Source organism: Panthera pardus, unplaced genomic scaffold (assembly GCF_024362965.1).
Source record: "Panthera pardus isolate Hobbes unplaced genomic scaffold, ASM2436296v1 HiC_scaffold_16, whole genome shotgun sequence".
NCBI lineage: Eukaryota > Metazoa > Chordata > Mammalia > Carnivora > Felidae > Panthera > Panthera pardus.
In genome coordinates this window covers 18,010,320-18,154,498 of record NW_026526721.1, presented here as the reverse complement: position 1 = coordinate 18,154,498, position 144,179 = coordinate 18,010,320, and the positions used below count along the sequence as shown (strand labels likewise).

At 39.6% G+C, this 144,179-nt stretch overlaps 1 protein-coding gene and 1 long non-coding RNA gene across 2 annotated transcripts; one reads left to right on the top strand and one right to left on the bottom strand.

Annotated features, from left to right (window-relative positions):
- Nucleotides 1–30,272: 30,272 nt before the first annotated feature.
- Nucleotides 30,273–140,830, bottom strand: CYYR1 (cysteine and tyrosine rich 1). Its single transcript, XM_019467794.2, has 4 exons — nucleotides 140,364–140,830; nucleotides 134,931–135,033; nucleotides 49,877–50,034; nucleotides 30,273–38,178 (listed from the first exon to the last, which is right to left on the bottom strand). The coding sequence occupies exons 1-4, from the start codon at nucleotides 140,434–140,436 to the stop codon at nucleotides 37,994–37,996; spliced, it is 519 nt and encodes a 172-aa protein (XP_019323339.2). The 5' UTR covers nucleotides 140,437–140,830; the 3' UTR covers nucleotides 30,273–37,993.
- LOC109277866 (uncharacterized) lies at nucleotides 92,151–134,119 on the top strand. Its single transcript, XR_008422428.1, has 3 exons — nucleotides 92,151–95,137; nucleotides 100,667–100,750; nucleotides 132,985–134,119. It is a non-coding gene; the product is annotated as an uncharacterized LOC109277866 (long non-coding RNA).
- Nucleotides 140,831–144,179: the final 3,349 nt, after the last annotated feature.

Here is a 144,179-nt window from a genome sequence, read left to right as displayed (position 1 = left end):
TTTAAAAACGCACAGTGAGGAACCGGACCCATAATAAGTGCTCAGCAACTTTTTGTTGAACAAATGAAAGAATGAATACAAGTATACGTATATGGGATACACAGAGATCATGTTACAAATTACTAGATCGTCAGATGATTTATTTTGCGGCTACTATCCTTCCCATATTAAAAATGTTACTTAGTGTGGTAAATAAAATACATTTCACTTAGCTTTGTGAGTTTTAGAAAGATTGTGACATCCTTTGTCTGTGGCTCCATTAGGTTTCAAGGTAAGAACATTCTATAAGTGAAAGAAAAATATGAGTGTATCTTAATTAACTAAAGATACGAATTCTTACAAATATACTTAAATTGTAGTCTGAGAACCATTGAAGACAAAAATTATCTGTGTTTTCAAGCTTTCACACATCAGGTAACTCCACATGACAGGAATTTCTTGAAAAACTGTATATCCACAGTAAAGACATATCCAAATATAAGCAATATAATTTATTCAGTTTTGGAGTATTGTTTTCTTCCAGTCTTGCATTTTCATCATACAAAGAAATTAGGGTTTGACATTCTTGGGCATGAAATTCTGTCCCCTCCTTTCTGTGATGATCAGGTTAAATGCTTCTTTCCTTTGCATTTCACCCAGAGCATAACAAGAACTGAGTGTGGACAGAGCAGGGGTTTGGAATGAACATCGGTTAAATTGTCAGGAAATGTGGTTTCCAGTCTCCATTTTACCTCTCATTAGCCATGTGACCTTGGGCAAACCACCTAACCTCCCTAAAAAGAAGGTATTCTTCTTGGCCGCTAAGAGGGCTTTTCATTCTGCAAGTCTCTGGATTTATGGAGTTCCCAACAATTCATTCCAGGGTGAGATTTCCTCCCACCGAAGTGCAGCCGTCTTCAACATTGCATGCCAAGGATGAGACCAAAGCAGAGTGGCTTAAAATCATTTGGAATTCTAAATTATGGTCACTCTTTTTATTGCTTCAGCATTAACACGATTCACATTCCTATGTTTTTAAAGTCGGTTCTTTATCAGGAAATCACTTGGTTTGCATGAAATATAAGCAGCATTCAACAAGAGTTGGTTAATGTTATGCACAGGATGAATGGGCGTCTTTTTGCTGATTTTAATATGCCGGCTCTAATATAGTTGAAGGATGCAGAACAAAATCAAGGTTTGTCCTTTTAGCACACTATTGTGCTTAGAGAAGAACGCAAGTTTCTAATATGCATTTTACATGTCAGAATTTTCAGACATGTCCAATTTTTCAAAATCAACTTTATTGGACTATAATTTACAGGCAGCCTAATGCACACATTTTAAGTGTACAGTTCTATGAGTTGTGCCAAATGTACAAGCCATGGGCTATGAGTTGAATTGTGCTCCCCTCCCCCCAAAAGAGATATATTGGAGTCCTAAACCCTAGTACCTTAGAATGTGACCATATTTGGAGAGTCTTTACAGAAGTGGTCAAGTTCAAATAAAGTCGTTTGGGTAGGCCCTAATTTAATATTACAGTTAACTTTATAAAAAGAATAAATTTGAACACAGGGGTATGCACACAGAGAGAATGTCCTATGAAGATTGAAGTTACATTTCCAGAAGCCAAACAACACCCAAACTTGAAGAAAGGCTTGGGTCAGAACCGTTGGTGCCTTCCAGGGAAACATGATTCCGCTGACCCCTTGATTTTAGATTTCCAGCCTCCAGAATAATGAGACAGTAAATTTCCGCTGTTTAAGCCACTCAGTTTGTGATACTTAGTGATGGTGGCCCTAGGAAACTAGGATATACCATGTAAGATATACAACATTCTCCTTGCCCCAGAAACTTCCTGGCGTCTCCATATGCTCAATGTTTACTCCCTACTCAAGGAAAAATGCTGATCTGATTTCTATCACTATAGATTAGTTTCGACTATTCTCAGACTTCATATAAATAGGATTGTGCAATATATTGTTTTCTGTGCCTGGTTTCTTTCACTCATCATATTATTTTTGAGATCTGTCCATGGCTTTGAGGATGTCAGTAGTTATTCCTTGTTTATTGTCAAGTGTTTCCTACTCTCTGCCGGTTGTTGCAACTCAACTGAACAGAAATGTCTGAGTCTGTTTCTGCATTCTCTGTTCCTCAACTATTTTGAAACTATTTTTGTTCTGCTACTCCAAAAGTAACATGAAAATAAATAATTAGTATGCTCTCAAAATAAATTATTGCTGAAACTCAACTCCAATCCTAAAAGAAATGGTTTGACCCAGTAAGTCAGTCAGTCAGTCAGTCCCAAAAGATTAATATTATCAACACATCTTCTGGTAGAGAGAACAAATGATGCCATCAAAGAAGCCATTCAGGGTACCATTTTGTCTCTCGTGTAAGATCCAAATACTTGAAGATATTTACATACACCCTAATTTAGGGATATTCCTTCTTCTTGCTTCTTCTTTCTCCATACATGTGCTTCACCAAAAATCCTCTACACGAGGAACCCTGTCATGCCTAGATGCAGAAGGTGGCCCATTAAATATTTATGATATATCATGAAGCTTATCCTTAACTTTGATCCACCCCCAATCAGATAATAATGACTCTTATCTCAAAAAGTTACTATAAAAATTCCTTTACGTTTAGGTGGTACTAGACCTTGGCATTCTATACTAAGTTTACGTTTTCCAACACACTATACCCATTATAATCATGTCATTCTTCAACCTGTCCCTCATACGTGTGCATGCTTGTAACGTTTCATTTGGAATGTTCTTTATCCCTGCTATCTACAGGGCCTTACATGGATTTCTGTTTCTTCTACAAGACATCCCTTAACAGTTCCATTTGGCAGCGACCATTCACTTGGTCTGCTGCACCAAGCACTATAAGGGACGCATGATGAACACCGTGTAAATGTTTATTGAAAAAATGAAAGAAATAAGCGAGCACACCTTGGTAATGTTTTTCTCCCTAACTCTTAAGTTCTATGAGGACAATAGTAATTTCCTGAACATAAGGAATTTTACATGAAAAACTAATCTTCAAACTTCAAACCATATAATAATTCTAAAATGATTTTTTAATGAGATTTCATTTTTAAAAATCATGCTCTGGTGATAATTTACAAATAGTCCCCTTTGATTGAAGAGAAGGATGCGTAGTGAAAAAGTGTTAAAGATGTATGATCTGGGGGTGAGCTCTAGATATTTGATGTCAGTCTGTAAACTACAAGGAACCATTGGAGGCTTTTAAAAAATATTTTCTTTTTAAGGAATCTCTACACCCAACGTGTGGCTGAAACTCACAACTCCGAGATCAAGAGTTGCATGCTCCACTGACCGAGCCAGCCAGGTACCCCACCATTGGAAGCTTTTAAACAGAGAAGCCTAAGGACAGTTATAGGCTGGACTGAAAGAATGGAGGGCTAAGAGAATGAAGCAGTTACAAGAGTATTATAAGAGTTAGGATTATGCAGATTTGGGAATCTTGCATGACACCACTATACTGGCAGAGTCGATGGTATGATTATGAGGATTTGGAAGAGGCAGCAACCGAGGGAAGGGCTAGAGTGGACGTATATTTAAAAGATAGGTGTATTGACCAGTTGGATATAGGAAATGGAGAGTGAAGGGATTCCAGAATGTCTTAGTCTATTCAGGTTCCTAAAACAAAATACCATAGACTGGGTGGTTTCTGAACAATAGCAATTTAATTCTCACAGTTCTGGAAGCTTGAAAGTCCAAGATCATCATGCTGGCATATTCAGTATCTGGTGAGTGTCTGATTCCTTGTTCATAGACAGCACCTTCTTACTGTTTCCTCACATGGTGGAAAGGCAAGGGGTCTCTCAGTGGCCTCTTTTATAAGGGCACCGATCCCATTCCTGAGGACTCCACCCTTATGACTTAATCATCCCCACAGGACCCACTCCCAAATACCATTACATTGGGGATGAGATTTGAACATATGAATTTTATGGGAAAACAAATATTCAGTGCATAGCATAAGACATCTTCGATTTTTAAATGAAAATAAATCTAATATTTTCAATGTTCTGATTCGTCTCCATGTATTTATTATTATTTTTAAATTTTTTTATTTTTTAAGTAATTTTTACACCCAGCATGGGGCTCAGACCTACAACCCTGAGATCAAGAGTCACATACTCCACCAACAAGCCAGCCACCCCCAATTTCTCTCCATTCTACTTTCCCTTGTCCTCTTTCTTTTTCATAGAAAAAGAGTGTAAAGAAAGCTATAAGGCCAGAACAGTGGCTTCAGAATTTGTCTCCATTAGATGGAGTCTCTGATGAATAATAGACATAGCCACTGTATTATGTAGACATTTTAAAATGAAATCTGTTTTAGTAATGTTTTTTATGTATAATCAAGTGTATCGAATTAAATTCGATACATAAGGACAGAAGACTTACTTGGCTGAAAATCAGGAAAATGACACCATTTTGAAGGGAGAGCAAAGCAAAACGTACAACGTGGGAAAGATAAGAAGGAAAACAGAGGAAGGGCTGTTGGTAATGTCTTCATGCTTTTGAGCTAATGCTAATCTTCCGTCAGCGATAAGTGTGCAGACATTAGCCAGCAATTGCTCTTAATAAATAGCATTTCTGATTAGCCTGACATTCCTTTTGGCTTCTCTGTACTTCTTCATATTTTATTGCTTTTGGAAGGCTTTTCAACCTGAAAGTAGCGTATTCCCTATACGCTTCGGTAGAGACGTAAAAAGAGAAACAAGGAAGAAATGAAGTAAGAGAGAAATAAAATAGAGATTAAAAAATGTCTCACATTATCCTTATGCGGTCACAATTGTAGTGTATATTTGTAGCACCTAAACTTTCTTCACATTTCACTTTCTTATTTTACATTTATGATAAAATTGAAAAAGCGACCTCACTCCCCCCCCCCTCATTTTATAGATAAAGGAACTGAGTCCCTAAACATTTAGGTGATGTCTAGTATTTTATAATTTATGAGTGGCATATCATTATCTTGGCTTTTGGTTCCTTAACTCTTTTTTCAAGTTTCTTATTCCAATGTGGATTGTTTTTCGGGTTTTGTTTTCTTGTTAGGGTAGGGGGGCATGGCAGAAATAACTGGAAGATCAGTAGAGAAAGACACTTTCCTTTTCTAAGCCAACTGTCTCTCCTGTACTCCATCTCACACACCCGAAATTCAATAGCAGCAGTGACAGCTATCTGCAAAGCGAGTCTGGCCAAATTCCATCACCTTCTGTGTAATCTTCAGTGGGTATAAGTCGCTGTAGCTACTGTTTTGTTCCGCTGTCCTTGACTGTACGGTCTTGGAGATATGGTAGTTTGCTCCCTACATATCTGGTTGGTCACTGATGTGGTTTCACACACCTAATTCTTCTGACACATGAAAAGTGACGCAAAGCTGGAACAAGAACTAACCAATGTGTGCCTTTTGTCCAGAGTTTAAAGAGTGACATCATAATGGGAAAGCAGACCCATGAACTCCGCATCTCCGTGGTCCCCTGTCGTGTTAGTGAGTCACCCCTGTGACATCTCTTTGGGTCCCAGTCTGGCTTTGTCTTGTGCAGACAGAGCTCAGCTTTGCTCTGACTCAGCTGGTTGCTGCTCTGACTTGGTTGGTTCCCATCATCTCTCTCAGAGTTGCCGCCAACTTGCGTCTTCAGCAGTTTCTAGCTCCAGCAGCTCTTGGCTTCCTGCCTCCTGACCACTCACCTCTCCGTTGCTACTTAATTTGCCTCTGTCTGTCTTCTTTACCCCAGACTCCCCAATCCATGTGGCATTCCCCTACCAGCAGGGAGCAAGTACAGGTCTTTTGACTCTGAGATTTGCCTTTTAGTCACATGAATCCTGTCTTGTCATTGCTCTTGGGGAAAGGGCTACTGGACAGTACCTACCTTTGTGCTTTTCATCTCCTTCCGCATCTGACTGGGCCTTGAATGAGGTGCATGTCTTAGCTTAGAGCGAGGATCTGTTTTCCTAAAGGTTGCAGCCTGGCCACTGTCTTAACTGGGTAGGGGAGGTCTTAGCTCCTCATGGGGCTTGTTCTCGTTATTCCTGGGGCCTGCTACTTAGGATTGAAGAGCTCCACCAGGAAGTGTGAATTAGATTCAAACAATTCTCCTGATTGTCTAGCAACTGGCAAAGACAGAAGATCTGATTCATACCCAGTATCCCCTGGAAGGTGTCCTTTGAAGGTGAAGATCATGACTCCTCATCTATAACAGTATTTCCATATTAAAATAATAGAATACAAGTATATTTGAAATTGCACACAATTCTAATTGTCCATTAAGTGTCTGAAGAGACTCGTGTGCGTTAGCAATCGCCTTCTCTTACCGATTTAATCCTTTCGGTGGCTGTGTTCTAACAACACTGAGGCATAGCTGATACCAACGTGGGGGGAGAAGCAGGGCCTTGGACACTAATACCACCTATGTCGTGACAGATTTCAGCAGTAAATTAAAGCTGAAGGAGTCAAATATGAGGCATGTCATGCTTAAGATGACAGGGCCATATCCAAATGTCGCCAAGCTTGGCTGTGGCTTGGGCTGGCATCTCCAACAATACTGTAAGCCAGTGGGAGAATGGAGAGACCAGGACTGAGAAGAACCAGTGGTGGTTGCAGAGGTGGCTGCTTGCTCAAACAAGTTCATCTCAGCTTGATCTGGGCTGGCCTGGATTCTCTTTCAGGAACTAATGGGAGGTTTGGAATAGTGAGAGGAGAGCCAGGTCTGGGGGTTGTTGTACAGAAATGAGGGGAGTAGTGGAACTCACTGTCAGATGAGAAGTTGAACTGGTTCAAAAGAAGACTCTGGCCTTCATCAGGGAGTACAAATGGCAGGCATAACCCTCTCGTGGGAAGGGGGGAAGGGTGTGGCGGGTTGTTAAACCCATAGATAAGAGGTCGGGGCATTATAGCAGGATTTCAGGTCCACTACAGGAATGTATTCTCAGTAGGCAAGTATCTGGCCAATGTCCTTTTCAGGCCCATTAGATGGCAGGTGAGAAATAGAACCACAAATCTAAATGGCGGTTCCTTATATAAAGTCTTTCTTGGTTGAAATGAAATCACTAACTGGGTGGAATGGAATCTTCTGGTTGAGGGGAATTAGTTCCTATAGGCTGTGGGTCAGAGTGACAGTAGCAGTGACGTGGTGACATGGGGTGACTAGCCTTCCTGGTTTGTCCAGGATTAAGAAGAGATTTCTGGGACATGGGCCTTTGAGTTGTAAAACTAAGACAGTCCTGTTTTAACTGCTGGTCACCCTACGAGGAAATAAATGTATCTGATAGTCTTGGTCAAGCACCTTCTCAAGTATTAACTCAGGGTTAAATATGAAAAAAAAATAGCTCTTTGTGTTTATACAAAAGTGTGAAATGTAGGCTTGGCAGTAATTTTGGTGAGAAAATAATATTCACTCATTTTTTTTTTGCTGATGTATTTAATCATAGAATCTTAGAATTTCTGAGTTGAGATGGAAATTAGATGTCATTTAATCTCTCACTGAGAGAATGATAAAATTGAGAGCCAGGGAGTTTCAATAAATAACTCAAGTTTGGATAGTTAATTAAGGGCATACATTTTTTGCTTGGCCATCCAAATTCTTTGCTTGGCCTCACTAATTTGTTCTGCAGCACCTAAAGCTTTTTCCTTTTTCCTCTTGGCAAGAGACTTTAAAAGAATAGATCCTAAGAATTCTCATCACAAGGAAAAAAAATTTTTTCCTTCCTTCCTTCCTTCCTTCCTTCCTTCCTTCCTTCCTTCCTTTTTCTTTCTTTCTTTCTTTCTTTCTTTCTTTCTTTCTTTCTTTCTTTCCTTTTTTGTGTTTGATGGTTTTTTGTTTTTTGTTCTTTATTTTGTTTCATTTTGTTTTGCTTTGTTTTGGTATCTGTGTGTTAACTGAACTTACTGTGATCATCACTTCACAATATATGAAAGTCTAGTCACTATGCTATATTCCTTGAACTTTTATGGTGCTGTGTGTCAATGATATCTCAGTATAACAGGGGGAAAAAGAGACTTTACCACACATAGAATAGGCTGATTGTTCTTTTTTCAGTTAGATTCATTCAGCCTTCTTTAGAAAGTTGTAGTCAAATCTATTATAGAACTCTAAGAATATCAGGCTGCAATGTTTCTATGACAATTATTGCTCTTACTACCGAGAGCATGACTACCATTACCACAATTACTGTAGTATGTGGGGGAATAGAAGACAATGCTTGTTTCAACCCCAATTTCTTAGGTGGGTTGCAGTGAAGAATACCATAAATTCAAGGAGTCTAGGAGTACTTCTTGGCTTACTAGATATCTCTTCATGGTCCCTACTGTAAATCTCTGAGATGGATGCTGAGCTCTGGGGTCAGTCGATTTATTCTTTCTTACATGTTGTCATTTTGGTTACTGCCTGGGCTATAAGTCATGTTGAGTTCTTGCATCCCTGCAGTAGGAAAAGAAATAGAGTATTGCACAGTGACCAAAGCTTTGACCCTGTACACTGTTACAAGAGAATTCCATACCTGCAGAGTGAGTGAAAATGACAAATAACTCTTTAAGCTTCAAAGTTTAAAGGAACAGATCGATTTCACCTGGAGGGTCAGCCTGCCATTTTTCATTCCATGTATTGTCAGGTCCGTCATGTTTAACATGCCCAGAGTAGCTCCTGGGGGGATTGTCTGCTACCGAGAGTCACCAATAGAAGAATGTTTTGAACAAGTGCATGGATAAGATGTGTTCGGGGGCACCTGGGTGGCTCAGTCAGTTAAGCATCCGACTTCAGCTCAGGTCATGATCTCGCCGTCCGTGAGTTCGAGCCCCGCGTCGGCCTCTGTGCTGACAGCTCAGAGCCTGGAGCCCGTTTCAGATTCTGTGTCTCCCTCTCTCTCTGCCCCTCCCCTGTTCATGCTCTGTCTCTCTCTGTCTCAAAAATAAATAAAAGTTAAAAAAAAAATTAAAAAAAAAAAAGATGTGTTCATAGTTTAAAGGTGCTCCAGGTAAGTTCTGAAACAAAAATAGTTCAGATTCTTCACTCCTTAAAATTTACTCCAGGGGACACCTGGGTGGCTCGGTCGGTTAAGCGTCCGACTTTGGCTCAGGTCATGATCTCACGGTCCGTGGGTTCGAGCCCCGCATCGGGCTCTGTGCTGACAGCTCAGAGCCTGGAGCCTGTTTCGGATTCTGTGTCTCCCTCTCTCTGTGACCCTCCCCCGTTCATGCTCTGTGTCTCTCTGTCTCAAATATAAATAAACGTTAAAAAAAAATTTAAAAAAAAATTTACTCCAGAACATGATCCTTGAAATAGCTCGTTGGTGTTTCATCTGGTCCCCTCCAAGGTTGCACTGAGAATAAATTTGATCTGGGTTAGGAGTTGAAGACATAGACTCATAGTTTGTCTCTTCAACCTCTAAAATTACCCAATGAAAGGTCAAATAATTAAATATCATCACCAATGATGTTGTTGTTGTTGTTAACATGACATCACAGATTTGATTCGGTTGAATAAGAGACTGATTTATTTGCCAGAAAAGTGCCTTGATTATTTTGGAATTGAACAGACACTATTTTTGTGAACAAACAAACAAACAAACAAAAAACCAAAAACTTCTCATTGTTCCTAGGGAAATTATGGATTGTCGGAATGGTGAAGAAAGAAAATGGATGTTAGGAGGAGTCCAGGAAAGACGTATCTAGCACGAAAAACGGTGTTCTTCCATAGTAGTGTCGAGTCGGGGAAGGGGAATTGATGTTTCAGAATTAAACGTTTCATCCCTAGAATTCCAGGACTTACTTTCTAAACCACCCCAGAAACTTCCTTTAGTTTTGCGCCTCTCCAGGTAGTTCTAAAACGTCCCTTGTTGACCAGTAGGCAATTTCTAATGGGGAGTTTTTAAATTTGGCCAATGTCACCTCTGTCATGCTCTCACATAAGCACTAAGTTTAATGTTATATAAGTGGTAATAACCTAGAGTTTCAGGTTTCAGTAAATATAAGGCCTATTAAGTACTAAGTGAGGTTCGTTGCTTTTGATACTTAATAAGTGTTTAGCTTAAAATAGTCACTTTTTTTTTATTTTGGTATAAAAGACCTTACATGTACTTGTTGGACAATTAAAGATTAGCTTCATGAGAAGATCAAATTTAGATGGTTAATAAACCCACACCAGATTGCTCTCACAGGCAGAATAAGAGTTTTTCCCTGTAATATATTGTTTTCAATAAAGAATCAGTCCCTACATTAGCTATTCCAATATTCATTACAAAGGAAAACATAATAAACCATATCTTGTCGGATTAAGAAGCTCTTGAATCAACCTTCAGAAGACAAAGTGGAGCTTCTGAATAAACAAATTATATTATGCAGGGCAATGCCAACAGGCAATCTTAATTATGCTATCTTCCAGCATGTGATGGTATTTCTTATGAATTATTGTGGACAAACACTTGGGACAGCCACCAATAGTGTAATTTTTAGAGTAGCTGCATTGTGTGGTGGTTCTTATGCCTTTCTATTGTGCTTAAGAGTGCGTAGTTTTATCATTTTTCTTTAATTTGATTTAACTCACATTTGATCTTGTAATTTGACCAAGAATAAATCTCTATCTAATTAACAAAACGCAGAAGGGAAGTAGGGACCACACATCCCATGGTTTAGCCACATGCAAAGGAGCAGGTCCCTTCTTTTGGTGCCTGCCGTGGAGGTTGAAAACCTTTACATATTTTCCTGTACTGATACACTAAGTGAGAAAGGCAAGCCAGAACCATCTTCTAGCTTATTTTCTCCTGTATAAAAATGGAAAAATTGCAGTTAATGGATGCTACTTTTAGAAGGATGGTACAAAAAATGTAGCAAGAAATTTGCCTCAAGCAATATGAAACATGATACCCATGTTTTATGCACAAAAACATTGCTGAAAGTTTTCATTGTATATCTAGATTATATGAATAGCAGATTAAATTCACTAAGGTTGAACTGGTTGTTTGAAATGTCATTGATTAATCTTCCTGCAAAACAGATTTTCATTTCTCATGCTTGCTGGAAGCATGGCAGAAACCATCAATAAAGCGCCTGTGTTTATAATAGACTTCATGAAGGTAGACAGAGTTTCCATATTTTGTGATATGAAAATCTGTTTTGTAGCCAAAGTTTGGTATAGCGTTAGAAGCCCTTTGGGCCATTTTTCAAGTCTGCCCAAATCAAGGAATTCCTCTGAAATGATCTCACAAAATTTGTCCGGATTCACCTGAATGTGCTTCTAGATCAAGGTTTCTGCATAAAATATCACAGAAAAGCAAATTGCCTCTGTCAGTTAGTTTAGGAGTCTTATGTATGATGCACACCTTTCTACTACCTTTGATATATAAGCAATTCGAGGTCAGCAGAAATAGCTTCTAACCAACAGTTTCATTCCAACATTTCCGACATGTACTGTCTAAAATGTGACCAAGATAATGTGATGATTGCTTTCTGAACTTCTCCTGCTATTTCCTCTATAAAAAGCATCTTTATGGGCAGATAATCTGTGACAAGCTTGACTTTTTAAGGTAGTTTCTCAAAGTGACAACCGTGGCCTATCTAATTTATTTTCCCCCACCTATATGACAGCAATCAACCTGAATATTCAGGTTTTCTTGTATCAGATAAGATGTCCTAACATTAATGAAGGATAATTTTATGTATTTCAATTTTAATTTTATTTAATTTTTAAATCAGCAATATAGTCACATGGTTCAAAAGGCACCAAAGAATATTCATTGAAAATTCTCTCTTCACCCTTGTCTTTCAGCCACCCAATTACATTTCCTGGAGATAAGAATGTCACCAATTCCTTGGGTATCCTTCCAGAGAGATTCTGTGCTGCATATATAAACATATACATCTACAGATATAAATATGCTATATGTTGGGGAGCCTCTAATGAGCTAGGTAGAGTTTCCTGATTTCCTGTGTGGTGTTGGCTCCCTCGTACTTCCAGACGGCACATGCATCAGAATGTCTGAGTGGTTTCCACAGGTGTACCAGGCAGTAGCAGCAGAGAAGCCATCGGGTAGAAAGTGGTGGTGGTGGTGGCGGGGGGGTGGTACGGATGAGAAGAGGTGCGCGAAGCTACACTTGCGTTGAGGTGGGTCTTGAGTGACAGCTTGCGGTAAAAAATTGAGCCAAGAGGGTGTGAGAAAAGGCACAAGAGACATCCAGTACACAAGACATTCTGGTGGGATACGCAGCCAGCCCTTCAAAGTTAGAGACAGGTCAGGAAACAGGTGTTGATACTGAGATTATAGCACAGACTCAGATTTTAATACAATCTAATTCTAAAAAGAGACTCATCTTGAGAATTTTCACTCCATGGATTGGCTTTTCCTACTAGGCTTTTTATTTTGTATTTTTATGTTTTGGGTAAAATGTACATAACATAACATTTCCCATTTTAATCATTTATAGGTGCACGATTCAGCAACATTAAGTACATTCACATTGTTGTGCAACCGAAGAGGCTTTTGTAGAAGAAATGCATGGTAGAAACTTTCAAATATTTGCTCACATTGCAAGTTGCTATTTTCTGCCTATTTTTTCACTTCGGCCCTTGCTATATCCAAAAGTGTATGACTTTGAAGTCTTTCTGTGAATTCACCTTCTGCAGATCCCATGCCATGGAGATCATTAAAAGAACAGTGTTATGTCTGGAGTTCTAGAACTCCATAAATGGCTGAGAAATTCCAGGGGAGAAGAACCATTAAAAATGGCCATTAAATATTGTTTTGAGAAATGCCACTTTTTGAAGTACCTGGACATGTATTATTTGTACTGCTCATAAGCCTGGGCAACATCAAATTGTGCAAAGGTCTTTCTCCTAAGCGGAAAGAGTGATGGTTGATTCATGATAGGAGTTGGCTTTGGATAAGTGCTTTATGAAAAACCACATCAACTTCAGATCGTGTTGATGACCATTGGTAGAGATAGGATGTGTCTTGATTATATAATTCTGAGGGAAAAAATATATCTTTCTACCTTTTAGTGGGTTTGCGCCCTGGCTGGCGTAAATACGATTTTTCTCCTTTAAATCCACAATTCCTTAAAATGTGCCTTGGGAAAATGCCTAGATACTTTTCAATAATCAAGTATCTCTAATGGCATGTATACTGAATACTAGAATACAAAATTCCAAGAACATGAAGCATTTTCCTCTCAAGAAGCATTTGAGCCTTCCTCTCTCTGTAGGATGGATGAAGCTTCTCACTAATGGTGTCACACAGCACATTTGTAAACTCCTACTTCAGCGATGTCATCAAGTCTGTGATTGTTAGACTTACGGACACAAGCATGTACACAGACACACATTCACACAGACAAACCACTGGTTAAGGATCTTGACCCCAAAGATCCTAGTTAGAAATAAGTCATATCAGAGTCACCGTCCATCTTGTACACACAAAAATTTATAAGAATGGGGGTAAATGCTGCTGCTTGCTTTTAGTCTGTTGAGGCTGCTATAACAAATACCATAGACTGAATGGTCTGTAAACAACAGAAATTTATTTCTCACAGTTCCGGATGCTGGGGAGTCCAAGATCAAGGCACAGGTAGATTTGGTGCCTGGTGAGAATTTGCTCCCTGGTTCATAGTCGGCTGTCTTTTTACTCTGTCCGTGCACCTGTTGGAAAGGGCAAGGGAGCTCCCTGGGTTTTTTTTTCCCTTAATTAAAAAAAATATTTATTTGTTTTTGAGAGAGAGACTGAGTGCGAGCAGGGGAGGAACAGAGAGAGGGAGACACAGAATCCAAAGCAGGCTCCAGGCTCTGAGCTGTCAGCACAGAGCCCGACGTGGGGGCTCAGACTCACAAACCATGAGATCATGACCTGAGCCAAAGTCGGATGCTTAACTGACTGAGCTACGCAGGTGCCCCTCTGGGGTTCTTTTCCTAAGAGCACTAATCCCATTCATGAGGTCTCAACTGTCTTGCCCTGATTGCCTCCAACTGCAAAAGGCCCCACCTCCAAATACCATCACACTGAGGATTAGGTTTTAACATATGAATTTGGGGGTGGCACAAACATTCAGTCTATAGTAGTTCTTAAAGCATCTTGTCTAGGGAAATTTACATATAACAAACTTTTAATCATCTTATGCTCAGGTTAATAGTTTAGTCTGAGCTCTTTGGGGAAATAACTTGCCAATTTTTTCTGAACATGTGGCTATTCTTAAAGAATCTGTGCTTGGTATTTTTGACTTTGCAAATGGAACATAAGTAAATTGTTCAGTGCCTTTGGTATGCCGAACTAATCTGAAGATGTTACTGTGTCTGAAGTTTCCTGTGTCTTATCAAAGAGCAAGAGAGATATGCTTCACATTATGAGGAGCACAGATAGTCTCAGCTTTGAAGTTATTTCTGTGTCATGTCCTATTGGATTATTTGGGCCACTGAAATAACAATTAATTCCGTAAAGGAATATTATTAGAAGACTTTATTATAACTTTTATGCAAGGCTCAAGGCAGTATTTCTCAACTTCGGCACTATTGCCATTTTGGGCCATCTAATTTTTCCATTTTTTTTTCAATTGAAGTATAATTGATTAGGTAACTATTGTGGAAACCGTAGGACGTTTAGCAGCATTCCTTCTCTCTACCCTCTAAGTGCTAATAGCTCCTTCCCCCATTTGTGACAACCACAAATGTCTCCAGGTGTTGCCAAATGTCCTTTGGAGGGAAGAATGCCCACATTTTGTACTGCTGGCTTCAGGGAATCCTGATTTAGGGCATGGTTTCTAGAATTAGTCTTAATGCCAGTTGCATAAATTGAAGATGCATAAGAACAGCTGTAGCATAGTTAAAATATGGAAATAATCTTCAACCAATAGCTAAATAAGTGCATATTTGTCTTCCTTCTTTTAAATCGTGTCCTCAAAGTGAAAATATAGAGTCAAAACATATGCACATTTTGCATTTTGGTGTATGTTATCAAACTGCTCTTCAGGAAGATTTGCCCAACTTACATGCTAATAGGGCGTGAGTTGTCCCCGTACCCCACATCTTAACTAGACACATGTCTTTGGAAATAGGTTTTTCGATATGTTAAGAAAGCCACCAAAATTTTGAAATCATGAATTGGTTTAATTTGACTGTTGAAGTTTGTGATTGTGTTTTCGTAAGCCATGATCATAAAATTCAACATCGTCCCAAGTGAAATCAAGTTAACCTATATTAGAAGGTTTCAGGGACTCTAGAGAGAGATGAGAGTGAATTATATGTCTGGTTATTGAGACAAAAGACCGTATCAATATTCTTACGAGAATAGTGTCAACTCTGTAGTTGAGCTGATTTTGGTTTAAGTTTCTCCCTTAGAAATTCTGGTAAGGAGTGGTGATGGTATTTAAAGTATTGCATTATTTTTATCACATTCAGTGACAAAGAAAAGCCTCACCTTCACTTTATAGTGCTTCTTCTCGTGGAGATATTTTTGAATCCCTTTTCTTCAATTGCTTTTGAGAGGCCAGAGCCCAAGTGAAACACAGTTTGGGTCTGGGTTTGATGTGAGATGGTTTCCAGAAATCAGGCCAGTAGCTCTCATTTAAAAGATAATGATGCCAGCCAGGCTTAGAGCCCTCTCCTCTGGTGGAATAAGGCCTAGCCTAGGGCTGAAAGATAGCAAATGACACACTGGAATTTTTTTTTTTTTTTTTGTCCCAGGAAGCTCCTGTGAGAGAGCCCATCCTGTGCGACTTTGTTTCCTTCTTCCCCCTTCCCAACTTACCTACAAAGCCCAAAGGACAAAGGCAGTTTGCTTTCAGAATTTGCCTTATGAGTGGATCTCCTGTAACTTTGGGGGTGGGGGAGAGGGAGTAATGGGGTAAGGGACCAAAATTTATCGAACATGTGCAGCATTCTAGCCCCATACTGGACTTCTTTCATTTCCATGGCAACAACATGAGATAGTATGTTAGTCAGGGCTCTCCAGAAAACAGAACCATGTTGTGAGTGAGTGTGTATGTGTGTGTGTGTGTGTGTGTGTGTCTGTGTGTGTGTGTGTGTGTGTGTGTGTGTGTGTGTGTGTGTTCAGAGAGAAAGAGAGAGAGAGATTTTATTTTTAAGGAATTAATTCATGTAATTGTGGGGACTGGCAGACCCAAAATCTGACTGGTAGGCTGAAAACTCAGGCAAGGTTTCTATGCTGCAGTCTTGAGGCACAATGATCTCCTCCTCCTTGGGAGAAACCTCAGTCTTTGTTCTTATGACCACCCATAATTTGGAAGGTAATCTATTTAAGTCAGTTGGTTGCAATTGTTAATCATATACACAAATACCTTCACAGAAGCATCTGGACTAGTATTCGTCCAAACAACTAGGCACTGTAGCCTAGGCAATTTGACACACAGAATTTACCCTTACAGATGGTTCTTGGAAGCTTAGACAAAGCAATAGCCCACACTAAATGGTGTACCGTTTATAGATGAGGAAACCTTGGCTCAGAGAAACTATGTAAGTTCAACAAGGTCCTGTAGCTTGTAAGCAGTGGGACTGGGATTTAAATCTGTCTCTGACTGATTCCCAAGTCTACTGTGTTCATTGCATGTTCACACCCCACCCCCAACATATACACCTACATGCATTCACACTGTGCACACACCCACATATTCATATTCATGCAACACGCTCGACCGCACACACACACCTCCTCTGGCCCCACGCATTAACCTCTCTTACTCTTTTAGCCTGATCCCTGGAAAATCCACATCATAGAAAAGAGAAAGTAACCCCTATCAACTCTCATAATCACTGACATCTGAAGGGGGAGGATGCACCATCAAGTGGGGATAAACTGAGTCAGAAAGGAAAGCAGCTCTTACGCTAACAAACTGAAAAACCTCATGATTTTGTTTAGGCCGTCTTTTAAGAAAATATTCCGCCATTTTCAGACATATGAAAATTATTCAGGGATCTGTAGTTGGGGCTGAATCTTCTATGAGCAGAGCTTAAGAGGAAAGCCAATAACCCTATCAATTGTTTGAAGTATTCTAAAATATATGTATTTGGAAGCATCAGTCTTCATATTTGGGGAGCATTTTAGAACTTTTTAGACTCCTTTCTTACCCCTTCCCTCTTTTCAGGGAGATTAGAATATTCCATTTTTTATCAGCTAGCTATATCTTAGGGTATTGCGTACCCTCATACATTCAGTGTGTGTATGAAGAGCTGTATGCCGCTGGGAAATAAGAAATGTGAAATTTAAGCAGTTAGAAATCAAATGGCACTACTTCATTGGAATATAATCATTCAACCCCTAAATCATCATGTTTTGTCTGTGAGTTAGGAGGGGGCATGGTTATTTCAGAAAAAGGAAATTTGATTGCAGAGATAGCAGATTTCTTGAAAATGTCCACATTTATCTTTTTTTCCTTTGACTCACCTTATGAGGATAGCTTTGGGAGAAAGCTGGGAAATGCTATGAACTCTTGACTCAAGGAAAATGCTAATCTTACAATGGAAAACAGTGTAGCTATTTTCCAATTGGAGATCTCTCCTTTGAATGTTTCAGGTAGGTGAGCAATTTAAATGTGGTAATTGACATAGAAGACATTTGGTTGGTTTGTACGTTTTATTTAGTAATTGACTAATTTGTGGACAAACAATAATTTATATTCATAAACATAAGATGAATTCTCTAGATTTTAACATTACCTCCATATCCATCTGCTATGAATGCTTAAATGAGCATCAGACACACATACACACACCAAATTACTCACCATTAGAAATGTCGAAAGTATTGAAAAGTTACAGCAATAAACTAGAAATTTCTACTTTAGATGTGCACACACTCCTTAAATTCATTTTAAAGGGGAAGGATAATAATATTTCCCATATTTACTTTGTATCTGCCCAAAAGAATGCACAAAGAATATTAAATATATACCACAAATTACAATACCTTTAGGGAGTGAAAGGTTCCCATGCTGCATGCCAGTTCTGGCAGAAAGCTAGTAAAACATTCCATAAGAACATTCATAAGATCCCAGGACTTACCAGTCCTCGTATACTTTTAGTTATTGGCACAACCTTTCTCGTCTCTATTCACCAGCCGTAAAAGGGATGAAATCAGCTGTGTATTTTTGTGTGGTAGCATAGAGATGATAAACATTCAGAATTATAGACAGAACCACACATAGACCCTGATTCTCCAGTCCAGGAAACAATAAATAGAGTGGTAGAATATTTCAGGGAGAAGACCTAAGGGCTTTTAAAAATGAAAACGAGGGGAGCCTGCGTGGCTCATTCAGTTGAGCATCCGACTCTTGATCTCACCTCAGGTCTTGATCTCAGGGTTGTGAGCTCAAGCCCCCATGCCCAGTGTGGAGCCTACTTTAAAAAAAAATTAAGATGAAAATGAATATTTGAGACCTAATCTTATCCTGTGAAATTTTATTTCTCGGTGTGCCTCTCTGAGCCGGCTAAGAAGGGCTGGGTAGAACTTGACCGCAGTATTCTCCAGGCATAAGGCAGGGGACATTTAGAAGTAAAAAACAACTCCCCCCACCCCCCAAAAAAAACCACCCAAAACTTCAGGGAACCAGAAATCCTCCCTCTTAGCTTTTGCTCTTCCCTCTCCCAGTACATCCTTTTTAAAAAAATGTTTATTTATTTTGAGAGATAGAACGCAAGCAGGGGAGGGGCAGAGAGAGAGGGAGAGAGAGAATCCCAAGCAGGTTCCATGTGCCCTCAGCACAGAGCCTGATGTGGGGCTCGAACATTTGTTTGGACAAATGTGTAATGGACATGGGTCCACCATTAGAGTAACATATATTAGTTTCACTGCCCTAATAATCCTTCCTAAACTCTGGCAACTACTGACTGTTTTATTGTCTCCATCGTTTTGCCTTTCCCATAATGTCGTATAGTAGAATCATATACTACGGAGCCTTTCTTTTCACATTGGCTTCTAGAAAGGGCTTTTTCCAACCCTAACATACTTGAGCCTTGCTAAAACCAACCAAGAAGCAAACGAACCATAGTTGTATAACCAAAAGGCTTAATAAACAAAACCAAATGAAAACAGCCACCATTAAGTAAGTCACATTAAAAAAAAAAAAACAAAAGGAAAACTCCTGGGTTTCGAAGACCATTGTTCTTTCTCCCCGCCCCCCCCCCCCCACCATATATTCTTTATTCAGATACACCAATTTTTTAAAAAAAAATTTTAATTTTATTTAAATCCAGGCTAGTTAACCAATATAGCGTAATAATGGTTTCAGGAGTGGAATTTAATGATTCATCACTTACATATAACACCCAGTGCTCATGGCAACAAGTGCCCTCCTTAGTGCCCATCACCCGTTTAGTCCTTCCTCCCACTCCTCTCCCCTCCAGCAGCCCTCAGTTTGTTCTCTATATTTTAGAGTCTCTTTCAGTTTGCCCCCCTCTCTGTTTTTATCTTACTTTTGCTTCCCTTCCCCTATGTTCATCTGTTTTGTTTCTTAAATTCCACATATGAGTGAAATTGTATATTTATCTTTCTCTGATTGATTTATTTCGCTTAGCATAATACACCTTAGCTCCATCCACGCTGTAGCAAGTGGCAAGAATCTTTAGATGACATGAGCTATGAGCCTAACTTTAGCTGAAGTGCACACACGGTTGTATTTTGTCTTTTAGTGGTCCTGTCAGCCTTAGGTGTGGATGAAGATCTTCTCTGCTTCCTCTGTGTTTACCTGGTAAGAGCCCCAGGCTGGCTGCTTCCTCTCATTACACTCAGCTAAGCCATTTCACCTCCCAGGATGTCAGCATTCCTGCCTCTGAGATAACATGTTCAATCTTAATGACCTATACGGTTGCTCTTAGGATAATGTGACCTGACAGTTGCATTTGATAAATTCCTACAATTGAATTTAATACATTAATTTTGTAGTGACTCGTGTTTTGTGTTGTTTTTTTTTTTTTCCTGGTACAGAACACGGAGATTACTGTAATCTCTATGAGTCAAGGGACCGTGCCCATTTTCTTCATTGCTAGCAACCCAGCCTTTAGTGTCTGACACAAAATATGTTCTCCATAAAAATCTGTTGATTGAGTAAATGCCCGAATGCATGAATAAGTGGATAAAAGTGATTTTAAAGTGGACGCCTACAAATGTACCAGGCTTACTTTTGGGTAACCTGATGGACTTTTCTATTTTATTCCCCTTCATATAAGTAGAAATATTGCCTCTACTATTTTAATTTTCACGCTATCTCATAGTTTTAAGGCCTGACTTACTTAAATCCATGCTGAGGACAAGTAGAAGCCAATGTTTTTATTTCCAAACCATATTTCAAGCCTGATGACATGAAAACAGTGCTGCCTGATTGGATTTTCCCCTAATGAATGGAGACCATAAAAAGGACTTATGTTCAATGTCAGTTATTCATATTCCCAACAACTTGTACACTCACAACTTATCACTGGCCTCTTCACCGACAATAAAATGAAGCTCCGCTTTGAATAGAATGCAGGTTGCTCTCAGGTAAAAATACATCCTGACTCGAACAATAGATATTTGCATCTGTCTCTTGGAGGCAGCAACGTGTGGACATCACTTGGGTGAAACGTAGCAGTCAAAGCAAAATTGCAGTGAGAGAGGCCAATACGCTACTTGAGATATTCTTGCTGTGTAACCATCAGTCTCTGAAGTTCGAAAAAGAGAATAGAGGTGGAACGTTTACGACTCCCTTTGTTCCTCAGGCCAGCCAGTCAGCTGACATTTGCTAATGGCATGTGTTAGGGTCATTAACTATCCGAAACATTAAAAATTAATGATGCTTCACGTAATCATGGATTTGTACCTTTTGGGTTGACTCGGAGGTATCTGAGGAAGATCTTGGAGAAAATATTGACCCCTGGGGCATTTGGGGCAGGACGATTTTTTGTTTTATGTGATTGCCATCTGTGGTGTACTAAATGTCAGTAGCATCTCCATAGACATAGTGTCACCTGAAATGCTACCACATTGTTTCAAAGACTCCCTGGTTCTTGGTGGTGGTGGTACCACCCATCATTCTGAATCATTCCCATCAGGGAAGGCTGTAGAGAAAAGGAGAAAAGAGGGAAGGAGAGAGTGTCTTGAGATGATCGCTTCAAATGTAAGAACTGTGGGCTTAAATTTAAAAACGTTCTCTTATTATAGCATTTGGGCAACGACATCCCATACCCTAGTTTGCAGTTCTGGAAAACACATTCAATGATGAATTTAACAGATACTTTTACTGAGTGCCTATATTTTTCCAGACATTTTACTGGATGCTGGGTATAGAGTTATACATTAAACAGACATGCCCCTGGTCCCGGGGAACTTACAGTCTAATGGAGAAAGGGGACAGAACAGAAACAAGTAAACAATATTTAAGTACATCTGGAGATAAGTGCTGTGAAGGCAGCACACGGGAGATAGCGCTGCAGAGCAACGGTAAGGCGCCGTTAGAGACTTAATCAGATCAGGTTGTTAGAGAAGCCCTAATATTATCATTTGGTATTTCAAATGAGATCAGGAAATAAGAAAGACGGGGCATCAGTATGTGCAAAGCACAGGAAAGGGTGTGGCAATAACACGCTGAACCAACAAGTGTGGAGAGAAGTGGCATAGTGCAGTGGATAAAAGCAATGACTTTGAGGTCCTGATGAGTTTGCTTATCACCAGTGACTTTGAAAAAGTCTGTCTATTCTGTGTCTATTTCCTCACTTAAGAAATAGGGATGTTACATGAAAATATCCTTATGAGTCTATGCAATTATTTTTATTGGCTTGTTCATTCTTGGAAGCTGCCAGAAGCTGCCAGAAGAAATTTGTTAGTTCCTCCTAGGATCACAGAACTAGAAATGATCTTAGAGGTCATTTAATCTAACACCTTTATTTTGTTTTCAAGAAAACAGTGGTTCTGGAGAATTCTTCACGGTCCTGAAGCTGGTTAGTGGTAGAGCTGGGACTAGAATTCAGGTGTCCTGCTTGCTTTCTCAAATAAATAGGTAACAAAACCCAGAGCAGTTGAGAAGAGACCTTTGGTCTATTTTAATATATTACATGATTCGTATTCAGATATATGTTCTTAAGAATGCATGTTTCGGGCACCTAGGTGGCTCAGTCGGTTAAGCGTCCAACTTCAGCTCAGGTCACAATCTCACACTCCGTGAGTTCAAGCCCCGCGTCAGGCTCTGTGCTGACAGCTCAGAGCCTGGAGCCTGCTTCGGATTCTCCCAATCTCTCTGTCATACTCTGTCTCTCTCTGTCTCAAAAATAAATAAAAACATTAAAAAAATTTAAAAAAAAAGAATGCATGTTTCAGTCAGGACAAGAAACAAATGGCACACTCAAACTGGGTAATTGGAAGAGCCTTTAATGACATGTGTGGGTAGAGTATAGGGAAATTGCAAGTGGTTGCACAGTATACCCAGGCTAGTATCAGTGTGGAGTGTTACCAGCCCTGGGTCTGAATGGGGCAGAGGAAAGAGTTGGCAGAAACAGCTGCTTGATGAGTGAATCCCATGAGAATCAAGACTTCTTTGTAAGAGGCACAGCCCAAATAAATAACCCAAGTAAATACCCTATCCTATTCTTTGTTTTCCTTCTGCTCTCTTGAGGGGGCTCCCTGTTGGCCAAACTCAACCAGAAGCCCAATAGGCAAGGGAGCTCACTGGTGTAGTCCATACAGTATGACTCCCTGGGAAGAGATACAGGGGAGAGGGGTGGAGATTAGATCTGGATGGACAGAATGGGAGGTATGTGATACAGAAAGGCTTTATGCAAAGAGTATTTTTAACTTTTCTATCTATTCAACGTTTTTTTTTTCATCAATACTTTAGGTTATCTTATGTCATGCCATATATTTGCTTAAAAATTATTATAGATAAACATTTGGCCTTTATTTTGGTTTCTACTGACCTATCTTTAAGAACATGTCTACTGATTGCCAAAATGACAGTCAAATTCACATAAAAAATTGAAGTAAATAATGAGTCCATCTAAATAGGTTGATAAAGTTATTTTCTCAGTTCATCTGAATTTGACCAAACACTAGTTTCAATTAAGCTCTGCTTTATGGAAATTTATTCTTATTTTTTTAATTTAAGTTTTTAAAGTTTATTTATTTATTTTCATAGAGAGAGAGCACGAGCAGGAAAGGGGCAGAGATAGAGAATCCCAAGGAGGCTTCGCGCTTGTCATCACAGAGCCTGATGTGGGGCTCAAACTCATGAATTATGAGATCATGACCTGAGCCAAAAATCAAGAGTCAGACATTTAACCAACTGAGCCATCCAGGCGCCCCATGGCTATTTGTTCTTTACTGGGAGACATACTGGGAGTCATTGAAACCACTGTATTTTGCTTGTAGTGCAGAATGCAGTTGCCCATTTTGAATTTCAACTGTTCATTCCCAGCATGTCCGAAAGTCTAAGTGGTAGAGCAGATCCACTGAGATTTTATTTGTATGAGAGATGATGAAGTCTCCTGGGCAAGTTTCATCTCAAGGGAGGAAAAGAGGCAGAATTACGTTCCCATAAAATGTCCTAGTTTTCAGAGAAGAGTAGAATTTTTTTTTTAATGAAAAGAGCACAATGTCTATCACTAGAATTTGTCCTACAAGTTATTTCCTTGTAGATCTATGGTCTAAGTTTAAGGGAGAGAAAAGGATGCTAGGTCAAAAATGAAAGAAATAGTTTCACAAGATAGCCCCTGAGACATTGGGAACTGCTTTGAGCTTGGCACCTTCAGTAAAAGAGAAAGAGTTCTTTTCCCATTTAGCTCAGGGTACAACATTTTATTCGTTTGTTAAAAGATGGAAAGAATATAGGAAGCGCTAGCATATTGGGGTCTCTACCCTTCCAGTGGCCCAGGCCTCAAGGTGTCTGTGTCCCAACTTTATTGGAGTCCTCAGCCAGTAGGTTTCAACAACAGCCAGAGGCAGACACAGCACCCCAGTCATTCTCCAGGATAGTTCTGCCGCTGCAATAGTGGACAGTGACGACACAACACAGGATCTCCCGCAGCAATGATGGTGCTGGTTGCTGGGCACACCAAACCATCTTACCAGTGTCCCTAGCAGCATGGCAGTGCCACGTGACCTTTGTGCAATTTAGTGGTTGGCATGTCCGGTCAATAACCTCCGTAAGAGAGGAGGTGCAGAAGATGCTACCTGATAACTGAGAGGTCCCAGAAATACTCTGGTGACTCCCAAATCTAATCACAGGTTATACTTTTCAGGAGTCTGGAAGTCCTACAGTAACGAATGAGGCCCAGAAAGGGGCAATACCCTTTATTAGATTGCTCTAGCCTGGAGAAACGCAGACCTCATAAATATTTTAATTTTGACATTCATTCATATATAGCTTTGTGCTGGGCAAAACTACTTTATTCCTGGATTCCTGGAGAATGCTGCTGTTTATGCAGAATTATCTAGAAGACTATTACTGCCTTTTTCTTATTTAAACATTTCCCCTAACTCTTCTAACATATTGCTATTGTCTAATTTATTATTTTATTGCTTGTAGGTAATTTTCCCTTTAAAATTCTGCAGGGATCTTGAGTTTTTTTCTTTTACTTTTTGAATGTATAACAGAAAGCCAACAACCAGTTCCATAGGAATATTGAGATACTGACAAAGTAGATGCCAATGTTCACAGTTTTCATATACTCTATCAACATTCATGACTGTCCCTTCAAAATCACTTAAAAATTTACATCACTCTGCAGATATCCTCTTCCTTTATCTCTCTCTTTTTTAAAAAAAATTTTTTTAACGTTTATTTATTTTTGAGACAGAGAGAGACAGAGCATGAACAGGGGAGGGGCAGAGAGAGAGAGACACAGAATCTGAAATGGGCTCCAGGCTCTGAGCTGTCAGCACAGAGCCTGATGCGGGGCTCGAACTCACGGACCGCGAGATCATGACCTGAGCCGAAGTTGGACGCTTAACCGACTGAGCCACCCAGGCGCCCCATCTCTCTCTTTTTTTAAAAAATAACTATTGACTCATTCATTTGTACTGGTCCAAAGAAATATAGGACGTTCACAGAAAATTCCGAGTGGTTTCTGTATTGGTGAAAGTCATGCCCTGAGAGATAATTGGGTGCAGGTGTCTGCTGGGACCATGTGCTTTATCAGGGAACAGAGGGACCTTTTACTCTCCATCACATCGACAGTGTACATAAAAGTGGGAACTGAAGAAGAGAAAGTGATGAATTGCAACAGAAGGATGAAAGGAAGGATATGAGTCATTAAGATTGTTCAAACACGTAAAATTATCTGTTTAGAACCCAAGCCATGGAAAGGCAGCTTCTGTGATCAGTGACAGGATCACCACAGGTAGCTCTACAAGCAAAGAGTAAATATGGATATATTTCTTTGCATCATTAGAAATCTATTCTCACCGAAAGATGTTTTGTTTTTTTTTTAGGACTATGAAATGATACATTTACAGTTCCTAGATCTGCAAAATGAGGATGATAATAATACCTATACGATGAGATCGGCAGATTCAATGTAATTAAATGTAAAATGTTTAGAACAGTGCCTGGCATCAGAAAAATTATTATGATGTAAGGTAATACATTTCTAAGGATCCTTTCATTGAGAATCTTTTTACAATCGTATAACTGCTTTTTCAGAACTTGGATAAACGCACTAATGCTCTCTATACATATCAAATGATAACGGCACAAAGGATAGCAGCCATTTTATAACCTATTTCCACCAGTTTTCTTTTTCTTTCTTCTTTTTTTTTTTGCTTCATTTCTGAATATTCAGTGTTTTCTTTTCTTTCTTTTCTTTTCTTTTCTTTTCTTTTCTTTTCTTTTCTTTTCCTTTTTCTTTTCTTTTCTTTCTTTTTTTTTTTTTTTTTTAACATACCCTGAGGAAATGGTAATGGGAAAACGATGAAATCTTATTTTAGTAAAAATGCCTTTAGCAAATCCTTTGGACACTGCTTGTGAAGTCTAAATTACATTGTAATCTGTTCTATGGGAAATGTGATTTATGAGACAATTATTTTCTGATATTTGGTTGGTATTCTTTTTATGTAAAAAATGAGCCCGGATTTAATCTGAAGAATTATAAGAGCACAGCTCCCAAACTGGTGTGTGGTCTCGTTCCCACTAAGTGAGTCAGTCAAGAGGAGCATGTTCATTTGCTTGAGTGACATGTGTTAATATCGTACTTAATGACACAATCCAGCTACATCTGGATCGATGTATACCATCAATTAAAAACTGAGACTATAGCCTTTGTGCCAGTTCTCTGACCCCTATCTTGGATTACGGACCCCACTGAGAATATGCTACTCACTGTAAACTCTCTTCTTCTAGTTCTTTTTTAAAAAAAATTTAATGTTTATTTCTTTTTGAGAGAGACAGAGCATGAGTGGGGAGAGGCAGGGAGGGAGAGGGAGACACAGGATCCGAAGCAGGCTCCGGGCTCTGAGCTGTCAGCACAGAGCCTGACGCGGGGCTCAAACCCACGGACTGTGAGGTCATGACCTGAGCCGAAGTCAGAAGCTTAACCTACTGAGCCACCCAGGCGCCCCTCTTCTAATTCTTAAAAACAGACATTTAACAAATCTGTAACAAGGGATACAAGGAGGGTACAAACTAGGTAGAAGCAGGGGCAGAAGTGGGAATCTGTGAATTTTGACGGGAGAAATCATCACACTTCCCAGAGTATAAGCCCTTTTGCTACATGTGGGAAGATGAGCAGGGGGTCCACAGAACTGAGAAGCCTTTTGAAGAAGCAAGTTTGGGGGTGCCTGGTTGGCTCAGTCTGTTAGGAGTCTGACTTGGGCTCAGGTCATGATCTCACGGCTTGTGAGTTCGAGCCCCACGTCAGGCTCTGTGCTGACAGCTCAGAGCCTGAAGCCTGCTTCAGATTCTCTCTCTCTCTCTCTCTCTCTCTCTCTCTCTCTGCCCCTCCCCTGTTTGTGCTCAAACTCTCTGTCTCTCAAAAATAAATAAACATTAAAAAAAAAAAAGAAGAAGAGGAAGAAGCAAGTTTGTCTTGTGTGTTCAGGGAGTGGTGAGAGACCCAGGGAGTGGTCTCCAAATGCATTTTCATAGACAAAGCAGAAAGGACTGGACTTTAGCGACTTAATTCTTCTGAACTGCCTTCGCGTTCTTCCCAGTCCACCACGAAAATAAGGTGCAAGTTGGGTGATAATGGAGACATTAACTCACAATGAGATACAGAAATGGGAAAATCAGGTCACTTGGTTCTATCCATCCTTCAGATCATGGAGACAATATGAGATCTCTTATTCACGTATTGCCTATGACCAAATGTGATTCAGAAAGGGATCCCCCTGCCTCCCCTTTGCACTAATAGGAGGCGGGCTGCACACACTCGAAAGCTGCTCAAAGCTGGGTGGGAAAAGGGAAAGCAGAGCTGAAACAGGTTAAAATCGAAGGGTCTAGCTGAACATTTTAAAACCATTTATTTCTTAATGCATCCAGAGAAGGCAAAGTCCCCAGCACACGTTCCTGCGGTTGCAAACATTTCCTTAGATTTGTTTCCCATGTTTAGTGAAGGTATTCCAGATTAGGTTAGGTAGCAGCTTGGTCCACTGAACACTCATCTGGAAACTCGTCTGGGAATTCTCTTCTTAATGGAGATTAAATATCTTGGCACGAAGTTAAAACAAAGGTTAGAACCGGGGCCACGTTAAGACTTGTCCATAAGGTATGTGGTACGTGGTTTACTTTGTTCCCCTGCCAAAATTCGATGTGCTGTATCGCAGCTCATAGATGAAGTTCACGAGAGACACAAACGTTGTGGATCTCGGTTCAGTGTTCCTTAGGAATGCAACACTCACCCAGTCAGCATGTCTCTGGGATCATCGCGGCTCCTTTCTGCCCCCGTCAGCTCACTAAAAGCAATTTGATCACAGCCAAGCTTGGCCCTGTGATTCTTTCAGCTGTGGAGCTGGTACAGTCCTGTTAGGAAAGATTGCCTAAACTCCACATAATGGACCCACAGAGGATGAGAAAAAATATCCCTCCTGTGGTAGGCTGACTACTAAGATAGCCAGTGCTCTCACCTCCTGGTATTTGTGCCCTTGTGTAATCTCCTTCTCTTTTGTGCAGACTTGACCTGGTGACCTTATTCGAAGGAACTGAACGTGGCAAAAGTGATGGGATGTCAGTTCCAAGATTAGCGTTTAACTCTGTGACTCCCCTCTCGTTGGCACTATGTTTTGCTAGCGTGTTCTTTCGCCTTAGGGCTCTTGTTGCTTGCTCGCGCTGGGGAAGCAAGCAGACATATTTCAAGTTGCAGGTGGTCCCTGGCCAACAGCCAGTGAGTAAATCGGGCCTTAGTCCAAAAGCCCGCCAGGAATAGAAGCCTGTCAACAGAGTCCTCCAGGCACAGGAAAGAGCTTGGAGGCAGGCCCTCGTCAGGTGCACGTGGAGGTGACCCGTGGGAGTCCCTGAGTCAGAGGACCCCGCTAAGCCATACCCAGGTTCCAGGCCTATAGAAACTGAGATCGTTAACATTGTTTCAAGGTTGTAAATTCTCGGGTAGTTTGTTACGCAGCAATGGATAACTATTATATCTGCTCACAGAAGTGGTAAGGCTCAGAAGTGGGAGAACAAGCATTGGAAAGAGAATTGGCATATATATTTGTATCTGTCGGACTCAGCAACCCAGAGAGAATCTTTATGACAGTTGTTTTCTGTATACTGTTTATAATCATGGCCACAACCTGGCAAAGGTGGTGGTGTTCCCATATTATAGATAAAACCGAGGTTGTGGAGACCAAGTTACTCGGCTCGGAACACGTAGCTAGAAGGCGACGGAGGTGAGAGAAAACACGGTCTCTCACTCTGAAGCCTTCATTCCTTCTTCTGCCTTAACCATTGTAAGTGGCAAGGGGTGTGGTGGGGATTAGGGTGGACATCAGAATCATCTGGAGGTCTTTTTGAATCCAGTTATGTTGCTTTCGTTTCTGGAGGTCCTGACGCGGTTTGAAATGAGTCATACCACACAGTGGGGTCGTACCAGAAAAGCACTGGCCTTACAAGTTCAGCTCTCTCCCTTGCAACTCGGCCCTATAATTAAAACCGCATTTCAACCACATTCAGATTGAGGATCTGGAAAGCGATTATGTGACCATATGACTTTGGCATTGTGGTGTTAGGGTGTTTTAATTAAGTTAAACATAAAGCAATAGCACCCAGCTCTCCACTATTTTGACAGACTCAACATAGTCTGATGCATCCTGGACTTGACCTCACTTACGGCCGAAAGTTGGCAAAATGGGTTTGGCTAAGCAGGGACGGATTGGGAATAGAATGGAAGAATGGTAAGCACGGCTTTCATTTGGTGGTGGGAACAAGATTATGAGATAATGGAAAAGCACACCTCAGTGCCTCACCTTAGGAAGATACGTTTGGCCCTGGATGCTCCTGTAATGGCTTCCACAGTGGAGCAGGGCAGTTCAGCAGAACTGAGTAGACTTTGAGAAGGGCCTGTGGTTCTGTCTCCCCAGCTCCTGGGCCAGGGTCCCTCCTCTAGATTCAGCCCTTCAGCTCTTGCAATACCTCCCCTGCTTCTGGCCCTGAGGAGAGACCGAGTGGGCTTCTTGCAGACCCCAGCCTCACTTCCACAGCAAAGGCCTCTTTGCACATATTTGTGGAGGATGTCACCATTCGCTGGCAAAGCTCAGTTTCTCCTGGACGAGACGACTGTATCCTTCTTCATAACCTCCTTCCTGCTACCTCACTGCACTTTGCCTAGATTCTTCTAGAGCAGCACTGTCCAGTGTGGTAGCCACTGGTCACTTGAGGCTATACAGCATTTGAAATGCGTTAGTGAGACTGAAGACGTGAATTTTCCAAAAAAAAAAAAAAAGAATTTTTCATCTAATTTAAATTTGATTTATTTAAATTTAACCATATGTAGCTGGTGGCTAATGTGTTGGACAGCACGATTCCAGAGGCTGCTGTCCTTACGTTATTCTTTTGTTAACTTATTTTTGGTTAATATTTAGAGAACATTTTCTATGTGCCAGGCACTATACTTAGAATATTGCGTGTATCATCCAATTTTCACAAAACCTGATGAACCTCGTTATATTATTTACATTTTCCAGAGCAGAAAGTTAAATTTCATAGAGATGAAGTGGCCCCTCTCAAATAATACAGGCAGGAGACAGGATTCAACGTAAAGTCTATCCGGCTTCAGCTCTGTGTTTCTGTACAAAAGAATGAGGCTAAATCAGCAGAAATGGAGGGTGAAACAAAATGGACACAAGACAATTAAAATATAACCCTCGGTATAATGAGTCATTTCACTTTATTGCATATTGCAGACACTGGCCACAGCACACACATTGGTTTTTGAACAACCGTAATTCAAAGCTTTCACATTATATGCTGTTTTCCTTTCAGATGTATCATCTATGAAAATATCAGTGAGCTCCAAAAGTCTATACTGGTAATGTTCACCTTTATGCTCTTGTGACACTAACTACAAATAGTAAAAATAGACATCGGTTGTAGGTCTTTGGGCCTGTGCTGAGCCTTAAGGGTAGCCGTAAAACAACTCAAAGAAGAGATATGGTGTGGACTGAAATGGCTCCTATGGGGGTAATGTTTGCAGAACATAGGAGGTACGCAGTAAATGTTTATTGATGGCAAAGATGATGAGAATTCAATTTCCGCCGCTCCTTTCCTCTCCATTTTTCCTAAGGAATTTACGGTTCATTTGCAACCAACACTGTGAACGTCACAGAGACCCCAGCACTGAGTCACATAGCTGCGGTGTAATTGGATGTGATCACACTTACAGGAGAGAGATAAAGCACATGTACTGTTAAAACTATGCTAAAATCTCAGTCACTAGAATAGGCTGGAGCTCTTGAATGCTTTGTGTCTTATAAGCTAGAAAATCGTCAGTGCCTAAGACTCAAGCAAGTACATTCAAAACAAATCCAGCTTTTAGATCTTACTGACAGAGTGCATTTCAGTCAGATCAATGTATTTGAAAGAAAAATATGCTATGTATATTAACTACTAAGTTTCCTAACTACGAGGACCGGAACCGTAATTTTAAACCTTAAGGCATTTCTTTTGATTATTTTATTCAGCAAAATTCTTAGTGTCATTTTGGGATTTCACCAAATTATGATAATGACGTTGGATTAAACTTTTTAGATTTAACTGCCAAATGACACAAACATTTGATCATCTGCTCCCAGTGTTTTTTAGGCATGCAGTGCAGTGTTTAGGCAGACTTGTAATAAAGATCTTTCTAACCAGCTACTAGGAAGTTATGATTATCACAGTGTTCTTTCAATGAATAGAAGTGATACACAGTTTTGTTGTTCAGTTTTATTGAGAAATAATTCACATGCATCACTGTGTAAGTTTAAGGCACACAGAATGAAGGTTTCATTTACATATATTGTAAAATGATTACCACAATAGGTTTAACTAACATCCGTCTTCTCATATAGATACGATAAAAGGAAAGTAAAGAAGAATAAAAGAAAAAATTGTTTTCTTATGATGACAACTCTTGGAATTTACTCTCTTAACACCTTTCCTATATACCATACAGCAGTGTTAGCTCTAGTCATTATGTTGTACATTACATCCCTAGTGCTTATTTATCTTAAACTGGAAATTTATAGCTTTTGACCACCTTCCTCTTATCCCCCCTCCTCCCGCCTCCCACCTTTGGAAACCACAAGGCTGAGCTCTTTATCTATGAGTTGTTACTGTTTTAAGATTCCACATATAAGTGAGATCATACAGGATTATTTTTGTCTTATTTCACTTAGCATATTACTTTTAAGGTCCATTGTTGTTGTCCCAAATAGTAGGATTTCTTCATTTTTTAATGGCTGAATGACATTCCATTGTGTACACACACACACACACACACACACACACCACCCTACACCCCATACCTTCCTTATCCATTCATCTATTGATGGATACTTAGACTGTTTACATGTCTCAGCTATAGTCAGTAATGCTGTTATGAACTCATATGAGGGTACAAGATATCTTTTTTGAGGTAGTGTTTTCAGTATCTTTGGTTATGTTCTTAGGAGCAGAATTGCAGGATCATATGTGGTAGTTCTATTTTTAATTTTGTAATGATTCCTCCATATTATTTTCCATAGTGGCTGCACTAATTTATGTTCTAACAGTCTCTTGTGTTCCTTTGAATTTCTATGGTAATAGCTGTAATGTTTCTTTTTCTATTTGTAATTTTGTTGATTTGTTTAATTTTTTTCTCTTATTTCCTTGGTTGGTCTGGCTAGGATTTTGTCAATTCTATCTTTTCAAAGAAGAACTCTTAGTTGGTTTATCTTTTCTATTGTTTTTCTATTCTCTATTTCCGTGCTGGTCTTATTTCCTTTCTTCTGCAAACCTTGGGGTCAATTTGTTCTTCTTTTTCTAATTCCTTACGGCATACAGTTAGGTTGTTTGAGAACTTTCTTACTTCTCATGTAGGCATTTATTGTAATGAACTTCTCTCTTAGAACTGCTTTTGCTGCATCCCATAAGTTCTGGTGTGTTGTGTTTCCATTTTCATTTGTCTCAATAAACTTTTATTTCTCCTCTAATTTCTTCTTTGACCCACTGGTTGCTCAGGAAAATGTTAATTTCTATGTGTTTGTGAATTTTCCAGTTTTCCTCTTATTACTGATTCCTAGTTTCACACTACTGGTATGAGTTCAGTCTTCTTGAATTTGCTGGCCTGTTTTGTGGCCTAACATATGGTCTGTCCTAGAAAATGTTCTAGGTGCTCTTGAGAAGATTGTGTATTCTGCTGTTGGACAGAATGTTCTGTGTACATCTGCTAGGTCTATTTGTTCTATAGTGTTGTTCAAATCCACTGTTTCCTTATTGATTCTCTGTCTGGATGATCTATCCATTGTTGAGAGTGGGGTATTAAAGTTTCCAACTATTATTGGATTACTGTTTATTTTTCCTTTTAACTCTGTTAGTTTTTGCTTTATGTATTAAAGTGCTCTTCTCTTGGGCACCTAAATATTTACAATTGTGTATCTTCTTGATGTATTGATTCCTTTATCATCACATAATAACCTTCTTTGACTCTTTTTTTATTATTTTTAAAGTTTATTTTGTCTGATATAAGTGTAGCTATACTTGCCTTTTTTGTCTTTTATTTAAGGTTAAAGTGAGTCTTTTTTAAGGCTGATATTGTTGAATTTTTTTATCCGCTCTGCCATTCTTTTGATTGAAGAATATAATCCATTTACATTTATTGTAATTATTTATAGGTAAGGGCTTACTATTGCCATTTTGCTAATTTTTTTCTCATTCTTTTGTAGATCCATTGTTCCTTGTTTCCTATCTTGCTGTCTTTTTTGTGTGTGTTTTTGATTTTTTTTTTGTATCAATATAGTTTGACTTATTTATTGTGTTCTCTTGTGTTATTATTACAAGATTTTCCCTTGTGGTTACCATGAGGCATGCATAATATATCTTAAACTTATAACACTCTATTTTAAACCTATATTAAACCTATTAATAACTTAAATAGAATTTTTATACTTTACATTTTTATTTCGGCCCCTCACATTTTAATGTTTATTTATTTTTGAGAGAGAGAGCACGAGCAAGGGAGGGGCAGAGAGAGGGAGACACAGAATCTGAAGCAGGCTCCAGGCTTCAAGCGGCCAGCACAGAGCCCAATGCAGGGCTCGAACTCACCAGCCGTGAGATCATAACCTGAGCCAAAGTCAGATGCTTAACCAACTGAGCCTCCTAGGCTCCCCTCTGCCTCTCACATTTTAGATTATTGTTGTTACAATTTATGGTTTTTTTATATGGTGCAAAGAACAACAGGTTATTGTATTTATGGTTATTTTTGCTACATTCTTAAAAAATATTTTTAAACTAGAGTTGTGAATGGTGTATCACTATTACCAAATTGCATAATCCAATTGTGACTATATATTTGCCATTGTCAGTGAGATTCATGCTACCTTTTTGTGTTTTTATTTTTGTGTTAATTATAAGGGGAGTTAAAGAACTCCCTTTAGCATTTCTTGCAAGACAGGTCTGGTTGTAATGAACCCCCCTCAGCTTTTGTTTTTTCAGGACAATCTTTATCCCTCCTTCATTTTTGAAGGACAGCTTTTCTGGGTATAGAATTTTTGTTGACAGTTATTTTCTTTTAGTATTTTGTATGTCACCCCATTTTCTCCTGGCCTGAAGAGTTTCTGTTGAGAAATTCACCAATAGTCATATGGGGGGTTCCTTGTATGTAAGTTCTCTTTTCTCCTGGTGCTATTAAATGTTGTTGTTGTTTGACTTTTATTTTTGGCAATATAATTATAATGTCTCTTAGAGTAGCCCTATACCCTTAGGTTCAACCTATTTGGGATCCTTTGGGCCTCATGGATCTAGATATCCATTTATCTCCCCAAGTTCAGTAAGTTTTCAACCATTTTTGCTCTAAATAGACTCTCTGTCCCTTTCTCCTTTTATTCCTTTGGAATTCTTATGATGCAAATATTGTTGGTTTTCATTATCCTTTAATTTCCATAGGGTTTTCTTTGCCGTTTTAATTTCATTTTTCTTCTTTGACTGGGTAATTTCCAATGCCCTATCCTTCAGGTTGCTGATTTGATCCTCTGCATGTTTAGGTCTACTTTTGAAACTCTCTATTGAATTCTTCAGTTCAGTTATTGTATCTTTTAACTGCAGGATTTCTGTTTTTGTTTTGATTTTTTGCTGGTTGCTATTTCTTTGTCAAACTCTTTTTGTTCCTGCATTGTTTTCCTAATTTTGTTTAGTTGTCTGTCTCTGCTTTCACATCATTCACTAAACTTCAGAGTATTATTCTGAATTTTTTGTCTGATAGTTTATAGATTTCCATTTCGTTAGGGTCAGTCACTGGGGCTTAATTTGTTTCCTTTGGTGGTGACGTATTTACCTGACTTTTCATGAGACTTGATTTCTTGCATAGGTATCTGAGCATTTGAGTAATTAAAAAAATTTTTTAATGTTTACTTATTTTTTGAGAGAGAGAGAGAGAGAGAGAGTTGGAGAGGGGCAGAGAGAGAGGGAGACACAGAATCTGAAGCAGGTTCTAGGCGCTTTCTATCAGCACAGAGCCTGACGTGAGGCTTGAGCCCACAAACTGTGAGACCATGACTTGAGCTGAAGTCAGACACTTAGCTGACTGAGCCACCCAGGTAGCCCTGAGCATTTGAGTAATTAACCTCCTTTTCCAGACTTTACAGGTTTGTTTTGGCAGAGATAGCTCTTCAGTAGTCAGCTCATTTTAGGTGGGTGTGTCTGTTGGAATGCCTTTGGGCAGGTGGGACCTGCTATTATGGACTTCTTTGGGCAAGGCATCTATTCAAACACTGAAGAGAGGGATGGAGTGTGTTTACCACTGGCTGAAAATACTTGGATATGATTGCTGGCTTGGTTCCCTATCCATATGAAGCTATAGGATGGGGTCCTCTGTTGTCTTATTCTCTGCTCAGACTTACTAGATGTTTGGGACTGGGTCTATATTCAGTAGTAGATGGAGCTATCTTACCTGCTTCTCTGCTCTGGCAGGGCAGCAGCCAGGGCTCAGGACCCATACAAATCATTGTTTGGGGCACAAATCAGGCCTGAGTGTCCACTGAATTCCCTTGTCAGGTGATGCTCTGCAGATGGAGGAAGCCAAGGGCTGCACTCTCTTCGAGTCCCACGGTATGTAGGGCTGTTAGATGGGCTGTGCAGCTTCCTGTGTGCTCTGGTTAAGCTCCCTGCTCAGATAGGCTGCAGGCTGTCTTCAGCAATAAGCAAGGCTATGAATTAGGTTCCCTGCCTGGATGCAAGAAGAGGAGCAGCTCTAAAACCAGTACAGCTCTTTGTTGCCTTAACTCAAGCAGACCCACACCACAAGTTCCCTGGCCAAATGAGGCCATTGGCTCTGCAAACTATCACCTCTGTCTGCTCTTCTTTCAGCTCAAGTGTCACTCAGTCACGCAGCTTCCAGGAGTCGCCTCTAGCCCTTCTGGTCAGATGGGGCTGAAGGCAATCTCCACAGTTGGCGGGGCTGTGACTCAGTACCCTTCCTGGGTGTGAGAAAACTGGGCTGTAGGGCTGACAAACTTCTTGTTTGAGGATGTGAATAAGGCAGATCTGCACCCCTCTGGGTTCCCTGGTCAGAGTGTGCTCCCAACTTGGCTCTACAGATGAGCAAAGCCCCTGGTTGAGATTACTATTTGGGCACTGCCAGTATGAACTTGGTCTGCCAACATCCATGGGCTGGTTGTTGCAAGCTCCTCCTCATTCTCTGTCACAGTTATATTTACAGTGGCTGAGCCCTGCAATCCAGTGGTATGAGATCAGAGTAGGGGTTGCCACAGAGTGATCCACCATCCTGGGGTGGGGGGGGGGGCAGTTAGTCCTCCTTTGGGTTCTCTTTTCCACTGGAGGAACTGGAGGCTCAGGAGACATCTCTTCCCGTGGTGCTGCACTGTCCTGAGGGAGGGGCAATGCAGTCAACATGCAGTCGCTTCTCTTACCCCTCTACTACAGTCTGTCTTGGTCTCTGAAGTTCAGGGGGTGCTTCAGCCTCACTCCTGTGTTTAGGATTCTCTCAGTGGTGTCTGGTTTTGGATAGTTGTTACTTGTTCTTCTTGTGAGGGGGAGCAAATTCAGGAATGATGTATGTCACCATCTTGGTGACATCCCTCTCCCCCAATGTTTTGTCAATGTAAATTTTAAAAACATGAAAGGACCCACATAAAAATATAAATGCTAAGGTTACTTGCAGCAAAATATGGCACATTAGAATTATTTAGTAAAAACTTTTATAGTTGAAGGTAGGCACTTCGTAACATTTGGATTTTGGCAAAAGGCAACCGTTTGGTGTCACTATCATAACCTTTCTATTAACTGTATAACTTTTTCAAGGGAGTAGGTTTTTAAAGTATTACAAAAGAAAAGGGAAACAAATTTGACTAAGCTATATATGAATGGAGTTCCACAGAACAGAATCCAAATTTTATTTTCCTCTCTTCTTTTTGTAAATTGTTGTATATCTTTTTTGTCAAGTTCTACGAGTCTACTCCTTGATGTAAAATCCCATGGGAATATTTGGCTTCTAATCTCTTAATCTGAAGAGAAGTATTTGTTGCTTGTGGAACTCAATACGGGTTTTCCCCCCCACAGTTGGAATAACCTTTTTCATAATAAAACACTACTTAATGTCACATGATTTTTAGATAGCAGTAGCTAGCACTTGGCTTTAAGCAGCTGTTGAGTCCCTTTGATCCTGTTTTAGCTGTCAAACTAAATAGAGAAGATTCAACTCTTCCAGTTGTTTTAATTCTTGGAGGCATAGAGACTTACTTCACTCTTGCCTAAAACATGAACAGAATGTTTGGGGCCCAGTGGATCCATCTACCATTTGATTTAGCTGTCCTTTCTAGAGCATGTCTCTATCAGATAGACAGATTCTGTTTGAAGTCTTGGTAATAGAGAACTTCACAAAACAATCTAGTGAATAAGGAAGCTCCAACTCCTCTTTCTTATACTGAAACCAAAGTTCCTTGTTCTCATCCAGAAACCAAAGTTCCTGTAGCTTCCATCCAGTGCTTCACAAACAGTGGAAGACACAGAGTGAGCTCTTAGGCACTTGAACAGTATTTATTGATGAACGAAAGAATGAATAATTCTTGTTCCAACTTTTAAAGCAGTGCAGAATATAGTTGTCTCCTTAGGTAGTCCAGGCTGTCCTCCTGTCTTTCCTAATTCTTCTCTTTTCCAGGATCAGTATTGCAATTTCCTTAAGCAACATGATTTTCAGATGTTTGGTCTATCTTGTTACTCTTCTCTGAATGTGCTTACATTGACTGGTACATCTCTTCAAACATGATACCATCAAATCGAACAGTACGTCAGATGGGGTCAGCTCAGAGAAGGCTAAAAACTCAGTGTTTCTTAGCCTGGACATTCCACTTGACATATTGTTTCACCCAAAAATGTATTCCTTAGAGCAAGCCTTTTATTCCAAGCAAGATCTCTGATTGGCACATATTCTGTTCTGGGAGAAGGACTGTTTTCTTGAATTTCCAGGGTAAGGAGGGGGTGGAGAACGCTGCGCGGAAGCCTGTGGGGTGGGAGAGTAGGGAGGCGGCAAGTCGGCACAGTATTCCATCTCATGGTCATAACTATAGGGCGGTGGTGCCACTGAAAAAGGAAAGGTAAAGGGCGTCAGACATTTAGCAAATACTTAAGTGTCTACTATGTTTCAGCCACTGGACTGAGCACTTTGGGAGGTGACATAATTTTTGTCTGAAAAAAATCTTAGTTTTATTTGGTTGAAGATGCACGTATATGAAAGGGTAGGTGCTATAAAAAATGGCGCCATTGGCCAAAATGTTTAGAATTGGCTGCTTAGGGAAGTTTCTTGGAATTATGTGAAAGGGCAGATAAATTAAAGACTAGGGGCTAATTCAAGACTGAGCAAAAGCACAGAAGCAGAAGAACACTTTTGTTGAAAGCAAAAAGTACGTGGAGGGTGGAAATGGGAAAAAGTGTTGAGGAATCCGATTGTAGCATCATCATGGAGGGCTCTGAATATCACATAAGGAGTGTGTGATGTGCATTTACCAGATATATATATATATAATATATATGTATATATATTATATATATATATTTAAATATATATTTATATTTATTTATAATATATATAAATATATATATTTAAAATTTTTTTTACATTTATTTATTTTTGAGAGACAGAGCACAAGTGGGGGAGGGGCAGAGAGAGGGAGGGAGACACAGAATCCGAAGCAGGCTCCAGGCTCTGAGCTGTCAGCATAGAACCTGACGTGGGGCTCGAACTCACAAACCGTGAGATCATGACCTGAGCTGAAGTTGGACGCTCAATTGATGGAGCCACCCAGGCACAACAGATATATATATACGTGTATATATATATACACGTGTATATATATACGTATATATATATATATACACGTATATATATACACGTGTATATATATATACACGTGTATATATATATATTAATATGCTGGTAAATATGCTTTGGGAAGGTGATTGTCTCAGCCATATGGATTGAAGTGGGCAGAAGGAAAGGAGAAATGATGTAATAGCATATGTGAAAGAGTGTAAGGGAGTCATGGCATTGAGTGAAAAAATCAGAAGAGATCTTGAGCAGCTGAGTGCTTACTTGATCACTGGGTAGGTGAAGAAAGAGATGGAGAGTGAAAGAAGGTGTTCAGGTATTGGGCACCCTTTATTGGGCTCCTGCAACTCAGAAGGTCATGGAACCATTATAGGAATAAGAAAAAAAGTGAGGGTTTTTCTCGCTTTAGGCAAGCACGTTTGTGAATAGGAATGAAGAATTTCGTTTTCTAAGTATTGTTTGAAAAATTTTCTTAATTTATTATTGTTAATATATGTCAGTGTGTTTTAAATCACATTTAATACACTTTATCACGACTCTGTATGGATGTCTATTTTGTAGTGTGCCAATCCCGTGTCGAGGGTTGGAAGAGAAGCACCCCTTATGTACTCCATGTCTTCAAGAACCAATCATTCTGCAACATCTGAGCAACGCCTCTGATGATTTGGCAGTAGTTGAATGATCACCATGATCATGATTCTAATTGGAAATTGACATGCCTTAATGGCTTACTATGAATGTAGCCTAAATCACAGGACTACTGTCATAATAATGCAAAAAATGGCATTTGCATAATAATGCAAAAAAAACGTTACAATGGAAGAAAAGAACAAGCAGCATTTCAATAAACTTATTTCTAAAATATCTTCCAGGGACACCTGGCTGGCTCAGTTGGTGGAGCGTGTGACTTTTGATCTTCAGGTGGTGGATTCGAGCACCATGTTGGGTGCAGAGATTACTTAGAAATAAAATCTTTAAAAAAAGTCTTCTAAATTGTGCTCTTACCAATAAGATTACGATAGTGTTCTGATTGATATGCGTGCACAAACATAGGGCTTCACCCTGTATGCAACACGAACAATGTTTCTTCTGGATCCCTTTAACTTGGCTTGCTTTACCAAGAGCTTGATGACTTGAACCACTTACTGATCTGCCTGTACTCAGGGATGTGAGGACACAGGACTGAGTCACCTGAGAAAAGAGGAAAATGGAGACACAGAACTGGGCAGGATGTCCTCTGAGGACTGCTCTCCTGAGCAAAGGCTTTGCCAGTGTCTGGTGGGCTCTACAGGCCAAGGCCTCATGGCAGAGGACACAGCTGTATACAGCTTCTCTAAGCCTGCTTTAATTAAACATTTGGAGTCTGGGCTATCACAAGCTTTGTTTTCTATAACAAAATGGAACAACCCCTGTGGACTCAAAGCACACACTCCCGCTGTATTACACCCACTCCTTTGCTTCATTATATCTAGGAAGACTGAGACAAAGAGATTTATAATATACTTCATCCAAGCCAAGAAATGCAGGCTCCATGTAAAACAGGAAGTTACAGCTGGATACCCATTGAACTGTTTCTTATAAACGTGTGGTTCTAAGCTGTTTTTATACGGAAGGTTTCCCTGCCTCCCACTCGAGGAGCACACGTAGAATGATTCTACAGATCGACTCTGCATCATTCTCTGTCATGAAGCGGTGACAGTGTCTATTTATGTAACAAAGTGTTTATGTTTTGCCATCTGCATTAAAACTGCTAGAGGACATTTCAGTGAGATTCCCTATGGTTTATACAGCTGCATGCTGAACATGAAAATTTAAGACATGATTAGAGCCATATAGCTTTCTACTCATACAGCCTTTGAATTTTGATAAAGTGATAACATAATGCAGAAGAGCAATATTTTGAGGACTGTCCATCATGAAATAAACATGGCACATCTTTTATAATACCAGCTACTGGAAGATACTTTGAAATAAGACTTGTATAACTGTGGACTGTGATAATCTTTCCTTCTTGCGATAATAAGGTTTCACTAGGAAGAAAACTTTTTAAGGTATCAATTCTAGAAAATTCCTGACTAACTCTAAGAGGTTTTGTTCTTAAAGGTCAATCATCTTTCAAAGATGTATGGATGCAGCTGGAGGGATGGTGCCTTTGAAATTCTTTCATAATCAATACTCCAATTCTATGATTTAAGTAGGGAAAATATGCCATTTATCCTTTTTTAAAATTTAAATTTATCTATTTTATTTTGAGAGAAAGAGAAACCACGGGGAGAAGCAGGGGAGGGGCAGAGAGAGAGAAGAGAGTGAGAGATCCAAGCAGGCTCCACATTGCCAACATGGAGCCCGATGCAGTGCTGGACTCACTGATCGCGAGATCATGACCTCAGTTAAAGTCAGATGCTTAACCAACTGAGCCACCCAGGTGCACCTATGCTGTTTATCCTTAATGTCATTATAGTTTTCTACAATATTATAAAATTTACAGACGTTATGTAATTCATAGAAGAAACATAATGCTTTTCATCCACTCAGGCCAACATCTCTAAAGCAAACGTAAAGGGGAAGATGCACAGTGTTACCAAAACATATACAACATTATTTTAAAAAATTTGGAAGCAGGAAAATCATCCATAATTTTGTCGCCATGATTTAACAACTATCTTTATATAATCTCTTCTAGTCATTTATGGTTTTTATATCCTTGTAGTCATGTAAAATGGGTATATGCTTTTTTTTTTACTTTGTATTATAACATAGTCTTTTTCATTCTACTACATATTCTTCATAAACTTTATTGTTAATGTCTGCATATTATTCTGACTCTTCAGTTATTTTGAAATTAACAATTTTTTATTATTATAAATAATGGAGTGATGACTTTCTTTCTACACATAGGTTTTTTTTGTATTATTATTTTGATTTAGTTTGTTAAAATAAAATTCCAAGAATCAACTAACTGGCTATCACTTAACACTTTGGTAATTTAATGGTAAAAACAATAGCTCTTTATTTTACATTTCTTTGGTAGTAGCTGGATTTCACATTGTTCTATAACTTGTTTGCTGTTTGTAGTTTATATTGGGTGATTTTTAGTTTGTTTTAGGTTGGTAATTTAAAAAGTGGGATCTTAATTCGAATCAAGATATAATTAACATAATATGAGATGAACAAATATACAGAAGTGTGTATCTTTTCTAGGTATTTTTCTAAAAATAACTGTCAAAATGATTAATTATATTTTTTTACCTTGACATACCACAGTTGAAAACTTGTACTTAAAATATATGCTTCATCTTTTTTTATCTCTTCTGTGTTGTTTCTAAACTTAGACATTTATCTCCTCTTTCAGATATCTGATACGTAACCAAACTATTTCTGAGGTTTTCCATTTAAATTTATGTATTATTTGATTTGGTGTATATTTGCATCAAAGTTTATTTTTTCTAAATTTAAAATTTTTGGCTAAGCCAAATTATCTACGTGCCTTCTTAATCCTCATTTTTCACATTGCTTTGTTGTCTCTCCTTTTGTTTGTGAAATTTTAATCTATTTGTTCTATTCCAATGAACAAGGCATGTATTTTTGTACTAATATCCCATTTAGTTATTATTGATTTTAAATGGTTTTAATAGCTGGTAAGCCAGGTGAATCTCATGACTTTTTTAAAACATGTTTCAAAAAAATTTTTTCTTACTAGATAAATTGACATATAGCATCATGTAAGTTTGAGATGTACAAAATGTTGATTTGACATGTTTATATATTGCAATATGATTACCACCTGTGAAATTAATTAAACAAGGAGCCCATTACACTGAGGTGACTCCACTGTCACGGTAAGCAAACCAAGATGTAAGCCTATAAATGCTTCAAAGTTACAAAAAGGCAACCAATCACAAAGAGCCAACTAGGATTTAAGCTGTAGCTGAGCATTTCTTCACTTCCACACTTTCTCTATATAAGGCAGGGTACTCCTAACAACTTCTGGTTGGTGCTGTCTGATTCAAATCAATTTTTGCTCAGATAAACTCTTAAAGTTTTAATATGCCTCAATTTATCTTTTAATATACTTTAGTGTTCGCTTACAACTTATTTTTAATTTTTTAAAAATGCTTATTTATTTTTGAGAGAGAGAGAGAGAGAGAGAGAGAGTGAAGGAGAGAGAGAGAGAGAGAGAGAGACAGAATCTGAATCAGGCTCCAGGCTCTGAGCTGTTATCACAGAGGCCGATGCAGGGCTCAAACTCACGAATCACAAGACCGTGACCTGAGCTGAAGTTGGCTGCCTAACTGACTGAGCCACCCAGGGCTCCAGCTCACAACTTAATTTTAAAGATAACTCCTAATATTATTGCTAGGAGAAAATCTTCTCCTCCATCGTCTCCCAAATCCCACTACTCACAATTTGCCTGAACCGTACTCAGAGCAGAAGCCCACAGAGCTCCCAGCAGGACCTCTCCACTGCTTCCATCCCCACCACACGGACCCAGTCCTGCCCACTTTTTCTCAATAGTGGCCTAAGATGCACTTCCCAAAAAGATGATATTGTTAGAAGCTGTCATTCCCCTTCCCCTCAGATGACATCGAGACCTAGTCCAGTCATGTTTTACATCTCTCTGTTACCAGAGAAACAAGTTACTAGACAAGCTATGAGAACATCCTTCATTGTAGACCTCTAACTCCGGAAGGCTTTAGGCATGAATTTAATTAATTTTCTAAACTTTCCCCACCCCCTTTCACTGTACTCAGTAGACCACAAAGTCTGTCGTCAGAAAAGCCCTTTGTATCCTCACCTTTTCATCCCTTTACACATTACTCTAGCTCAGAATATGAGGCAGTCTTCTTCTAACTGTGCCTGTTTTCCAGAGAAATGAGATCTGCTGAGAGCGAGAAAAATAAAGGGGTTTTTGAGCTTTTGAGAAGAAGGAAGAATACAGGAGATAATTATCTCAGGAAGTGAACATTCACTTTCTGTTTTCATTCAAGTCAGATCTGTCCTGAGAGGGCAGCTTCCTCTACAGCAGTATTAAATCAGAGGTCTTCTTTTTCTCCCGTATCCTACGTCCTATAGGGCCAGCAGGTGCACTGGGTGTCTTCTGGGATTCTCATAGCCATTTTTCAAACCGTGGCTTATGTTCCCTCTTTAAAAACCTGGGCTCTTTTGTAGCACACACTATGAGATTATACTACTTTCTACTCCTCCTCGTTATCAATACCTGTGGTCTGCTCTGCTCTAGACTCTCATCCATTGAAGATTTAGCATCTGGCCCATTATCTTTCTCCACATCATGACTTCTATTAGCATTGTTGATGATTTCAACATTCATGTGTTGAAGTTAATTTCTAGCCCCAAGATGGAGCTTACTTCTGCCCAGGGTGCTATGGCAGCAAACCAAAGCTTAGATAACCATCATGTCCCTACGAAGCTCCACTTGACCTGGAACTTAGTAGATCCAGTCAGCTAATCCCCAAACCCCAAGCCAACTCTGGGCTCTATACTTACTTCCTGTTCCTTCTCACTCCAAACAAGGTTTATGCGGCAGCCAATCAGATATTTCTTATTTTTCTCTTCTTTGTTCTTTATTTTTTTATCCTCTAAAAGCTCCCTTCCTTCCACCTATTTTGCAGCTCTCTGCATGAAGACTGTCCACTTCATGAAGTGTTAAACAGTATTTTTAACACTTGAACTTTTTTGCCTGCAAAAATCTTTTTCTCACCCTTGCTGTAACCAATAACGGAATGGTACGTATGTAAATCTGACCGCGACTCTTTACCTTTCTAGAATACGCACGCCAACATATCTTGAACTTCACCTAGATTTCCAGTTTCACTGATGGCATTTAAAAAAGTTAATTTAAACTGATGTCACCTCTTTCCTGTCTTCCTATCTTTCTTTATTAAGCTTAGATTTATCATCCATCAGTAAAATTATTTCTGTGCATTTATCAACTTTCTTATCTCTTTTTCTCCCCATTGCCTGATAAATCTCCAATCTTGATTAAATTCAACATTTTGGCTCTCCCAGACTGGTACCTAGGAGCTTAAAGTGGCTAGAGAAAAATGAACAATTAAAACAACTGATTTCACTTTCAAGGAATGACTATATTCTTAAGTGTGGAAACCCTTGGCATTGCTTGGAAATTATGTATTTCTTTAGGTATTTCCCTGCCCCTCTGAGATTCCTTAACTATAAACATCTCCTCAACCCACTTTCAGAACAAGACTTGTTTCTAATTTCTGTAAGAATATAGGCACAATCAGAAGATACTATCCTCCTATCACCAAATCCTTTGATAAGTATATGAAAGTCTTTGTGTGTTCAGTGCAAATACTAATGAGGTTACCCTCATTTGTGAATTCAATGATGCAAATAGATTTTTGATTTCTTTTTTTGAATGTTTAATTACTTTAAAAGAGAGAGACAGTGCATGGGCATGGGAGGGACAAAGGGAGAGGGGAGAGAGCAGGTTCCACTCAGCACAGGACCGGACACAAGCCTTTATCTCATGAACTGTGAGATCATGACCTGAGCTGAAATCAAGAGTTGGCCGCTTAAACAGCTAAGTCACTCAGGTGCCCCTAGAGTTTTGAGTTTTTTTAAATTCTTTAAAAGCTTTATTTATTTATTTTAAGAAAGAGAGAGCATGAGCAGGGGAAGGGCAGAGAGAGGGAGAGAAAGGATCCCAAGCAGGCTCCGCACTGTCAGTGCAGAGCTTGATGCGGGGCTTGAACTCACAAACCGTGAGATCATGACCTGAGCCGAAATCAAGACTCAGACGTTTAATCGACTAAACCTGCCAGGCACCCTAGAGTTTTGATTTCTTAATGAAATATTTCCAGGAGATTTTAAAGACCATAAGTCAGTTATTTTATAGAATGCTTCTCAACTTGGCTTTGTCAGATTTTTTTTTTCATGCTTAGATTCAAGCTGTAAACTTTCAACCAGAATCCTACACATATACAATTGTGTCATCTTCAGAGTAACTAATACCCAAAGGTGCAAGATGTCCATCTGTCCTTTTTTGGTGACTTTACTGGCTGGTCAAGATGTTGTTTGATTTCTCTACTTTCTGGTTTCTATCTTTCCCCTTATAACTAGCAGCAAACTTGGGAGTAGATACTTGCAAATGTCCTGCCCCCCTGCAGCCTCTTCCCCCAGATTCAGCATCATTAATGACTCTTGTCCCAAACTTTTTTTTTTAGGTTTATTTGTTTATTTTGAGAGAGGGAGAGAGAAGCATGGAGGGGCAGAGAGAGAGGGGAAGAGAGAGAATCCCAAGCAGCTCCACACTGTCATTGCAGAACCAATGTGGGGCTCAAACCCACGAACCATGAGACCGTGACCTGAGCCGAAACCAAGAGTTGGCTGCCTAATCTACTGAGCCACACAAGCACCCCCCCCCCCAACCTTTTCTTATGATGGTTTTAAAAATGATGATTTTTTCCAATTCCACAACCCCTTTCTATATGTATCCTTTGTCATTTTTCTCTTTGCAAGAACTTCCCCCTCCTTTTCCACTGTTTACCCAAATCAGTCTGTCTATCTATCTATCTATCTATCTATCTATCTATCTATCTATCTCTATCTATCTATCTATCTATCAATCATCTATTAGGCAATCAGCAGGGGACTCAACAATGTACTTCAGATCTCAGATTTCTTGATAGCATTGAAATTCCCTGCTTTCCTTTTGTTGATTTTTATATCTTTGCAAAGCCTTCTGTTGTGGTCTTTCTGTATTCTTTTCTTTCAAGTGTGTATCATCCAAACCTATTTTTTAAAAAAGGGTTAGCACAATCACTTTCCTTTGCTCACAATGAAGTTCTGGAAAGTAGTGGAAGTTATAAGGCTTGACAAATAATTGTAATTAAACTGGACACTGTTCACTCTACCCAACATGGCAGGAACAAAAACTATTTTGGAAGGTCATTGTCCAACAAAGTATTGGGGGTGGCAGACTACCTTTTGTCAGTAATCTCTCTAGTGCACAGAAATAGCATTCACTGCAGGTGTCCTCACTGAGCCCTTTCAGCAAGGAATAAGATGGCCTTGGCCAAATTATTTTCTACTCATGCATGTGGCCCTCAGGCTGTAAGACTATACAATAAATTGGGTGGTTGCCTCATTTATCACAAGGTTATTTCATTACTGTGAGGAAAAATATGTAATATGTCTACAGATGAAAGATTTTGAAAAGCATTCAGTACTACTCTGTGTGTTTTCCTATCTCTTAAGTAAAAGCTTAATTAGTTACTTTGCGAAGGAAATGAGAAGTGATCAAGCACATTATGTTTGTGAAGACCTAGCCTTTTTGCAGTAAAAATGCTTCCACCATAAGGCTTATTATGTTTCTCACGGTATTCGGTTCCCAGAACAATGCATTTACTGAAAATGCAACATGCTGTCGTGATCTGCCAGAATATATGACGCCACTCAAAAACATGTATCCAAGCATGAAATAGAAACTTCAAACCCGAGAAAACATAAGCCCTCACATTCAAATATTTTGTATTTTACATTCTACTTTTATAAAAAATATTAAAAAAATTTTTTTTACATTTACTTATTTTTGATAGAGAGAGAGCACACGTGGGGAAGGGGCAGGGAGAGAAGGAGATACAGAATCCGAAGCAGGCTCCAGGCTCCGAGCTGTCAGCACGGAGCCCGACGCGGGGCTCGAACTCACAGACCGTGAGATCATGACCTGAGCCGAAGTCGGATGCTTAACCGACTGAGCCACCCAGGTGCCCCCCAAAATATTTTTTAATGTTTTAAAATGTTTAATGTTTAATTTAAGCTTTTTTTTGGTCAAGCAAAAGTGTATCTGGGGGCTCCTGCGCTGCTCAGTTTGGTTGAGCGTCCAACTTTGGCTCAGGTCATGATCTCCCAGTTCGTGAGTTCGAGCCCCACGTCGGGCTCCGTGCTGAGAGCTCGGAGCCTGGAGCCTGCTTCGGATCCTATGTCTCCCTCTCTCTCTGACCCTACCCCACTTGCTTTCTCTCTCTCTCTCTCTCAAAGATAAATAAACATTAAGAATTTTTTTTAAGTGTATCTGGAATATTATCTACAGAGGGCTTCTCCTTGTCTTCTTTCTAGTTAATGTCTCTCTCTGACTCTCCTCTGTTCTCTTGAGTTATGGGCTGACCAGGTAAAAACAGGGAGATGTGAAGAATAAAAAACAACCCCCCCTTTTCTCCCCTTTCCTCGAGTTCTAACATCATTACACTAATCCCAACAATATTTTTACTAAGTTGGAAAGAATCCACATTGTGAATTGCTTTTGTGTGAGTAAAAGCTACATATTCCAGGGTGGAATTTAAAGTAAATTCTCTAGGTTTTTGTATATAACTACATCAGATCTTGTCATGAGTGGTGTTCCTCTCTTGTTCAACTACATCTGTTTAAATGGCCATTATGTGCCAGTCCCGGTATTATACTTGGGATTGAGTGGTGAACAGAATAGACAATGATTTCTTCTTTGTGGAGCTAATATTCTAGAAGGAGGGGATGGACAATAAACAGTAAATATAGCAATGAGATAAACTATATGGTATCTTAGAAGATTAAAAGTACTCTGGGGGAAAAAAACTGGGTAGAATAAGGACACCATGGGGAGGGACACAATACACTCTTAAATAGAGTGGGCAGAGCAGCCCTCAGTCAGGAGGTGATTTTTGAGCAAAGAGTTGAATTGAGTGCGGGAGTCCGTGTTCTAGGCAAAGCCCTAAGATGGGAGTGTGCCCTGTTGTGTTCACAGAGCACACAGAGCCTGTTTCTGTGTTCAAGGAAGAGTGTGACTAGAGCCAGAGTGGCAAGAGGGAGTAGAGAACGAAATGACGTCAGACAAATAAAAAGAGGAGCCAGTTCATGCATTGCCTTCTAGCCCCCAGTCAGGAATTTGCCATTTACTTTGGCTAAAATGAGGAACCCCTGGTTTTGACTGTTCCTCTGGAGACGATACCCCGAGGTACCCTCTTTTCTAAAGGAGCTGAGAGGGCGCCTGGGTGGCTCAGTTGGTTAAGCGTCCGACTTCAGCTCAGGTCATGATCTCACACTCCGTGGGTTCGAGCCCTGCATCGGGCTTTGTTCTGAAAGCTCAGAGCCTGGAGCCTGCTTCAGATTCTGTGTCTCCCTCTCTCTCTGCCCCTCCCCTGCTCATGCTTTGTCTCTCTCTGTCTCAAAAATAATAAAAAAAAACATTAAAAAAATAAAAATAAAAATAAAGGAGCTGAGAAAGAACATACAGTGGATGGGAAATTATGTTTTTAAGAATGTATTACATTTAAAACTTGACTCCTTTTTATATGTCAAAATGTACATATACAGACTGACCTAGAAAACTCTACTGTGTAATCACCTAATGTAAAATGGAGTATTTGGTTATAGAGTCATATGTATTCAATATGTTTATATGTAGAACTTCTAGCAGATTCTCGTCAAATACCTGTCAAATTATTAATGTATTACCTTTGTTGAGATTTTTCTTTGTTGAGAAGTTTGCTATTATGTTAAGAGGGTTTTCCTTGCATAAAGAGGACACGTAAAAACTTTAGTTAATACTTTTCCTTAAGACATACATACCTACTAGGTCAGATGCCAGTTTGTTAAGACATGTCACTTACACTTTCTCTAGAATTATTTGTCAGAACTCTGGCTGGTAGACACAGTGGGCGTGAATCGTCTATTTCTCTTAACTCCGGCTGATTGGGAATTGCGGTCAATGAGACAGGCATTAAAAATACAAATACCTTCAGATGTGAGGTAGATTTTGTTACCTGGATCTAATTAATCTCCATTGAAAGCTAGAGCTTCAATCTACGTTAATTTAGAAATGCCCTACCTTCTTGGAGATGATTGTGGTGGCCTCTTCAATGTTTCCTCTCTCCAAGGCATAGAGCATAACTAACAAATCTGACTCTTCCTTCAGAAGGAGTAAGTGATTGTGCTTACCAGGATAGGAGGAGATGGCATTGATGTGGGTGGTCCTGATGACGCCCACCCGGGTCCCACGGTTGTTTTTCATGCACATGCAGATACATATGGCAATCCCAGCAATGACCCCCATGATGAATACAATTCCAAACACGATGCCAGCAATTGCGGTGCCCCTAAAAAAGAAAAACAAAAGTACATTTGTTGAAAAGGCTCAAAAGTCTTTCAAATACAGCTCCGTGACTATGTGACTAATGCTCCTTTACAAATCTTTTTAAGGATAATGTTAAAAAAAAAAAAAGGTAATTCCCTGAATCAGTCAAGTGAGTAGTCTTGTGTATTTCAATAGATAGGAAAACGTTATAAGCCGTCAGGGAATCCTCTTTCAGTACAGTAAAACTATCATTCAGATTCTGGTTTTAGAAATCCATATATTTATACAAAACACAATTATCCAGATATGCTCTCGAAAACAATGATTAAAAAAACATTCTGCTGTGTACTTAAGCAGCAAAGAATTTGCCTATTGTCTGAGTACACATTTACTGAAAACAATTTGATAAATACCAAAATATTAAAGAAGATTTAACGTTTATCTTTATTAAAACTCTTCACAAAGTAGAACTGGGATTTTTTTTTTTTCTTGACAAAACAGAGAAAACCAAACCAAACTTTTTTTTTTTAAGTTTATTTATTTATTTTTGAGACAGAGCGAAAGAGAGCATGAGCTGGGGATGGGCGGGGAGAGAGAGGGAGACACAGAATCTAAAGCAGGCTCCAGGCTCTGAGCTGTCAGCCCAGAGCCCAATACGGGGCTCGAACCCACAAACTGTGAGATCATGACCTGAACTGAAGTTGGACGCTCAACTGACTGAGCCACCCAGGTGCCCCCAAACCAAACAGTTTTAAAAAATTATTCAGAAAACAGTTACGACAAACAATATTCTCATTAAATTTGGAAACAATGCAAGCAACACCTTTGTTCTTTAACGTTATGTTTTTCTCTGGAAGGCTTTTATCTCTCACAACAAAATCATAGAAGGGAAACATACCGCATGAAAGAATCGCCATTATCATTATGTGCACACAGTATGATTTGTAAGAGTCTACATTTGTCCACATTTTGGAAAGTAATGGGGGAAATCTTTGTGAAAAGGTAAATTTTCAACAGGCAGCATCATTTCTAGCAATGCTTTCTGAGGAAATACAGCACGTGTGGGCACAAATAATGTAACAAGGGTATTTCTCAATGTGTTGTTGCTAATAACAAAATATCAGAAGCACCTTAATATCCATATCAAGAAAATTACAAAAAGAAAAAAAATGTAATGCACCAGAGAATGAATCCTATATAGTGACTTAAAAAGGTGAAGAGGTCCACATGGATTGGGGTGAAATGTTCATGGTACATGGTTAACTTAATACTACAAGTGAAAAGGCAAATGTTCGCAGAATACCAGTATTCACAGATGATTGCAAGGAGAAAATTATATTTTTATATTTCAAAATTTTGAATGTATATCTAAAGATTTATTTTAAACATATGGGATCGGTGCCTGGGTGGCTCAGTTAAGCGTCCGGATTGTCATTTTGGCTCAGGTCATAATCTCACAATTTCCTGAGTTCGAGGCTTACGTAGGGCTCTGCACCGACAGCATGGAACCTAATTGGGATTCTCTCTCTCTCTCTGCACTGTCTCTGTCTCTCTCAAAATAAATAAATAGACTTTAAACAAAAAACAGTGTATAGACATGGGACAATAAAGAAAAATTTCACTTTCTAATTTGGGTAACTCCCCAGAAGTAACCATTTCAACTCTTTCAAACATTGTTTTAGTACCTTTCTTCTTATTTCTCATTAATACAGTTACATTCCTTTATTTTTTTTAAATGTTTATTCATTTGAGAGAAAGGAGAGAGAGAGCATGCACAAGTGGGGGAGGGGCAGAGAGAGAGAGAGAGAGAGAGAGAGAGAGAGAGAGAGAGATTGAGAGAGAATCCCAAGCAGGCTCCAACATGTCAGTACAGAGGCAGATGAGGGGCTTGAACCCATGAACTGTGATTTCATGACCTGAGCCGAAATCAATAGTCAGACGCTCAACGGACTTGAGCCACCTAGGCGCCCTTTATTTTCATGGATTATCTATTGGCTCCTCTTACAAGTATTTGGGAATTTCGATCCCACAGACAAACTTGATCCATGGTTAAATCAGTCATCAGTATTGACATTTACCATGACATCGCTTACTGCTGAGTCAAGCAAGGTACATTGGTAACTTTCATCTCTCTTACACTTACTTTGTTTATGGAATTTCCATGAGTTCCCATCTTTCCATATGCATGTTGCTATTAGCCCCCACCCCCAAATTCTTAAGAAAATTTTCAAACAGTTACCAGAAGTTGTTAGCATTTTCTTTTCACTAGTATTCTGAAGTTGCATAATGTGCTTGGATTTTTTTTATAAATTATTTTTCCAGTCCCTTAGGATTTTTCATGTCTGGAGACTCATTCTTCAGTTCTTTTTTTTTTTTTTTTTTTTTTTAATTTTTTTTAACATTTTATTTATTTATTTTTGAGACAGAGAGAGACAGAGCATGAACGGGGGAGGGGCAGAGAGAGAGGGAGACACAGAATCGGAAGCAGGCTCCAGACTCTGAGCCATCAGCCCAGAGCCCGACGCGGGGCTCGAACTCACGGACCACGAGATCGTGACCTGAGCCGAAGTCGGACGCTTAACCGACTGAGCCACCCAGACGCCCCTCATTCTTCAGTTCTTAAAATTGTTCCATACATGGATGATTTCCGTTCCACCATTTTATGTGTTTCTCTTTCTGGAAGCTTTTTCTGAAATAACTTCCAGGATAACTTCTCTAAGTTTTCTGATCTCTGTTTTCTTGAACTACTTTCTGGGGAACTTCATTGACTTTACCTTTCAAAGTTTTATTGAATTTTCAGTTGTCATATTTTTAATTTCTGGATGCTCTATCTTATCGTCCATTGCACCCACCCCCTTATTGTATAATGTCTTGTTTGGTTTCATGGATATAGTTTCTTCTAATCTCTGAAGGTACAAATAGATGCTCAACCAACTTGAATACCCAGGCGCCCCTTTATTTTCATGTATTATCTATTGGCTCCTCTTATAAGAATGGTGTACAATGATGTATAATTTTTTGAAATGTTCTCTTCTACACTTTGTATTTCTTCCGTCCTGTTTGGGTTCCTTTTTATGGATGATTTTGATCCGTTTCATGTTTGGCATTTTCCTTAAATGTCTGGTGATCCTGAATTTTCTGCTCTTTAAAAAAGAAGCACTGATTAGCTGCTTGAAAGTTCAGTGTGGAAGGCTACCATTGGACAGATGAAATCCACGGTGTAAGAGCACCCATAGTTTTTTCTTTGGGGCTGTTCATGGTGCCCAATGAACAGGATCCTCCAATGTTATGTATGAGCCAGCCTGACACTTTCTTGGAGCCTAGAGTTTTGCCTATAAGGGCATGAACTTCCACAAATCCTTGTGCTGTTAACTTAGAGACTTCATCCCACTCTGTTGCGACAGCGGAACCATTCAAAATTAGTCTTCGTAACATAATTTTTGTGGTTCAAAAGAATGATTTCTAAAGCCAGACTGCCCGGGTTCCAGCTGTAGCTGAGTAACCTTGGGCAAGTTGCTGAATGCCCCCCACCCATCTAGTTTTCTTACTAATTAAACGGAGGTCAGCCTGGTGATTATCTGACTCTTTTCTCAGATTTCATATCACGAAATATCTGTACTCCTGGACTCATTTGCCAGATATATATCTGGCATATTTTCATGCCATATAAATATCTATCCTATACTTTTATTTATTTAGTTAGTTATTTCATTAGTTTTTGAGAGAGAGAGTGTGGGCATGATAATCAGGGGAGGGGCAGAGGAAGAGTAAGAGAGAGAATCTTAAGAAGGCTCCACACTGGGTGTGGAGGGCTCAATCGCACAACTGTGAGATCATGACCTGAGCCAAAATCAAGAGTGGGCAATGCTTAACTCCCTGAGTCACGCAGGCATCCCTCTATCCTTTTTTATCCTATACTTTGTTTCTATCCTATAATCTGTCCTAGACTTTTCTAAGACAGCTCTGTGATTCTCGTCCCAAACCCTTGAGGCCAGATATTTCTCTTAAATCAGAAATTTTAAGATTTTGTAAAGGGAATATAATACATACACCCTATATTGTAGGATACTTCTTCCAGGGCCAGTATCCCGAGCACATACACATTTACGTTTCCTTAAAAATTTTTTTTTATGTTTTTATTTTATTTATTTCAGAAGAGAGAGAGAGCACCAGCAGGGGAGGGGCAGAGAGAGAGGGAGACACAGAATTGGAAGCAGGCTCCAGACTGTGAGCTGTCAGCACAGAACCTGATGTGGGCCTCGAACCCACAAACTGTGAGATCATGACCTGAGTGAAGTCAGATGCTTAGCTGACTGAGCCACCCAGGCACCCCCACATTTACATTTCTGCAGTAAAGGTGAGAATATTTTTTTAAGTTTATTAGTTTATTATGAGAGACACAGAGAGAGATAGAGAGAGAGAGAGGCTGAGAGAGAGGGAAAGAGAAACCCACGCAGGCTCTGAGATGTTAGCGCAGAGCCTGACGCACCGTGAGCTCATGCTCTGAGCCGAAATCAGGAGTCGGACACTTAACCAACTGAGTCACCCAGGCGCCCCAGTAAAGGTGAGGAGATACATACATTTGTCATTGTTTTGTTTGGAGGATTTCAGAACTGCAGATCAGGAATTGTGAACACGTATTTGTTCTTTTCAGAAGAGATTTCCTTTTTATGACTTTTCCCGCTCTTAAAAAACAGAATGCCACTAATAATTCCAACAGACTCCAATAGACTTCTTTAAAATATTCCTACATGTTGAGGCACCTGTGTTGCTCAGTCGGTTAAGCTTCTGACACTTGATTTCAGCTCAGGTCATGATCTCGTGGTTTGTGGGATTGAGCCCCGCATGGGGCTCCACATTTGCAACGTGGAGCCTGCTTGGGATTCTCTCTCCTCTCTCTTTGCTCCTCCCCTGCTCATATACACACACTCTCTCCCTCTCTCAAAATAAATAAATAAGCATTAAAAAAATAAAATACTCCTACATGCATCTTAACTTTGTTAGTAAATTATGAAAGCAGAATGTGAGATGTATTTGGATGTGCCGTTATTAGTACTTAAAGAATGACCGAGTCTAACAATTTAATACATAAGTCTTTTCAGAAAAGAAAGATTTATCAAAGGAAATAATTTGAAATAAGTAAATCAAAAGTCATCTGGAAACCTTTTTATTGTAATTTTGAAGTCCAAATAAGATTGATTTGGTGGGCTTAATTTATGCTTCAGAAGTAATCAATGGCCCAATTATGCAGGCATAGAGTTTCCGAAATAAGTGTGATGGAAGCTGTTAAGGTATCAAGTCGGTACATATTTATATTCATTAATTCATTTTTTAAACAGAGGAAAGTAGAAAACGAGTCACATTTTGTTTTCCTGTTAGCAGCTCCAGCAAAAGTGCCTGCGAGGTCACTACTGAGGGTGCAACTAATGTGTTAAATGAGGTTTCTGATTAAATCATGATTTTGGTGTCCTTGATCTTTCGACACCCATTAGCAACTGTAAGTTAGTTATTAAAGACATGGCAAGTAAAACATTTATAGCATTATTTACTCCATTATTAATTAAGAGAAACAATAAACAAGCAGTAACCTTCTGGCACATAAATAATTTGGTTTCGTCAACTGTCGGAAAGAGAGAAGCTATTCGTGTGAGAAATTGGGCATCATAAAGATCTTGAAAAAAAGTGTAGGGAATGTACTTTTTTTTGAAAGAATGGACTGCCAGGTGTACATATTTTCCTTTTTAAGCTTTTATTTTGAAATAGTTATAGATTCCTAGAAAGTTGTAAAAATAGTACGGAGAGATCCTTGTGTCTCTTCCACCCGGTGGCTACAGTACGACATCAAAATCAGGAAGGTGACATTAGGATGAAGCGTGTGCATAGTTCTGTGTCATTTTAACACAGGCAGAGATCATGCAGTCACTATGGCAAGCAAATATTTTGCCCACAAATATTTTCCCCGTGCTGTTTCTTTATAGTTAGACCCATCTCCCTCCTCCCCACCGTTAATAGCTGCTCAAATCACTAGTCTGTTCTCCATTTTTATAATTTTGTCATTTCAAGAGTGTTATGCAAATGGAGTCACGTAGTATATCACCTTTTGAGATGGACTTTTTTTACTGAGCATAATACCCTTGGAGCCCATCCTAGCTTTTGTGCATACCAATGCATTCCTTTTTTTTTTTCAACTTTTTTTTTTTTTTTTTTTTTTTTGGGACAGAGAGAGACAGAGCATGAACAGGGGAGGGGCAGAGAGAGAGGGAGACACAGAATCGGAAGCAGGCTCCAGGCTCTGAGCCATCAGCCCAGAGCCTGACGCAGGGCTCGAACTCACGGACCGCGAGATCGTGACCTGGCTGAAGTCGGACGCTTAACCGACTGCGCCACCCAGGCGCCCCAATGCATTCCTTTTTATCATTAAGTAGTATTTCCTGGTATGGATATAACACAGTTTGGTTATCCAGGACCTATTGTAGGGCATGTTGGTTATTTCCAGTTTTGGCTTTTGCAAATAAAACTGCCATGGACAATCATGTACAGGTTTTTGTGTGGGCATAAGTATTCATGTCTCTGGGATAAATGCCCCAAAGTGGGATTGCTGGGTTATTTGAAAAGTATACGTTCTGTATCTGAAAAGATACAGCCAAAGTATTTTCCTGAAGGGCTGTACTATTTTACATTCCTACCACCAGAGTATGAGACATCCAGTTTCTCTACATCCCTGCCAGCATTTGGTATTGTCATTATTTTGTATTTTAGTTTTTTTTTTAATAGGCGTGTAGTGATATCTCATTGTGATCTTAACTTACATTCCCTAATGGCTGAGGGCAGGGGTATAAACATCTTTTCATGGGCTTAGTTACCATCTGTGTATTATCTTTTTAAAAAAAATATGTATTTATTTTTGGAAGAGTGCAAGCGGGGGAGGGGCAGAGAGAGGGGGACAAAGGATCTGAAGCGAGCTCTGGGCTGACAGCCTAACAGCAGCGAGCCTGATATGGGGCTTGAACTCACAAATCGTGAGATCATGACTTGAGCTGAAGTCAGACACTCAACTGAGTGAGCCCCGCGGGGGGCCCCCTATCTGTGGATTTATTTTTCAGTGAAATATCTCTTCATGTCTTTTATTCATGTTCCAATTGGATTGTTTGTGTTTTTACTATTGAACTTTTAAGAATTCTTCATAAATTCTAGATAGAAGTCTTTTATCAGATATATACTTTGCAAATATTTTCTCAGTCTGTATTTTGTCTTTCCATCCTCTTAACAGTCTTTTGCGGAGAAAAAAAATTGCTTTTAATAAAGTCCAGTTTTTCAATTTTTTCTTTAATGGATTAAGCTTTTGGTGTCGTGCCTATGAATTCTTCACCAAGCCCAAGGTTCTGAAGACTTCACTTTCTTTCTAAAAGATTTATTAGATTTATGTTTGACATTTAAACCTATAGTCCATTTTGGTTTAATTTTTGGATAAAGTGTCAGGTTGAGGTTGAAGGTAATTTTTTTGCCCATGGATATCCATCCAACTGCCCCAGTACCATTGATTGAAAACACTATCCTTCCCCCATTGCATTGTTTTTGTACCTTTGTTAAAAAATTAGTTGGCCCTGGGGCGCCTGGGTGGCTCAGCCAGTTAAGCGTCCAATTTTGGCTCAGGTCATGATCTCACAGTTTGTGGGTTCGAGCCCCATGTCAGGCTCTGTGCTGACAGCTCAGAGCCTGGAGCCTGCTTCGGATTCTGTGTCTCCCTCTCTCTCTCTGCCCCTCCCCTGACTCATGCTCTGTCTCTCTCAAAAATAAATAATAAACATTAACAAAAATAGTTGGCCATGCTTATTTGGGACTATTTCTGGGGTTTATATTTCTGTTGTTGAATAGGGTGTTTGGTAAATGATTAGATTCAGCTGGTTGATGATGTTCAGTTCTTCTGTATCCTAGTTGATTTTCTGTCTAGTTATTCTACTAATTGATGAGTGAGGATGTTGAAGGCTCCAACTATACTAAATATTTGTCTGTTTCTCCCTTCATTTTCGTCAGTTTTGCTCCATGTATTTTGTAGCTCTTCTGTTGGGTTTGGGCTCCCCGTTTGACCTTTACTGGTAGATGTTAGGATGGGGCTGTATTTGTTTCCTTTGTTGTTTTGTAGTCAAATTGTTATTGTCTAAAAGATTTCTGTCTTGCGAGGCTGCCTCTTTACTGGTGCTGCGGCTGGAAAGATTAGGCTTTTGTTGGGGCTTTTATTGTATGTGTCCACTGGTGTTTCTGGGTTGCCGGTTCCCTCCAAGTCTGGGATAAATGAGTCAAGAGAAAGCACAAGGAATTCACTCTTGTGTTCTTTAGGCATGGGAATCCTAGCTGCTCTAGCACCTTCTCTTCACCTTTCAAACTTTTCTTGTTTGTTTTATATATAACATCTAGGGTTTTCAAGTTGTACTTAGAGGGAAGAATAGGAAAAAGTAGGTCCAGTCAGGCAATGGGGCTTTGAGAAATAAAATACTGGCAAAAAAGGTAATTGTTTAAAATTATAAAGTGATTTTTTAAAGCGAAATATAGAAACACCTTTTTAGAAGAGATGAAAATGTGATAAATATCTTTAAAGATATAGCTGTTAATTTAGGCTGGCAGGGCAAAAATCGTATGTTATTGACATACATATATGATTCCAAACCTTTTCCTGTGCATATTAGAGGTGCTCAAAAAATCTTTAATAAATCAATGAATGAAGCTATCTCACATTTCTTTAACTGTGATGGAAATATCACCTATAAAATTCTTTCCCTGTAATGAAAGTATTTCTTTGTTTAATTGAAACGCAATTGACCTACAATGTGCCATTAGTTTCAAGCGGTCAACGTAATGATTAGCTAACTCTATGGTTTTGCTACACTCAAGAGTAGCTACAACCTGTCGCCATACCACGTTATTGCAGGGCTACTGACTATATTCCCTATGTTGCACCTTTCATCCCCCTATCCATTCCATAACTGGAAGCCTGTGTCTCCCCTCTCCTTCGTTTACTTTGTCCACTCCTCATCCCCCTCCCCTCTGGCAACCATCAGATTGTTCTCTGTAGTTATAGGTCTGATTCTGCTTTTTTTGGCCTGAGGTTCATTTGTTTTGTTTTTTTTTAGAGTCTACATAGGAGTAAGATCATACGGTATTTGTCTTTCTCTGTCTGACTTATTTCGCTTAGCAGAATGTTCTCGAGGTCCATCCGTGTTGCTGCAGATGACAAGGTTTTACCTTTTCTTGTGGCTGAGTAATATTTCATTGTATGTATATGTATGTACATATATACATTAATATATCAAATAGGTAACATTTATTATATACAATATGTATCAATATAAAAATTATATATATTTTAAAGAATTTCATACTATTTTCATACAGTGGCCACACTAACAGGGCACAAGGGTTCCTTTGCCTCTACATTCTCGCCAACACTTCTATTTCTTCTCTTTTTGGCAAGGGCAGTCCTGACAGGTGTTAGGTGGATAACTCACATGGCTGATTAGTGAATGATTAGTGACGCTGAGCATCTCTTCATGTGTCTGTTGGTCACAGTAATGTAATGGAAGTACTTCTTACTGGCACTTCTTTATTATTAAATTAAACCTGAAAGGGCAGTTTTCTTGAGAAAAGAAAATGCTGTTAATTTTTAATATTTTTAAAATTTTTGATGCTATTAATTTGTTAAATTTTAACTTCTGATTTCTGGATTATAAAGCACAATTTGAGGGACCGCTGGGTGGCTCAGTGGGTTGGGCGTCCGACTTCAGCTCGGGTCATGATCTCATGTTCGTGGGTTCGAGCCCCGTATCGGGCTCTGTGCTGACAGCTCAGAGCCTGGAGCCTGCTTCAGATGCTGTGTCTCATTCTCTCTCTGCCCCTACACTGCTCATGCTCTCTCTCTCTCTTTCTCTCAAAACTAAATAAACATTAAAAAAAAATTTTTTTAAAGCACAATTTGGATAAATATGTATGCAAAGACAATTTTCTGTTCTCAGGAGACTACTGCAAAACCTTTCATGAATTCTAAAAAACTTCAGAAATAATTATCTTCTCACAGTATTTAATAATTCTGTAAGCTTAGTAATAAACAAAAACATTCAGTTTTTTTGGTTATATACAACAATCAATAGGCAAAAATCCAAGTTTGTTAAAGCAAATTATTTTTTTTAATTGTTCATTTTAATCATTTATTATAGTGAATGCTGTTTTACTCAGCCTAGTCCTGCAGTAGGCAAACTAAGGCCATGCCCAGTTGTTTTAGCAAATAAAAGTTTTATTGGAACAAAGCCCAACCCATCTGTTTACATGTTGTCTGACTGGTTTGGTGCTCCAATGTCAAAGTTGAATAGTTGTGAGACCACATGGTCTATAAAGTCTAAAATATTTACTCTCACCTGTTGCAGAAAAAGTATACTGATGTCTGATTTAATTCACTTGCGAATAAATTAATGTTGGTTTTTCCTAGATGACTTTTTCTAAAACGTTATGCCACTAATGATATTGTAACAAAGCAAGTGGTTGCATAGGCCGGGCAATTTGTACTGAAGATCTAACAGTCTATGGTATTTGGAAGATCTTTTAATTCTATTAATTAGAAACTCATGAGAGTTGCCAAGTTTGAATATACTTTTTGATTACCCCTACTGATATTTACCGTAGTTCATTTCTGTTGCTACTTCAATACAAAAATTACTCCTGCTTTGTGGTATAATAAAAAAAAAATAAACGTTTGGTCTGGTCCCAGGGTCCTGGCATACAGCTCTTCAAACCCTTAGAATCTACAGAGTGATAAAAGTGTCTTTTGTATGCTAATGAGATCTCTGGTAGCTGGAGGCCCCTAGACAGCTTTAAGAAGAGGGCTGATCTCTACAAAAAGTCCTAAGCACTATTAATGGGTTGGAACTTTCAGCTCTACTTCTGACCTCGGAGAAAGTGGCCTGGGGCTGCAAATTAGGTAATCACCAATGACCAGTGATTTAATCATGCATGCACAGGGAGACCTCCAAAAAACCCCTATGCGATGGGTTCAGAGAGCTTCTGGGTTGGTGAGCACAAGATAATGCTGTAGAAGGGGGAGTATCTAAAAAGTGCTTGGAAGTTCTGGAAGCTCCATGCCCCACCTCCCCCCAGACCTTGCACTACGCAGCTCTTTCATTTGCTGTTCCTGTATTGTATCCTTTATGGTAAGCTGGTAATTCCAAGTAAAGTGTTTTCCTGAGTCCTGTGAATTCTAGCATTGATTCAACCCCGAAGGAGGAGGCTGTGGGAATCCCTGACTTTACAGCCACGTTAGATGGAAGTGTGGGTAACCCGGGAACGTGATACTGGTGACTGGCATCTGAAATGAGGACAGTCTTGTGGGACTGAGTCCTTAAACCTGTGGAGTCTGACGCCAACTCAGGGACTTAGTGTCAGAATTGAGTTGAACTGTAGGACACTCCGTTGATAGGAGAAGTGATTCCTGTCAGGAGGAAAGACACCCCACATGCTTCCTTCTCTGTTCTCCAAAATATTTGTAAATGCCTATTAGTGTGTATTGTTTAACTCCATGGGTAGATACTGACCACCTGCTGATAATGAAAAACTTTTGAATGAAATTATAGATTGAAAATCTGTACCAAAATGAGACTTTATAAGTAAGATATTAAATGTATTTGTAGTGGCTCTAATGATACTATAAATCTGTGGTCTATAACAAGGCTCAGAGATAATATATTTCATTCCATAAATAGCTTTTCGTAAGTCAAAAAGATTCTCATAATGTTGCCATTGGCACAGTAATACTTATGACACACTTTTAGGGTCAGCACTGTTATCTAGCAACTTAATACAGATATCTTGACATGGTTTTACAATTAAATAATGTTTGAGGTAGGGGCGCCTGGGTGGCTCAGTCGGTTAAGCGTCCGACTTCAGCTCAGGTCACGATCTCGCGGTCCGTGAGTTCGAGCCCCGCATCAGGCTCTGGGCTGATGGCTCAGAGCCTGGAGCCTGCTTCCGATTCTGTGTCTCCCTCTCTCTCTGCCCCTCCCCCGTTCATGCTCTGTCTCTGTCTCAAAAATAAATAAACGTTAAAAAAAAATAATGTTTGAGGTAAGTAATAGATATGAAAAAATACCACTGTGATATTTCTTTTCTTTGACATAACCAACTTACAAATGCATTTTATAAAACAGCATAATACAAAGGACAAGTGAATATTCTATGCAATAATCTAATAACACCAGTCTTGATAAAATAAGATAATAAAAAGGGCCACAGAAATATTTGATGCCCATATAAGATACAGGCAGAGCTACAGAATATTTCCATTAGGAGAAACTTTGCATATGGACGAAAGAGTTTTTAAGAAGTACATGAAAAATAAGGAAGAGACAATTTTTAGAAGAGGGAGTTTTCTGGAAAAAAAATGACCACGATTTCAAAAGAATAAACTTAAAATGGCTTCATCTCCTATTACAATGAAAATTTTAAGTGAAACAGAGGCCCTCTTTATTAAAGAAGGGACTACTAAATAATCCTATTTATTTATGATGATCCATATGCAATGAGTTAAAGCAAAGAAAAAAATATCCCAACTGTAGTGCTGAAAGTAAAATGCACATGTGGACAGAATAAAGCTTGACAAAATTTTGTCCTCAATCTATTATTCCATTTGCTCAATAACTGTTCTTTTATCCAATGCATTAAAATATTGTGGTATAATATTTTCATGTCCGGAAGTCTTTAAAACCAATATTTTATTCTAAATGTATTGCCAATCGATAAGGTATAGGATTTAGTAAAATTATGAACTACTTAATTTAAAAATGATGCATTTTCTTGCTTTGATATTACAGAATGTTAAGAAAGAAAAACAAACCCAATGGAGTATGGCTTTCAATATTAAAAATATTTAGTTCTGTAACTTCCATTAGTTACAAGAGGACCCCAGAACTACATATATCTATGTTTATATCTGTCTCTCTCTAGCCAGCTACACATACACCTATAATATAATAAAGAATTTATATATTCTCTTATATATAAATCAATCAGAATATATAAATCAGATATACATATCTGAGATAAATATATAAATAAATATATACAGATATATTTATATCTGATATAAATATATAAATATATACAGAATATATAAATCAAGTAAGACTACTATAATTTCAAATGGTTAAAGCATGACCAAATATTGTTATAACCCCATATGTAAAATGCTTATTTTAGGAGGGTAGAAACATCAATCCATAAGATTCTCCCAATAAGTCTATGTTACTTGCAAAAAAAATCCTGTAAAATTCAGATATGCTCAAGATAATTTATTTTGCCTTTTATCATGCTAATCTTCTTTACTAACTTCATTCAAATTATCCTTTTGGGAGAGGTGGTTTACCAGTAACTTCTTTGTTATCCTTATAGTCAAATTAGAACCTAGGGGCATCTGGGCGGCTCGGGCAGTTAAGTGTCCAACTTCGGCTCAGGTCACGATCTCACAGTTTGTGAGTTCGAGCCCCACACTGGGCTCTGTGCTGACAGCTCAGAGCCTGGAACCTGCTTCGGATTCTGTGTCTCCCTCTCTCTCTGCCCCTCTCCCACTTGCGGTCTGTCTCTCCCCCCTCCCCCCCCCCCCCGCCCTGGCAAAAATAAAATAAGCCCTAAAAAATTAAAAAAAAATTAGAAACTAATGTTTGTCTGTATATGTGCTGCCAAAGTGAGCACAATGTTTCTCTACATGAATAAATCTACCTAATCTCCTGACTCAATCCTGTAGTAGAGAGTTGTCTACTTCAGTATTTGTTCTGTATGTTTCCCTTAATAAAAGAACTCTTGCCGGTTAACTCATGCCTACCTGAAATAAATACTATTTGCTTACCTCCCTGATTCTTAAAGCTGGTCTTTTTTTATGTGATAAAGTTCTGGAAAAGTAAGTTGTAAGTAAAATATTTTGTGACATCTCTCAAGAAACCTCCTTAAAAAATTGCTTGAATGGGTTTTTTGTCCCTCCATCTGTCCTGCTTTCTGAAATGAAGACAGCCCTCCTCGGGATGGAGGTTTGAAGGAGATGCTGTATCAGCCTTGAATTGCTTATCTCTGGATTTCATGAGAGAGAAAGAAATGCCTTAAAAAATTATTAAAACCTTTGTTATTTCACTTTGTGTGTGTGTGTGTGTGTGTGTTAAAACCTTTGTTATTTCACTTTGTGTGTGTGTGTGTGTGTGTGTTTTGTGTGTGTGTGACACAATCCTTGACCCAAGCTTACATAATACAGATCCTTCACCAAGATTAGCATACAGTATAAACAAAAAGAAAACTTCAATACGGAGGAGCAGTTTTAAGTAGCATACAGATGCTCTGACATCCCCGTGAAAAAGTTCCAAAAAATCATGTCAAAACCAAGAAAGCATGAGAGACTACATCCAACTTCTATTAAATTGGGATCATTCATCTTGCATCTTATATACAGCTAAATTTTAATGATTCAGTGAGAGACCTTCAAGAAATCTCTACAATGCCTCGATGTCAAAGAGAATACAAAATGAGAATGACAAATGATCTTGAATGTGTTGTGACTGGTAGGGTGATCTACACAATAACATTTTATCACTGGAGTTCAATGGTAAATGATTTGACCGATGAAGAAAGCAAGAATAATTCAAACCAGAAGATACCCTTTGAGGATTGGTTGCTTTTCAGTTATCTCCACTGACCAAATTTTCTGAACAAGTTCCCCATACCTATATTAGATTTATGAAGTAAGTTCAATGAAGATCAAATGTGTGTAATAAAATAATAGTAATATCAATAATAACGGTTATTTATAAATATAAATATATTTGACTTTCATTTAGGAAAACAGCAATCTGATTGAAGATTCCCTAAACTATATCCCATGATATGTTCTATACAGTGTGTGGATTCCAAATATCATTTATCCGATTAGCTGCCAATACAGACTTGGGATAGCACAACATAATGTACTGTCAGTCAATGTCTAAATGCAACAATTCATAGTTACAGAAGGTCCTAGAACCTTTTTCTTGCAAATGCAGAAAACGTTTCATTTCATTGTTTATAAAACAGCAATATCTCAAAAAGTGGTATTGATCCACAATTAAATCAGCTTATTTTCCAGTCATGCCCTTGAGGTGTTTGATTTAGTTCTAGCATTATGCCTGCAATTCTAAATGGCCGCTGCTAGATAGCAACATTCATTATTTCATTCATGAAATTTGTTCTGAGCATCTAATGTGTGGTAGCCACTCTTCTGGGTGCTGAGATAAAATCTGAATGATACAAAAAAAATTTGAGTGATATATGGTGCCTGCCTTCAAGAATTTTAGACCCTATCTGTAGGCATATAAGATGAAGACAAGAAAATAATTCAAGGATATGATCAGACTCAGCAAAAGAGAACTGTTGTTGTTTTTTTTTAAAACAGTATAAATGTCATAGACTAAAGACAGCAGCAATGATTTCTTAATACTTCTTAGTAGCATATAAAAGTTTTTGATCCACAGGGTACCGTTGTGAAATAGAAACGGACCCACTTGTTTTGCAAGTGAGAAAACCAAATCTGTGAGAGGTGAAGATAAAGATCTTCTAGCCAGTTTCATGGTAAAGAATAGAGCTCAGTGGTCCTAATTCCCCCTACAGAGCTGGTTATATTCCAGTGGACTGCCTGCTCTCATTGTCTCATCCATTCAGCAAAAGTTTACGGAGTCCCTTCACTCTACTAATAAGCACTAGGCATATAAAGATGAACAGTCTCGGAGGAAAGCAGAGAAGGAGAGGAGAAAGGATTCCTGGAATGTGTGGGAAATTGAAGCTCTAAGACCTGATGACTGATTGAATTGGACAGTAAGCAAGAGGCAAGAGTGCAGAATGTCTTCGGGGTCATGGCCCCTTGCTGCATGAAATGCAGTTCATAAAAATGTGTTGAAATGAAGACTATATGAGATATGCAATCATAAGCTAGATTTAAATGGATACAGCTACTGCACATAGGTTTCCCTATGTCCACATAAGTTTGTCTTTCAAACCTAAAAAATTTCCAATTGCTTGTAGATATAATACTCTCATTTATAGTGCGTTGGCACAGTTCACCGTTTTGAAGTAACCTTTGCTGAAACATCATACTGAGCTAATTACCTTAACTTGCTTATGATAATTACTTTAGGCAGGATTATCTTTTTCTTTCGGTACTTTTTTTAAGTCATATTTTGAGTGGGGAAAAAAATCACAAACCAGTTTCTTAACAGTGACAATGGGGATTTCTACTGAAAATGTATTTGTTGAGATTTAAGTCCTGAGAGCATCTAAGATGTAAGAGAGTGAATCTGAATATGAAAATTCAGAGCCCTCAGAGTAATCTGTTTTCCCTTTCATTGACTCCAGCATGGAGAGAGGCCAGTTATGGACCTGGCAGAATAACAGCTGCCCTCTAGGCATAGACTTCTAAAAATTTAATAAGGTTCCCATAGGACTTGGGTGGATGTTGGAGGTTGTAAACCTTTCCAAATTAACTGCTGAAGCTGGTAACAGACCTTGATATTGTAATGGGTCGTTGGTAGCGAGCCCATGTGCTGCCTAGCCTGGTGTTTCCTCATGTGGTTTTACCAATGGCTAGACTATACATTATACGTTGGCCTTCCCACCCAAACAACTGTGATCTTCTTCCTGGACCTTGGCAAGTCCCCATCCTCAGCTGAGACAAGCCTGCAATTGATCACTGTCTGCTGGGGCCATCTTGTGTTTTAGGCTTGTCAATGATTTGCTCAGTTCTGACAGTTAGTATCGGCCAACAACTCTCACGAGCCTGGGACTGCCCAGACCCAAGAGCTGCTGTTGGATCACACCTCTCTGAACGTCTTGCTCACAACCTCAGCTGTGCCAGCCTGATGTGGTTGATCGGAAGTGTTACACTTTGGCTTCTTTGTAGGATCTAGCCTCAGGCTCATTTTAATGACTCTTAAAGTCATGCACAATCAATACATCCTTACCATAGCATCAACATCATTCTTTTTCACCGTAGGTGGCTGCCTCTACGCAGCTTCAAACAATTTCTGAGCTTTATGGCTTACAATTAGCCATGAGAGAAAAAATGATTTCAACAATGTGTCATTCCAGTAGTTACACTTCCAGTGAAGGAATGAGATTGACCTAGCTGGAGTTGGGGACCCACCTCTAGATCAATCCACTTGCCCACAGCCAGGAATATCACAATTGGCCCAGCTTGGGTCGGATGCTTGGCCCCAGACCTGCAATATATAACCAATGAGGAAAGACATGGGGGAAATAGAGATGGTCAATTCAGGAAGAAAGGAAAAGTTTTGGCATACAATGACACAGACTGTCACACACACTATAACTCTGTGTAGTTGACATGATTAGGATTCCAGGTCCAAGTTTGAATTTATGAGTATGAGCTACAATGATAAAGAATGAAAAAGACAAATGCCCTCAAATCCTGGTTTTGTCTATCCTTCATCCAAATATATTAAAGGTGCTACAAAGTCAAAAAGGTAGCTTCAGGCAGGTTTGCACGTGTAGAACTATGAGGATTTCTAGTGGCCATCTATTCTGGCTGACTTTATTTAAAAAAAAAATAATTTAATCTCAAGGTTGGAGAGAATCATGAATTATGCAATATCAAACACCTCTTAGTATCTCTTCTAGCTTAGATACGATGTCGAAGGTTCAAGAAACACAAAGACTGCGAAGACACAGACACACATGCATGTAGTCATGCATGGCATTAGGTGCAAATGGGGAAGCCTAGTCCAGGTTCCATGAGAGCAGTCAGTGCCGATTCCAAATGTGTTAGTATTCGTGCTAGCATGTGTGGGTAGAGATTGGGTACGTGTGAGAGTGTGAGTGAAAGAGGGTGCAGTGTATAAGTGTTTGGGGGGGGGGGTTTGAGGATAGATTCCTGAAGGAGGTAAACCCCTTCTGATTACTAAAAGAAGATTAGGACTTAATCAAAGGGAATTGAGGAGATTAGAGCAGAAGCCCACTCAAGATCAAAAGAACAACATATAAATGCCATAGGAATGTAGTGTATCATGATGTGTTAAAGGGATTATGAAAAGTCAAGGGCTGCTGGACCAGGAAAAAGGCAAATCTCTTGAAGAGTAAGCCATGATTTAGGGAACAGATTGGGAAGATCTTCATTGACACTGCCGAGATCTTGGTTTTTTATTGTAATTTATGGAAAACAAGTGAAAAGCTGTAAGCACAGGCCAGTCAAAGAGTAATGTGGAGTGGAGTGGAGTTGATGGGTACCAGCCTGTGTCCGGGCAGTCCTATTACAAGATCTTTGTAATTATCTGGGAAAAAGATGTCAAGAGACTGAACCTGACCACAGTAGTGGGATATGGAGGAAGGCAGACAGGAGGGAGTTCAAGAACAGCATAGAAAGTAGAATTAGCAGTGCCTTAAAGTCATCAAGTTCAAACTCTGAAAGGATTATCATAATTCTGTGTTATCCACCAGTCATCCAAAGCTGTTGGACATTCCCAGGACTTAGAAGTCATTGAATCTGGAGGCACCTGATTTCACTGTGCAACGCTACCCTGTAAATGTGTGACACTTCAGTGGGATTTAGTTCACCAGAAATCTTCTCTCTCCCAAAGAAGAGACCTGTCACAGGGAAGAAGGGAAGGGTCCAGCCCAGAAGGTGCCATACCAAGCGCAGGAGATAAATTTTCCTGGTCTGTCTTTAATCAAGTGTGTTTTCCAAAGATGAATATGTTTATAAAAGGCATATCTGCTCCGTAATATTGTATTACGTAAATTTTTAACATAACGAGCATGCATGGATAGAAGGTTCGCTTTATTTGTATAATCAACGAGCTCTTAACCATCCTTCTTTGAAACAACTGTCTTTAAACCTCTGCAAAATGTATATTAAAAATAATAATCTTTGAGTCTTTCTTAGATTGCTTCATGAAATCTGATCTTCTTATCCAGGTCTTTGTACAGTTAGAATCTAACTGGATCAGATGATGCCAGAGGTCCCCTCCAGCTCCCTACCACCACAACCAGTTAGCAGAAATTCCACTTTAATCACACAGCGGCTGCAGGTCAAAAAAAGGAAAGCAAACCAGAGGTGGAAATCTCAGCCTAATGAACATTGAGAAAAGATTAGAAGAGGGTTAAATTTCAGTGTGATAATTAATCACACTCCAACAAGAACAGAATTTTAGGAATGTTGGCTAATTGTAATTCAAGCTATATTCATTCACACAAATCTCTTTCCCAACATCGCCTCCAATTCTGAGGTGGAAAGAGACTATCTCTTTTCAGTATTTCTTATCTCATTTATAGTTAATACAAACAACACTCTCAAGTCTGTGGAGATGTAATTAATTATCAAGGTAGTATTACATATCTTACATAAGTAATTATAACTGCATGTACTCATTCATATTATCTAATCAGCTCTTAATTGAATACTCCTACTTTGGATGTAGTTTTATCTTAAGGATCTTGACAAAAAATGGTTATACCATGACACAACAGAATAGAAGATATCTTACATGCTATTTTTTAATAAAGAGAATAAAAGACTCAAAAATCAAGTGGATTCTGCACATTTTTAAGAGTAACTATTACAATGTAATTGAACATTTCACTGTATTCTTTGACATTCCAGTAGGCCAAGGGGCTACTCGTTCCTAGAGCCATGCAACCTACAGGGAAGGAATTATGCCTGGTTTGAACCATCTGAGTGAACCATCTTTTTGCATGTCTCAGAAGTCAGGCAAACTTCATCCTATCCCATCTATTAGGAAAAACTAAAGGCAGGAGGCGTGGCCTGAGAAATAACAATTCTACCAGCAAGAAGAAAACTAGCCAATGTAAACGGTGCAGCCTGGCAGAATACCTATACTTACTCAAGTAACTTCTATTGCCTGTGTGGACAGGCAGAATAGCAAAGTATAGTGTAAGTCATTACTGTAGATTAAAGATTCTTCTTTAACAATTCTTCTGACAAATTAATGCTGATTGGACAGAAAGAAGCAGATCCAATAAAGAGCAACACAGCCACAGGAGATTAAGGAAATAATAATCTTTCGTTCCGCAGAGGCACCTAAGGCAGGCAGTTGCTGCAGGAATAGTAACAGCCACGTGCTCCTCTCCATTTCTCATGTTCTCCTGCAGTTTGGAGAGGAGGGACTGTGTGAATAATTCTTCCCGACAGAATCTTAAAGGGAACGATGCATCACTTCCTGTCAAGGTTAGTTAAGATTTGGTGTTTCTTCTTCACCTCTTCCACCCTAGCCTGTCTCTGTGACTCGAAGCAAAGGATTCTGGGATGGTAAGCTCACAATATGGGAGGAGGCTGAGTCACCGAGGCATGGCTTGAGACAGCCACGCAGGTGAGCTGCTGATGTGATCAAGAAATAAAATGGTGTTGGGCCAAGCCATTGAGATTTCAGGGTTTATCAGTTTCTGCATAATTATCCTGATTAATGCACTGGTGTGAGTCAGAGCACAGGATATGAAATCAGCATACCAGTTTTTGAATCCCGTCTCCATTATCAATGAGCTCTGTGACTTGACCTCTCTGAAATTCTGTTTTGGGGGCAAGAATCTTGATGATAGAAAGAGACATTGTAAGGAGTTCCAACTCAGGAAACAAAATGAAGCCCATGGGTGGGTCCTGGAAAGACTATCTTCCAAGAGAGCTGAAACTTCCAAGGACCCAGGTTATCAGGCTCCCAGAATTGTAGAGCTGAATAGGCCCCACAGGGCACCTGACTTGATACAGAATATGAAAGCCAGTCTCATTTTGTCTTGGAATGAAGGCTGCAGTCAACTCTGGATCCGCATTAGATTTAAATTACATCACAAAAATACTGATGCCCAAGCCCTAATCCAAATCAATTAAATCAGAATCCCTGGGGATGAGATCCAGCTAGGGGTTATATTTTTTTAACGTTTATTTATTTTTGAGACAGAGAGAGGCAAAGACAGACGCGGGGCTCGAACTCACGGACCGTGAGATCGTGACCTGAGCTGAAGTCGGCGCTTAACCGACTGAGCCACCCAGGCGCCCCTAGGGGTTATATTTTTAATGTTACCCTGGTGGTGCTAATATGAGTCAAAGTGGGTAATCAATGACTAAGTGTAACAAAGAGGGTTTAGAGCTGCTTAAGGACTTTCTGCCTCAGTTGAAATTGGTTCAGGAGGTGAAGGATGGAGCCCAGGGGAAAAGTCAGGTGGATTCAGTGATGTGGAACTGAGGAAAAAAAGGTGATTTTAGCAGCAATTTCTCAACAAAACAGAGACAGTAGTTTAAGTCAACACATTTTCATTTACAGAAATTAAATGGATGGGGTGCTGTTATGAATGCTATTATTATTTTCTTTTCAGTCCTATTTCAGATTCTCAAACCTACTAAATGCACTTAAAGTGTGGAAAGAAGTTACAAAATTAATATTCAATAGAGAAAAGTATTTGATTGTTTATATACAAAATTAGTAAAATATTAATAAAGTGGTACAGAAATTAAACAATGCTTGCGACCTTTACATGTATAGCCATTAAAAGAGATGTTGGACTATGAAAATAGGCAGATTGCTGTTTCCTAAATGAGGAGAAAATTTAGCCCGGCAATCTAGAAATTGCCATACTGATTCAATCCCATTGTTTCAATGTCCTATTCTATTTATGATCAACCCACATTTAGCAAGGAAGATCAGTTTCCTACCAGATGTGAATGAATCTTAATGGGAAGGTGACCCTTAATTTCCTATAGTCATTTATAACCGTTACTCAGATTTCTCCTGTTTTTGGACTGCTAAGGTTCAGTGAGATGACAAACTCAAAACTATCTGCTGGTAACGACAGGTATTGATTGGACAGTGACATATTAATTATTTGCTTTTGATGATGTACAGAGGTTCCTAAAGAATACCCAGCTTATGTAACTAAGTTGCATCGGCACCAAAGCTTTCTATTTTTTCTTCTTAACTTAAAGTCAAAGTCAGCAGTCTTAATAATTTTGAATGGTCCTTAAAATATTCACACATCTGCTCAGATTTAATTTAAAAATGATCCTTTCTCACCAATGTACCCTCATTAGGAAATACAAATCATAAAAAGTTTTAGGGAACAACACCAATAACTGATTTCATGCAAACAGTTTGGGATCATGCCCATCAATTCACCATTTTGTGATTTCAAAGACTGTTTTATCAATCTTCTATCACTCAAGTCACAGAACATAAAATAAACCATTAACAAGAATTTGGATTTTAATCTATAAGACAGACAAGGTCATTTTTTAAAAGCAAATCAGCTAGCAGGAGTGCTGTGAGAAGCATGCCTACAAAGAAAAGTAGCCATTAAGCCTTTCAGCTCCATTCCATAAATCTTGACCTCTTTTATTCCCTTTTGCTACTAGAGGATAGTTTGCTTCTCATATCATTCCCTAAGGGAAGTTCTTGCACCACATGAGGCTAACAAATATAATTTGGTCTTTTACTATTTTAAGTTCAAGTTATTAAAATGCCATGGACTCAGTGAAGTGTGGCTCATGTCACATGACCCACCTGAGAAGGAGTCATACATACTGTCCCTGACAACAACATTATGACAGTGTGAAACTAATAATTGCTTTTTGGGGGATCAATCAATTGAAGATCAAGGTGCCTGAATGTTGTGTTTTAAAACATAAGAAATACATATTCTTTTCTACACTGAATGCCAAGCAAAACATGGTTTTTTTAGGGAGACCCAGGTGTAAATATTAATTTTATGCTCTCCATTGAATTAGAAAGTCTGAATTGAATCTCACGTTTACTTCCTTTATTTCACCTGTGTCATATTTTCATTTGGTTTGAAATTTGAGCAGCTAAATTTGTCATCAGCTTTACGAGATTTCCATCTTTTACATTTGATAAGTTCTTGAAAAAGTGTGATGGATATATCTCTTCATGTATTCATCATCTATGGATGAAGTACCTATCCAGGTATACGTCTAGAAGCTGTGGACACAACAGTGACATAGAAGGTGTCTGAGTGGCCTCTCTACCAGGAAAGAAAGACAACTAAACAAAAAGACAGTAAGAAATATCAAGGAAGTAGTAATTAAAATGAGGTTTGAAAGGTGAGTTAGCCCAGGATGAAAAGAAAGTACTCAGGAAGAAGAAACAACCTGTGGAAAAGCAAGAGAGAGAACAGGGCATATTTCAAAACAGAAAAGCTCAGTACAGCAAGCACTGTATACAGTTTTGATGGCAGGAAGATATCTGACTAGTGGTTGCACGTGAGTTTGGTGAGCTAAACTGGGATGAGATCATGAAGGGCTTTGAAAGCCATGGTAAAGGGGAAACTATAAAGCAGAAGGGTTGGTAGCAGGAATAGGGTTGTGTTTCAGGAAGATGTCAGAGAATATGGAGCAGAGGCAAAAATGGAGACAGAGATGCTACTCGGAAGGTTGCAAAAGAGACGAGGGAAGTAATGGGCAAGTATAGTGGTTGGAATGGTGGTCCCCAAAAGATTATGTCCATGTCCCAATTCCCAGAGCCTGTGAACGTTACCTTATTTGGAAAGAGTTTTTGCAGATGTAATTAAATTAAGGATTTTGAGATCACGAGATGACCCTGGATTACCTAAATGGATTCCGAATCCAATGACAAGTATCCTTATAAGAGACACATAGGGGAGATTCGGCAGACCGAAGAAGAGAAGGCAATGTGACCATGGAGGCAGGAGTTTGAACATGAGCCCAAGGAATGTGGACAGCCATGAGAAACTGGAAGAGGCAAGGAAGAATTCTCCTTTATAGCCATCAGAGGAAGCACGGTCCTTCATACACCTTGATTTTGGATTTCTGCCCCCAGAAATATGACAACAAATTTCTGTTGTTCTCTGTTAAGCAACAGTTTTTGGTAATTTGTTATAGCATCCACAAGTAACTAATACAACAAGGCAAGAAAAAGACACATGAGGCGGAAATACAGTGCATTTGGGACACTGAAAAAAGCCCATAGAGCAGAATCCAAGGGCATTTGTGAGTAAGAGGCCAGAAATGAGGTTGGACAGCCAAGCAAGAGGCTATATTAGTGAAAAGATCCTGGGTCTGAATGCACATGGGATGCCAAAATATCAGTGAGTGGATCAGACTGGCTGAAGAAGAATCATGGTCTTGAGGAATGGGAAGAGAAACTGGAAAGAGAGGAAAAAGGAACAAAATGCAATACTTTTTGGCAGAAAGGGGGTCTGTGGCAGTGCAGAGAGGGAGGGGGAAAGGGCTGGGTGTGGGGAATTTGCACCCCAGCAAGTACAGAGCAGTGTCTTAGTCAACTCAGGCTTCGATAAACATACCACAGACTATGCGACTTAAACCACAGGCATTTATTTTCTCGACAGACCTTTCTGGACTCTAGGACGTTGAATATCCAGGTGTTGGCAGGTTTGGTTTTGGGCGAGGGCCCCCCTCCTATCTTGTTCCTGTCTTCCTTCCCAATGAATCTTCCCACGGCAGGAAGAGAAAGCTCTAGTGTCCCTTCCTCGTCTTAGAAGGGCACTAATCTCACCATGGGGGCTTCACCCTCATGAGCTCATCTAAACCCAATCACCTCCCAAAGGCCCCGCCACCTAATATCATTACATTGAGGTTAGGACGGCCGAGGAGAAGCTCTAGCTCCTTAAAAAAATAACGTTTATCTATTTTTGAGAGAGAGAGATAGAGAGAGAGAGAGAGAGAATGAGAGAACGAGTGGGGGAGGGGCAGAGAGAGAGGGAGACACAGAATCCGAAGCAGGCTCCAGGCTCCGAGCTGTCTGCACAGAACCTGATGAGGCTTGAACTCATGAACCGTGAGATCATGATCTGAGCCCAAATCGGATGATTAGCCGACTAAGCCACCCAGGTGCCCCGAGAAGCTCCAACTCCTGAAGACTGCTGTCTGAGGGGCCCAGCACAGGGTAAGAAGCCGGCTAAGTATTAGGAACTGAGCTGGAACTTTCCTGTGCCCTTCTTTTCACTCTTCTGTCCTGCAGCTTTCACACCAGTTGGTTGGGTATGCACTGGGGGGTGGGGGGTGGGGGGGGGAGCTGCTGGGTGGGAAACGGGTGGGAAAAGAGCACTTGGCCACATTTCTCCTTCCAAACACAGGTGACCCACCAAATATTGTCCACAGTGAGAAGATGGGGAGAAGCCTGGGCCGAAGTTTGAAATGTTTGCATCTTAAATTAGGCATTTAAAATTTCCAAACAGGAGGGGCGCTGGGTGGCTCAGTGGGTTGAGTGTCTGACTTCGGCTCAGGTCATGATCTCACGGTTTGTGAGTTCGAGCCGCCCTGCGTCGGGCTCTGTACCGACAGCTCGGAGCCTGGAGCCTGCTTCGGATTCTGTGTCTCCCTCTCTCTCTGCTCTTCTCCTGCTCACACTCTGTCTCTCTCTCAAAAATAAAGATTAGAAAAAAAATTTTTTAATTTCCAAACAGGAGTGTTTTGAACTTAGAAGATTTAAGGACTAAGAGTGAGCAGGAAAGTCACAGATCCACCAAATTCTCAGCCACAGCAGGGGAAAAGCTTCCTGTGAAAAGGTAGTGGGTTAGAGTTGAATTTTGCTTATCAAACGTCCTGCTTGTTCAATATACTGTTTAGACATTTAAAGAAAAAGACAGACATTTCCTCTAAGACATCCCAGTAATCAATGTATTTCCTCAGAATACAATCACTAAGGTGGTAAAGGTCCACTCTGAACAGATGCTTCCCCAGTTCTAGTGCTAAATTTAGGATACTTACATCATGGTGTGATTATTAAGCAATGTTTTTCTTTAACTTTGCTACATCTTATCATTCTTAAGAGAAATTTTGGTACAGGATGCATCACACACAGGTTCCATTTGTTTTCCCTAGCCAAGGGAAAGGTGTGCAACCAGGTAGATACAAAAGACGTAGGGTTGAGCAGCAGAACTGAAAAAGCTTTTCCATTCCATTCACACAGGCTCCCTTTTCCTCCTTGGTTCACCACTTAATCTTTTGGTCTCCTTTCCTTCATCTGTACAGTGGTGGTAATGGGTCTCAATTTCATTTTGTTTTCCTGATGCATGGATTCCCACAGTTAGACCAAATACAGTTCTGGCCAGTAATGCCCACTTATCTACCTCCCTGAAGTGTCGTGAGAATTAATAATGGTCTGCAAAATGCACTGAAGATGAAGAGCACATCCTAAGGGAGTTGTTAAGTATCATTTAAAAGTATCAGTCGTCTCAGGTCATGATCTCGCGGTCCGTGAGTTCGAGCCCCGCGTCGGGCTCTGTGCTGACAGCTCAGAGTCTGGAGCCTGTTTCGGATTCTGTGTCTCCCTCTCTCTCTGACCCTCCCCCGTTCATGCTCTGTCTCTCCCTGTCTCAAAAATAAATAAACGTTAAAAAAATTTAAAAAAAAGTATCAATGGATAAGGATATTTTAATAAACATGGGAAATTCATGCAGCAAAAGGATCGTGGCTTGCTTGCCGTAATACCTCAATGAGTTAGGGTAGAAAGGAATATACATATTATCCAAGTAGAAAAATAAAGCAAAACAAAATAAAGCAAAAACAAAACCTGACCACCCATGACCGTAAACATATGAATAGAGAGATATTCGTTGCATCTTAAAAAATCTAGCTAACTTTTTAAAATAAAGCACTGGTTTAAACACCCACGATGTAATGTATGCCTTGAAATTTTAGAATAGTCTGTACAGGAAGGCAAGGGACTAAAGACAGAGATGTTCAGAAATAAAACCAAGGCAAAGAGATCAAAGATACTTTCCTCCCCAGTTCAAAATGCGGCATGGGCAGAATTCATCTGCTGTGTATAAATTTGATAACTGCTTTTATTGTTGTTGGTCTTGCAAAAAGAGATGAAATGGAGATATGAATATTGCTTGCTTTGGAGGATAGTCGGGGAGCAGATGAAAAGGCACAGCATGTTTGACAGTAGTAAGTTACATTTATAGAGCAATAAGAGACGAATATGTTATTTATGAATCTGAGCATTTTAAAAGAAAGTTAAAGTCACTGTTTCTTTCCTGCACACTAATTATTCCAGTAAAGCCCTCAAGCAAACTGGAAATATTAAATTATTTTGGCCTTTACAATTTCTCTTGGTCTTTGCACACAGAAGCATTAGATATGGCAGTGTCTGTCTTTTCTTTGAGAGGGCTCCAATTCCTTGTATACTTTAAAGTGCTGTCTAGGTCCATTCATAATAGATTTAATGACAAATTTATTTTCTCTCCCATATTGTTTGTCTTTATGTTGTAATGCACCAGTGGGCTGTAGCTAATTTTAATGTTAAGACGTTTAGTTTAAATCCTCAAAAAATTAAAAATAGAGCTACCCTATAACCGAGCAATTGCATTACTAGGTATTTATCCACAGGGCACAAAAATGCTGATTCAAGGGGCGTCTGGGTGGCTCAGTTGGTTGGGCATCAACTTCAGCTCAGGTCATGATCTCAAGGTTTGTGAGTTCGAGCCTGGCGTTGGGCTCCGTGTTGACAGCTCGGAGCCTGGAGCCTGCTTCAGATTCTGTGTCTCCCTCTCTCTCTGCCCCTCCCCCACTCATGCGCGCGCGTGCGCGCGCGCTCTCTCTCTCTCTCTCTCTGTCAAAAGTAAATAAACATTATGTGTATTTACTTTTGAGAGAGACAGAGTGCTCCGAGCTGTCAGCACGGAGCCTGACGCGGGGCTCAAACTCACAGACCGCGAGATCATGACCTGAGCCGAAGTCAACCGCTTAACCGACTGAGCCACCCAGGCGCCCCTAAAAATTTTTTTTAAATGCTTATTCAAAGGGGCATATGTACCCCAATATTTGTAGCAGCACTATCAACAATATCCAAATTATGGAAAGAGCCCAAATTTACATCGACTGACAAATGGATAAAAATATGTGGCATACACACACACACACACACACACACACACACACAAACACACACACACACACACTGGAATATTACTTGGTGATCAAAAAGAATGAAATCTTGCCATTGCCATTTGCAACACTGTGGATGGAACTAGAGTGTTTATGCTAAGGGAAATAAGTTAGTCAGAGAAAGATATTATATGATTTCACTTATATGTGGAATTTAAGAAACAAAACAGATTAACATGGGAAAGGGAAGCAAAAATAAGATAAAAACAGAGAAGGGGCAAACCGTAAGAGACTCTTAAATACAGAAAACAAACTGAGGGGTGCTGGAGGGGTGTTAGGTAGTGGGACGGGCCAAATGGGTGATGGGTATTAAGGAGGGCATTTGTTGGGATGAGCTCTGGGTGTTACACATAAGTGATGAATCACTAAATTCTACTCCTGAAAAAATAAAATAAGGTGAAATAAATTCTCTGATCTTTAATACCATGTGGAACAGATGGTGCTGTGCTCTTATAGATAAATATTTTTTGTGCTAAATTTTTTTCTTTTTCTTCTTTATTCACATATGTTAGTTTTTTCCCCCAAATGTTTGTTTTTTTCCCCAAATATGGTCTCAGTGTATGTGCTGTAGTTAGAGGTGTCTGTTTTATACTCAATTCTGGAGGTAAGTGAATAATGAAAATAAAAGTAGGTGGATCCTAATTTCAGTAGGGTAATTTTATCACCATTAAAAGCACTTGGAGATACTATTATAATGGAGAGAATATTCCGGGACTTCATTTATTTTGGATACTAGTGACATAATTTAGAGTCTGTTCTTTCGCCGTGGGACACACTTTGAAACATGTAAGTCCCGCCTTCCTAAACTGCTTATTTTAGTCTTTAAAAAGGATAAAAGTCACTTGAGCATTGGATCAAATTGAATCAAAATGATATTTTCAGAGTATTCTGCATTACATTTTACTGATAAAAATGTAAATGCTATTAAACAAGTCCTGAATAAATGATTAAAAATGTCATCTAACTTAAGAAATAAATCCTAGATTAAAATTTTTCTCTCAACACCTATCTCCAAGATACTAGAAAGTTCTGATATATATCTATATATATCTCAACTACATCTACATTTCTGCTGAATTCTTCCTTTCTTCAAACTAACCGTCTCATCTCATTTCTGTTCACTTTTGTGTCCTCTCTCTGCAGTAACTGCCAGGGATCCCGTTGCCTGGAGACCACTCTTGAACATCCATTGCTGTGGCCTCTTGGAGATTTAAGGCATCTAATAAGGAGCTGACAGAAACCATCAGCTTGCTCCTGAGAAAGTAGCATTTTTTTAAAATCACCATAAAGCACTTGTCTGGATATTACGTATTTCAGGTAACCGTAACAACTAAAGCATAGGATACAAAGAAGAAAAAGTACCTTTAGAAAAATCTAAATTCTACGAATCCATACAAAAAGGAGGTGGGACAAAAAACCTAAATGTGCACTTTTTAAAATTTTTTTTTAATGTTTATTTATTTCTGAGGCAGAGAGACACAGAGCACGAGTGGGGAGGGTCAGAGAGAGAGGGAGACACAGAATCTGAAGCAGGCTCCAGGCTCTGAGCTGGCAGCACAGAGCCCGACGCGGGGCTCAAACTCACAAACTGTGAGATCATGACCTGAACCGAAGTCGGTCGCTCAACCGACTGAGCCACCCAGGTGCCCCAACTTTTTTTTTAAATAGAAGAACGTTTCCACTCCCCCCAGTTTTTCAAACTATTTTTTTTCAAACTATTCTTAAAGGCTCTACTCTCTGTATTTTTAGCTCTGTTATTTTTCTATTAACATTCTCGTTAGCCGAAAGGAGTTGTGAAGCAGAAAATTCAATAAAATTGCATAAGGCCAACTGTGAAAAAAAGTGAGTGAAGGAGATAAAACACAGCTATAAGAACTCCATATTGCAAAATCAACAAAATGAAAAGGCAGCCTACAGAATGGGAGGAAATATCTGCAAATCATACATCTGATAACAGGTTAATATCCAAAATATATGAAGACTTCATACAACTTAATAACGAAAAAGAAAATAATCCGATTAAAAATGGGCAAAGGACCTGAATAGGCACTTTCCCAAAGAGGTTATTCAGATGGCCAACAGGTACATGAAAAGGTGCTCAACGTGACTGATCAGGCAAATGCAAATCAAAACCACTCTGAGATATCACCTTATGCCTGTTAGAATGGTCATCATCAACATGACCAGAGATCAATGCTGGCGAGGATGTGGAGAAAGGGAAACTTCTCTGGGTGCACTGCTGGTGGAAATGTAAATTGGTGCAGCCACTATGGAAAACAGTATGGAGGATCGTCAAACAATTAGCAGTGGAACTTTCATATCCAACAATTCCACTTCTGAGTACATACACAAAGGAAATGAAATAACTATAATTAATGCTGTATGGTGTATTTGAAAGCTGCTAACACAGTAGATCTTACAAGTTCTCATTACAAGGGAAAAAAACCTTTTGGTAACTACATGAGGTGACAGGTGTTAAGAATGATGACATAAAAAAAAAAGAATGACGACATAATTATAATTTTGGAATATAATAAAATAATACGGATAAATCCCATAAAGAAAACCCAGAAGAGCCTCATATCACCTTGGGGCATTCTGATTAGGATCGAAGAGTGCAGCACATCTTAGTGGTGTCCAAGGATCAAGAAGAGATTAATATTTGGTGGAAGGTATGCCCTGTTTAAGAAGCTAGGATGTATTTGAGTAATATTTTGCATTTCTGGCAGATAAACTATTTTTTAAATGTTCATGCTCAAAGGAAAAAAAAAACTTTTGTAAAGTAGAAATTTAATGTGAATTAAAACACAGCTCAGAGATGAAATTAGAAAGAAAACAATGGCCCTTCTTTGCTAAACATTTATGGCTTTGATGCTCTTAATTACACTTCGTTTTTCATACAGTGCCTCATGGTTGCCAAGGTATGGTACGTTATTTAGAATTAACATTTCCTCCAAAATTCTTTATCTCCAAGCAAGTAAAAGGCCATACAAGCCTGAATTGCAATTAAGATGTGCCTCTCCATGAGCATTTGGAGGCTGCTGGGAGGTGGTACATTCCAGAAAGCTTAAGATTGTGCTTTAATAACAGACAAAACTAAATTTCTGCCATATTTCACAATGTGACCATGTATTGGCTGTTCAACCTCCCTAAACTTCATTTTTCTTCTGCAAGAAAAATGCACGTATTTATTGTATGGAACTCCTAAGGTTGTTATGAAAATCAAATAAGTAGGTATGTAAGCAGGTCCCTGGAACTTTATAAGCACTTAATAAACAGGAGCTATTATCATTATCATTCCTATTAAGTTATATTAAGCCAATAGGATCATAAAGTTCTGAGACTGAGTTTGAGGGCAATGACAGAGTCACATAGCTAATTGTGAGCTGCTGTTTAAGAAAATAAAAGGAAGCTATTGTCTACATAGTACCAAAGAGTACATTCTGAAGAAACTAGGTTAAGATTAGAAAAAAAAAAGTGTTTTTAATGCTTTTTGGAGATGTGAGAGAAGAAATGGCGGTAATGCTGCATTAGGAACTATTTATTCTTGGGAGAAGTATAAAATCAAGGTCCTGCACAGTTCTATCCCATCTGTTTTGTTTGTTTTGTGTGTGTGTGTGTGTGTGTGTGTGTGTGTGTAGGTATAAGTACATAAAGTACATAAGTACATAAATATTAAACATACTGCTTGATGAATGATTTTATGCATATGTCATGTAAACCCCTACTCATCAACATGTAGATCTTATCCACCAGATCTTATCCACCATCTCAATAAGCCCCCTTGTGCTCACTAACAGTCAAAACACCATCCAGGCCCCAAAGGCAATCACTCTGTTGATATGAGGCTTCGGATCCCCTTCCCAATCTAGAAAAGGGGCTTGTGGGGGCGCCTGGGTGGCGCAGTCGGTTGAGCGTCCGACTTCAGCCAGGTCACGATCTCGCGGTCCGTGAGTTCGAGCCCCGCGTCGGGCTCTGGGCTGACGGCTCGGAGCCTGGAGCCTGTTTCCGATTCTGTGTCTCCCTCTCTCTCTGCCCCTCCCCCGTTCATGCTCTGCCTCTCTCTGTCCCAAAAATAAATAAAAAACGTTGAAAAAAAAAAAATTTAAAAAAAAAAAAAAAAAAAAAGAAAAGGGGCTTGTGAGAAATTCAAAGCCTTCATTCTGTACCCCAACTAGACTTGACTCCTAATCCACTGCCTTTACTTCACCCACCTTCAGTGTCCCCTTGCCTCTAGCCAACGGTCACCTTGTCATCAACATGCCCTTAATCTAATTAATCTGTACTATGTTAAGTATTCTCTAGACAGGAACAGCTGATGAACTGTGTGACATTCATCTGATATTTAGGGGACTTTCCCTCCACTATACATTAATGATGTTTCATTGCATTTTTTGATTCACAAATTCTACAACCATCATTGCACTGTATTTTCCAAAGCATCCTGGGCCAATGCTAAGAAGGTGACAGAGAAAATAAGCTTTAAAAAGACCTGAAGGTGAACTGTACAGGTAGCTACATTTTTCTTTTTAAAGTTTATTTATTTATTGAGAGACAGCCAGAGAGAGAGAGAGAGAGAGAAGGGAGGGGGAGAGAGAGAGAGAGAGACAGAGAGAGAGAGAGAGAGAGAGAGAGAGAAAGCATGTGGGGGAGGGGCAGAGAGAGAGGGAGAGGGAGAATCCCAAGCAGGTTTTGTGCTGTCAGCACAGAGCCCGACATGGGGCTTGAACCCACAAACCATGAGATCATGACCTGAGCGGAAACCAACCGTCGGTTGCTTAACTGACTGAACCACTCAGATGCCCCCAGGCAGCTACATTTTCAAACTCAAATTCCCCAAAGAAGATTTTCTGGTCCTAGTTAGAGTTAAATCATGGTGCAACAGCAGAATGAGCTTGGTGTTCTTGGTCTGAAGCAGCTCTCCACACGTTTCTATCATCAGTGTGTTCTATGCTCCGAATCTTACCTTGGATACCTGACCCAGGTGCCCAGCCTGGGAATCCTTCCATTTTAGGGAAAAGAAACAGGCCCAAAAGGTGCACTGACCTATGTAGGCTCCCTACCCGATCTAGGTGGGTGCCCACTTGCCAAAATGACACTAACCCCTCATTTAAGCACTAGACCACTGATGACTGTACAAGAAAATAAGCCCATAATGAGCAAAGGATCACAGTTTACAGACAATCGCAGAAAAACTCAAATCATTTCTAATATCATCCTCTTCATAACAGTGCTAATGAGTTCTGAGCTTGGATTTTTCCACTTGCTGCATGAAAATACAAGGACTATAATAATACAACTGGGTCAAAAATCAAATAGTAGCTACAAAAACCCTCAGCCCTCGGGTTGCCGTGATTTTCACTTGAGTGCGCTCAAGGGTTCATTTTACGTTTGACTTTAAAATTCACACTCAATTTTGACACGAGATGTATGACTCAGTTCTTTACACTACCATCCTGTAAAAACAGATGACTCAGCTGCCAGTTCTAACAGCAGATTATTGCAGTCATCATCCAAACATGCCTTATGCTGACTAGAGAGGGCTTTCAAGTTAATGAGGCAAAAACAGCAATGTCCCAACAGAACATGCGCTATCCTGTAATAAGAAAAAAATATATATATATATATAAATACTAAACAATGTGGTATCATTAAAATGTAGTCCTTAAAAACTCAAGCATCTTTACTTTTTTCCCACTGTTTGATTATTACTTTTAGAGTAGCTGCTCTCTTAACTCAAGTCTATTTTTACACAGTTTTAGAATTCAGATCCCCGTAGGAACCAAGAAGCTAGAGGCTGATTTTTCTCAACAGGTTTCCCCTTCATAGTCAAAGCGTCCGCTGGACAAGAAAATGAGGTCAGCCCTAAGAAGAATGGTAATCATTTAATAACATCGGTAATCATTTAATAACAAGCCAAAGAATTACAGAAGTAAGTCAATCTGAAGCAATAAAAAGCCAAAACAAACAAACAAACAAACAAACAACCCAGAAACCCGAGCAAAAACAAATTCAAAATTAGTGTTTTTTTTAATCAACTTACCCAACAAACTACTTAAAGAAATTACTACATTTTCCCTCAAGAAGGATGTGATAACACAATGCCATTTTTCTACCCACCGAGCAGCACAGGATGCGGGTCAACATACAGATGTGACATCCCCTTAATTATATTAACACCAGGCAATACAGTCAGAATGGTATTTAGAGTTATTAATTCATTCAACGTGGACTAATCACCTCCTATATATATCCTTTCCCTCTGTCTCAGGGGCTTGGCATATAAAGTATTGTGTGGTGTGGGCAACAGATATGAGTTCTAAGGCACCACCGAAATACAGTTACATCTGAGGGGCCCTGGAGGCGGGGTCGGGGAAGGCTTCACAGATGGTGTGACCTATAAGCAGAGGCTGAAAGCGGTAGGAATTTGCCAGACAAGGTGAAACGATATTCCAGCAGAGGGCACGTGCCAAGTCACAGATGTGTGAAGTGGCTTAGGATTCTGGAAAACAACAAGCAGTCTTGTGTAGCTGCTGTAAAAATTGCAATCTAGAAGTGACAAGAGATGTGGCTAAAAATGCACGCAGGAACTTGATGGTACGGGATCTTTAAGTCCAAGGAGTTTAGCTCATCCTTGCAAAGAGGGGAGTGACACAATCAGATTCGTGTTTTAGAAAGATACTTCGTGTAGCTGTGTGCAAAGAATGGGACCTAGGAGATCCATTATGGACTGTTCCAGCAATTTGCATGAGAGGGAACACGGACTGGCTTCGAGGTCGCACTGGAGAAAGTGAGGGGAAAGGGTTGAATTGTGTAGGACAAAGAACTTTCTAGAAATGGTTAGCAATCTCTGGGGTTTCTGACTTGAGCTACCAGAGTAATAAGGGTTTTCTGAACAAAGACCAGGAATCCAGTGGGCCTACGTTCTGGAGTAGTAGACTGGTGCGAGTGGAGAATGGTTCTATTTTGGGAGACACTGAGCCGAAAAGTGTCTTTTGAATATCCAGATGGAAATGACAAAGCAAAGAGTTTGGAAGATTAATGTCTTCATTCTGTCATTGCCTAGGACACTTCAAGCGCTGGTTTCAGTGCTTCAAAGTGCTGGTTTGAAATTATATGCAAGTATTTTTGATGATTTACAGTGGAGGTTCAGGAGAATAAGGACTCTTGCAAGGATTTCTTTGATAGCTTTATGGCAAGTGTTTCAAATAAGGGCACTGTAGTCTAGGGTGTCACTGGGAACCTTGATAGAGGTCTGATTGTCATCCATATAATTTGCAGTGTGAGTTAACACCACCAGCGTCGGTTTGGTGTGAATTAGTCATGTATCCAAACCCCACATCCTGAAATCAGGGTTGTATTGCAACAACATCATCCAATGTAAATAACTGTTTAACGTCATAAATAGGCTTTTAGCAAACAATCTTTTAAAAATATAAATTAAACTATGTCACTACACTTCCCGGTGGTTTCTGCTTTCCCTCAGAGTAAGAGCCAAAGTCCTTATGACAGCCCACAAAGCTGTCCATGATGTGCCTCTTTCTCCTTAACTCTCTGACTCCATTTCTCATTACTGTCTTCCCCCAGTCACTGTATTCCAGCTACACTGGCCTCTTTGCTATTCCTCAAATGTCAGAAACGTGACCATTCCCTTTTGCTGAGAATGTGTTTCCTGCAGATTTATCTGCATGGTTTTGACTTATTGGTCAAATGTTATCTTTTAAGTGAGTCCTTCCTTGACCACTGATTTTAAATTGTGGCAGCTAATTTTTGTACCAATCCCTATTACCTTCTTTTTTTAAAAAAAATGTTTATTTATTTTTTAGAGAGAGAGAGAGTGTGAGTGAGGTAGGGGCAGAGAGAAAGGGAGACACAGAATCCAGGTTCCATGCTGCCAGCACAGAGCCCGACCCAGGGCTCAAACTCGCGAACTGTGAGATCATGACCTGACACTTAACCGACTGAGCCACCCAGGCACCCTGATATTACCTTCTGCTTTATTTTCTCAGTAGTGCCAAAGTATAATTTTTGTACTCCCTCCCAACATCATAGCGGGAGATAATGGTGATAGCATCTGTTGATAGCATCTGTAGAGAGGATCTAGATGGGTTTTAGTAGAATAGGCTGAACTTGTGCTGCCTTGACTCACGAGCCCAAAACTCAGTGGCTTAACTGAGATAGCTTCTTTCTTCCTCAAAGTCTGTTTAAGTCAGGTGACTAACCATGATGGCTCTCCTCCATGCAGTGACTCAGGAGTCCAGGCTCATTGTAGCTCATGGCCCCAATCGGTCAACATATGGCCTCCATGCTTGCCCCCAAAAGGAAGAAGATTGTGTTGAAAGGTCCCACAGAGTCTTTTACATAACTCAGGCCAGAAGTGACATACATCACTTCTGCTCATGGTCCAATGGTCAGCTAGTTCCATGGTCCCACTTAACTATAAGAGGACTGGTTGGGAAGTGTAGTCTTCTAAGGGCCCTTCAAGGAAAGGAACCCTGGGCATTGGTGAGCACTTCTCAAGTTTTGCACAACAGCCAGCTTTGGAATGGCTTCCTTAAGATGGAGAGAGCACAGGAGTAGGATCCAGCAGAGCTGAGCATAGATCTTGTTGAACCAGTCACTACCCATGTTGCCTTGAGTAAATCAATCATTACCTCTGGGTCTCAGTTTTCAAATCCACCAAATGGGGAAAATAATACCTACCCTGCTTGTATTAGCGAGACTTTTTAGTTTCCGCTACAAAAGTCTGCAAGCAGAATTACCGTATTTAGGCGACTGTTCAAATGCGAGTACATAAATAATGCAGTATGAAACCTGGAAAGCCTGTCTGGATGAGATATAACGAATTATGCTGTTCTACATCAACATTGTTAGAGCCGTAAACAACGGTACCATGTCCAGTCTTGCTTGCTTAACGGCTGAGATGCCTAAGCAGCAAAGTAAGGAGCTGTTTACGTATCGGCACTGGTGTATTTTCTATGTACGGAGTATGAAGAAAATGCAAAGGAAATTATGATATATGTTAAACGTTAAAGATTACCCAAAACACAAGTTTGGCGGCTCTTGTGGTATCTGATGCTCTGTTGCTAGAGAGCGTCTAGGCCACAAAGCCGACCCTATGTTCCAAGGATGGATGTGTAGTTAGGACAGGGTATAATACTGGCTAACTGTCAGCTATTTGAAAAATTTCATTACCATGTATTTGAGGCGATATCAGTCTTTTAAAGACACCAATTTTTACAGATTTGGCTAATTAATGAGTATATTTGTTGTCAGACATCAAACGCTACTGAACGTACATGTAGTTATTTTGTAAGTCACCTCAAGATTGCTCGTGATGGTGAAATTTTAATGGTAATAATGATAATCATGATTATTGATCATTTTTCCGTATGCAAAAAATGTCATCAATAGCAGGCGTAATCTTATAAATAGATGTCATGCAAAATACTCAAACGTGTGAATTCTATTAAAATATGCTTTGGGTTCTCTGGAAAACTCAGTGAAATCTACAGCATCATGACAGAAAGAGTCCAAGTCACCTGTTTTAAAGTGACAAACTGTCCCTATAGAGAGCTTCTTTTTAACTCAGCCTGCCATTTATTTTCTGAGAAAGCTCATTCTGCCTGCATGTATCTATGTCTGATAGACGAGTATTTCCTACATTAAACAGATGGGCCTCCACAGAAGCTCCCCCTATGATTCTAGTTCAGAAAACGTTTCTTGCTGCTAGTAATAGTATTATACACACACGAAACATTAGGAACACCTATATGGTCATTGAAAGGTCACAGATCGGTTACAGCCTAAAATATTAGAGTCCAGGAACCAGTCAGTACTGTGGTAACCAACCCACAAAAATCCACGTAAAAATCTGCTAATTGAACTTTGTCATGGAATTTTTCTGCCTACTCATTGGCCCACCTAACTCTACGGTGACGAACAAAAGAAATGGATCCAATAAAGCCAGCTGCAAATAGATACCCATGGCCACGTGCTGGAATGCAGATAGCATATCAACAATGAGATAAAGCCTTCTGAAGCAGAAGGTCACCGAACCAAGATTTCTGACACATGGCCAAGTGCTGGCTTTTAAAATGGAGCGTAACAGAAAGCACAGGGAGTGAATTTTATAGGATGTTTTATGTGACGCTATGATAAAATAGGTCCGGGCTATTGCCAAGCGAATGCTCCTTTGTTTCCTTTTGCTAACAACTTCTATGTACTATTGCCTTGACTCAAGGGTTTGGGTTGCTTCCCACCTCCCACGAAGATTACAACCTCGAGAATGATTGTTTTTCTTCTCTTGAAACACTTCTGCTGCTCTCGTGGATAAAAGACATTCACAGAGCTGGTCACAGTTCCAAGTTGATGACCATACATTGTGTGGACACTTTGGAATAGAGAGTATAGAAAAATAAACAGTCCGAATCAGAAGGAACTTTCTACATGGCACTTAAAAACTGTGTCCAAAATAGCGCACGTGCACACACAAACACAGATACACACAGCTTGAACTATGATCTCTTATCTCTGTCTCTTCTTACTAATCTCTTTCTTATTCAGATTTGACAGTATCGTGCTTGTCTTTAATAAATGCCATCAATGGTTTTCAGTCATGGCCTGTATCTTAATTCCAGGAGTATCATTCACATGGAGTCTAGATTGAGGTCGGCAAACAATAACCTATGGGCCAAATCTGGTCTGCTGCCTATTTTGTATGCTTATTAGCTAAAAACATCTGTTTTCTTAACGTTTATTTATTTTTGAGACAGAGAGAGACAGAGCATGAACGGGGGAGGGGCAGAGAGAGAGGGAGACACAGAATTGGAAGCAGGCTCCGGGCTCTGAGCCGTCAGCCCAGAGCCTGACGCGGTGCTTGAACTCACAGACTGCGAGATCGTGACTTGAGTTGAAGTCGGACGTTTAACGGACTGAGCCACCCAGGCGTCCCTTAAAACATCTTTTATATTAAAAAACTGTTTATTAATTTTGAAAGAGAGGGCATGAGCAGGGAAGGGGTAGAGTGAGAGGGGGGCAGAGGATCCAAAGTGGGCTCTGTACTGACAGCAGAGAGCCTGATGCGGAGCTTGAAGTCACAAACCATGAAATCATGACCCAAGCTGAAGTCGGATGCTCAACTGAGGGAGCCACCCAGGCTCCCCCCCTTTTTTTTACTTTTTTAAATGGTTGAAACCAATCAAAATAATAATATGCTGTGAAACTCAAATTTCAGTGTCCATAAACAAGGTTTTATTGGAGCACATCTAAACTCATTTGTTTGTATGCTGTCTGTGCCTTCTTTTGGCTGCAAAGGCAGATTTGAGCAGTTGCAACACAGACCACATGGTCTGCAAAGCCTCAAATATTGACTGTCTGGCCAAATAAAACAGAAGTTTGCCAGCCCCCACTATGCAAATGGGACCTCCTGGGGTTGAGTGGTACCTAGCCTGTGTGGCTGTCTACTACACCTGATCTCTAATACTCATCCCTTTAAGTGCTTTTTCTCGAGCTTAGGCATTTAAGATTTTCCATAAGCTAGGCCCAGACCAGATTCTCTCCAGCCTTCCCACCCACTACTTACTCTTTCCTCGGTACCCTGTAGCTTTTTATGTTGCTTCCATGTTGTAGCTGTGTGTTGACATCTGTGTAGCTTCATCTGTCTGTTGATATCCAACCTGAAATCCCAGCTCAGATGTCACTTTGAACCTGGCAGCTCAGAAATGCGTCTACCTGATAGGATTCCTCGCTTCTGTGAATTCGCAGTGTCTTGATCTTCTCTGACACACTTACCGTATCTTGCCCTGCACTCTACTTAGTCATACTCTTGTGTCATTTCTCCTACTTTGTCCTGCAATCCTTGAGTGTAAGGACTTGCCTTAGGTTCCCTTTGTACCTTTACGAATGGTGTGGGTATGGACAGGCCTGGTGACGATCCCGGTCGACTGAGGGACAAATGCCAGCATCCATCCAGGCCTCTGCACACGGGCAATCACGTATTTCCTTAGTTGCAGTGTCCAAGGAAATTCCAGTGGCATGGCAAAAGACCCAAGTCAGTGCTCTAATAAAGCTGCTATGGGGAGGGGTGGCTCAGTTCCATAAAAACAAACAAAATCTTGGAAGGGCACAAGCCCAGGACCCAACCCAGAAGCAGGCAAATACACCGAAGAACAGACAGGCCCTAAACATCGGCAGCATTCAATAAGTAGTGAGATTCCATTCACCAGACCGGGGTCCAGGGCAACAGGGCCAATAAAAAAGGGGATAAAGTGAGGCTGTGGCGTTTGGCCAGGAGAAAATAGCAGCCGGGTCTTAGAAAGACCGGAGTTGTAAAGAGGTGACTGGGCAAAAGTCCAAAGACAGAAACACACTCAAGGTCAGAGCTAGGCTACTACCAAGACAATGACTGGAGCTGAGTCCCAAATATTGTGTAAGGACTCCTTAAATTATTCTTGCTTAGGTTTGGATTTAATTCTGAGATTTATGGAGCAGAGAAATCTATAAAGAAGGCTTAAGTGGCTCTAGCAGTGGGGGAAGACAAGAGACGCAGAGGGAGGGGGAGAGCAAAGCCTGGGAAAGGCCAGGGTAGAGAGAATTAAATGAGCCCTAACCACACGTCAGGCCTTGATAAGGCTTTTACTTACAATACCTCATTTGACATGCATAAGAGCTGCAAGGAAGCAGCATATCCCCATTTTACAGAAGAAGAAACTGTGGCTTAGAGATTCTTAGTGGAGCTGAGGTAAGAAGGCAGCCATAAATGAAGCCACACCAATTCCCCCTGCTACCTAACATTGCCCATCACACTTTTTCAATAAATATCTATTAAATGAATAATGCAGATAGAGAAATGACAAAACGGTCTTTTTACAGTTCAACATGGTAAATGTGAGAGCACAGATATTTGTCTCTTTTATTACTGGCCCATTGAACTCAAACTCACAACTCACTCATGGGTACTCTGTGTCCCATGTGCCAACCTGCACACGAAAAAATCTAAAAACATATTGGTTGCTGTGGTCAGGTGCTCTGGATTTCTGGCCTTCCAAGTCATTTTCAGAAACATGTCCAAATTCCATTTCCAGATTCATTTTAGTTTGCTCAGTCCCCCTGGGTACTCACCGTCTTCCAATTAACCCTGGTACACCTCGTTCCCTGCATGTTAAATGTTCCCTCAATAAAACCCTCCTTGATCTCTTTATGCAGAAATGGTATCTCTTTCTTTCCTCCACTCTGATAGACATTTCTTTCTATGCCATTTATATGGCTCTATCCTTAATCTGAAATAATAGTTGCATATAAGCTCCAGGAGCTTTAGAGTTTGTTTACATCTTTTTGTCCGCCCCCCACCCCCCACCCCAGCAACAGTGCCTTAGAATGGCATTCATACAAAAAGTGTTCAAAAATGTATTAAAGAACAATGTACACACGAAATTTCACTTTCTTAGGCTCCTCAATGTGGGCATTTTTTCCCTCGGAGGTTTGTTCCCACACTCACCTTATGTTTGACTTGGTTCTTTTCAATTAATACAGTTCTTTCCGGTCACTGGAATTCTTTCAAAGAAGCAGTTGTATGAAATGGAAGACGACGGTATATTGAAGGTAACTAAGGCTTTTCATTTTATACCAGTTCCAAAGCCAGTGTAAGGATCTGAGTCTAAAAGTACTTTTCACTACCAGTAGGATATACAGGCCTATTGGCACACAATCTGTTTTTCAAAGTCTTTAACAAAAATACTGATTCGAGTATTCTTCCTCTGATCGTGTATTCTTCTAAGAAGTGCTATTTAAATAACTGTATAATTTCTTTTATTGTATAATTTACATCATTGTGACAGTCTGATAGTTCACAGGGACCCCTTGAAAGACTTATATTTAGAACATTTTAAAAGCGTATTAAAAGGTATTTTTTTCTCATTTGATAAATATTAATGCATTTATTGATGGACAACCATTTAGGGTTGTCCTAAATTATGAACAAAATAATCTTGAGTGTGCAGTTGTTATAAGAAAGTTAACTATTACTAAGGCTGAAAATATAAAATATATTCTTCTGGAAACTGCACCTGAAAAATATTAATGATAGAATATCTGATGGTTTCTGCTGGATAAGCTCCCTCGTTTTGATAGAGGCCTCCCAAAATGCAATCATTTTAAATTGTCTGTGTAAATAGACAATATTACGGCTTAATATACATAAAACTTAAAGCCACTTATATTGGCCTCTAGAATGTGTTAAATACTTTAAGGATATTGCTTTAAAATTCTTTGCTTAACTTAATATGAAGATTATTCTACAAGCCAGCAAGTAATGAAGGGATTCTATGGAATAATAAAAGAAATGTTTAGCCAGGATTGAAGAATTCACTAGGATAATCTAACCAATTATAATATTGACTACGATTAAGGCTAAAAATAATGTACCTATCAAATAAAGTGAATTATAAGAAAGAAATAGAACACCCTGTATAGGATTATCTGAGCTGATTCTTTCTAGAATCCATTTTTTTTTTACTTTTCATGTTATATGCAGTTTTAATATGGCATTACTTCTAATCTTTCAAGTACTGCTGTCAGATAAACCTAATTATTTCCTAGAAATGGCTTGCTACTGAAAGAAAAATGTAGCAGAAAACTTAGTCGCCCATTTAGATATATTCAGTTCATATTAAAATATTTCCTTCTTTATTTTTTTCTCTAAAAGAAGACTCAAGTGGATGAGGTATCAGACATATTGGCAAAAGTAAGATGAAGGTGGGTAGAGAAGGCGTAGCAAATCCCAGGACTTGACACAGACCAGACAATTCTTCATTAAATCTCTAGGAGCCCCGGAAGATTTCCACAGATATTTCTTGGGGACTATTACGAATTGACTATTTGTGTCCCCTCAAAATTCGTATGTTGAAGGCCTAATCTCAGTGCAATATATTTGAAGGTGGGGCCTTTGAGAAACAATTACATTTAGACGGGGTCAAGAAGGTAGAGCCCCCATGATGGGATTAGTCCACTTATGAGCTTGGTCTCTATCCCCCCACCCCACCCCCGCCTCCAGTGGAGAAAGAAAGCAGCTGTCTCTAAATCAGAAACAGGGGCTGGACCAAGCACTCAACCATGCTAACTGATTTTAGACTTCCCTAGAAGTCTAGACTTCCTAGAGCTAGAAGAAATAAATGTCAATTGTTGAAGCTACCCAGTATGCTATTCTGTTACAGCAAACTGGATAGAGGATAAGGATTGTCAGTGTTCCTCTCACGTGGCCCTTGAAGTCTTGGCCGACAAGATCATGAATCTTGGTGTCACAGCACCTATGCTGACTGCACACAGCTGGCTGAAGATGTTGGTGCCACTCTCTGAGCATTTGGGAAGGCAATGCTGAGACGTGTCTGGTCCTACATCTGCAATCGTCTGAGATCCAGACTTAGACACCCAGCATGGTTGTCTAGGACACTAGTTTTTGAAGCTATTGTTTTAATCTCATTATGAAAAGAAGAAATTATGCTACTTTACTCCTTGTACATCCGTGTTTTACGAGGCTCTCAGACTATTATCCTCCTAAAGTTCAGCCTGCTGACATACCAACAAATGGTAGGATTTAGCTTTACACCAACTGATTACCTTAAGAATGGGAAAGGGCTCAGGATCATGTCTCACTCTGAGTTCAAAAATTAGGCAGTAATTTACATTCTTGAAGTATCATTGAAATCCTTGCAACAGATGTCTTTTCTCCCAAAATTGAATAGATGTGGTAGAACCATCCCTGTTCCTTTACTCAGGGCTGTCTGTGGTCAGTGGCAAACAGTTTAACATAGATCCTAATGGTAGAGACAACATCGGTTAGTTTTTGTACAGGATCCTGTCTTCTTATTCATTGTTGTATCTTCAGAATGAATTAATATGTAAATCTTAGGCTGTATAGTAATCAATTCATTCATTTGATTCAACAAATATTTATTGAGAGCCTACCATGTGCCAAGTACTATTTGAGATATTTGGAATACATTATTAAGACACTTGTCCTTGAAGAGATTACATTTTGGAAGGAGTGGAGGAACAGGCAATAAACATAACAAAGTACAAATATTGTCAGAAGATACTAAATTCTACAAGGAATAAAAGGATAAGTCAGCAGGATAAGGAGGATCAGAGGAAGGGATACAAGAGAGTTGAGATACAACGACTTGAAGGCGGTGAAAGAGTTGGCCAGGCGAACACCTGGAAAAGGGCACTCCAAGCAGATGGCACAGCCGCCAGAGAAGGAGAATAATTTGGGTCTCAGTCAAGCAAGGAGGTCAGCGTAGCTGAGGGAGAGTGCCGCAGGGGGAAAATGGTAGGAGATGAGGTCAGAGGTTAGCAGGTCAGGTCCAGAGGGACTGGGAGACCATTTAAGAACTTTGGCTCTTACTCTACATGGACATAGGGTGCTACTAAAGGGTTCTGAGCAGAGGAGTGACATGATCCAAAATTGGGTTTTGGAAGGAATCCCTCCGGTTGCTGGGCTGACAAGAGATGGTCAGGAATGAGGTTAACCTGAGAAAGAGAACTAGGAGGCAATGGCAGTAATCCAGGTGAGAGGTATTTTTCAGAGATGAAATCAGCGACCTTGGTTCTCCATGAGTTAACTTACCGATGCTAGCTAGCCCAGACTGAAACGACTTCATACATATGCTAAAGAAATCTATTTAGATAGATACAGCTCTGCCAATACATTTCACCTCGAGAAATGCCCGGGTATGTTTTTTAATTCTTACATTTTGTGAGCAGGTGGTACAATGAATGGACACCAACTTCAAACAAACTCCCATAAGAACCATCAGGACTAACTTACCCGAAAGGAACATTCAAATTCACATCAATCAATAATAGCTAATAATGGCCTCCGTTAATTTGTTTTAATTTTGACCAAGTGATAATATTGCCATCATTTTTTTTTTTTTAAACAATCCTTGATGGGACTGCTACCTCTGTTGAACTCTTGAGTGTATCTCGTTCCAAAGAGAATGATCAACAAAATCAGTCCTGGATACACGCTATACATTCTGTTATACCTACTCATAGCTCATCTGTGACATAGCTTCTGAATTAAAAGCAAAGAAAAAAAAACAGGAAGAGAGAGAATAAAATATTTGCTCACATTTGGGAAGAATTCAACTAATTTCTTTAGCTGATTAAGGTGGGATTTCAAATGTTTCTCTCTCTCTGTCTCTCTCTTTTTGGAGCTCCTTGTTAGCTGTTTTGCCCTTCAGGAAAGGATCTGTGGTGGTACGGATTGAAAAGGTTACACTGTGATCATTTGCAAATGAATTCTATCTGGAATGAAAATCCACATAGTTTTATACTGATGTTGTAATGTTCTATGTGATATTTTGTCAAAACGATATGCTGCCTACAACATAATATTTCACCTTTAGTTATTAGCACATTGACACATTATGAGAGCAGTAACAGTTGGCAATGTGAGCAATATTCCAACTATAGAGAAGATTTACCATATATTTTTAAAAGCTTACAGAAGATACTTTCACCTAGTCTTGATCTATCCCATGAGGGGATTTTAGTGGGCTTGAAAGCCTCCAAAATTATTTGCAAAGTTGTGTGTTCATATGAATTTGTGAAATGATCCAACAGTTTTTATCACACTCTTAAAGGAACCTGTGACATCACCCCTCTTTGGAAAAAAAAAAAAACTTAAAAAAACACTGACGTGGAAAAATGCACAGATGGTACTTTTTAAGGGTTATTTATATATCAGAAGAATACTCTCAATTTATGTACAGTTTGATTGCTCACAAAATTTAGTTTTGTTTTGATCAAAATGGACCTTTTGCTTTCACATCTTGATTTTCTAGAGAAAATATTTTATTTTACCTGTCATTATTTTTTTATAATGAGACAGACCTTAATTTATTTCAATCAGCACTGATGAGCCCCTACCATACACTGAGGGATACAATGATGAGAAAAGATAAAAAGACCAGGTTCTTGACCTTGAGAATCTCACAGTCTATCGGGAGAGATGGAGACACAGCTATTGAGCATAAATTGTGAAAAACATTATTAGGGAAATGAATTCAATGGTGGTTTTATCCCTGGGATAACTGATTTCCCAGAAAAGATCTGGGTTATTGGCACTAGGAAGATGACTATGTTTTTCTAGGCCAGGAAGAAAGTTAGAGTGTTCTGGGCACAAAGAACAACAGGTATGAAAGCGTGACCGTTCAGTTTTGTGAGAACACAGGCTTGGGGGACAGGGGTGGAGAGCTTGGCTGAAAGGAAGTCTGGAAAGATGAGGCCAGGCTCCAAAGAGCCTTGGGACCATCCTAAGAGTTTGGAGTTGCATATGTAAGGTGAGGAAAAAGTATTGAAGGTGTCGGATAGAGGAGAGAATCGAATTAGTTTAGAAATCTGACTCTGGTGGATAAGATGAGGCCAGACCGAAAATACCAGGAAGCTCCTGGAAAAAAAAATCTTGAATTAGTAATAGAATAGATATTCTTGTCCCTATTTTTTTTTATTTATAGAAATTTCTTTTTTATCGTAGCCTATAGAAGGATCACAATCATCTTCCTCTCTCTTGTTCCCCAAAGTGGCTCTGAACTGGGGTCCCTGCTTTCTCTCTCGCCCCTTACAATCCGGACTCCACATGAAAGTGAGTGGCCATTTACAATAAAATACAAATCAAATCATTCTCCAGAGGCCTCAGCCCTGATGAACATCCTGACTAACGTCTGTATATTTCTATTTCTTTTTCTCCCATCTTCTTTTTGAGCCCACTACTACAACTCTGTTTTAACTAAGTGACTGTAGGAGCCTTATGGGAAACACGTCACCTCTGTGACTCTTGGTTTTGTTTGTTTGTTTGCATCTTTAAAGTGGTGTCGGAACTCTTGTCCTTACTTCAGGGTTCTAGATATCAAAGGAGACAGGAAGGTGAGGCATTTTAAGATTCAGGAACCCCATCTAGAGAAGAAATCCCATGTCCTCCAAGCACTGCGGCCCTGTTAATTCTCAAAAATCTGAGCGAAGGCATTCCTTTCCGTGCACAACATAAGCCAAGAGTTCAAGTCAATCGCTTGCAATGAATTAGACAGTAAAGAAAGTTGACTCCTTCAGTGAAGAAGCTCTGGACACTTCTATTGTTTTTTATTTTTCTTGCAAATATTGTGTTTATGACATGAATGATCAGAAGTCAAGGAAAGGCTGCCCTCACATAACTTTCTTCTGTCCAGGAAACATAGAGAAGGGCATTTGGACACTTGAAGCAAAATAAAGCCAGAGCAAAGGCCAGGAGCACTGCCAGCTTCCTACTTTTCTTTGTCCACAGGCCAAAATATTACCAAAACAAGTGTTTCCTGTCAATAAGCTGCAAGCACAACTTCTAAAATATTACGGTTTTTAATTTTTTTTCAGGCATGAAGTTCCGTAAGCTCATTATATTTTAATTATGTAGCATAACCCAAGTTACATAACAAATTAAAGTCAAACCACTGTTACTTTTCTCAAGGAATGCTGTATAAACCTCGAAGGTTAGAAAGTCAACCAAAAAAGAATATCTAATAGTAGTTCTTTATATTATCCACGAATTTAGAAATCTTTCACTTTTAAATTTTTTTTAATGTTTCTTTATTTTTGAGAGAGAGAGAGAGAGAAACAGAGCATGAGTGGGGTAGGGACAGAGGGAGACACAGAATCTGAAGCAGGCTCCAGGCTCTGAGCTGTCAGCAGAGTCGGACGCGGGGCTTGAACCCACGAACCATGAGATCATGACTGGAGCCGAAGTCAGATGCTTAACCAACTGAGCCACCCAGGCGCCCCAGTTACTTGATTGTTGAATGGTTCCCACTTTCATCAAGTATAACTGGCTTATGTTGGGATGAACGTATTCCATTTCGTTGCTGTCTCTGTACATTTCTTTTAGTTTGCATGAATATGGCCAGATGAATCATACATAAAGAAAGCTCAGCTCCTCCGGAGCACTGCTATTTTACTAAGAGCTCCACTGCCAAATTCAAAGCTAAATTCAGGTTTTGGGTATCAGAATCTCGCATAGGTCCCCAGAGAATATTTTGTTCAAATAATGTAACACCTCAGCGATCAGAGGTTCTGTTCACCTGTTGTGTCTTTAGAAATACGATATTTTACGAAGTCTGAGGTAATGAATATTAAGGCATTATTGTTACCTTTTTTAAAAAAAAAAAGCTCAGACAAAATATAGTTAGACAAAGGAGTGGACTGTTTTATGAAAACATCATACAGAAATGTCAAGAAATAAACTTTAGCAATTCTATAAAGAAAGGGTAAAGGAAAAACTTAAAAATCTGGAAATGCTCCGGTAGAAATATGGTTAACTATCAATCAAAAAGAAGCAAACCATTTTGGCAGAAGAGAAATAGAAATATTAATTTTGAGCCAAAATGTTACCATTTTGTTAGTTACTGAATTTCTGCTTTTAGCTCAAAAGGTTTACAATTAAAAGCCTTTGGTCTCTTTTTAGAAATTCCTGTAAATAGCATTTGCTAGAAATTTGTTGGAAAGACCCTAAAATGGAGGAAAATGTGAAAATAAAATCTAAGATTCAGTTCAATCTACTGAGATGGTATCTTTATTTATATAATCGGAAGAAATGTCCGAATTGGAAATCAATTTGCCTTGTTATTGAGGAGCTCGGTTACTGAGTATCTGTGGCCGTCAGACAAGAAAGTGTGTAAGAGAAGGAAGCACATTCAAATAAATCTCTCATGAGCCTTTTCAACACAGGTTTTCTGGGACAGGCAGGCTAAACCATAAAGTTTTGTTGGTTTGGTATCTATTTCACACACACCTCGTCCGTTATTAATAGCAAACAAAGGGACATAAAGAAATTAAAATACTGAGTCCTTCCTCTCTATGTTTTACAAAGATACTTTACTCATTTTGCTTATTTCTCACAACAATCCAATAGCTGTGTATTGTCATTGCCACTGGCCATACAAAGACAGTAAGGCTCAGAGGGGTTTACTAAGTTGTCTAAAGTCACCTGGTGAGTAAGCGGCAAATGTGCGATTTGAATAGAAGTCTACTTACTGAGTTCAAAGCCCATTCTGTGTCTGTCACATCAGATTTTGTTACATATGCTCCTTTTGCATCGTTTTAGAAAGGTACAAGAGTTTCATGAAATAAATGAGCTTCTGATAAACTGGATACAAATGACCTTTTATAGGTTGAGTCATGTATTAATATGGAACACACACATGTAATTCATATATTGAATTAATGAGTGTTATGCATTACATTTGTAAAGCATAAAATGCGTGAAGAAAACAGATAACCACAACTTCGAACTGAATCTTAGAATACAAATGATCACTCTCGGCTTTGCTTCAAATGGGTGAAATGTATACAGAACACGGTTTTGCTGGAGCCAGCAGCAGCCGTTGGCACGGGCTGGGAATCAGGGCACACTACTGCAGACCCGGAGGCTGGCTGGACCGACAGTGTGGCACAAAAAGACACAAGATCCTGAAGGCACAGGGAGACACAGCTTGCGACCGTCAGGGACAATACCACCAGTCTCTATTTTACTTAATTTAAAATTATCAGCTGCAGGTGATGTTGTTTTTGACAGAGGTCACTGTGGTTCAGTGCTACTGGATTTTACGTGATTAAGCACTTAAGCTGTTTGCTAGAATGATTGAGGAGCAGAGGTATATTTGGAGGCCTTTAGAGGGAGTTAGCTCTTAGCCCTTTGGTAATAATGGGTCTTCAAAACAAGGAAGCAAAAGATCTTTGGAAGTTCCTTGCTTTTTTTTAAATTAATTTTTTGGGGCGCCTGGGTGGCTCAGTCGGTTGAGCGTCCGACTTCGGCTCAGGTCATGAGCTCACGGTTCGTGGGTTCGAGCCCCGCGTCGGGCCCTGTGCTGACAGCTCGGAGCCTGGAGCCGGCTTCGGATTCTGTGTCTCCCTCTGTCTCTCTGCCCCTCCCCCGCTCATACTCTGTCTCTCTCACTCTCAAAAGTGAATAAATGTTAAGAAAAATTAAAATTAATGTTTTCTTGAAGTATAGTATCGACACACAATGTTACATTAGTTTCAGGTATACAACACAGTGATTCACCTTCTCTATCCTGTATGTTGTACTCACTGCCAATGTCACTACCATCTGTCACCATGCCATGACGTTACAAAACCACTGACTATGTTCCCTGCGCCGTAACTTTCATCCTTTTGATTCATTCATTCTGTAACCTTCTACTCCCCTTCATCCATTTTGCCCACCCCCCACCACTGCCCCTCTGGCAACCACCAGTTTGTTCTCTGTATTTATGGGCCTATTTCTGCTTTCTATTTGTTCATTTGGTTTTTTTTTTTTTTTAGAGTCCACATATGATTGAAATCACATGGTAATTGCCTTTCTCTGTCTGACTTATTCCAGTAAGCAAAATACCATAGGTCCGGCCATGCTGTTGCAAATGGCAACATTCTTTTTTGTTGCTGAGTAATATTCCGTTGCACATATTATATATACACACTACATCTTTATCCATTCTTCTATCTCTGGACACTTAGGTTGCGTCCATATCTTGGCTATTGTAAACAATGCTGCAATAAACATAGGGGTGAATGTATCTTTTCGAGTTAGTGTTTTCATTTTCTTTGGGTAAATACCCATGAGGACTCCTTTCTTGACAGTTTTATGTTACTGCACCCATCCCATTTTTTCTAGTGATAATGATGAGTTATGGCACAACACTGGTATAGATATCTTCAGGAATACGACCATGTATTGGTCAACAGCTCTACAACGATGGTGAGTACGTGAACAGATCTTCCATTGGAGACTAACAAACCCACACCATATCATTTGACGTACACTGTGAAGCTTAGGTCGGTCAATCTGCTTGTATTTGTGTGTTGTAAAAGTTGTCGGAGCTGAGAAATGCTTATGGAATTCAAGCTCTTCATAATCAGCCCGCACGATCGTTTTCTGCCGCCATCAAGTTATGTGTTGTTAATGGAGGAATTTTACTGGTATAGAAGTTGAGTACGCTGTCACTTCGGCCACACGGCATGCAGCGCGTGCCAGAACTGGTCGTGACAAAACATCAACTAGGCTGTCGCTGTTGTCATTGGTGGTGGTGGTGGTGGTAGCAGGGTGTGTGTGTGTGTGTGTGTGTGTGTGTTTGTGTGTGTGTGTGTATTTTGTGTGCGATGCTTGGGATTGGTTCTGAGAGGGGACCAATTGCAAAAGTGAATGTTAGCAAACACTGGTCATGGAACATAACCAGCCAAAGCCACTTACTCTCTCACGGCAAAAGGCCTAGAAGGTTTGAAGAATTTAAAACTCAGATGTATTTGCTCTAAGACTGATTCAAATAATATAAAATTTAGTAGCAAATTCTAAGTACATGGAGCTGTAAGCACACCTGTCATGCTATTCACCAGTATTTCTGGCACTCTGTCGGCATGTGTCTCAAATCAGTGTAAGGAATTTGTCAACCAGAATCTCAAAAGAATGACCTTGTAAAATACGTTGTCAATATTTCACTAATATCACTATGATGTGTTGTCAGTTGCTTATTTACTTGTCTGATTGCCCCATTACAACTCCTTGTAGGCAGAAATCATGCTTTATTTCTTTGTATGCTCAGGACCTAGGAGAATCCTTTTACAGGATGGGGGCTGAATAAAGGGCTAATGTTAAATGAGTGAATCAATGAATAGGAGTCACCGCTTTCTTACTTTATCACACTCAGCTTCAGAGTCGGTGGCCATGCATTCCGTCTCTACTCTGTGTTAATATACTGGATATTTTCTTACCCCTCCTGACCCACCTTCCAGCCCTCTCCATCTTGCTCAATAGTCAGGAAGGCTGACCCATAACAACTGTGCCAATACACCAACTTGCCTTCCGACGTATGCTTGGGTTTGGCCAAACTGGATACGGGGGATTGGAGGTTGAAAGGAACAGGAGAATGAGTCCTAGGACGCTATGGCTATCCCTCCAGTCAGTTGGCTGCCTTCCAGGGATAGCCATAGCTCTGGTGGGAGGTCCTTTTCATACAGGTACTCTGTCTGGACTTGGGTAACTACTCTCTTTCCTTGTCCCTCTCAGTCTTAGAGATTGGGAAAGGCTCTCAGCTGTTGATAGCCTAGAACATTGCACCATCTTTTCTTGGTTTCTCCACTCCCCATCTGCACCTTTATGAAAGATCCTTCTATTAAACTCTCTCCAATCTCCCCTTTGAGTGTGCTGCTTCCTGCTAGGAACTTGACAGTTACCATATGGCTGCTTGCATAACTCTTAAACAATTAATGTTACTCTTTACGCTTGCAAGGAAAATAGGACTACTCCCATTTCAAAGAATGGCTGTGACAGAAATACACTCTACCTAGAACTTGCATTATTTCCATTCACTCATTCATTCTTTGTTCATTTTGTTTCCCAGAAGCCACTGGGCATTTGTCTGTGGACACTGCAGCTGCTAGGTGTAATTCCTGTTAAAACAGAGTGGCACAACACAGCCTGGCTCAAAGTGAGTATCTCTTTTGGATAAAAGAGTAAACTAGTTTAAGGGAGTAAACTAGTTTTGCTGAGTGAGGGAAAAGAGCAGGAGGGGGAAATTTATAAAAGGAGGAATGCAGAATACTTTAGCTATTATAAAAAAACAATACTGGGGCACCTGGGTGGCTCAGTCAGTTAGGCATCCGACTTTGGCTCAGATCATGATCTCATAGTTCCTAAGTTCGAGCCCCGTGGTAGGCTCTGGGCTGACAGCTCGGAGCCTGGACCTGCTTCGGATTCTGTGTCTCCCTCTCTCCCGCTCTCTCTCTCTCTCTCTCAAAAATAAATAAAACATTAAACGAAGAAAGAACAGTACTGTTGGAGTTTTGCTCATTCTATTCGTTTGGGTGGAGAGAGACAGGCTTATGAGACCTTTACTATGGCTATGGAGGAAAGTCAATGAGCTTTAAATCGGGTTTTGTTACAGCACCCTTTAAAATGTAAAAGACTCTCTAATTTCATTCATTATATACGCCCTGTCAGCATTCTGAGGGTTGTCTGAGGGCCACAGTAGGTCAATGGTCACTCTCAGATCCCACCCTCCAAGGGCTGCTTCAGTTTCTCTATCAGGCTCAAGAGTTGAGTGAACTCTGAGGTACTTTCACGTGGAGATATTTGTAACTTGCCTCTCCAGTAGACCACCAGTGCGTTTGTATGTCTCCTTACGTAAGGCTACTTAAGACTCAGAGTTTCCAGAGAAGCATGAAAGAGAAAGATGTAATATATCGTTGAAAGCCACACAGGTCTTAAGCTCTGCTTTTCTATGAGCTGTTTTATTATGCTTTTAACAAATGGGCATATGTATGATCTATTATGAATTAAGAAATAGTGTACATTACCAGAGGAAGGCAATATCAAATTATAGAATTTCAAAATCGGGTATGGCAGGAACTTGGGATTTTTTTCAGATGGTGTAAGTCTCCTTACTTAGTACATTTTAAACAGCATGGCCTCCATACTTCAGAGGCTTTCGTTTTAGAAAAGCATGGCAGGAGTCACTCTAATGTGATTATAAAGGGCCTGAAGGTTTGCTTTTAAAATTCAATACGTAGGTAGAAAGAAAGTGGTAACGTTTCCCCTTTGATTTCCAGTCACTATTTTTATAACACTGGCAGCCCTGAGACCCTGGAATGGAAATGGACCTGCTTCTGGATGTTATCTGAGCACCACCACACCAGCCCTTCGACTGGCTCTTTGCATCTGTGCCTTGATCTTTATTTCTGCATTCCCCCAACACATCATTTCTATATCCTCCAGACTTATTCTCAGCTTTCTTGACGTTAGGTGCACTTGTTCCGTCATTCAATAGATATTTATGGAGAACCTACTGTGTACCAGGCCCAGCCAAAGATCCTGCACTCAAAGAATCATGCGAAAGAGCCAAGAATTTGTAAACGCTGTGAAGGAAAAGTACAAGGGTAGGAGCATATAGCCAGGGAACCTTACATGATGTGTGGATTCAGAGAAGCTTTCCTAGGGGAATTATTGGAAAGGACTGTGATGGATAAGTGTGCTAATTAATTAAGTGAAGGGTACAGGAGAAGGCCTAGGGAGAGCTTATCAGATAGAAAGAATGGTATAGGCAGGGACTCAGAGACCATGTGGTGCTAGAATCAGGTACTGATGTATGTAGTGTTTGACTTAAAACCACTGGGCTCCAGGTAACTTATGCATAAGATCAGGGCTCAGATACCAAAGGGTCCAAGCTGGCTTCTTCTATGTCGTTCTTTGGTGTGGCGTCGCATCCCCCTATGGTTCACCACCCAGAACACATAAAGAGCAGATGTAAGACCGAAGTAAGCCACAGGGCAATGCTTGACCTCAAACTACGGAGAAGGAGGAGCCTACCGCCATGAGGCTGGTAGGCAGACAACTAGAAATATCTGGTAAGAACAGTAGCGGTCAGCATAGAGATGAACTTTCGTTTATCAGATACTGTGGTCCATGGAAAGAGCAAGTTACTGGTACCCTGCCTAAAACCAACCCATTTTCTGCCCTCTCATTGTCAACCAGCTGCCCCTATATAGGTGAATAGGTGTGGGTGGGGGCATTGTAGGGGAGTGATGGGGTGCAGAAGTGGAGATCAGCAGGTGTTCACTAACCACGACAATGATTTGGAAATGGAGACTAGGCAGAGCAAATAAAATACCATTTTCATTTCTTTGACTTTTTTTCCCACTTCCTGGAAGAAGGAAAAGAGTAATGTTGTCCTTAATGTTATTTTCCACACATCTGTTGAACATTTTATTGAAGCTATCTTTTTCTTTTATTTTAGAGGGACACAAGAAGAGAGAATCTTTTTTTTTAATGTTTATTTATTTTGAGAGAGAGAGAAAAGTGCACAAGTGAGCAGGAAGTGGGGAGGGACAGAAAGAGAGAGGAGAGAGAATCCCAAACGTGGGGCTCCATCTCATGAACCATGAGCCAAACTCAAGAGTCGGGTGTTCAACAGACTGAGCCATTCAGGCACCCTTATTGAATCTATCTTAATTGAGTTTTCAAGAAGTCCTTTGGATTCTTTGCTCCTTTGTATGTGTATTGTTCTGGTCTTGTTTTACAGATGAAATAGAGTCTCTTAGTTCTCTTTGGATATTAATCATGATGTTCTTTTTTCATGAGTTTATTTTACCACTTTGTTCCTCTCCCTTCTTTGTTTCTCCCTATTGTGTTTTGTTCTGGTTCTACCTTTCAGAGTAGAAGCTGTCCTTAATGTCTGGTCTTCCTTAGCTGTCAAATCATATTTAAAAGTGAGGCCCAAATGAACTAGACTGGGAAGCATAAGTGTAGTTTCGTGATCTGTGCATCTCACTATGAGATCATTTGTTTGGCTGGGGGAAATCTCCAAATGCCTGTATCTGCATTTTAGGGGTTCTTAACTTATTTTGTGCCATGGCAGTCTGGTGAAGCCTGTAGACCTTATTTCAGAATGTACTTAAATGCATGGAACCAATTATAGCAAAGTTTTAAAAATAAACCCGTGAAACAATAATGCGTGCTTTTTATTAATGCATCATATAATAAGCTTTAGAGTTTGATCTAATAACTGCTGAAGTAATGATGAATGAAAATATTATTTCAAGATATACGCGATGGATAATGTGATAAAAAAAATTACCGTGATTCCTACCGGTGACAAAGTGACGGGTACTGCGATTATTACAATGGTTTGTTACCTACATTCAAAAATGACAGAGATGCTAATTTTCAGGTTAGTGGAAACAAAAATGAATTTTTGTGCTCATGGACCCTATGGTTAAAAATCCTACTGTAAGTCTATACTTTTGAGTGGATCAATTTTCTTCCAGGAGGCAGTTCACCAATCTCCAACCTCAAGTATGTATGCCTGGCTGCAGGCCTTTCCAGAGCCATGCAGGGAACAAATCTCTCTTCAGTGGGAAGATTTTCCCATAATCCCTCTGATTTCAGCATAGTAACTCACCCTCCAACCTCAACTCTTCTTGCTGTCTCCAAATCCAGAGGCTATCTGATCAAACCTCTCTAAAAATAGATCCCAGGTTTTCTTTTGATGGAGCCAGGGTGGAGAGGGAAGATGGGAAGTCTGGCTTCTCTTTTAAAGATGTTCGGTTCAGAGGCACCTGGGTGTCTCCGTCGGTTGAGCATCCAATTTCGGCTCAGATCATGATCTCCCAGTTTGTGAGTTCGAGCCCCGCATTGGGCTTGCTGCTATCAGGGCAGAGCCCGCTTCAGATCTTCTGTACCCCCCACCCCCGTCCCTCCCCCACTTGTGTTCTCTCTCTCTCTCAAAAATAAATAAATCTTTAAAAAAATGTTCAGTTCACACTCCAGATTTCAGCCCCATTTTTTGCACACCTGCGTTCCAAGCACTGGTTGTCTCCAGTCTGAGTATTTTCATAGTTTTATGCGAAAATGACTGGCTTTCTGGCTTCCTGCCTCAACAGACTCAGATTGCTGCGTTCTCCAGTCTAAAGCAGCTACCGGTGGTTAAACTATTTCCCAGATTTCAAAATGTTACTTTTGTTGTCTGCTGTCTTCTTTTTGTCCTTGTGAATTTTTTTTCTCTTAATTCCTTTACTGTCATTGCTTTGTGAAGCTTTAGGAGGAAGTTCAGATAGACATTTGCATTCAGCCTATGCTGTTTAAACAGCGCTTTGATGCATTCATAAATTCATAAGTAGCATTTTATTGTGTCTGGGATTCACATCTTTTTTTCTGCTCATAGTAGCATATCTCCTTCTCTCTGATTTAATATAAAAGTGAGACAACAAGGTTGATATGCAATGCCACTTTAAGGAAGACATCTATTCTGTGTTTTAAGGAAATCATTTCTTAAAGAACTTTTCTCAGACTCTCCCTAACTGCTTTTAGTGTCTCTGCTTAGGACACTACACTGAGTTTCTCAAAGTCAACATTCAGGGATGTGGGCAGTTTTTTCTTCTGGTACAATGGTAAACGTGGAGTAGCTCTTATGGGTACAACCCTACCACAGGTAGCAAGTGAGTTATTCGTCAATATAAAACACATCTCCCTGAAGTCACTGGAGGGAAACGAAAAGCAGGCATAAATTGGAAGAGAGTCAAAACTTGGAAGAAGCGAATAGGAACTGGTGAGTTTCCTGTTGATCAGGATTTTTGCTAAAGGGCATGCGCTGGTCAGATTAAACAGATTCACTAAATCTTGGATAGACATCTTTGCAGTGTACCATTTTTAAGAATTAGAGGTCAGAATTTAGGACTGTCAAAGCAGATGGAAAATGAGGGAGGAAATCAGGGAAAGGAGAAACTCTGGGGAAAGGGGGAAGGGGAATATCAAACCGTGCACGTAAATTCTGGAAGAAAAAATCAGGATGGCATCTGAACTATGCATGCATAAACTGTGAGCAGCCCTGAGGCTAAAAGAATTGAACAGATTTTAGCAGATACCCACTGCGGAAGTGACAAACATTAGGACTTGAGTCCTGTCATGTTAACTGCCTGATGAAACAAACAAACAATCAAATACTCAGGGAAATACCGGAATTTAATCTCTATCATGTATTTTTCACAACGTCCAAGATACATCTCAAATTACTAGACACATAATCGAGAGGAAAGGCAACTGAGATGACCCAGACGCCAGAATTAGAGCACAAAAAATTTAATTTAGCTGTTATGAGTATGCTCAAGGATATAAAAGAAAATATATTTGTGATGAATGGATAAACAGGATATCTCAACAGCGAGATAGTAACCATAAGAAAAGAATCAAACGGAAATTCTGGAAGTGAAAAATACAGTATCTGAGACAAAAACGTCATTGGATAGGCTGGACAACCATGTTGGAAATAAAAGAGTCAGTGATTGAAGATCACTCCACTGAAATTATCCAGTGTGGAGAACAAAGAGGAAAAAATGATAGGAAAAAACCTGAGTCTCAGTGATTAGTGCACTGTATCAACAGAGCAACTACATATGGAGTTTTAGAAAAAGATGAGAGATAGAATTGGGTAACCCAACATTTGAAGATTGAATGGACAAAAGTTTCCCAAATTTTATAGATTCAAAAACCTCAGAGAACCCTATGTGGTATAAATAGAAAAAAAGCAAACAAACGAACACAAGAGTTGGAAAGGTGACAGTTATTAAACAAATGAAAACAAAAAATAAAGAAAATCTTAAAAGTTTCCAGAAGAAAAAGGGACACATAACATATACAGGGCAAAAATACAAGTTACCAATGACTTCTCTCAGCAGAAACACTGGAGGCCAAAATATAGTTGAATGACATCTTTAAAGTGTCAAATAAAAACAACAAATTGTCAACCCAGCATTCTCCATGGAACAGAAGTAACTTTTAGGAATAAAGGTGAAATAAAGGCAGTTTCAGATTACCAAAAACAAAGGTAATTCTCCAGCAGACTTTGCGTTCACGAAAAGCTAAAGTAAGTTCTTCAAGCGCAAGGGAAATGATTCCAGATAAAAATTCAGATTTTAATTAAAAAATATTTATGACCATTTAAGGTAAAAATACTAGCATGTATAGCTTGTGTAATAAACATGAGAACAATAACATAAATTACAGGGTGTAAAAAAACCTATAAGATTGCACTAAAAAAAAAACAAAAAGATTGCAAAGTTACATTTTATGTTATTAACTTCCAACAGACTGAAAAATCAAGGACGTTTGTTGTACTTTGTAGATCACCACTAAAATAATAATACAAAGAGGTAAGCAAAACAGCCACTTGATAATTAAAATGAAATTTTAAAAGCAATTTCAATGAACTCAAAATGATAGAAGAGGGACAGAGGAACACAAAACAAATGGGAAAAACAGAAAACAAATAGTAACCACGTTGACCTAATCCAGCCACATCAAAAGTTACATTAATTACAAATTAAATACTCCAATGAAAAGGCAAGAATTGTCAGAATTGGTTGGTTAAAAGGCACTATATGCTGTCTGCCTGGAAGTTACTTTAAATAAAAAAATTCAGTTAGATGTACTCTGAATTCAAAGACTTACTTAAAGGGGCCCCTGGGTGGCTCAATACGTTAGGTGTCCCAACTCTTGATTTTGGCTCAGGTCATGATCTCATGGTTCCTGAGTTCAAGCCTTGCAATGGGCTCCCCACTGACAGTGGGGGAGCCTGGTTGGGATTCCCTCTCTCTTTCTCTCAAAAATAAATAAACTTGAAATAAACTTTCTTAAAGACAGGGACGAAAACATATAAATACATAAATACTTTCATAATGCTAAAATAAAAATTGAACAGAAGACTTAATATTCAGAAATGCCTTTGCACTTAGAAACAAAAAGTTTCAAAATTCACAGGGCAAAAATTAGTAGAATTAAAGGGAGGAATAGACAAATTCGCAATTTTGGTTGGACTTTTAACAACTTCTCTCAGCAGTTAATAGAACAACTATGTAAGAAGTCAGGAAGAATACAGATCGCCTGAACAGGACTATCAACAACCTTGAATAATTGACATTTATAGAACACTGCACCTAACAAGTGTAGTATACAGCCTTCTTTTCAAGTGCACAGGGACCATTCACTAAAGCCACATGTTGGACCAGACACAAATCTTTTCTAAAAAAAAAATTTTAACCTTTATTGTTGAGAGATAGAGAGAGTGCATGAACATGAGGAGGGGAGAGGCAGAGAGAGAGGGAGACACAGAATCCGAAGCAGGCTCCGGGCTCTGAGCTGTCAGCACAGAGCCGGACGCGGGACTTGAACTCACAAACCGCGAGATCATGACCTGAGCCGAAGTCGGATGCTCAACCGACTGAGCCACCCAGGCGCCCCCACAAATCTTAACAGAGTTTAAAATTTGAAATATTCCAGAGTATGTTCTCCAACCAAAAGAGAACTAAATTAGAAATCAATAATAAAATGATATTAAGAAAACTTATAAATATCCGGAATTCAAGAAACACACTTCCAAGTAACTGACGAGTCAAAAAAAGAAGTCATCAAGGAAAAGAGTACACTTTCTTTTTTTAAATTTTTTTTTTTTTAACGTTTATTTATTTTTGAGACAGATAGAGACAGAGCATGAACGGGGGAGGGTCAGAGAGAGAGGGAGACACAGAATCTGAAACAGGCTCCAGGCTCTGAGCGGTCAGCACAGAGCCCGACGCGGGGCTCGAACTCACGGAGTGTGAGATCGTGACCTGAGCCGAAGTCGGCCGCTTAACCGACTGAGCCACCCAGGCGCCCCTAGAGTATACTTTCATGTCAATGATCATGAAAGTTCATCATAACATTTGTGGGATGTAACTCTATGATGCTTAGAGAGACACTAATACCTTTAAATGGCTATATTAGAAAAGAAGTTATAACATCAGTGATCTAATCTTCCAACTTAAGAAGCTAGAAAAAGAAGATCAGTGCAAACATAAAATAAATAGGAGGAAATAACTAAGACCAGAAATCAGTGAGTGAGAAAACAACAGAGAACATTAACAAAGCCCAAAGGTAAAAACCAAGGAAGGGCTACATGGAATCTGGGCAAGGGGACTTAAGTCCTCTTTGGCCGAGAGGGCATGTCTGAGAGCCAGGCCACTGTTCTTTACATCCCTGGCCACTCTGCCCAAGAAAAGGAAGCTGCCCACTGCCTCAGGTTTCTCCAAGACTTTCCACAGGGCTCCTTCGAGGAACTAAGCCCACGAGGGCAGGGACTGTGTGGATCCCAGGACCTGGCAGATGTGACTGCTCAAAAAATAGTTGTTGAAAGATCACCCTTGCAAACCCATCCTCAAAAAAACTTTTTTCTTTGCAAATATCAATAAGATTGAAAAACTCCTAGATAAGACAGGCTAATTTAAAAAAGAAAGAGAACAAGAATACAAATTAGCAATACTTAGAATAAAAGAAGGTTTGGGGCGCCCGGGTGGCTCAGTGGGTTAAGCGTCCGACTTCGGCTCAGGTCACGATCTCGCGGTCCGTGAGTTCGAGCCCCGCGTCGGGCTCTGGGCTGATGGCTCGGAGCCTGGAGCCTGCTTCCGATTCTGTGTCTCCCTCTCTCTCTGCCCCTCCCCCATTCATGCTCTGTCTCTCTCTGTCTCAAAAATAAATAAAAACATTAAAAAAAAAATTAAAAAAGAATAAAAGAAGGTTTATCACTAAAAATCCTACAGATAGTAAAGGATAGTAAGGGAATATTATGAACTTAATAAAATTAAATTTGAAGATTCAGGTGAAAAGAATTTTTTAAAATATATAAATGGAAATGTAAAATTTAAATAGCCTCATGAATATTAAAAAATAAAATTAAAGTCATTATTAAAAATATTCCCCCAAATAGAACTGTAGACTCAGATGGCTTCACTGATAAATTCCATCCAGCCTTTAAGGAAGAAATAAATCAATCTCTCAAAATTCTTTCAGCAAATAGAGATGGAAAGAACACATCATCAGCTGTTATATGAGGTTGGTATAACCCTGAGCACACAACAAGACTTTACAAGGCGATAAAATTACAGACCAATTTCCCTCATGAGCATAGATGCAAAAATTCGTGACAAAGTCTTTACCAAATTAAAGCCAGAAACATATAAAAAGATTTTTAAAAAAATCATGACTAAGTAGGGATACTCCCGGGAATGTTAGGGTGGTTTAAAATTTGAAAATCGATATAATTCCCATTACAAGAAAGCTAAGCATACAATCATTTCAGGAGAGGCAAAAAAGTATTTGATGAAATTGAACCCACAATCATGAGGAACAGAAGAGAATTTCCTCAATCTGACAAAGAAGATCAATGAAAAAAAAATTCAGTTGTCATACTTAATGGATGTTGCTTCTTCCTAAGTTCTGGAGCAAGGCAAAGATTTATAACTTCTATTCAATATTTCTAGGGCAATGAAGTAAGAAAAAAAAAGCATACACATAAAGGAAGAAGTATAACTCGGTTTGCAGATAATTTTTTACATGGAAAATCCAAACTACCGTACAAAGTGAGGTATTGGTGAATTTAGTAGGGTGGTTGACAGGGTTTATATACAAACCCTAATTATATTTTTATATTCTGCCAGCCAACAGAAAACAAATTTACAAACAATTCCGTGTATTCAAGTGTTAAGAAACAAGTTACTACTTAGGGGTAAATTTAACAAAGGCAAGGACTGAATCATGTTTACCTGTATTTCCACAGTGATTAGCAGAGTTCCTGGCAAACGGAATTTTTTAAATAAAATGTACAATATAAAAATAACACATTTAACGCATAAATATATAAAATGTAATATTTATTAAATGTGCGCTATAACAGAGATTTAATTAATGTCTTAGGATGTTAGAAATTGTTTTCTCCCTCATCTATCTGTCATGGAATAAGTGTACCAGACAACAAAAGATAGCATCGTACAGGGGGGCTACACTCCTTCCTTCCCCACTTGGACCTGAACCACTTTTGCGTTCCAGCTAGAGTATATGTACTGAAATTGTACTTATCACCTCTGCCCATGTACCATTGGCTGTAGGTTAGTCACATGGTCACACCCAGCTGCAAGGAAGACTGGGAAATGTAGTGTTTATCCTGGGCACATATTGTGCTCTGTGAAAATTACATTACTACGGAAAAAGAGAGTGGATACTTGAAGACAATTAATGGTTTCTGGCACACCAATCCTACCCTGGCAGGTACAGTCAACAATGACTTTAATTTTAATATTTTATTGTTCTTCCAGCTACAATACTTTGAAATCATCATTGAGTTTAGAGTTCATTTCTATAAACTCACTCCCTAGAATACAGAGCAAGTTCTATTCAGCTGCTGTATTTGTTTAATCGAATTATATGCAAATTATCCCTTTTAATCATTAACACCCTAAAATATGTACTTCTGAGACCCACTGTAAATGCAGAACACTTAGAAAACTGAACACCTACACTGACCAGGATTTATGAATTACGGGCTAAAACAGAAGTCACAGAATAAGATTTATGCCTGATCAAATTATAGATTTTAGCATACTGACTCATAAATCAGTCCCTAGAATCTCAAGGGCAATGAAAGGATTTATAAATCAAAACTTATTTAGGATTTATTAGCTGAATGTTTATCATAAGAATGCAATGTTTATAAATCTTGTCTGACTTACACAACTAAATTTATAAGCTCTTTGTAGTCAGGGTCCATCTCTGATGACACTTTTGAGGGGTATAGATTGTGATGTATACTGCTGATACTTAGGTTACATTGATTAATGACAGGATCAGAAGGAAAGATAATTTTATTAAATTTGCTTAACATTTAAATGAGTTTTAAAGGTTAACTTTGTAATTAAAACATAGCATCTATTTATATATTTTTACTATTATAGACAGATGGGTTCAAATATTTAGAGAATAAAATAAATTATAATTTGAGTATAAAATGGCACCAAAAGAACAATTTAGCTAAATGGCAAAACCATTTCAGAACAGGTTAAATGTTCCAGAAAACATTAATACGACATTTCTGTACTATGAATTCTGGTCTGTATTTAATTCCTAATTTGGAAAACAATTCGATGTTGAAATTATAAATTTTATTACAAATACAAGATATTTGCACTATTTCAACATACGTTACTTTTAAAGTTCTGTTTTCTCATTTATCACATTCTTTCAGGGTCTCCAGATCTGCCTCCCACCTGGTGAAATGGTATTCTTTAATCTAGCTGACTTCCTCATTTGGTTTTATTTCTCTGCTCAAATATCACATCTCTAGGGCCCACCCACATCGCTCTCAAGTTAAGCTTATTTATTTATTTATTGAAATAAATATTTATATAATTTAGAAATTATATATACATTTATTTATTGAAAGATACTAAGAAGCAACTAGAAGGTAGGGGCGTCTGGGTGGCTCAGTCGGTTAAGCGTCCGACTTCGGCTCAGGTCATCATCTCGCGGTTCGTGAGTTTGAGCCCCGCGTCGGGCTCTGTGCTGTCAGCTCGGAACCTGGAGCTGCTTGGGATTCTGTGTCTCCTTCTCTGTCTCTGCCCCTCCCCCGCTCATGCTCTACCTCTCTCTGTGTCTCTCAATAATAAACAAAGGTTAAATTTTTTTTTTACAAAGAAGCAACTAGAAGGTTAATTCCCAAATAGCAAAGTGAGTGAGTGATCCCACACGCAGACAGTTCTATGGTGAAGTTTCTACCTCCTGGTTAACTCGGTACTCCTAACAAAGTGAAAGATGGTTCACCTCATTCACTTTTCAATAATGAAAGCTTAAACAGATACTTTAAAATAATTTGAATAAGTGTTGACATTAGGTGTTTTCTTAGATGGACATGGGATGGACCTTGCTACCTTTAGATATTAGAGATTTCCGAAACAAAATAAAGCAGGAAGAAATTGTAACTATTAAAACAAAACGCAATTTCAGTAAATATATGAATAAAACTATGATCTGCTTAGTCTTTTTTTTAATGTTTATTTATTTTTAGAGAGAGAGAGAGAGAGAGAGAGAGAGTGGGGGAGGGGCAGAGAGACAGGGAGACAGAATTGGAAGCAGGCTCCAGGCTCTGAGCTGTGAGCAGCACAAATCCTGACGCTGGGTTTGAACTCATGAACTGCAAGATCATGACCAGAGCCAAAGTCAGACGCTTAACCAACTAAGCCACCCAGGCACCCTTGCTTAGTTTTTAATTTAAGAAAAAGTTAGGATAATATTTCTATGTGCTTTAAGTCTCTTGATTTTTCTTAAAATGTAGTTTTAAAAATACAGTATAAAAATTTATAAATAAAACACAAAATACAAAACGACTTGAGGAAATCACTTCCTATAATTGAACAGGTTTGGTTCAATATATCCCCCTCCCCTTATCCCAAGGTCTAATAATTGCATTGATAACAATAATAATAATTAATAATGGTAATAATATAACAGCAACTGATGTTTCTGCTAGAACATGATGTATGTAGTCCTGGGTTATGAAAAGTTCTACAATATCATGAATTAAAAATTAAAAGTAATAGGACTACAGAGTATAGACAGGTCAGTTAATCAAAAACCAGCGGTAGGTAGATCAGCGTTTCCTGGAGTCTGAAGCTTGCAGACTTTTGAGGACCCTTTATTTTGCAGAAGATACAGTTGATTAACTGACTGACACAACTCAGCAGAACAAATTCCTTTATGTTTTACTACATTTTGTGGCTGCAAATTCTTTGAGCTCCTTTTCATGTAACAGCAACTCGTAATATCTTTTCCTAGACAGAGAAGAGAAAGATAATGCAGTCTTTCCTCTAACATGATGGATGGGGCTGTTTGATCATTTGGGGGAAGCGTTCCTATACAGAAATGGCTAACAGTTACAGCTATATATGGAAGTGACTATAAACCACATAAATATATACTAAACTTAGAAAAAATATATCCTACAATTCCCGTTACCTCCCAGCTGGTCCCTAAAACGGTACAGCCATTCCAAAGCCCCTGGGGGAGAAGTAATTGAAGTGGAAAGCTTGTGGTCTTAAAAGAAACAGTCAAAATATCCTACTTTACAAGTGCTACAAAAATGCACCCCCTTCGATGCAATGAAGGGGCCCATGCAAAAAAAAAAGAAAGCTTCATTAGGGCCACCATAGATTCTACTGAGCTCAGACTGAGTATTCCAGCAACAATAATGGATGCTCAGGAAATAACTTGCCCAGCTCAGGCAGGAAGCTCACTGTGGCCGGAGGCTGCCTCAGAGGATATTAAAAAGGCACAGGGGCGCCTGGGTGGCTCAGTCGGTTGAGCATCCGACTTCGACTCAGGTTATGATCTTGTGGTTCGTGGGTTCAAGCCCCGCGTGGGGCTCTGTGCTGGCAGCTCGGAGCCTGGGGCCTGTTTCGGATTCTGTGTCTGCCCCTCCCCCACTCAGGCTCTATCTCTGTCTCAGAAATAAATAAACCTTAAAATAAATAAATAAATAAATAAATAGGCACCAAAACCATCAGGTGGAAATGCCAGCTCCCCAGCACTGAGGCAATGCAGATGGAAGCGTAATCTACCAAAAGTCAAGAGCTGAGCAAGGCTGAGGGTATATTTTTCTAGATGGGGAACCCCAGGTGCAAAGACTCATTTTTATTTTTCTTACAATGGAGCAAGAGAAGGTCTCCCACGTGCAGCATTTAAGCTAAGGGTCTTGGCCTTTCCTGGTGAAGACTGTATTTATATTCCTGCATTTTTGATTCTCTTTGCCAAGGAAAAAATGTTTGAACCAGCACAGTTTCTGTGTCACGCTCATGCCATTACCTGCTTTGCCCAACATGGAGCATATAACTGATAATGATGGAGAAGAAGAGATAGTAGCCAAAAATTATTGAGCACTAGCTCTTGTTCTAAGTGGCCCATAAGTTCAAACTAATCTATTCTTCGTAGCCACCCATGGGACAGATTCTAATATTATCCCCATTTTACAATCCGTTACTGTTGGTAACGGTAAAAGCTCTGTAAGTATGACTGCTGTGGGCTTACCAAGAAGTCATTGGTCATTCCTTCTATTCAATTACTTTGATCAAACCTAAGTAAACCTTTATAGCCTTTTATTTTCAATATAAATACTCCTGAAAACACTTACCATAGTTATTTGAACTGTCTTTATTAAATCTGCATAAAGGCAAAGAAGTTACGGTTCATTATATGACAATTCGATTCTATTTCTTAATTTGAAAACTAAACAGGATAGTAGAGTCCAAAATGAAATGTACTTTGGTATAGTTAACTTAGACTAGTGTAGCCCAAGGGCTATTTGTTGGTTAATAAAAATATAGATTTCTGGCTCCCATTTTGGACCTACTGAACCTGAATTTCTACATTAGGTCCTAGGAAAAATGTAGTTTTAACAAGCACTCTCAGGTGATTCTGATGCATACTGAAGTTTAGGAACCTCTAATTTAAACTAATGTAGGGGCGCCCGAGCGGCTCAGTTAGGGGACTGACTTCGGCTCAGGTCATGACTTCAGCTCAGGTTTGTGGGCTGGAGCCCTGCGTCGGGCTCTGTGCGGACAGCTCAGAGCCTGGAGCCTGCTTTGGATTCCGTGTGTGCCTCTCTCTACTCCTCCCCTGCTCATGCTCTGTCTCCCTCTGTCTCTCAAAAACAAATAAATGTTAAAAAATTAAAAATAAATAAACTAATGTAAATGCTGTGAAATCTCTACTTTCCTATGAACAGACATAATTAATGTCTGGTGTTTACAACTGCAAGACATTTAAAAGCTTGGGTGTGATTTAAGAAATGGATAAATACGTTTTTGTTTCTTGTATGCTAATATAGCCTTAAAAGCGTTATTTGAAATAAATGACGCAGCACGGGGAAAAAAAAAACCTACAGAGTTGTGCAGGTCTTTAAATCATACTATCGATTAATGGAAACACCTGGGGGTTAGTCTTCCTAATAGCATAATCTGAAAAGTAGAACAGATTTTACTGGCTTTGGATAAATCATTTCAGGATAAGCTCTTTTCCCTCATGAACTACTTTCTTCCTGCACCAGGAAAGGAATGAATTTTTGGGTCTTGCAGTTCCTGGTGAGTTCTCCTTTCTCATAAATATTTAGATTAGAAGAGAAAAGCCAAGATCATTCTTTTAAATAGTTTAATGATTTTTTTTTTAAATGTACGAACATAGTTGGGAAAGCCTGCCACTGATTAGATTCTTGGTTTTAATATTCTATTCTTTCTCTTTCCGAAATTCTCTTTTACATTTCATGAAGTAATGTATTTCTCTTAATAAGCCTAAGTTGAAATTCATTATTGTAGTCACTTTTACCACAAAATTCATTTATCGATTCTCTTCATTTTCTGTTGCTTGTGTCTTTATCTTCCTTTCACGTCATCTGCAGGGCACTCTATCTGGTACTTTTTTTTCCCCCTTTAATGTTTATTTATTTTTGAGAGAGAGAGAGACACACATACACACAGAACGTGAGCAGGGGAAGAGCCGAGAGAGAGGGAGACATAGAATGTGAAAAAGGCTCCAGGCTCTGAACTGTCAGCACAGAGCCTGATGTGGGGCTTGAACTCACGAACCGTGAGATCATGACCTGAAGTCGGATGCTTAACTGACTGAGCCACCCAGGCGCCCCTGCATCTGGTACCATTAAATTAATATCTCTGCCATCACTGCGACGGGTTTTTGGTGCACCACACGTGTGGGCCACCTCCTTAAATATCTCATTTCCTAGTTGAGGTGATTACACATAAAAATGCCAGGAATTGCCAAGTTTTAGGTTGGTTTAGAATTAGAATACAGTAAATCTAAGCTTTCCTGGTATTATCTACAATTCGCTGACATGACTCATAATTAAAAAGAAAAAAGATGAACAAAGGGAAAATGCAAATAATTTCATCTAACCCTGTATGTACGTCAAGAGACACACACTGCTCTCTCCTAAGATGCGCTTCAGCAACAAATAATGAGTCTATTTGCTGTTTACAGAAACCAAACATGTTTCTCTTTTTGATGGTTATGTCTTCTTGATCGATGGACCCTTTTCTCACTGTGCAATATCACTTTTTGTCTCTGGTAATACTTTCTGCTCTGGACTTTACTTTGTCTCACACTCATGTAGCCACACTAGCTTTCTTTTGGTTCAAGTTTGCACAGTCTGTATTTTCTGTATCCTTTTACTTTTTTTTTTTCTTTTCATGGCTTGATAGCTCATTTCCCAACCCTCCCCTGCTGTATTAAGAGGTAATTAATTTAAAAATTGCATAGATTTAAGGTATACAACCTGGTTATTCAATATTTTCATATATTGTAAACTAATCACGACAATCAAGGTAACCAACATATCCCTCATCTCACAGTTACCTTTTTCTTTTGTGTGTGTGTTGAGAAAAATGTAAGATCTATGCCTTTAGCAATCACACAATAGAGTATTGCTAACTATAGTCACATGGTTACACAGCAGACCTCCAGGACTTAATTCATCTTGTATACCTGAAACTTTGTACCCCTGGACCAACATCTCCCCATTTTCCCTCCTCCCATTCTTTTAAGCTACCTATATCATTGTAGTTGAAGTATCAGGTAGACAGGACAAATTTCTGTCAGTTAAAAAAAAAATCCATTCTCTGTCCTTTATTTGATGTGTTTTGACCACCCATGTAATTACTGATACGTTGGGTCTATCATGTATTATTTACGTTCTGTTTGTTTTCTTTGTTTTTCATTCCAATTCCCCTTTTCTCCTGCCTTCTTTTAACTGTATTACACTATAGGTTTTTGCTTTGGTTCTTTTTTTTGTTGTTGTTTTTTGTTTATTTTTAAATTATTTTTATTTACTTTTTTTCGTGGATGCTCTCAGGATTGCAGAACACATACTTTTCATCATCGCTGAGAATCACTTTTATACTTTAGCTGGAAGGCGGAACCTCACTGTCTTACAGATCCCTTAATCTCTCCGCGTTACGCTATGGTTGTGTTATGCATAGCATTTCCCTCCACTGAAAACACAAACCTACAATGTATATGTTTCTGCATCCAACAGTCTAACATCTTTTAAAGGACTCAAAAGGGGGAAATTACGCTATTATATTTACCCAAATACATGCCAATTTTGTACTCTTCTTTCCTTTCTGATATTGCAAATTTCCTTCCGGCATCATTTGCCTTCTTTTGAAGAAGTTCCTTTAGCAATCCTTTTGGATCAGGTCTGACTGCTAAATATTTTCTTAGTTTTTCTAAACCCTGCAAATGTCTCGGGGCACCTGGGTGGCTCAGTTGGTTAAGTGTTGAACTTCAGCTCGGGTCATGATCTCACTGTTCGTGGATTTGAGCCCCTCATCCGGCTCTGTGCTGACAGCTCAAAGCCTGGAGCCTGCCTCGGATTCTGTGTCTCCCTCTGTCTCTGCACCCCCCCCCCCACGCCCCAATCGTTCTTAAAATAAGTAAATAGACTTTAAAAAATCTGAAAATATCTTTATTTCACTTTTATTCCGGAAGGATATTTTTGCTAGTTATAGAAGTGTGGACTCATCTTTCTGTTCTTTCATCACATAAATCACATCACAAAATGTTGACACTTTGTCCTCCATGGTTTCTGATGACAAATGTGGACTCCTTCAAATCGTAGCTCTTCAGGAGGTAATTTGTTGCTTATTTTTTAGCTGCTTTCAAGATCTTATTTTCTCTAGTTCTTAGTAGTTTGATTAGGATGTGTCTGGTATGGATTTCTTTAAGTTTAGCCTCTTGGGAGTTTATTGAATTTTCTTGAATATGTGGTTTCTCTCACTTGGGAAGTGTTAAGCATCGTGGTCCTCTTTTCTTGGACTCTGTGACATCAACGCTAGACTTTTCCCTGAGACCCTGTTCTTTTCTTCTTCTTCAATATTTTTTCTCTCTGTTGCTCAGATTGAGTAATTTCTACTACTCTGTCCCCAACTTCACGTATGCTTTACTCTGCTACTGAGCCCATCCGGTGAATCTTTTAAACCTTAGCTCCTGAATTTTTTTTGTTCTGAAATTACCATTTGGTTCCTCAGGTTTCCCATTTCCTTCTTTTTTCTGTTTCAGTCTTCTCATGAATTTCAAATAGGGTTTGTCCTTACTTTTTGGGTCCTATTCCTCATAGCTGCTTTAGAGGCTCTGTCAGAGAATTCCAACCTGTCTGTTGCTTGAGGACTGTTTGCCTTTTGAGTTAAGATTCCTTGTTTGTTTGATTGTTTGTTTGTATGCTGGGTGCTTCTGAATTATATCCTGGACTTTGAGTCTTATGCTATGAGGATTTTGGTGTGACATGTATGGAGAATTCTGAGATTTTTGTTTCAGCAGGTGACCAACCAGTTTCAATTCAGACCACAAGCTTCAGTCAGACTGCTGGTTGTGGTTTTAATGTGAGTTCCATTTCCAGAGCCTTTGCAGTCAGGTTTGGATCTAGTTGCTAGTTGCCTAGCCTGTCTGTGTTCAGCTCTCAAGTTCTGTGGATACCATTTAGGGTTGGATCCATGCATTAAAAAAAAAAAAAAAATGAAACGCTGCACAAATTTGCATGCCATCCTCACTCAGGGCCTTGCTAATCTCCGTTTTAGTACGTGTGCAGCCAAAGCGAGCACAAAGATCTCACCGGTACTTTCTGGTTCCCTGGGACAACACTTGCAGTTCTCTGGTCAAAAAAATGGGCTTTATTTACTTTGCTCTCTGCGCGTTTCTACAAATGGGCTCATAGCCAGGGTGGACCCCAGGAGGACAAAGACAGAAGAAAAGCAGTGGGGATTTGCCCCATCGTCCTGGTATAACATCACTCTGATCAGAAAGGAAGATTCCCCTTTCTTGGAATGTTAGGCTCCTGCTGCTGCCATTACCCCTGGCCCTGCTGCAGCAACCAAAGGATCACTTGGGAGCTACGCAAGAGAGCAGAGCAAAGAAAAAATATCGGGGTATTTTCCCCCGCGGTCTTCCGGCACGTGGAGTCCTCGGTTACTTAGCTGGAGAGATTCTGCTGTATCTACTTGACTGTCCGTGTAAGCTACTTCTGTGTTTTGGGCTACGTTTAGTCCAGAGTGGAGTAAACAGAGGGGGAAAAAACAACTGGTAAACTCATGGCTAGTTAGGCAGTACTTTGAATTCTGGTCTTGTTCCCCAATCTGTTTGCTACTGTTTACTTTCCATACACCTGAAAGGGCTTTTCCTGCATCCCACCCCAATTCTATAGCTGCATTCAGCGGGAGGCAGAGAGTGGAGCACACTTTCTGTGTCTCCCCCAGAACTGGAGCCAATCCTTGCCATGAAAGGTAGTGAGACGAAACGATTGTACCACAAACGCGAAACGAAATATGTAGCATGTGCAATAAGCTGGCTGTTTCAAGCCAACAAACTGAGTACACAGGAATTCATTTTAGGACTGATAGACCTCAGCTGATCCTTGCCATGATCAATGACTTTTTACTCAGCATACCATCTGGCATTTACTCGTTACCACCTAAAATATTTTCAATCTGGCGATGTGGCAAATGTAGGTTATGTACAATATCATCAGAGGCAAGTCATTGCCTTTTTAATTTTTGTCTTTTACGCACTAACTTACTGCTGATTAAGACATTTTTTAAAAAGCCTAATCAGGGCATTTCTAAGCTTTTACATGCAAAGGCACACTCAGATCTATAGAGTACTGTGATCACTGTTGAAATGGTCAGCTGTTAATGTCTATCTATTTTTGAGAGACAGAGAGAGACAGAGAGAGGGAGAGTGAACAAGCTGGGGAGGGGTAGAGAGAGAGACACACACAGACACACACACAGAATCTCAAGCAGGCTCCAGACTCGAAGATGTCAGCACAGAGCCCGACGCCGGGCTCAAACCCACAAACTGAGAGATCATGACCTGAACCGAAGTCGGACACTCAACCAACTGAGCCACCCACGTGCCCCTAAGTGGTCAGCAGGTAGAACACGTTTTTTGTGTATTAATTACTGACATGTCATCCACAGAGATGAACCAGGCTTATGTACAATATACATTTCTGAAAAGTTGTGAATAAAATAAATTTTGAAAGGGGAATTAATTGGAACCCTATAAGGAATAGTTTAGTAAAACAAATCATTGCCTCCCCAATATTTGCTATTACCTGCGTGCTTTTTTAATAAATCAGGTTTATATATTTATATTTGGACTTCCTTACCCCAGTGTTGAGTTGGCTTCTCTGATTCATAGGTCAGCCTAGGGCAACACGGAGCGTTTGTCTATCGTACGCACATGACTTTCTGGGCTGTATTACGCTTTTAGCAATTGCTGGGCGGCAGAACACTGTGCTTAATTAGTAGATTTTGCGGTTAAGAGATGGTAATCACGTTTGATTAAAAAGGTCGTTTATTTCATTCAAGGCTGAGGGTGCTTTCCTGAGGGCAGAAGCCTATGTTTTGGCCTGGAGGACCAAGGAGGTCTTACACCCAAAGTGGCACTCACTTTGCAGATCAGTCATGGATTTCTGAATGACCTTGGAGAAGTCACTTTGCTTCTCTCTTCTCAACTCCAGAGATTTGCAAAGCCCGATGTTTTCATTAATGACAGGGAAATGTGCACAGTTCTTCTAAATGTTTTAAGTTTATTTATTTATTTTGAGAGAGAGAGAGAGAGAGAGCAAGCGGGGAGTGGCAGAGAGACAGAGGGGACAGAGGATCCGAAGCAGGATCTATGCTGACAGCAGAGAGACTGATGCGAGGATCCAACTCACAAACCATGAGATCACGACCTGAGCCAAAGTCGGATGCTCAACCCACTAAGCCACCCAGGCGCCCCTTTCTAAATGCTTTTAATAACAAATATATCCTTTAGCTAAATTCTGAGAGGTAGGCAAGTTGTTACTACCGTTCCCTCTTTACAAATTAATAAACCCAGGCTCGGTGACATTAGGAGAATAAAGTTTGCAGAGCATAAGAGCAAGAGAAACTCAAATGCATTTTTTTGTGAATCCAAACATTCTTGGTCTTTCTTCTACAAGTTCCTATCACTAAGACTACTAACAGTTAAGAGAAATCACAAAGAATTTTCTGTTGAATTCCACCTGGCAAAGGGCAAAGAGGTCTATTTGCTTAACGTAAGGATACGTATCGCTCAGGATTGCAATTGTCAAGTGGCGTTTTCACCACTAACTTGATACATTTAAGTATTTCTTCACGTATAATACTTCACGTATAATATAATAATATTCCTGGTGTCCGCAGAGAAAGAATGTTGTATCAACGCTGCGCAGGTGATTATTTGCAACCACAGGCGGCACTTACTTTTTGCAAAATGCAGCTCAGGGAGATATAGTTCTGCCCACCTTTTTTAACAGCCTGAATTCATACAGAGTATGTTTGGAGTCATTTGTCATGTTTTGCTCTATTTTTGGCAGATTGGTGCAGGGGCATTAAAAAAAAAGCATTCTTGTTACGTGTCAGATCTTTCTTCTTCCTCTTTCCTTACAAATGAATACTGAAACTACAAATTCCATTTGTCTCTGAGTTACTATGGGTTAAACGGTCGAGGCTTTCACCCGTGGCCCTTTCAGTTGGAATCCTATGACACTTTATGAGGTTATCACTGCCCTCTGAAATTTTCATCAGCTGTGGATGTGTTCATCCTAACATTTTGTAGGCAGGAGACATGGGTTCTGGCCCGTAGCTGCCCACCAGAACTCGCCCAGGATAATCCCGTAAAAAGCACCGTGTGTGCCTAATTCTTCCCTCCTCAATTTTGTCAGCAAAACATTTTATCTCCCCAAATTATGCAGGTGACTCGAGTCGCAAGGAGGCTGTTCCCTTAGTAATCATGGGCTGGCAGCCTGGAAGGAGCACATTCACACCACAGATGTGACAAGAGGTCAAATCGTCATAATCAAATCGGTCTTCAAAGTCTGATCCCTGCCATCTGATTATAATTTATCCTAAACGGTGTGAGTAGAAACTGATGTGTGGTTACATAGAGACCATTCCATTAATGACACCTGATTTATACTCCAGGAAAAGAAATTCTCTGAAATCAATAACATTTCCGAATTTGTTTTGTATTTATCCAGGTGATACATATTTGTGTAGAACCCACCATATATCCGGTTCTTCGGGAGCACATGAAGGACTGACCTGCATTTAAACAATCCATTATGGGGGCGCCTGGGTGGCTCGGTCAGGTAAGCATCCAACTCTTGATTTCGGCTCAGGTCATGATCTTGCGTTTCGTGGGTTCAAGCCCCACGTTGGGCTCCTTGCTGTCAGCATGGGGCTTGCTTGGGATTCTCTCTCTCTCCCTCTCTCTCTCTCTCTCTCTCTCTCTCTCTGCCTCTCCAATCTGTACCTCTCTCTCAAAAATAAATAAAAACTTAAAAAAAAAACAACAGCCCATTAGGGATCATTCAGTTGGTTCCACTCTCTACCTTTGATGGTAAATTGCCACACTGGCTTCTTACCCTCTCAGGGTCTAGAGTATGGAAGGGCAGAAAGATAATTTTGGAACCTGAGCTAAGCGATAAATAATAACAGAGTAGAGAAAGGATAATGTTATGGCAGCATAAGGGAGGGAATTTAATCCAGATGTTAGGGGTAAAAAAGCGCTCTCCCCAAAGTACGGTGTTTAGGTCTCCATAAGGTCTTACAGCAATGAGTAGTGTCTACTCATCCCTTTTGAAATCTTCAGATCTTCCGGAGCCAGTGGGGAGTGGCAGTAAGACGTCAAGCACACACAGTTTTAAGTGCCAGCTCATTACACGGTAGCTGTATAAAATTAGAGAGATTACCCAGCTCTGAGTTTAATTTCCTCATCTGTACAGACAGAAATAACAATACCTCGGTCATGAGGGCCATTCTGAAGATTAATAAACTAATATATTTTTAATTTAATTAATTTAATTTAAACTAATATATTTTAGATAATAAAACACAAAAAGCACATAGGAGAAAATAAGGACATTTAGGGTCCCCACCACGGGAGGTATAGTCAGGCTGATTAGTGAAGAACAGATCGATTTACACAGAGGCGAAGGAATATCAAAGGGATAGAAAACACTCTAAGGGAGGCTGAAATAGATGTAGAACACTTTTCAAAAGACTGATTAAATATAGAAAGGGAAGAACTCACAGTGTATTCCCGAATCTCCCCGGGGCTCTCTGGTTGGCTTGCTGTTCTCTTTCATACACCTCTCTCTACACCTTTTTCAACCAGCACCTCTAGGCTTTGTCCTCTCAAATCTATCTGTGCCTGCTCCAGGCTTCCCACGGAGTTCCGATTAGTCCATTTCACCATTTGAAGACCCACTGAATTGAGCCCATAGGCTATAAAGTCTATTACCGTTGCTCCCCTACTGGCCCGCCACTCAACATATTAAAAATGGAATTAATTCCCCTCTCGGAACCTTCTTGAATATTTCCTATTAGTTCCAGCACACCATCCACCCAATCATCCAAAGCAGGAGCTCCAGAATTAAATGTGGGCTTGTTCTTTCTTTTAGCCCCAGTCACTAGCCCCGCATGCCTGCAGTCCTCCAGTCCTAATCTCTTCTACCATTTCATTTCATAGGTTAGGACGTTCTCAAGTCACGCCAACCTCCTCTACCCAAGTGTGCTTGGAGGCTGGGCTGCGTCGACAGCCCATCGGAGGTGGTGAAAATCGCAGAATTTCGGGTCTTACCCCACAGCTACCAAACCAGAATCTGCATGATAACGAGGGGCTGTTGAGGCTTATAATAAGAAATCTATATTTGGCCCTCCTTCTATTTCTGGCACAGAGCTCCCCAGGTGCTTGAAATTTCCTAAAGGTGTCTTTTGTTAGGTTAAAGAGGTGACTTTTGGAAAGCACCTGAGGATGGGGGCTGGTGGCCAGGGCAACCAACCGGGTAATAAGGGATGGAAAATTTTCAGTCCCACCCACCCACCTCTGGGGAGGGGAGTGGGGCTGGAGACTGAGTCCAATCATGCCTCTGGAATGAAGCTCCCATCAAACCCCCAAAGGACAGAGTTTGGAGAGTTTCCTGGTTGGTGAACACACAGAGAGTTGAGGACAACAGATTGCCAGGGGGACACAGAAGCTCGGAGTCTTCTCCCCAGGCCTTGCCCTTTGCACTCTTCCATCTTGCTGTTCCTGAGTTGGATCCTTTTATAACCAAGTAAAATGTTTCTCTGGGTTCTGCGGGCCACTCCAACAAATTCATCAATCTGTAGCTGGTTGGTCAGAAGCACAGCTGGCCACCTGGACTTGCCCCTGGTGGTTGAAGTGGAAGGATGTCTTGTACGATGGAGGCCTTCGCCTCTGGGATCTGAGGCTCTCTCCACACGGTAGCAGAATTGAGTTCATTGCTCAACGGTGTCTAGGCGACCAACTTGTCCCAGTTTGCCAAGGGCTGTCTCCATTGTGGCACTGAAAATTCTGCATTCCAGGAAATCCCTCAGTCCTGGGAAATCCTCAAATTCATGTATACCCTTCGCTCCCTCAGATATTTACACATTTACCACATGCCCGTGTTTCCTAAGTAATGCACAGAATTATTTTATGTGTTTAACTTCACACAAATAGTATCATGTTTTGCACAGTCTGTTTCTGTTAGCTCTTTTTCACATAGCATTACCAGTTTTGAGATTTACTATAGTGATGCATTAACATGCACGGATTTTTTTTAAGCTTATTTATTTATTTTTTAGAGAGACTGAGACAGCATGAGCGGGGGAGAGGCAGAGAGAGAGAGAGAGAGGGAGACAGGGAATGCCAAGAAGGCTCCGTGCTGCCAGCACAGGGCCCCACCCAGGGCTTGAACTCACGAAACCATGAGATCGTAACCTGAGCCGAAACCAAGAGTCAGACGCTTAACCGAATGAGCCACCCAGGTGCCCCAACATGCACGGATTCACTGTAATTTCTGTATCCCGTTCCATTGTATGAATATACTGGATCCATTTTCTTCTGATGGAAATTGAGGTTGCTTCCAATGTTTTGCTAGTTTAACACGTCTGCCAGTATTATAAATCTTGTTGCATATTTAGGAAATTTGTAGGGAATATACGTGGAAGAGGAATTGCTAACCTCCAAAGTATGCCCACGTTCATCTTAACTGTACTTGGTCAAATTGCTCCCCAAGTGCTGATAACAGGTGACGTTCTTTCCGCAGCAATGTGAGCTACGTTCACCCTGGCTCATGCGGCTCACTGAACAGTGGCTCATGTCACACTGAGCAGCACTGCCAGCCTGAGGGGTGTGAGATGGTATTTCATTTCCCAGCTTTGGCTCGCTGGGTGGAGCATCTTCTGTACATTTATTGCCCTTCCACTTCTCTGCTCTGCTATTTTTTTTGTGCACACACATTGGCCATGCGGATTAAGGGTTAAGATTAAGAGATACAAACCGCCTGTCACAAAATAAAGAAGTCATGGGGATGAAAATCTTTTTTAAAATGTATACAGTTCATTGGTTTTTAGTTTTAGTAGTTGTACTTGTGTTTTTACCTTTTATTTGAGAACTCTTTCCTATCCTGATACCATAATGTCATTCTCTCCCTTTTTTAAAAGCGATAAACGTTGGCTTCTTGCATTTATGTAATTAATCCAATAGGAACGAATAGACTTCTGGGTGCGGTGTGATGGAGTGAGCGAATTTAATGTTTACCCATATGGATAGCTAATGCACCATTTATTGAATAACCCACCCACCTCCACTGGTCTGTAAGGCCATCTGTTATCTGTCAAAGCCCAATATATATATGAGTCAATTTCTAAGTTCTATATTCTATTGGTTTACCTGTAAACCAATATCACACAATTTATTTACTATAACTTTCTAATAAATCTTGATGTCTCCAAGGCATGTCTTCTCACTTTGTTCTTCTTCATATCTTTTTTTCTCACACCCTTTGCTATCCCATGAAAACGTTACACTCAGTCTATCAAACTCAGCAACAACAAAAAGAATGGTCTTGTGGGTTGTGATTAGAACTCCACTGAATTTACATACAGTTCAGGAAGAACTGACATATACCAGTATTGATATGCTTACAATATTCACATCTAAAATTTGATAGATCTTTTCATTTCTGTAGCTCTCTCTTTCTTCTCTCAAAATGTTTATATATTTATATTACTCCATAAATGCCATGCATATACTATTACTGGATCTCTGACTAGGTATCTTATCATTTTTGATGTTATAAATGAGATTTGGGTACACACATACATATTACATTGTCTGAATGTTGCTGCTATAGAGGGATGCACTAATTTTTGTACGCTGAGCTTATATACGGCAATCTTGGTGAATTCTCATTCATTTTTATAGTCTGAAGAGTACAGGCAATCATACCATTAATAAATAACAACTTAGCTCCCCCCTATCCAATTCTTATCACCTCTTTTTAACTTGTCTTGTTAGTTACACTGACCAGGATGCTGAATAGAAGCCCAAGATGCCAGCTTGCCTTACAGATGGCTTTAAAGGGAAAGGTTATATATAATATCGTACCACTAAGTCTGGTGTTTGACATAGGGTTTTTTTGTTTTTTGGAGATTTTTCTTTTTTGAGAGATTTATAAGGTGAAGAGACTTTCCTCTGTATTCTTAGTTTGCTAAATCTTTTCTTTTAACTCCAAGTAAGCGATGCATTTTATCAATTGCTTTTCTTTTCGAGGTTAATCTTAGAATTACGCTCCTTCAAGAAGCTTTCCTAGAACCCTCAAACTGGACTAAAAGCTTCTCTTCCCTAATTCCACTGCATTTTGCACTTTCCCCAGTAGATTAAACTATCTCTTTATAGGTCTATGCTCCCCAGTAGCTTATAAATAATTCAAGGGCAAGAACCATGTTTGGTTCAAGGCTCTATCCCCCAGAACCTGGTGTAGAACACAGAATCTCTCTCCACATATTTATAGATACAAATTCCTGAGAACCTGTTCTAGAAACTTCATCTATTTCTTTCTAAACACAAATTATGTTCCTGACATTGAAGCTTAATTTACAGAGGCAATTACGATGAAATAGAATGTAAGATTTGACAGAGAAGAGTTTTAGATTTCTAGATGTTTATTGTATAAACATCTTTATAAAATAACCCATAAAATAGAAATGTCTTCTGAGGCACACTGACGTTATTCTTAATCAAACAAAATTTGTTACTACATTTGAAGCCAAATTCATATTTGTTTTAACATTATATTAATTATTTATCTTTGTGTCATACTAAAGGTAAGACCCTCCCCCCTCACCCCACCAACTTTGGTTTGCTCAGTAAGCACCTTTCAGAGTTGTTTTTCTCATATCTAAGTACTAAGAATATTTTATTTTAATTACTTTAAATGATGTTCCCAATACCAAAGGGCCTTTCAAAATACATTATGTCCCAGTCAGTATTTGAAGAGTCCCACGTGTTTTATTCAGAACGTTCAGCTACTTAATGAGCATACGCTTCAAATGCCATTTGAAAATATGAAACCTTTATCTTTTAGCTCGGTTTTGCTTTCATGCGTAACATGGTTCTAAAATCACAGTGGTGATATTTATTAGCTGTCTTTGCAAAACTGTGGGCAATACATCTTTCACATTCCATTGAGGAGAAAAGAAACTTAATCCCACCAGGATCTCCATTATTAGTTCTCCCTCTTGATTTTTTTCCCCACGGGGATTTTGTGTTGGCCAGATGGTGCTCTGAGGAATCCCTCGACAGAGCTGTATTTTACAGAGGCACACTGGAAAAGCAAATATCTATTTCTGAATAAAAGGATTAAATCTTACATCTTGTTATCGGGCTCACTAAGTCCATCCTAGGCATTATTGGGCTCCTATTCGACACCAGACAATACTTTTTTTTACTCACATAGCAGTTTCCCTTCACGTCCAGTAAAGTTTTTACTTTATTCCATTACTGACAGTAATTAGCCACTCAAGTGCACCCTCTATCCCCTTGAATTCTTCCAATGCTAAAGAGTACTCTACAAACCACGTCTTTATGCTGGATCCTCTCCCTCAGGCATGTCAATTAAACTTCATCAGCAGCAAAAAATTGAAATATCCCTTTTCATATTCATCACGGATATTTATTTTTCACGGGGAAGAGTGGCTAAACGAAATGTTTGAGAATCATTTTGATGAGAAATTGTTTACTTCTTGAGTTGACCCAATTCTCATTTTCAAGCACAGTGAGGCTTTTAATCTTCAGGTAATTACCCTCATGATGACAAAAAGTCTCAAAAAGGGAGAAATAATTCCAAGGTCACGTATCCTGTCATAAGTTGTTCTAAATAGCGCAACATCTCAAAGTGTTTATTCCAAATCCTTTCTTTATGGCATAAATAAAATAATGTCCATTTGGTACCCTTCTCACCCATGTCCTTTGTCATAGTAGTACCTAAGAGTATGTCATTTCTATATAAAACCAGCTATCTTAATCAAGAAAAATAATACATTATTTTGTTTCAGTTTTGTTAAGCATGACCACTAAAAGTATGTGAACGTAAGGACCTATCTTTTGTCTTCCCTACTTATTCGTATGTTATATTTAAAGTTTAACCTTCCTTCTACAGCAACATTGAATAACATGGGTTTTCTCAAACTGACCGGTTCCATTCTTATATCTTTGCCTTCGCAAGTGACAGTCTCTCTCTGGAATGTACCTCCCTTTCTTGGCTGTCCATTTATATAAATATCTTTCAATACTCTGATCCAATTTCATGTTTATGAGACTTTCCCTAAACATTTCTTTCCAAACACTACACACAAAGACTTGGCTGTTTTCTCTCTTCCTGGCCCTCCAATAACACTTGATAGATTAATTCACTGAATCAGAATTAAATGTTCTTCACTTTCTTCTCTTATGAGATTGTGAGTTCCTAGAGGTCAAGGTATATCATTTATTCATCCTTGGATCCCAGAACCTAGCTCAGTACTGCTAGAGTAATTAATGAGCACTCAATATGTATTTGTAAATAACTGATTACATAGTATATGCTGACTTCTGTGAAAACATTCTTAAATTCTGGAAAATGGGACTATTTTTCTATATTGAACTTAGTATGTGTGACCATAATGATCAAAAATAAATATGCTATTTAAAATAGACTTACTGTGGTGATCATTTTGCAATATGTACAAATATTGAATCAATATGTTGCACACCTGAAACTAACATAATGTTATATGCCAACTATACTCCAATTAAAAAGTAGATATGCCATTTTAAAAGTTGAATTTTTAAAATTTTTCAGGAGACACATGTAAAATTAAAAATTCCTGACTGAAGGAGCGCCTGGGTGGCTCAGTCGTTTAAGCGTCCAACTCTTGATTTCAGCTCGGGTCACGATCTCATAGTTTGTGAGTTCAAGCCCCGTGTCAGGCTCTGTGCTGACAGTGTGGACCTTGTTTGGAATTTTCTTTGCTTCTACCCCACCCATGTTCTCCCTCTCTCCCTCTCTCTGAAAATAAATAAATAAACTTTAAAAAATTCCTAACTGAAAAAAGAAAAAAAATGTGGGGATGTAGAATCTAAATTTATTTGTCAAAATGAACTCATATTTAGAATGTAAAATGTCTAAAAACAAGGGACCTGAGTAATGTAAGTAAGGCTTTTCAACTAAAAGGTAAATTTAGCTCTTGGGATCTCTTTACAAATGAAGCTTAGTGGTTCATTTGTAAAACAGAAAAGGGAGTTGAAGGAAACAGAGTTAGGGCTGAACACTTCTCTCTGATTATTTTAGAGGGGCCTCAGCGATGAGGATTGACTGCACATTACCTTACTGATTTGTGAACAGTTTAGAATGACCCAGATTGTACTTTGCACTCTTTTTAGTTCATTTTAAGCTGAGCCAAGATATCTTCTATTTTGAAAACATACAAAAATAGAAAGCAAATTGTAACCAATTTATAAAATTAGCCATTTAGGATACATTACATCCCATTGTGTTTACAGCTTTCTTCCTTATTACTTTTCTAATAAGGACAAAGATTTAACTTTCTGTTAAGATAATTAAAATGATTTTAGCAAGAATGTGCCTGGATACTTGGAAGAGAAGAAGGTAGTTTATGTGTTCCAAAATAGCAATATTTGAAAACATGTGCATGAAAGAACTTTTGTAAGCATTCTTGGAATGATTTTGTTTCTATCTCCTTTCCCCCCACAACTTAAAAAAAAAAGCTTTGGGTGGAGTTAAGAACTCTTTTCAAATCTTAAACAATTACTGGAAATCCTGAAAATGTATTCTCCTTTATTCAGTGGGGGAAAACACTTTAAAGCTTCTCTTTTTTTTTTTTCCTCCTGAGAATTGTTTACCAAAGGATTTACTTAATGGCTTCTATTCTGAACACAGAATTCAGTTATAACCGCCTGAAATATAATGCCATCTGTGTTTATATTCCCCCCAACTCAAAACACAATTCTTCTCTTCAAATATAACCAGTCCATGGCCCTAATAACCCGGACAAATAGATCAATTCCACTAACTCTTTGCTTTAACCAAGGGTAAAATTAAAGAGTTACAATGCATACCATAAAAATGTAAATCTGAATGCCAATATAAAACATACAAAGCGCATCTGTAAATTTAAAATTTTAAAGTTCTGATTTTAGTAATTTTTTCTTCTCTCTGTATTTCCCAGGGTGCAGTTAGCTGTGAGGTGACAAATAAGGACACAACGCACACAGTAATGGATATTAGTGGATGGGACCAGGAGCCAGGGGACCAGAGAATCACGGAATCACTCTGAAGCTTGTTTCCTCAAATCTATACCACCTTCTGAGCCCACCTGCACATCTACCTGAAACACCAACAGCTGGCATGTGGAATCCACTAGAAAATGAAATTGGAATTTAGCAATTATGTATTTTAAATTATTTTAAATTGCAAAATTTTTTTTTAACGTTTATTTATTTTCCAGAGAGAGAGAGAAAGACGGAGCGTGAACGGGGGAGGGCAGAGAGACAGAGGGAGACACAAAATCCGAAACAGGCTCCAGGCTCTGACCTGTCAGCATAAAGCCTGACACGGGGCTCGAACTCACAAACTGAACTCATGACCTGAGTTGGACGCACAACCGACTGAGCCACCCAGGCGCGCCTATTTTGAAGTACTTCAAGAGTGAGAAGTGACATACAAATGTGAAACATCCTTATATATTTATATTGAGCGTATTCTGAGCTGATTAATCCTGTAAATATCATTCTGACTGATCTCTAATATAAGAAGGAGACTTAAACCCTTTTTCAGCAAGACTTCTGGGAGAAAATGTCAAACATTTTATTTACAGTTTATTTTGCATTTCAAGAATGCTTAAATTCCGTTCATCAATCTTTATTATAGCCTGACAATTCTTAGAGCCATGTCAGACTTCAAGAGTATCCTGAAGTATGATTATTTTTGGCCTTATTCAGACAGTTATGATCTCCACTATCAGCCCCAACTTTGATTTTAGAAAGTGTATGTGGTGCCAGCTCTTCTGTCCTCAGGGAATGGAGAATGAGTTATCGTGATATTCACTTGAAAAATAAAAACTAAGGAGCTAGTCTAAAAGACTAGATCCTGGCTGTTATTTGAAAGCCACGTGTGATTTTTGACTCTGAAAAGTCTTACGTTCCTAATTTTCTAATTTCTTGACTTTAAGATCCGTGTAGAAGAACAAAGAATTGCAAACCTTTCAGACATATAACCCTGAAGGCCCTTCCAGCTTCTCCATGTCCCGTTGCCCAGGGGCATCTCCAAAATTAATTCTCAATTTGTTATGGAGGAATGTTAAACACAGTCTATGTGTGTTTGTTTCACTCGTGTTCGTACTTGGTTACCACTGTATAGGGTTGATGCTTAGACTTTCTTGGGCTCTAAGCTTACTTCCCGAAGTTGTTTGACATACATTATATAGAAAATTGACATTTCATATCTTAACTGTTTTTATTCATAATGTCTCTCATCTACTGAATGAGATAGACAAATACATGGCAAAATACACCAGCCATAATTAAATGACAAATTCTAACTTACAAATCCTTCAACAAAGCAGACAAAACCATATCATTGACAATGTTAAAAAATGATCAATAATATGCATGTGGTGGACTAAAAACATTGTTATTATGGAACACAAATTAAGCGTAAAAGAATACTTCTTAACCCTCTTCTAACAAAAGCAGCTTATGTTGCATATCACTTTGCATATTTTGTTAGATAATATAACACTGTAGATAGTGATGAGTGTTTAATATCTCCAGTGAAGGCTTTACGTCAATAACCACTCTTTGGGCACCCGTGTGGCTCAGTCAGTTGAGCGTCCCACCCTTGATTTCAGATCAGGTCACATCTAGTGTTTCGTGTGATCAAGCGTTTCATGTGGTCTCAGCTCAGGTCACACGTAGCATTTCATGTAACAGCGTGGAGCCTGCTTGGGACGCCCCCCCACCCCCGCTCCTCTCCCTATCTCAAAATAAATAAATAAACTTAAAAAATAACCCCTTTTAAAATTTCTTGCCCCTACCTATGTACCTTGGTACTTTGTGAACACGTAACTGAGGAATGGAAAGAGCGTCAGTATTGCCGAACTTGACCAGTACTCACGAGAGGATATTCCCAATATAGGCGTAGTAGGAACAACAGTAGGGCGTGGCCCCATCGCAGCAGTAAGATCTGCAGTCTTTGCCACACTGAGCAAGGCAATCCTCTGCAAAAGAAACACCACACACGTCCTTTACAGTTCTGAAATCACAGCCTCATGAAAAGTATTCTATTTTATAGCTCCATCGGTCAGCGACCACACTTCGGTGCATTTAGATATTCATTTTGCATACTCAGAATTCTCAAACATGAATAAGCATCTAAACTAGTCTTCCTTCCCTATTGGACGTAAATCCAGAAGAGGCAAAGACCATTCTGTTTTGAATTTCCTTCATCCAACACCATAACTGGTCGTTGAAAGTGCTGAATGGGACAACGGAAGGAGAAACGAATGATCCAACAGATCAGCCGTTCAATTTTGCAACAGAATTCTTATAACAATTTCGAAATGATAAAGTCTTTTGACTTGAGGGTCACATTAAGGTCCTTTGATGGAATGTGTTATTGACGTGTATATTGTCAACTGGAGATACTTTTTAGATAATGTATGTTTTTATGACAATGCATTCTATGTTACTCTTTCTGTACATTTTGTTTTACCCTCATAACGACAGTTTGCGTACATATGGTAACACAAATGAGTCTGCATATCCTGTCAATTCATCTGGACTGGAAGATAATGGGTTAGTTGTAGGAAGGCGTTTCCGTAGATAACTATCTCGTGAATAATTAGGAATTTATTTAATGTTAGATTTCAGAATCAACAAGTTATGAAACAGCACTATGGGAAGGGAAAAAGGTGCTTTCTGAGTAGAAAGGACATGTAGGAGCTGATAAAACCGTCTTTTTTATTCAATATGTCTTTTTTCTTCCATATGTTTTTGGCAAGGAAAATTAGACCCCAAATTTGAATAAAAATTGCCCTAGCTTTTAAAAATTCTTCGTGCCACCTAAATGATTTATGTTTAACAAGTTCAGATGATTATTTAATTACAATCACTGGTATAAATTATCATGGATATGTGAGTTTGAGGTACATGATTAGAAACGCACTAAATATAGTCTGGTAATTTAAGTTACATGTTCAAGAATCACAAAGGAAGTCCTTTCCAACTCAATCCCTAGAGGTAATATCCACTATTATCTAAATTATGTAACACTTTTGCTTGCCTGTCAAACCATAACCGAAAAGTACAAGATGTTACATTATGTCTGTGTGTCCAGGTGATTGATTTATCCAGAAAGAAAAATTTAGATTTAAAAAAAAAATTAATGTATATTTATTTTTGAGAGAGAGAGAGAGAGGACAAGGTGGGAGGGGCAAAGAGAGAGGGAGACACAGAATCTGAAGCAGGCTCCAGGCTCTGAGCTGTCAGCACAGAGCCCGACACGGGGCTCGAACCCACAAGATGTGAGATCATGACCTGAGCCGAAGCTGGACGCTGAACCGACTGAGCCACCCAGGTGCCCCTAGATTTTGTTTTTAAACCACCTTCTTGACAGGATGATTCTCGACAAATGAATGTCAGAAAGTAGCAAAGTTCATTGATCTTTTTCAATAATGCATGGCCTTTGCAGAACACGTGAAAACATTCACCTTTTTTCCCCCTCCATTTTACTTCTACCCCATAAATTAATAAACCTTAATGTTTTCTTCTGAGATGAGGTAAGGAGAAAGGAGAGGAAGAAATAATTACTTTGTAAGATTCAGTAACTCTACTGAAAACCACTGCTCAATTTTGAAGACAGAAGCACAATCTAATGACCTACTGACAGGGTATGCTCTTTGCAGAGTGCATCACACTTTTTAAGGCTATTTATCTTCTCATGTTTCCCTATGAACTTCTATAGCTCTCATTTTTAGTGCTGTTTAGTTAATTCAAACATTTAGATTAGTTAGTTGTCTCAAGAGGCTTAACAGGGATGTTTTGCTGCATGTTCTTTAAAGCCATTCGGAGAGTGGAAGAGCCGATGTCCCCATTTTTTCTGTGTGAGCAGGACAACCCATATGTAGGTAGCTTCATGGGGTGCCTTCGGAATGATGCCCTTGATAGTGACATCTTATTAAACTCTCCATGAATATCAAAGGTTCAATTACTATTATTGTATTCCAGTTACTACTATTATAAGGACGTGGTGTTATCAAAATATTTTGAACCAATGTTACAGGAAACCAAGCCCAACATCTTGTAGCCAAGGAGCTGGATTACACCTGCAGCAAACATCAGGATCGTGTCACAAGTTGTTCCTTATTTTGATGGCATTTTCTAGCACTCCTGTCTACTTCCCAGAATTAAACAACTGACAAGGGCAGATGTAACAGTATGGCAAACAGATTCACAATCGCAACATTCTCAAACCGAGGTTTTGACCACACGTCAAATCTTCTATGTTAGTTGCTCTCTCCAGTTTAGTGGAGAGAAAATTGAAATCCGATTTTCAATTCTGTGAAAATTGGATTTGGAAGGCACCAGAGCATTTTCTCACTTGTAAGGAATGGAACATTCCAATTGTTTCAGAAGATAATTGATATTACCTCTAATGTTCGAGTGAATATTCTTGAAAAGTAGCCAGTTCAAACTTTCTTCAGTGACTTGAATCAAAGGCATGATGTGGAAGAAGGTTCTCCAACCCTCACCCCCACCTCAAGGAATTCGTGGCACAGGAAAAGCGACATCTGGTTGCAAAGCACATGCTCAGAAATGGCTCTTGTAAGCTACAGCTGAGGATAAGGGAGGAAGGAAAGGGAGGGGACAGCAGTCACTGGCTGAGGCTGGGAAGGTAAAACCTTGGCCAAATCCTGTCTTTGTTGCCTGCGGTGGGAGTTGGATAACGGCATAAATGTCATCGGGTCTCTTTCCGAAGGTGGTTCCACAGCAAAACGTGATGCTTTAGGCACAGAAACTTCGCCCGTACCTCCTTATCAAAGGGAGCATGAATTTAGTGCATCTGCTTTGGGGGAAAATAATTCAGGTTATAGGCGGTGCATCTGCATAGGTTTTTGTCCCATTAAAGCTGGAAATTTATTTAACAGGGTGTCTCAACTGTTAGATTGGCATTGTTTCCTCATCATCCCCCAGTCCTCACATCCAGCCACATGTCTTAGTTCCAACCAAAATGAATTCTCTATCATTACAAATATATATCTCATGGTTTTTGCCTTTGTTCACATTATATCCTCCTCCATTTCCTTATGTCCAAGGCTTCCCTATCTAGTCCCTAAATTCCTCCTTAAGTTCAATTTCTCTGAGAGATTACTTATTGGGTTCTTCTTATGGGCCAGGTATTTTGCCAGTCTCTGAATATCATGCTGAACAAAACAGACATCATCTTCCTGGAGCTTACTCTCCTAAGCCAGCTATGAGGTTCCCTCCTGTGAACAGTTCTGGCACATGACTGTAATTCGCCTATGACACAGCCTTTTATACATTATAATAGGCCTCCTTTATCTCCCAGATGAAACTCAGAGCAAGGCCTCTGTCCTATATAACACTCAAAATGCCTCACTCAGTGAATATTGGGTAAATAAATAAGGCAAGCATAAAGGGATTTCTGAAGCAAAGAGTTCGGGAGTTAACACCAAAGAACACATTGGCTAAATATTCCTTATCAAAGATAGTAAGTTAATTTAGTATTATTGGCTTGTAGTTATTCTGTAGCTTTTGAGGGGGGTATGCCTAAGAAGAGAAGAAATGAACGCAGCAAAACTTTCTAAACTAACCAAACTTGTTGCCAGAAGGCTTTGCAGATTTCCTGAACCCTGGGGATTGTTCACCAAGCACAGGGTGGGGTAGGGGTGGAGGTGGGGGTGGGGGTGGGGTGGGGGAACAGGACGAAAGGAAGGAAAAGCGTGTGCATTAGAAGCTTTCAGTTTACCACAGGGAATAAAATAGACAAGGAGTCAGTTGTTGTTCAACGGTGTGCTTGAGTAAAGATGAGTGAGGTTTTGTTCTATTTTCTTATTTTTATTTTTGTTTTTGGATAAACAGAGGAGGTGAAAAGAATCATTGTTTCAAATGAACTAATGGGAAGATTTTAATATAAAACCAATAACGCAATTGTTTCTTTTAGCTTCGCAAATTCTGGAATACACTTTAAGGTACAGAAATAAGCAAACGGATTACAATGCAGTTTCTCCTCATTAAGTAGGAAGGTCTTTTCCTACTTTGATGAATTTTTGCATTTGAAAGTCAGCATTTTCCTTGCAATAAAATATCTTTTAAATAACTTATAGACAGCTACTAATTCACATTTTAGTGTATCAATTGAAAATTTCTATAGAAGTTTGGGGAGTCATTTCTGGCAAGGTTGAATGAGAAGTTCAATTCTCTTGACGTTCACGTTCAATAATGTTGAAGAACCTCTTCATGTCAGTCGCAATCTTCGTTAAGTATCAAAAAATAAATCACAGTGCTACATAAATTTACTATTGCAAGGTCACAGGTAAGCCTGTGATTTTTTTTTTTTTGTCCTAGGAAGCGAGAGACATGAAAACATTTTACAAAGAACTTTGCTTTCAGCTTCTTTTGTGAATAGGAAGCAAATGCAAAACCACATGTGTAATTAACTTTATACATGAATAACCAGTGAAAAGCCATTTTGAGTTCCATATCAATCATGAAACAAGAAAACCGCTTTGCTCCATCAATTATTAGCAATTCTCAGGAAGAATAATTAGGAGGAGGGAAATGAAATTCCTTTCACCTATAAACAGTGCTTCATGAAATCGATGAAAACAGGATTAGACTCTGGGTGAATTTACGCCTCCCGAAAACCTCCTATTTGAACTCAAAGCATCCAATTATCCAGACTACCACACTTGAGAATCAACTTCTAAAGTGAAAAAAAACAAAACAAGAAACCCGATGGTCTAAGGCTTTATATTTCGAAATACTCAGAATGTGGGGGTAGCAAGGAGAGGAGATAGACTACCTTGAACAAGGAGAGGAGATAACTACCTTGAAATGGAAAAGTCACCACATTAGTTCATGTTAAAACTTCAGCAAATACCTCTAAATCTTGGGTACTTTTTAAAAAAAAATGCTTTTCTCCCACCCCTCAGTTTCTGCCCTCAACCCCCAGATTCCTGAGTCGTGGACAGGATCAATGGAACGCTATCCAGAGAGTGAAATCCTCTAAATGCGCGTTTGGGATTTTTAAATTGGACTGGGAGTTTTAAATTGCTTGCAGAGAGAGAAGGGAGGAGGAAAGGGGAAAGGGAAAGTTAAAGAAAAGGAGCAAAACAAAACAAAACCTCGGGGGAGGTCGAGCCGAGGGTCGCAGCACGCCGGCTTCCCTGGCTGCCCGGCGGGGACCACCCCGTCTCGGCTCTCCCACCAGGGTCCCCGTGCCTCCCGCCCAACCCGCGTGGCCAGAGGGCGACCCGAGCTCAGTCCCAAGTCTCGTTCCCCTCTCCCGCCGCCCCAGGCCACTGACCTGCGTAGACAAAGAGCAGGACCAGCTTCGGAAGCAAGATTCCTGGACCCCCGGGCAGCCTCAGCGCGTCCATCCAAGCCGGTGGCCGGAGGTTGCGCGCCAGGACAGACGGACAGACGCACAGACTGGAGAGAGGGCTGATGGGGGGGAGAAGGGAGAGCCCGGGCCGCGGAGGAGCCGGAGCGCGGTCAGAGGGAGAGGGCAGCGCTCCCGAGAGGGGGGTCGCGCGGGGACCGGGCCATTGCCCTGAGCGTCTTCGAGGGGAGCCCGGCCGGGGCGCGCGGGGCTGCGCTGGGGCCAAGGTCTCTTTGTCTCTGGCCGCGGCGCTCAGGCGGCAGGCGAGGCAGCCACTCCGGCGTCCTGGGCCACCCGGGCTCACATTTCATCTCCGCGGGTGGCACCGACGTGGGGCTGGGGGCGGGGGTGGCCCCGACTCCTCCCCACCCTCGGGTTCTTCCTTCTGTGGCTTGAGTCCTGGAGCAAGAGGGAACTTCTTCCAACCCGGTCCTCTGGCAGCTGCTCTTTTGAATTCCAGCCCTGCGCTCCAATTTTTCCTTTGGAGGCAATAGGTGAAGAAGAATCTAACTTTTCACCTTTCAACAAAGGTAGGGCTGTCTCAGGGTTGAAGGTTCTGGACAAAGGAAGCCACTAAGGAAAGCCCAGAAGAATTGGAAAGTCAGAGGCAGTGTGTAGCTTCTCTGCTGAGAGCTGATAAAATGTTTATTTGTTAAACACCTAAAGCATTGTTAGTAAAGTGGAAAACACAACAAGAATGTACACTGTCATCGCTATTAGTTGATGCTGTTCTCGAGTTACTGGCCTATGCAATTAGGCAAGAGAAAGAAAAAAGTTATAAAAATTGGAAGCAAAAATTACCACTGGCAAATGATATGCTTGTGTATGTGGAAAATCAGACAGAATCAACTATACAGCTCTTAAAGAGAGTTACAGAGACTCAATCATTTTCTTTCATGCAAATTAGAATCGATTAGAAAGTTCTGTTTTAGGCATGAAAGAAAAAAAAAAGCATGAGTAAATGAATAAAGATAATTCTCTTTATTTATTAAAGAAATTCAAAAGAGTGATGAATGGGATAAGCCTCAATAGAAAATAACCATATTATAACATCACAATGATTGAAACAGTTTTCATTAACACTAGAATAGATAGGCTTAATGGAACAGACTGGAGAATCCAAAAATAGAGATACATATGCATAGAAATTAAATTTATAGTTTTAAAAAAGATACTTTTAAAGCAGAAGAGGAAATGATGGGTTACTCAGTGAATAGTGCTGGGGCCTTAAGTAAGCGTCTGTGGATTCTTATCTCCTTTCATCAAACAGTAGCATACGAATCAAGTATTTAAACTTGAAGATACAATTATAAAAATATTGGATAAAAAATGGAAAGATGACATGTAAATAATTATGGAAAGCTTTTCTAAGCATTATATGATCGCAGAAGTCATAAAAGAAACAAATTGACCAATTTGACTCCATAAGAAATAAAACTGTCTGTATATGACAAGCCACACATTTAACTGGGAAAAATATTTACAATGCATAGGATAGGTAAAGTCCTGATCTCCTTAATATGTATGGAACTTCAAAATCAATAAGGAAGGGGCACCTGGGTGGCTCAGTCGGTTAAATGTCCGACTTCGGCTCAGGTCATGATCTTGCAGTTTGTGAGTTCAAGCCCCACGTGGGGCTCTGTGCTGACAGCTCAGAGCCCAGAGCCTGCTTCGGATTCTGTGTCTCTCCCTCTCTCTGCCCCTCCCGTGCTCATGCTCTGTCTCTCTGTCTCTCAATAATGAATAAACATTAAAAAATTTTAAAAAATCAATAAGGAAAAGAAAACCAATAGAAAACTGAGCAGGAATATTAATAGATTGATCTACCTATCTGTCTATCTAGGTCTTCTAGTCTTCTAAACATCCTAACTCCCCAAAAAGAAATGAAAGTGAAAACCAAAATGACAGTGAGACATCATTCTTTCATATATCAGATCAACCAAATAAATAAATAAATAAATAAATAAATAAAATAAAAAATAAAAACCAACAACCCAACTTTTTTTTTTTTTTTTTTTTTTTTTCAACGTTTTTTATTTATTTTTGGGACAGAGAGAGACAGAGCATGAACGGGGGAGGAGCAGAGAGAGAGGGAGACACAGAATCGGAAACAGGCTCCAGGCTCCGAGCCATCAGCCCAGAGCCTGACGCGGGGCTCAAACTCACGGACCGCGAGATTGTGACCTGGCTGAAGTCGGACGCTTAACGGACTACGCCACCCAGGCGCCCCAACCCAACTTTTAAGAACAATGTGGCAATATGTATCAAAATTCAAATACACATTCAGTTTAATGCAGTTTGTCCTCCTCTAGGAGGTTAGTCCTATCAATATGCTGCTGCTTTGGTGTAAGAAGATGGGACAAAAAACCACCTTCAAAATAAATATAAACGGAGAGCCCTAGCAGGCTGTATGCTTCAGCGAAGGCCTAGCCATCCACATGTCCAATAAGAAGCCCGGTCAATTGCTCCTCTCTCTCAGTTCCAACAGCTGATCTATCACACAGTTTTCCTGATGGTGCGCCCAAACAACACTCAAATATATTTGCATTTTGCCTTCTATCTCTGCTCTAAGCTAGGCGCTTAGAGTCTCCATTACAACCAGTCTCCCTGCCTCCAAGGATATCCTCCAGACTGAAACTAGAATATTTCTTCTTAAGTTAGAGATTTCATCACATTCACTCACTGGTTTAAAACCCAGTGCACTCGTTTTGCTCTTGGGTTAAAATCCAGACATTTAATCCATGGTTTTTGAGAAACTTTATCAGTGGGTTCTGTTGTTCTTAACCTGATCTCAACATTCTGCTGGGAAACACAATTGCTAAGTAGCTGGGAGAATTTGTAAATAACTGGAGGAAGTCTCAGGTATATAGGATTTTACGTCCTAAAAGAAGAAGATACGCATGTGAGCGAGTATTTGCAAAGCTGGAGAAGGATATTGAAGGTTTTTGGAATGGAAAGATGCTTTCCTCGGCAGATAACACTGGATGCAGAACCCTAGGACTGGGGTGGTGGGGACAGGCATCTGGAGATGAAGGGCAAGACTGCTCCCACCCAGTTGCACACAGCTCTGGGACTGGCAGCTTGTTGCCAATGAGGCCAGTGGCAAGTGGAATATGTTGATCCCAGCTTGCTTTTGAGAACAGAGAACCTTGTCCTCATACATGTCAATGGAAAAGGCCAAGCAGGCTTGCCTGCTGGTTTGCCATTGCAAAAGATGGTCCACCTTAAAGTACTCAGGTGCTTTAGGTGCAAAATATGTATGTATATATGTATCTATATGAAATGAAAACCCTTAAAACACAGCATTAGAGGGAAGAAAAGAGTTTCTGGAAATTAAAATAAAACTTGACTTGGAATTTTTAAAATATCACAGAAAAATTACAAAATTGTCACAGATTAAAAAAAAAAAAAACAACTTAGGCTGTTAGAGGGGATAGGCTCAAGGAGAGGGCATATTTCCTAACAGAAAAATATGCAAAGAAATACAAACCATGAATAAAAATACAAAAAATGCTACGGCATAAAGAAGAGACCGAATATGAAAATAATATGCAAGCTAGATGCAGTTTTAAAAGAAAAAAAAATGAAGAAACAAATATTAGATTATTGTTTACAATTCCAAGCTATAATAAAATTTGAATTTTCAAATTGAAAATGGTGAGTGAGTTCCAGGAAACCTTTTTTAAAAGAGAAATGCATATATACATGTCCTAGAGACCTATTTGAACTAGCATTAACTTA

What these genes read in the sequence shown, in the direction of transcription:
- CYYR1 (XM_019467794.2), bottom strand. Translation starts at nt 140,436, where the DNA reads ATGGACGCGCTGAGGCTGCCCGGGGGTCCAGGAATCTTGCTTCCGAAG. An exon ending in CCTGCTCTTTGTCTACGCAG is followed by an intron (nt 135,034 to 140,363) that starts GTCAGTGGCCTG and finishes TTTCTTTTGCAG; the next exon opens with AGGATTGCCTTGCTCAGTGT. An exon ending in TATATTGGGAATATCCTCTC is followed by an intron (nt 50,035 to 134,930) that starts GTGAGTACTGGT and finishes TTTCTTTTTTAG; the next exon opens with GGGCACCGCAATTGCTGGCA.